General features: G+C 44.3%; 5 protein-coding genes, 2 long non-coding RNA genes and 7 other non-coding genes across 29 annotated transcripts; 5 read left to right on the forward strand and 9 right to left on the reverse strand.

The window, feature by feature from the left end:
* Window positions 1-5366: 5366 nt before the first annotated feature.
* Window positions 5367-5509, reverse strand: LOC130454204 (U11 spliceosomal RNA). The gene has a single exon (XR_008911877.1). It is a non-coding gene; the product is annotated as a U11 spliceosomal RNA (small nuclear RNA).
* Window positions 5510-9160: 3651 nt separating this feature from the next.
* On the forward strand, window positions 9161-26526 carry TAF12 (TATA-box binding protein associated factor 12). Of its 7 annotated transcripts, XM_056795420.1 has the most exons (9): window positions 9177-9316; window positions 15762-15872; window positions 18045-18274; window positions 18716-18800; window positions 19454-19705; window positions 20394-20471; window positions 21335-21449; window positions 25602-25690; window positions 26075-26526. In XM_056795420.1, exons 4-9 carry the CDS (start codon window positions 18729-18731, stop codon window positions 26108-26110), a joined length of 642 nt encoding a protein of 213 aa, XP_056651398.1. In that variant the 5' UTR covers window positions 9177-9316; window positions 15762-15872; window positions 18045-18274; window positions 18716-18728; the 3' UTR covers window positions 26111-26526. The 7 variants fall into 7 exon arrangements, with proteins under 7 accessions (XP_007491538.1, XP_007491542.1, XP_056651398.1 ...); XM_007491476.3 differs by lacking the exon at window positions 15762-15872 and having other exon boundaries at window positions 9161-9316; XM_007491478.3 differs by lacking the exon at window positions 15762-15872 and having other exon boundaries at window positions 9177-9320.
* Window positions 26527-26669: 143 nt separating this feature from the next.
* On the reverse strand, window positions 26670-32614 carry LOC100020820 (ras-related protein Rab-39B-like). The gene is made up of 2 exons (XM_001373140.4): window positions 32347-32614; window positions 26670-29218 (listed from the first exon to the last, which is right to left on the reverse strand). Exons 1-2 carry the CDS (start codon window positions 32559-32561, stop codon window positions 28786-28788), a joined length of 648 nt encoding a protein of 215 aa, XP_001373177.2. The 5' UTR covers window positions 32562-32614; the 3' UTR covers window positions 26670-28785.
* A 5649-nt stretch (window positions 32615-38263) lies between these two features.
* Window positions 38264-40859, reverse strand: RAB42 (RAB42, member RAS oncogene family). The gene is made up of 2 exons (XM_056795422.1): window positions 40001-40859; window positions 38264-39009 (listed from the first exon to the last, which is right to left on the reverse strand). Exons 1-2 carry the CDS (start codon window positions 40234-40236, stop codon window positions 38586-38588), a joined length of 660 nt encoding a protein of 219 aa, XP_056651400.1. The 5' UTR covers window positions 40237-40859; the 3' UTR covers window positions 38264-38585.
* Window positions 40860-49664: 8805 nt separating this feature from the next.
* On the forward strand, window positions 49665-52877 carry LOC103098327 (uncharacterized). Its single transcript, XR_466449.3, has 4 exons — window positions 49665-49973; window positions 51473-51533; window positions 52233-52308; window positions 52640-52877. It is a non-coding gene; the product is annotated as an uncharacterized LOC103098327 (long non-coding RNA).
* LOC130454183 (small nucleolar RNA SNORA16B/SNORA16A family) lies at window positions 50958-51094 on the forward strand. The gene has a single exon (XR_008911856.1). It is a non-coding gene; the product is annotated as a small nucleolar RNA SNORA16B/SNORA16A family (small nucleolar RNA).
* LOC130454193 (small nucleolar RNA SNORA44) lies at window positions 51872-52001 on the forward strand. The gene has a single exon (XR_008911866.1). It is a non-coding gene; the product is annotated as a small nucleolar RNA SNORA44 (small nucleolar RNA).
* LOC130454210 (small nucleolar RNA SNORD99) lies at window positions 52492-52566 on the forward strand. The gene has a single exon (XR_008911883.1). It is a non-coding gene; the product is annotated as a small nucleolar RNA SNORD99 (small nucleolar RNA).
* A 171-nt stretch (window positions 52878-53048) lies between the features above and the next one.
* On the reverse strand, window positions 53049-77845 carry TRNAU1AP (tRNA selenocysteine 1 associated protein 1). Of its 4 annotated transcripts, none has more exons than XM_056795424.1 (10): window positions 77603-77845; window positions 65964-66156; window positions 63440-63537; window positions 60659-60758; window positions 59914-59966; window positions 59166-59297; window positions 57063-57182; window positions 55882-56038; window positions 55404-55437; window positions 53049-53299 (listed from the first exon to the last, which is right to left on the reverse strand). In XM_056795424.1, exons 2-10 carry the CDS (start codon window positions 66078-66080, stop codon window positions 53163-53165), a joined length of 948 nt encoding a protein of 315 aa, XP_056651402.1. In that variant the 5' UTR covers window positions 66081-66156; window positions 77603-77845; the 3' UTR covers window positions 53049-53162. The 4 variants fall into 4 exon arrangements, with proteins under 4 accessions (XP_056651402.1, XP_056651401.1, XP_056651403.1 ...); XM_056795423.1 differs by having other exon boundaries at window positions 55882-56044; window positions 77603-77840; XM_056795425.1 differs by lacking the exons at window positions 65964-66156; window positions 77603-77845 and adding an exon at window positions 65746-65899.
* Window positions 77846-79234: 1389 nt separating this feature from the next.
* On the reverse strand, window positions 79235-99976 carry RCC1 (regulator of chromosome condensation 1). 7 transcript variants are annotated; one of them, XM_007491445.3, is made up of 10 exons: window positions 99872-99976; window positions 92784-92865; window positions 90654-90841; window positions 90191-90370; window positions 87979-88075; window positions 87443-87565; window positions 86754-86909; window positions 84763-84882; window positions 84078-84230; window positions 79235-82210 (listed from the first exon to the last, which is right to left on the reverse strand). In XM_007491445.3, exons 2-10 carry the CDS (start codon window positions 92854-92856, stop codon window positions 82035-82037), a joined length of 1266 nt encoding a protein of 421 aa, XP_007491507.1. In that variant the 5' UTR covers window positions 92857-92865; window positions 99872-99976; the 3' UTR covers window positions 79235-82034.
* Window positions 99977-102438: 2462 nt separating this feature from the next.
* Window positions 102439-106205, reverse strand: LOC103097989 (uncharacterized). Its single transcript, XR_466447.3, has 4 exons — window positions 106053-106205; window positions 104205-104246; window positions 103565-103598; window positions 102439-103215 (listed from the first exon to the last, which is right to left on the reverse strand). It is a non-coding gene; the product is annotated as an uncharacterized LOC103097989 (long non-coding RNA).
* On the reverse strand, window positions 103290-103489 carry LOC130454170 (small nucleolar RNA SNORA73 family). The gene has a single exon (XR_008911843.1). It is a non-coding gene; the product is annotated as a small nucleolar RNA SNORA73 family (small nucleolar RNA).
* Window positions 103674-103871, reverse strand: LOC130454171 (small nucleolar RNA SNORA73 family). The gene has a single exon (XR_008911844.1). It is a non-coding gene; the product is annotated as a small nucleolar RNA SNORA73 family (small nucleolar RNA).
* LOC130454172 (small nucleolar RNA SNORA73 family) lies at window positions 104341-104540 on the reverse strand. The gene has a single exon (XR_008911845.1). It is a non-coding gene; the product is annotated as a small nucleolar RNA SNORA73 family (small nucleolar RNA).
* Window positions 106206-112469: the final 6264 nt, after the last annotated feature.

The following is a 112469-nucleotide window of genomic DNA, read 5'->3' on the forward strand; positions in this document are numbered from 1 at the left end:
TCCCCTAAGTTCTCACATCTACCAATCACAGTACATGTTTTCCAAAGGACAGACCATTCTTAATTCACACCTAAGTAGGCTTAAACTTTTGATTAAGTTCACACCTGAAAAAACCTCTGAGTAAGTTCTCACCTCTTTGCTCCTTGTAAATTCACAAGTTGCCTGACCTTTGTAGGTACTTGGCACCCTTTCGTATTAGATCTAAAAATAGGCACAGCTTAAGGACTTTTGCCTTACTATAAGTATGGGTTTAAGTATTTTTCATTGTTCAGCAAGGAGTTTCTTCCCCTAAAGCAGGGTTAAGTAGGGGTGGAGTAGAGGTCTCACATTCCTGATCTAAGTTCCTTCATTGTTTAAAGTGGGGAATGGTCTTAACCAAACCTTATGAAGTGGGGTCTGAGAATTTTTTAAGGTTCACAACAGTAAAGATTGTATTGTATAGAAGAATGGAAAGGTTTGAAGACGCCAATTTGTGAAGAACTTTAAATGTCACAGGGGTTTCTACATGCAATATATACATATATGTACAATCGTATATATGTATAAATGTATTGCCTATATGTGTGTGTGTATATAGGTAAGATAGGTGGTCCATGAAGGTTGTCTAAATGTATAAATGCAATTCCTGGGTTGCATGGATATAGCTGGTATCCAGTGTACTTCTTCCTCTCCAAGGGTGACTTTGAATTCCACCTTGAAAAGAGCAGAAGAGCTCTGGTGAGCATTTGCTCCTTCCTTTGCCCATCTCCAAGAAGGGTTTTGGATGAGAACTGTGTCCATCTGCCCCTCAAATACTGGTCCTATAGGGGTAAGAATCTGGTTCAAAATGACAGCTTCCTGTGACTCTTAAGAGGAAGAATAATCCTTAGCTTACACTCACCAGCTCATCTCCTTCCCACCAAAAGCACATTACACAGAAGATCACTCCAAATAGCAAATTACTTTCTAGTAAGCTCATTTAGCCAAGCAAATAGTAAATAGAAAATGGAGAAGCCATACTAAAGATTAGAATATACTAAGGCATATAGAAGACTGAATGAGCTCTTTATAGTTTTATTTCATTTTTTTTTACCAATTACATGAAATAACAAATTTACACATAAGTTTTCCAGTGATCTCCTGGCTCTGCTCACTTCACTTAGAGTTCACTTATCTTTAGAACCACACATGCCTCCCCAAGGAAGCTCTGGAAACAACTCCATCCCTTACCTGGGGATGCACCATCACACCCAGCCTTCTTTCCACTTATCCAGAGTCATATCTCTTTTCTCATTGCCACATGCAAAATGCACCACGTTTGGTCGGATGCCTGCCTAAATATATTGGAGCCAGGAGGCAACAGAGAGCCACTTAAATTTGTTGTGCAGATCACACAAGGAAAAGCCAGGATTTCATCCCTGTCCTCTGACTCCCAACCTATCACTTTCTCCTTTGTACTGTAGCTCCAAGTAATCTATTTCCTAAGCTTCTCATCTCTTTCCTCCTCTCCTGGTGGTCTGTAGGACACACCCAGACCAATACTACTTCCTTTGCTTCCTCTGTTCATCCTGAAACAAATAAGGGGGAGGGGGAATAACCAACATTTACTTAGCACCATAAAGTTTGCAAAATATTTTCCATTATTTATTTGAATTAAAAAAAAAAAAACCATTACCTTCTGCCTTAGAATCAATACTAAGTATTGATTCTAAGGCAGAAGAGTGGGAAAGGCTAGGCAATGGGGGTTCAGTGACTTGCCCAGGGTCACCCAGCTAGGAAGCATCTGAGTTCAAATTTGAACCCAGGACCTCCCTTCTCTAGGCCCTGCTCTCAACCCACTGAGCTGCCCAACTGCCTCTCATCTGGATTTTATAACCACCCTGGGAAGTAGATATTGGAGGGATAATTATCCCCATTTTACAGTTGAGGAGATACCCAGACTTGTTAAGTAGCTTCCCTATGACCACATGGCTAATAATTGAACCTAGCCCTCTCTCACTAGGAGTTGACCACCGTCTGCTCTCAGACCTTGATACAAAAAGCCAAGGAAGCCTGAATCTAAGAGCCTTTGGAATGGGAATGCTTCCAGCCTAGTAGCTGCATCCACCAGGCCAAGAAGCAAACCCCATGGAGATGCAGCCTGGCAAATGGTAAATTCAGCCGCAACTACTGAAAATCCAGAAAGAAAGTTTTTATCACCAATTTTGGCCCTGTCAAATGGCTTAATATCATGAACTGATGTCGTTTTATCACTGGAAAAGGTCCATACACTGAGATCCAAGGGACTTTCCATCTAGCTTGCATTTAAAACTTCTAGATATGTTGTTATTGTTCAGTCCTGTCTGACTCTTCATGACCCCATTTAGGGTTTTCTTGGCAAAGATTCTGGATACTGCCATTTCCTTCTCCAGTTTATTTGACAGATGAGGAAATTATAAAAAACAGGATTAAATGACTTGCCCAGGGTCATACAGCTAGGAAGTGTCTGAGATCACATTTGAATTCAGGTCTTTTTTTTTTTCATTAAAAAAAATTTAAGTATTTTTCCATGGTTATGTGATTCATGTTCTTTCCCTCCCCTCTCCCAAAACTGACAAGCACTTCCACTGGTACTTCGGCCACTATGATGACCCTTAGTTGTCCCTTCCATATGTGTCATCTCCCTCGATAGAATGTGAGCTCCTTGAGAGGAGGGACTGTCTGTGACTTTTCTATTTATATCCTAATCCATTTGCACAATGCTATACATATAGCAATGTTTTCCATTCATTCATTCATTCATTCATTCATTCATTCATTCATTCATTCATTTCTATTTATTCATTCACTTTTTCCATCACAGCATAAAAGAACTTGGAACTCAGTAAATGTAATGATCGTATATTAGCTTGCATCATAGTTACCTCTTTGTTCCATGAGGGTAATGATCACTTTATTTTATTTCATATTAGTCGTTCTTTCTTATAATACTTATTATACTTAATAATGCAGAAGGATTTCATCAACTTGCATTTTCATTGGTGTGAATATTCCCTCCATGGGGGGACATCACATTTCAGGATGGACTCAGAGAAGCTGGAAGGTGTTCAAAGAAGAGTGAACACCATCAAACTGGCAGAGATGATAAAAGACAGCAGTATTAGATGAGTTATTGGAAGAAAAGGACTCGTATCCTACACCTGAAGGGCCAGGAGTCTGCTGGTTTAAGCTCAAGGAGCATCACCTCAATTAGCAGCTTAATGCCCCAGAATAGTTCTTCAATCCCTGCATTCTCTGGCATCCAGAGGTATTCCTAGAAAAACCAGAATCTGTTGCCTTTCCTCCTTTTTCCTCCCCTTTCCTCGTCTTTCCTCTAGATTTCCCCAGCCATAACCTTTCCCTTGCCCCAGATGAGATGTTGGTGATCTCAAGAAACAGCATGGTATAATGTATTTGTGCTGATTTTAAATTCCAGAAGAATTTACAATGCTGCCTCTGATACTTTGGAGCTGTGAGACCTTAGTCAAATCTCAAAATGCTTCAGGCAATGTGATAGATGGTGGGAGTCCTTGATGTCCAGAACCTTGAACCCTCCGCATCTTCCCCATAAAAAATACTCAATAAATAAGTTAGCCACCTATTGCCACTTCCTCTAAATAGACTTCCTGCTCCATTTTTTCATCTGTGACATACAAATAGCTATCCTGACCACCTTGCAGGATTGTTTGTGAAAAATATAAAATATTATTAACACTTTATGACTAGGGAATGGAGAAGAGCCTTGAAGCGTGATTAACAATAACAAAGGTTTCGTTTTTTGGAAAGATCACAGAAAGGAAGTCTGAGGTTCTAGTCCTAGTTGTTCAGCTAACTCATAGTATGACTTTAGGTGGATCACTAGACATCTCTGAACACCAGGACACTTGATAAGGATTTGTTCATTGATCCTGTCTTTGAGATTCACCCGTAAAATTGTATATTTGTATATATACATACATACATATATACAATTTTTGTTGTTCAGTCATGCCTGACTCTTTATGACCCCATTTGGGGTTTTCTTAGTGGAGATACCAGAATGGTTTGCCATTTCCTTCTCTAGCTTATTTTACAAATGAGGAATCTAAAGCAAACAGGGTTAAATGGACTTGCTCAGAGTCTCATAGTTAGTGTCTAAGGCCAGATTTGAACTCAGGAAAATGAGTTTTCCTGACTATAGGCCTTGCACTCGGACCACTGGACCACCCTAGTTGCCCCACACAGATAATTCATACTTATATACATATAATATGTATGTGTTATAATATATAATTGTGTACATATAATATAATACATATATGTTTGTATTGCACAAGTTATTTCTTGGACTAGATTATAAATTGTTTCAAAGCAGGAACTTTTTTCTTTTGTCTTTGTTTTCCCAGGCACTAGTGTGTTAGGTTCTTAATCAATGCTTGTTAAATAATTGATTCAAACTAGTAGATATCGGGAATTCTCTTGCCCTTCTAGAATTTGATGACTCAATTTCCTCATCTTTTAAATAGGAGAAAACCATTTGTTCTATTTGAATCACAGTTTGATAAACTCTAGAGAAGAAACATTTTTATTCCAGAAGTCAAGGCTCACCTTCAAGGTTCTTCACCTTCTCTTTGCATATTTCATTGCTTAGCAGCACCACCCTGTGGATTAGAGGGAGCCCTGACATCTCTATGCCAAGTAGAAGCTTAGCACAGAGCTTGCCGACTACTGAGAAGGCTTGTTTTTGCTGAAAAAAAAAAATCGAAAAACTTTGAAGAATTCTAATCAAGCTGCAATTATCAATTATTTTTTTAAATTACTAGTTGTGATCATATCATCCATGTCTTGATAGAGAAATGATGAACTCGGCATGTAGAGTGAACTACATTATTCAATATGGCTAATGTACCAATTTTGCTTGCTTATGTTCATTTTTATAAGGGTTTCCTCTTTTTTGTTTTTTTACTCAACAGGAAGTGGATAGTAGGAGAGGAAGAAAAAAATGCTTGTTAAAATAAAATTTAGTTACAAAAAATGTTTTTTTTAAAGCAACTCGACAATAAATAATAATTGAAATAGGAAATTGGATCTGATTTCATCGGTTTAGGAATTTCAAAGCGAGTTAACCTCCTTCTTCGAAACTTAAAACTTTACTGAATCCCTCTAACGAATTCAGGATTGAAGTTAATTGGCCAAGACCACACAACTGATATACATAAATATAATTAGTGAGACACAATCTCAAGACTTATATTCTAGAAACATGAAAAAGAATGAAATCAATGGACCATGTAGTAAAGGTGAAGATGAGACTCCAAAATGATACTACTAAAGAACTTGCGACCTGATTTCCCTAACAGACATTTGAACTTTTTTTTTTAAAACATAGAAAGGGCGCTAGGACCAACGATCACCAGCTGCCCAGTTAACAAAAATTGTGCTTCCGAAATCTCTTGATGTCGATTCCGCACGAAAAACGGCTGAGGATACCCCCGCCGCTCGACGTGTGCCATGCACGACAGAAGCCCTTTTTAACGCGAGCTCCCTCAAGACTATAGGAGTGACTTACGGTGACACATTCTTAAGTAAGGGTGAATCCACCTTCGAACTGTTTTTCCATCACATCTGAGTCTATGGAACATATTATTATTTTCTGCTTGTTTTTTAATTTTTGGTGCCTTCAGTTGGGAGGAGGCTTGGAATCTAGTTCCCCTCTACATACTTTGAAAGCCAAGGTCTTGTATGCAAATAAGCGCGCTGATTCTTCTGGGAAGTCAAGGGCTGACGGCAGTATGGGCGGAGAGTGCCTTGTTCAGGGGCGGAGTCTCCCTTGACAGCTCCGGATCCAAACGCCCCTGGCTTTTCCGCGAGCTCGGGAAGGTGCTCCGTGGGTGAGATGTCATGCACTAAGTCAACCACCGCAGGTCTACGGGTTTGAATCTTGGTCTCCTGCCCCCACCCGCCTTCCGGCGTTCTTCCAACCCCCCGGCTAACACCCTCTCTTCTGCCAGAAGCTCTTCCCAATCTCCCTTCATGCTAGCGCGCGCCATCCCTCGGTTGACTGTCTCCAATTTATGCTGTCTGTAGCTTTCATGCAGCAATTGCTTCTCTCTCCGGATTTTCTCCAATTTATCTTGCTTATAGTTTTCAGGTAGATAATTGTTTCTTTGAATCCTCTGCGCCTAGCGCCATGTGTGACATATAATGAACGCTTAATACTGGCTGGCCGAATCCCTGCGCTCCCAGCGAAGTCCTTCCGCTTCTTCTTAGTTCCTACCCATCAATGTGTCCAAGCCTTGAAACCAGGCTATGACTGATAACTGGGGCGCAACTCTGCCAAAAGATGTGTTAGAGAATATTTGAAACACTGTCAGTGGAGGGTCCAAAAGAAGGAAGAGTGGGAAGATGGGGGCAGGGAGGGAGATGCCCGATCCAGCTATCACTGTTTTTTAAACTCACAGTCTTTAGTTAATTTGAATAACATAAATAATATATAATTCCTTATATTACATATGATTTATAATCACAGCATTTGGCTAATTTGAAAATGTAAATATAAATAACATATGACCTATATATAATTTGCAACATTTTGTTGTTCAGTGGTGTCCCCATTTTACGGATGAGGAAATGAGGCAAATAGGGAGTTAAGTGACTTGTCTATAGTCACCCTGATAGTGTCAGAGGTCAGATTTGAATTCAAATCTTCCTGACTCCAGGCCAGGTGCTCAATTCACCCAAATATATTAGAATACAGTATATTAAATAATGTATGCAATATAAATAATTAAATTTATCTAAAAGCTTTATTTAAAATGAGTTCTTTTTTAAAAAAAAAAGGACAAATATATAGTGCTTGCTTTTTTAAAAATAGTCTGGACTTGTCATTTCAATTTAACTGATGCAAGTCTCTTAATTCACCTCTAATTTATTTATCTGTGGGGTTCTGAGGTAGGAGGCTATTGTTTCCATGTCTTGGAGTCAATACTATGTATTGGTTCCAAGGTAGAAGAGTGGTAAGGGCCAGGCAATGGGGGTTAAGTGACTTGCTCAGGGTCACACAGGTAGGAAGTGGCTGAGGTCAAATTTGAACCTAGGACCTCCCATCTCTAGGCCTGGCTCTCAATCCACTGAGTTACCCACCTGCCCCCTTAAGTATCTCTTTTGTCCCATTGGTTTCTCCCCTTAGGCCAAAGCCCTTTATCTAGGCGGCCCAGCCCTTGGCTGGATCCTTCCCTTTTGTGTCCATTATAAAGCATCAGCCCCTCTCTGTTATTCCTGACTGGGACTCCTCATTTTCCTTTGTTACCATAGTAAAGTCAATCAATTATTCCTTTCATCCTCAGCCCCCATGTTCCCCTAGAAAGGTATTTAAGCTTCCCACTTTAATGTCTCCTCGGAGATGGCAATCTAGCTAGGTTGGCTCTTCCAGGGGTCTTTGACCAGAGCAACCAGAACTCTGCATGAGTCTGTAGCGTGCAGCTGAACCCCTTTCCTTAAAGAGTAGTTTTCCCCAGTTAACGGGTTTCATAATGAAAAACAAAAACACCTGATGCAAATGTGAACCGAGCTCTCTGCTCCCCCTCAAGGAAGCTGATTGTGGCTTTGAGACTTGGACATTTGTTGAGAAGGACATTTGAATTGAACTTCCTGATTTCAGTCTCTGAAACAGCCCCTGGTATCTGCAGTTCAATGTAGTCCAGTTTTTGTTTTTGTTCTTTTTTACAGAGAAGGAAACTAGAGGCCAAGAGCTCTAAGGAATTTGCCTGCAATCATTTGGGAGAGCCAGTACTAGAATCCAAGTCTTCAAATTCCATTTCTGGGTCATCTCTCCCAGCACTGATTAATTCCATAAAGAAGGTGTCAAGCAGTAAACTTTGGTGCCTTCAATGTGCTTCTCCCTCCTGGCAATTTCTACTACAGGCTCTGAGCAAATCCCAGATAGTTAACAACCTGGATTCATTTAAGCAAATATTTGTGTGTATGCTGTGTGCCAGCCAGGCCACCTCTGTACTGCGATATCTATACACAGATATCTGGAGACAAAAATAGAAACAATTTCTACCTTCCAGAAGTCTCCCCAGGGAAGAAATAAAATATATGAAGAGAATAGATAGGGATGAATAACTTATAGGGACAATGAAAATACAATCGATTAACCAACAAGCATTTATTAAGTTGGGGATACCAAAGAAAAGCAAAAACAGTCTCTGTCCAAAGAAGCTTACATTCTAAGAGGAATCAGTGAAGGAGAAACAACATAGATAAATCAAAACAAGATACAGAGAGGAAGGATTTAAAGGCTTTTGTCTGGAGAGGACCAGGAAGGACCTAGAAGAAATGGAACTTGAGCTGAGTCTCAAAAGAAACCAGAGATTCAAGAGTCAGAGGGAGATGCCAGGCAGTAGGGAACAACCAGGGGGAAAACAGAGATAGATTTCCAGTCATGGACCAGGAACATCAAGAAGGCCAGCAAGGCTAGAAGGTAGAATGTTTAAAGAGTGTAGATAAATGGAAGACGACTGAAAAAGTAGGAAGGGACCAGGATGTGAAAGTAGAACACAAAATGTATATACAATAAACAAAAGTAACTTCCGAGGCACTTTAGTGGGAGAAACTGGAAAGGCTTTAGAGGTAACACTGCTGGCCAAAGGGGCACCAGAAGGGCTATGAAGTGGGAGATGAAAGTCTTTATTCAGAATGAACTAGATTGTAAGCTCCTTGAGGGAAGGAATTGTCTTTCTTTTTATTTTTATCATCAGCACTTAGAATTGTGCCTAACCTAATAAATGCTGATTGAACTGGATTGGGAGGTAAATGTCTTCATTAAGAATTGTCTTGAATTAAGGCTGTGAGCTTCTTGAGGACAGAAATTGTCTTTTTCCGGTTTTTGTATCCCTAGTACAAAGTAGGTGTTTTTTTTTTTATTGAATTGAATTAAGGCATGAACGAAGGAATGAATTTAGGCCAGAGCTGGCAAGAGTCCCTTGGCCGGCCTCTTATGCAACCCTCCCCAGGTCTGCTTTCCTGAACACAAGAGCACAGAGAACCCCAAAGCTCCAGAGACTCAGTTCAACCAGGACGCAGTGAAAAGTCGGGAGTGTCACGGGATCCTGTGCGCACGCGCACATCATTGACGATCACGTGGGCCAGGAAGCGGGCTTCTCCGCCATCCCTACCTACCCGGCAGAAACTACTTTAGACTTCCGGGTTACGAGGCGGGGAGAGCGGTTGCCGGAAGCAGTAGCTGAGGGAAGCGCAGTCGGACCCGGCAGTTGGGAGTGCAAGTTTGTGCCGGCTGGGAGCCCAGGGATCATGGGCAGATAAGACTCGGCTGCCGGTGGGTGCGGAGCTGGCCATGGGCTTGAGGGCGGCGCTTCTGCGGGCCTCTGTCAGTCAGTCATTTATTAAGCGCCTACGGTGTGCCGGGCACTGTGCTGAACGCCGGGAGGGTGACGCCTGGGTCCGAGGGGTCAGGTCGCTGAGTCTCGGGGAAGGTTTGGTCCGAAGAGAGAAAAGGAGAGGGGATGATGGGGAGGGGGTGTGGCCAAGGACAGAAGGGGTCCAGGAGAGACTGAGTTCGATGGAGTCGGAATCGGGGGGGGGGCGGGGGTCTTGCCTACGGGAGAAGGGGTCAGGAGGTGGGGTAGGGTATATCAGAAGGGACTTCGATTTATGGAAGGTTGGGAGGAGGGGGTCTGGCCAGAAGGGAATTAGAAAAAGGGAGCTGGGTCTGATGGGCCGGGGAGAAGGGACTGAGGGAGTGTTATTTCTCCATATCCTCTAAGATTAATTTAATTTAGTTCCTCTGCTGAATTCAAATAGCATCCTTTCCCTAATGAAGCAGTAAAGAGTTAGGGTAAGGAAGAGTGTATGGAGATAAAGCTATAGGAGGAACAGCAAAAGAGGCAGCAGCTAGCTATTCAGAGACTTGTCCTATGTCCCCACTACCCCCTCCTTTTCTTCCTTTTTTATTTTTAAAAAATCCATATCTTGCCCTCGAATTGATACTGAGTATCAATTCCAAGGCTGAAGAGCAATATAGGGGTTAAATGACTTGCCTAGGGTCGTGGCTAGAAAGCCTCTGAGAGCAGATAGTCCTTTTCACAAGGTCATTCATTTTGGAAATATTTTAGAACCTCGTCCAAAAATTAATAATCAGTTCATTTTCACAGTCGTTTAATGAGGGCCTTCTATGTGTGAGGCCCGGTGTTAGGTATTAATCTGGCCCCAGACACTTACTAGCTTTGCGACCCTAGGTATGTCACTTAACCTCTCTCAGCCTCTGTTTTCCTCTCTGTAAAATGATGATAATAACACCTACCTCCCAGGGTAGTTCTGTGGTCAAATAAGTTAACACATACAATGCAGTTCTTCTACACTTTAGAGTAGTAGCTCTTATTATAGTGCATTTCACTTTTTACTTTTGAAGTTTACTGATCATTAATAGAAAAGGTCAGGCATTTACTTTGGTTACAGTATGGTATCATTTGTTTGTGACCTGAAGTTTGTTGTCCTTGTGTTTGTCTTTATTTACATTGTTGTAGGCATTGAATTATTATTTTGATTGTTTCTTCAGTCTAGATCACTTTATGTAACTTTACATGTTTCCCTGATTTCATCATATTTATAATTCTTTAAGATACAATATTTCATTATATTCATTTGCCAAAAATTTATTTTTTTCCTCAATTTTATGTATACATATAGATATATATTTTTTCTTCATAAGTCTCTTCCCACTTCATCTTCTAATCCATTGGTATTTCAGCTATCAAAGGCATCTTCTTAAAGCATAGGTCTGACTATGTCATTTCTCTAAAAAAAGCCCTGAGGCTCCCTATCAACTTTAAGGATCAAGTATAAAATCTTTTGATATTCAAAGGCCTTATCACCTGCCCCAGACCCTCTACCTTTCCAGTCTTTTTATACCTTCTACATACCCCACCTCTGTGTACTCTATCCAGTGTCACAGGCCTCCTGACTGTTCTTCAAACAATATACTCCCATCTCTTGACCCCAAGATTTTCTCTGGCTGTTCCCCCATGCCTTGAATTCTCTCTCTTCTCATCTCCTTCGGGCCCCATTTAAAATCCTACCTTCTACAGGAAACCTTTCCTTATTCCTCTCAATTCTAGTTGATTATCTTCAATTTATTCTGTATACAGCTAGTTTGTACCCAGTTGTTTGTATATTATCTCACCTATTAGATTATAAGCTCCTTGAGGGCAAAAACAATCTTGCCTTTCTTTTACCCAGCACTTACCACAGTACCTGGCACACATAGTATATACATGTTTATTGATTGACTGACAAAAGCAAACTTTTCCCTATATACTTTATTCCTGGCAGATTCTAATTGTGACCTGGGGAAACCTCTTGGAAATGAATTACATGTAGATGACAAGAATATCTTTTAAGAGTGGGATTAATAATTAATAAATAAGTTGTAGACACAATGTAGCCATTTCTAATCTTTTTTGAGTTTTTGTGTTTGTTTTTCTTATTTTTAAATATAATTTAAAATATGTACTTACCAATGATAGTTAAAAATAAAATGTAGGTTGGTAGACATTTACAGATGTTAAAGACTTTAAATATCTTTTGATCTAACCCCTATATTCAGCAATGACAAGCCATAGATTTATCTAAGGTGGAAGTAACAGCAACAAGCATTTATTAAGCCCTCCTTATTTGTAGAACACTAATTGAAACAAAGTCCCTATCCTCAGAGAATTCATGGTCTAATAGGGATATAAGATGCAGTTAGTGATAGTGTACAATATTTCATGTTACCTGTGTTGTCGTGTCATTTTTATGTTTACTGTTTCAATTTACTCATCTCCCACCTTTTCATACCTCAGCTGAGAATCTTCCCTTATATTTTAAAAAATTGATGCCATTCACCAAGAGCTCTATTTCCTTCCTTCTTTCTCTCACTTTGTTAAGATGGTTTCTGCTGCCTTTCTCCCTGTTTCACATGACATAGCTCTCCTTGACAAAACAAACTTCTCTACATACACAAATGATCCCATTCCATTTTCTCTTTAGCAGATTGCCTTCCCTCTCATCTCTCACTAAGCTTCAGTTTCTTCTTATCTACTGGCTTCTTCCCTACTGCCTGCAAACATCATGTTTCCTCAATTCTTAGAAAACCCGTCACCTGTGGGGTGGGGTGGGGGGGACAGCTAGGTAGCTCAGTGGATTGAGAGCCAGACCTAGAGATGGGAGGTCCTAGGTTCAAATCTGGCCTCAGACACTTCTTAGCCGTGTGACCCTGGGCAAGTCACTTAACCCCCATTGCCTGGCCCTTACCACTCTTCTGCCTTGGAACCAAGACAGAAGGTAAAGGCTTAAATAAACAAAATAAAATAAAAAGAAAACTGTCACCTGGTCCATCCATCCTTACTAGCTATTATATCATATATCTCCTTCCTTTTGTGGCTAACCTTGAGAAGGCTGTCTACAATAGATACTTTCCTTTCCTCTCACCCTTAACTCTCTATAGTCTAGTTTCCAACCTCATCATTCAAGCAAAACTGTCTCCAAAGTCATTAATGTTCTCTCTTTTTTTTTTTATAACCCCTACCTTCTGTCTTGGAGTCAATACTGTGTATTAGCTCCAAGGCAGAAGAGTGGTAAGGGCTAGGCAATGGGGGTCAAGTGACTTGCCCAGGGTCACACAAATGGGAAGTAGCTGAGGCCGGATTTGAACCTAGGACCTCCCGTCTCTAGGCCTGGTTCTCAATCCACTGAGCTACCCAGCTGCCCCCTAATGTTCTCTTAATCACCAAATCTAATGGCCTTTTCTCTTCTCATCTTTGACCTCTCTTCAGCCTTTGACACTATTGATCAGATTTTTGTGACACTTCTCTATCCTAACTCTTGTAGAACAGATTTTAATTAATCCAACAATAGAACCCAAGATGGAATCAGGAAAACGTTGTGGAGGGTATCTGGCCATCCTTCCCTCTAATTAGATCCCAATAGACTTTGTGATTCCTGCTATGTTGATTTTTCATCCTCTTCAGGCTTCTCTCAGGGGCCAAATGAAACTGGCCCTTGTTTCCTCATCCACTTTCTTTTGAGACACAAAATCTTAAAACCTACCTTTGCTGCATAGTACCTCTGACCTTGGACAGGTCATTTGACCTCTGTAAAAACTTCTTCATATTTCAACAAGATTGGAGCAGATCACCCTTGGGGTCATTCATGGCTCTAAATCTACCTAGAATCTTCTATTCCATTTCTCTTTCACTAAGGTCCTTCATTTCCCTTTGTATCTATTCTTTATGTTCATTTTGTGCCCTATCAATACTTCTCCTTTTGGGGGCAGGGGGATTATAGAGGACTGAAAAGATAGATAATATGTGCTTCCTCTGTCAAGCACCTTGCAATTCCATTGGATCTGGAATCTTCTAAATGTAGGCAGTTCCCTCCAAAAAGCAGATTGCAGCCTATCCATTCTCTTCTTTTTCTTCAATAACCCTTGCCTAATACCTTAGTATCCTTTCTAAGACAGAAAAGTAGCTAGGTCTAGGTGACGGGTTAAGTGACTTGTGGAATCTAGAAACCCCCATACTTGTACCCTAGTAATATCTGGTCAACCCCAAGTTTTAGAATTAGCTTATAAATTGGAGACCCCAAAGCTTGTACTTGTTCCCTGTTCCCTTGAGACTCCACCCTGAAGGAAATCTCAAACTAGCAGTTTCAGACCCTAAGGTAAATGACTATCCCAGTTAGGTGGAGCTAAGCAAGTGCTAAGTATTCTGTCTTAAGTAGTGTCCCCCACTATATCAGAGACCTTTTCCATAGTAGACCCACACTTGGAATGGGACCATCCTTTTAGTATCCATTGTAAATAGCCCTTTCCCTTACTCTCCCTAGCTTTTAGCTATGATTCCTTTCCCTAGCTTGATAGTTTGAACACTCCCATTTCCTTGTAGCTATGGTAATACAAGCATCTTTTCCTGCCCCTGGGTCCCCCAGATGGCATATAGATCCCTCAAATTCTTTTGTTCCTTGGAGTTGTCACTCTCATATGGTTGGCTCTCTCATGGGTCAGTGACCAGAGCAACCATCATCTTGAGACTCTTTGTGGGTTTGAAGCACACAGCTCTGTGGAGGCTTTGAGGTACATACTGAACCCCTTTCCTTAATTAAAATGTGGTTTTTCTTACTATTGAATAGTCTGTGTTTGTTCCCAGTTAACACTTGGGATCACAAGTGTCCTGGGCCAGTTTTGAACCTAGGACTTTCCATCTCCAGGTCTGACTCCCAATCCACTGAATTAAGTAGCTGCCCTGGGGCCCCAAATTCTTGAAACAAAAGCCCATTAAAAAATTAACATACTTTTATTTTTAAACAGATCAAAACTCTGAGCCTAGTCCTATTCTCTCATTGTATAGGCTTCAAATGCTTTGCAGCTAAGGGACAATCTTTAGTAGCACTGAAAATCCAATAAAAATATACCTAAAACAAATATTACAACAGTCTTCACTAGAATAAGTGTGACACCACCTATTCTTCCATATTGTTTCATTTGAGTCAACACTGCTCTTTAAAGCCATTAAAAAACTCTTAAGAAATTAAGTTAACACCTCTGCCCCCCCCAAATTCTCTCAGTTCAAACTAAACTTAAAATTAATGACTCTAAACAATTTCTTTACATTGATACTAGCCGAATCACAAATGATGATTGTTCTATTCTCCTTCACAGTGGCCGAATGGGCCTCTACTTCTTTCTAGAAAATCTTGGTCTGTGGGTTGTTGCTTGCATTCCCATTCAGGCCCAAATACCACATGGTAGAGAGAAGTGGGTCTCTGAAAATCATTGAAAGGAAAAGTAACAACAGTACAAACTCCCATGTTGTCAAACAGTATGTAGTCTCTCACATGCATTTCTGATAAATCACAGCATTTCACAGTTTGATCAAGAACATCACCCACTGGTCCCCACCTGCTAGAAGAGTAATATTTCACATCTGGTTAGAGTGTCTTTCACAGAACAGCCTTAATATGTATCATCAAATAGGATGCAATTAAATGATCAATATTCTCCACCATTCACTGGGTACATAAATGTTTGGTCATTTTCATTGTTTTTTTCTTCAATACAGGGTTTGTTTTGTTTTTTTTAATAGTGATGTTAACTGTAAGCGTGAAAGGTGACATAACATAGTAATAACTATTTGGTTCAGATTGTTTCTGACTCATGTCAGAAGGAAAATACTCGAGCAGTATTGGATTACAGTTATCCATTCCACATTGTGATTTTCCCAGTCAAGGTTTTAATATATCACAAGTAGGCATAAGAAATTAAATGGGAATTTTTAGGGAGTTTTTTACAGGAGCTACAGCCAATATAGAAAAATTTTAGAAACTCAGAAATAATATTTAACCCAAAATTTACAATAAGGTACTACTCCATAAAAAGAAAAGAAAATTTTCAGACTTCAGGTATGAAGGAAGGGCCAAGAAATTTTACTTCAGTTTCCAGATCATGAAGATGCTGCACCTTTAACCCCTGCAGTGTGGAAGGTGATTTCATTTGTTATCTGTTCAAATTTAATGCTTGACCATTTCAGAACCAGATGAGCCACCACAAGCAATATCAGGCAGATAGATATAATTAACCTCAGCCTCTGTGTCAAAGATACTTATATCAGCTATCAGAAACTGCTTAGACAAAGGTTTCTGGATCAGTATAATCAATTCCCACATGGAAACTGACTCTGGCAACATCAATATTCAGTTTTTTGCTTTTTTGTGTTTTTTTTTCCTAGATGGAAGAACAGTTTACTAATTTTGAGTGTGGCACCATATTTAACATGTAGGTGACAAACTGGGAGTCGTCAGTGGCATTCTGCAAAATCAACTTTGCCTCATGATCTCTGGTAACTTTCATTCGTGTGACATTGATATCAGAGGTCATCTTCTCTCCATCGTTGGCAGCATACTTAATTTGTGACATTTGTTTTCTGAGATTTGCCTAGATGGTCCTTTTTGGAGGCACCTGAGGACTTTACACAGATTATATTTCATTCTTCCTAGCATAGCATATTCAAATCCTACTTCTAGATAGGAAACATCTCTTTAGCTCTGCTGTGGTGACATTTAAAGCATAAAAAGGAGTGAGTTATTCGAAGAAATGCTCTATACCAATTGAAAGTATTTCCTTAAGGTATCTCCAAGGTTAGCAGTATAGAAGTGATCTTTATCATCACTATCAGAACAAGAAATATAATTTTTGTGTAGAATGGTCTTCATCGAGGAAATTGAAGTAAAATTTGCCCTTGCCAAAGTTGTTTGTGCTTGTCATTCTTCTAAAGGGTAACAAAAACAAAAAAGTTAAATGAAGAGATGAAATTTAGTGTTGTTAATGTAGAGGCCACATTATTGAAATCTCTGATAATAAGCTAAGAAGTCTGAAATTCAGTGACTATTGTTGATCTGTTCTGTACCTAAAAGTAAAGGGATAGAAAGGGAGGAAACATGGGTGCATGGTATATTTTGGAGGTAGATTTGACATCTAAGATTTGTAAGGGTAGTTGAGGCTGTTACCTATGAGTCCTATGGAGTAATTTAACTATGGCAAGAAAATTTATCCTATAAGCAATATCACTCTCCCTCCCACTTTAATTGTTTGAATACTTTGACTCCATTTATAAATTCTGATAGGAATATAGTGGATACTTAAGCTTCTGCTTAGAGCTCCATGTGATAACAAATGATAGGTCTCCAAATGGAGGTCATTTTGTGGCTATCTTAGAGGTATTATCTGTTCATCCATTAGAAGTCATGAGTTTGTTTCTCTTTTATGGGCTACTTCCCGATAAGTGATTTTGATCATTTCTTTGTCACAGGGGAGACTTAGGGAATTGAACTATGTTAGGTTGACAACCTCCTTGGCAATAAAGGAGAGCCAAAATGATTTCAAAGGCAGACAACCATGATAATCTTACAATGTGGTAAACAAGTTGTTTCCAACACACATAATTTCATCATGCTCATGCTACACCCCTTGTAATAGCTGTTGCTGAATATATTCAGTAACTGAGGTTCAGTTTAGACATTTGAGTATAGTCACAGGGAACTGGTTATAAGCTGCTCTTTTTAGGGAAGAAGCAGCACATGTAGATAACACCCTGGAGAACTGACTGTTGATTGAATTTCACCTCTCCAGATAAATGCTTAGCAAAGATCACTTAGCTTGTAGAGGGCACATTGCCCTGTGGTATTGAGTAAAGGTCATTAAGACATGGTACCAATTTTAAGGATCTTGACTTCTGATGGAAGTGAGATTGTACCAGGGTCAACTTGTACTAACAAGTTAGAATGTGGTTATATGTGTGTGATACAAAGTGATAGGTAAAGGAGAAATCTCTTTGGAATTAATTACGCCTTAGGGCAGTGAGGTGAACCTTTTGGAGACCAAGTGCCTAAAGTGCAGCACTCAAATCCATGTGAGCTCCCCGTTACCACAGACAAGGGAGTGAGGAAGCCTCCCATTGGGCATCTGGACAGAGGTGTGGATCATGTAAGAAATGTCCTCAGGTGCTGTAGAGAGGGGGAATGAAGCAGGCCCCTCTGGCATGCACCAGCACATGTGCCATAGATTCACCAACGTAGCTTTAGGGTTACTCTTGAGTTAATTCTGTGATTGTACATGTTTTCTACCATGTTTGTCATCTGTGATTTATATAAAGATTAAATCTTGTTATGATAGATTCCATTATGAGAGAAATCACTTTATAACAAATTTAATTTGTTTGTACTACCACACATATTAGAAATTTCATCATAAAAGAGTTTGAAACCTGGGCCCACCATCATAGTCTTTAACAAGGATCTTTCAGATACTTGTGAGCTACATTGATCTCCTTTGGTTCTCTGGCCAATTTGTAACTTCTTCAGAATACTCTTCATTGTTACCTTAATACCTCAAAATATATCTTTCAGCAGTTGCAGGTACTTCCACCAAAACAAATTACAATCCCTCTGCCTGTTTGTACAGTCTTCATGAGTGTGGTTAAAATAAATAATCTTGTTGCCAACCTATATTACAGAATCTCAGAGTGACCTCAGAGGCCATCTTATCCAACTCATCCTTGGACAGCCGACACGTAGTGCATCCTGAGGCCTATTCATACAGCCTTTCTAGTGTGGTAGGACCTGCCACAGTTTGCTCTCCACTGGTCTAGCTTCTGAGATCCCACTGTGCCACAATGAGGCATCAGAGCCTGCCTGCATGGAGCCAATCATCAATAGTGGTCAATTAGTAAGCAGTTGCTGAGAGGTGAGACAGCAGAATGCATTCTTTAAACAGGGATACATTAGTTATGGTCAAAGAAAGAACACAAATAGAGGGGCATGTCTACATGCATACATGCACACGTGCACACACAGATTTTGCTGTGGTTTTGCTATAGTTCCGGAAGGAGGTATTGATTCTAGCCCCAAGAGTCTGTTGTTTTACATCTCCACTGCACATTCCCACCAATTGGTGGGGGGTGGTGTTTCATTTTCTCTGAGTTCATTCCTAACAATAAACATTTATCCTTCCAGGAGCTAGTGGGCACCCCCTGCAGCAAGCCTTAATAAAACTCTGGCTTCATATGACCAAGTGGGCCATGTTTATGGGTGCTCATTAAAGATCAGCAGCCTCCATTGCCTTCTCTCTCTGGTTAAGATCTGACATAGAAGGAAGAGGCATTTGGTGCCATTTGTTCCCTTTCAGAAAGATTTAGGCAATGGCTGCTCCTCCTTTCACCGGGCTTACAGCGGTTGCTGATGTAATTAAAGACCTAGACACTCAGATAGCTGTAAGTAGGCTGATTAATTCAGCCGTGGTATCTGTGACTGAAGTTTTTGAGTGTGCACCATCTTGTCATGCTAACTGGCTCAGGATCCTTTTTAAAAGGCTAACTTAGTACCTTAAAGATTAACATCCAAACCAGTGCTTATTGGATATAATTGCATTGTCTGCCAGTGCATGATGTGGTGTGTTAACAATGACCACTAATCATTGGGGTAGTGTTCCTATCTACAGAAGTGGTTAAGTACAAGTGGAAGTTTTGTGTTTGGGTTTTTTTGGGTTTTTTGGTCTTGTTTTGTTTTGTTGTGGGTTTGTTTTTTTGTTGTTATTTGGATTTAATACATATTTTTCCCAAATGATCCTATATCTTTGCCACCTGTTTTTACAAAAAACCTCAAAAACATCTTACACTTTCCATTCAATGTCTATATATGATTCTTTGAGCCATTTGCCTTTTTCCTTTTCTGAAGACTATCTCAAATAGGCAGGAGAGAAGAGATGGTTTCCTAATGTCAAGTGAAAGCTATGCCTTGATTTCTGTCTCCATTTTTATAGATTTCAGTTTGTGACTATTTCAGATGAAATCAGATCCTGAAAATCTGAAATGTCCACTCTTTGTTCCTGATGCCTCTGAAACATTTTTATGCTTTCTTTCCCCAGTTGATTGGCCTCGGTCCCCACAATCCCAAAAAGAAACAGGACCTTGACAAGCTCCATGAACTGAAGGCCAAAGCCAGGCAGATTATGAACCAGTTTGGCCCCTCAGCCTTGATCAACCTCTCCAACTTTTCATCCATAAAACCAGAACCTTCCAGCACGCCCCCTCAGGGGTCTATGGCCAACAGTACCACAGTGGGAAAGATGCCAGGCCCCCCAGGGGCAGGGGGGCGTCTTAGTCCTGAAAGCAATCAGGTATCAGCTTTTTATTCCAGGGTCTCTGGGAGCTGTGTTCATTGTTTATTGGTGCCAAGTTTGTGTGTTGTTCTCTGTGCTCTTATTTCTCTATGATGAAAGGAATGGACCCAAGCCTTGGAGTAAATAAGATCAGTGAGGTATAGCTTTCTTCATTTGGTTATATATTTTCTCCAACCCAGCCACCATTTGGAGACCTCAGTTGTTATAACAGAAAAAATTCCATTCCTTTTATTAAGCACCTATTATGTAGTAGAGGAGAGGCAGAAGGATGTAGTGGAGAGAGGACTGGGCTCAGTCAGGACAAGCCAGTTAAATCCTTCCTCTGACAATCTGTGTGACCCTGGGCAATTCACTACTCTAAAGTTATGAATGGCAGAATAGTGGCCCACCTACATTGGTTGAGGAAGTTTCCTCAGTAGGAACAGATTTTTACAAAAAGGAAATTAAAGGTCCAAACCCAAAAAGAGAAGGCTGTGTTAGGGCCTAGGGATATAGAAACAGGAAAGTCTTTTTTTCCTCAAGGAACTTAGAATCTATATGTGCCAGGTCTTACCAAGGCTTACTTTGCTGGGCAAACAGTAAAGGGCAGAATCTATATTGGCCAAGTGTTTAGTCTCTCTTGTCACAAATGTACCCAATAATGCATTTCCCTAAAACATGCCTAAGAATTCTCCCTTTTCACTAGGTTTTGACCAAGAAGAAATTACAGGACCTGGTTAGAGAAGTAGATCCCAATGAACAGCTGGATGAAGATGTAGAGGAGGTAGGAGATGGAGTCCCATGGGCTTGGTAGCCTTGTGGGTCTTACATGATAGTCTTTTCCATCCCTTCACTCTAGCAGGAGAATTCCTTCTATAGTATCCCTAACCTAGCCTCTTCTCAAATATTCCCAGGGATGAAAGGAATTCATTTCACATGGCAGCCATAACTTTTTCCTTAGAATGAGCCATGACTTACCCTCAACCCCTTTGACATTGGAAGAAATGAAAGCCTAGAGAAAAATAATTTTTCCACTGAGGTCTCCACAGTATTAAGTAGCAGAGTTGGGCTTGAAACCCATGATCTGTGCATCCAGATCCAAATCCTTCCCATCTGCTTTTTTCTCCCTTTGAAAGTAGGGATCCACAGGAGAGAATGACTAGGAAGAGTTAGAGGCCAGAAGAGGTAGAAGTGAGTGAAGCTGATTATGTAGGTGTGGTAATTGAAAAACATGGGCCTGGAGCTGAACATCACTGAACGTAATGCCAGGCAACCGGAGTGACAAATTGCTAGTTCCCAGTTGGCAGAATTTTGACTAGTTGTATAGATTCCTTGGTGACTCATCCTCTCAACTTCTCTTGGACTCCTCATATACATGTGCTGTAGTATATGATCAGCTATCAGTCTGTTCTACTGGATGAGAAATCAGGAGTGGGCAAGGACTGGTGGAGATCCAGAAAGGGAAGAGTTGGGAGTACTAGTCCAGCAAACCCTGATTACTCTAAGTCACATTTGAGAACATCCGAGTAAAGGTTTTCCCGTAGGAATCCCTGTCTGGTTCAGATAGCTATCCCTGCCAGGTACCCATCTATCATTGGAGTTTAAGCCAGAGCTCTGACATGGCCTCTTTTCCTGCCCTCCCTCCAGATGCTACTACAGATTGCTGATGACTTCATTGAGAGTGTAGTGACAGCAGCGTGCCAACTGGCCCGACATCGAAAGTCTAACACCTTAGAGGTCAAAGATGTCCAGCTGCACTTAGGTGAGTGATGAGTGGGTTCTGCAGTGGCTACTGCATATCTCTGAGGAGATAACCTGAGAATGCCAGGATAGTGACTGGAGTCCCTGTGATGTGGCATTGAGGCACAGGAGGAAAGAAGCTCCAAATTCCCCTGGCAGAGGCAACCAAGACTGGAAAGTGTAACCCTTGGGTCTGGAGCTAACCATAGCACCAGCTATATTGGAAAGGCCAGCCAAAAGCTGAGAATCCTCATTTGGAGTGGGAGGATGAAGGGGCTGCTTCATAGAGGTAGGAACTGGTGGGAAGGGTATTTTAGCAAATGTGGGAACACATGGAGCATTTTCAGAGAGTCATTGTGGGTAGAGTGGAGGCTGTACAAAGTGAGGCTATTGGGGCCCAAGTCTTTGAAAGCCGTCTTTGTACCAGGGGGTAGAAGGGCCTTCATCAGCTTGCTTTTGTTGCCAAAGAAATAAAATATACATGTAAATAATAATAATTATCACAACCATTTTTAGTTGTTTAAAAAACTGACTGAAATACAGGATTTCAGAGACCCAGAAGCAAGAAAAACTGCTGGCAAGCAATAGGCACACTTTACTGATTCAGCCCTTCTTGAAGTTTTAGGATCAGAAGCAAGTAGGTCTTCTCCTTGCCAAGTAACTGGGTGTCACACCACATGCCCACTGTAATTGGATAGTATTAGCATGTCTTGATTTACAAAAAAGCCCATGTCTGAAAAGTCATGTTTAAGTCAGGGATTTGAATCCAAAACTAGCATGAGCTATTCTAATTCACTGAACCCTGATCCAAATCCAAGACATTTTATAAAAAGAATCATGCCAAAGTTTTATTTTATTCCCTTTACCTGACCCCAAGTACCTAGTAAACTACTTCAAACTTCAGGTAGATCTGTTTATTTTCTAGAAATTATCCAGACTCTTAAATATTAAAATAATTTATTATTCATTCAGTAGTTAGTTGACACAGTGGGTAAGAGCACAACATATAGATGCTACATGAACACAGTGAGGGAATTTCCATAACTCAATGTGTAGAATCATAGTGTGCAAAAAGAAATTTAACCTTCCTCCTTTCCATTATGTGTACCTGGTGTGAAGTTATAACTCAGAATAAGTTAAAGCCCGGAATTGAGGTCTGTGTAAGGGAAATCATTGGGTAAATTTAGACACGAGGGTAGAATAGCCAGAAAAATGGAGCAATGGAGTCAAGAATATCAAGAGACAGAGGGTGATCTTTCATGCAATACCCCCTGGACTGGTGTGTCTTCCCCCCTAAATCACATTCAAGAGTTAGTGGGTAGAGAATAGGTTTGATGAAGTGAGGCAAGATCTAATTTCTTTTGGCTTCTGAATTTGTTGCTAACTGGACTGCTTTGTGAGCATGACTAGGGAGGCCCTCATGGTGGCCATAGATTTAGCAAGCTAAATGTAGCAATAAAGAAAATATCTTATATATTTCTCACCTATTTTTCCATCTTTTTCCTTTACTAATTTTGATCAATAAAGTTATTAATTTACTGCCAGCCTCATAATTTTAACTCTTACGATAGAGTACTAGAGTTAGAAAAGGACCTAAGAGATCATGTAATTCTGTCCTAGAAACCAGCATATAGCAGACACACTTCATTGATGTCTTTCATGGAATACATTAACAAATTAAACATCAACTAGAATTAATACAGACTTGTGGTCAGAAGACCTGGGTTCAAGGCCTAGCTTTGGAACACACTGATTTTGTGACTCAGGGCACACCCTTTCATCTCTCTAAACTTTAGAGCAAGAGGATAGGGATTTGGGCAGAGCACTCCCCCATTTGGAGAATATACTATGGGAATGTAGAAGAGGGTGATGGCTTAGGGTCCCCTAAGGCAAAGCAAGACTCAGTTCAGGCAGTATCACCAAAAGGAGACACATGGACAAAACCTGACCAGCCCCAGCAGTTCTCTGCTTACAGGCTCATCTCCTGTTAAATTTCTCTCTGGGATCCTAAGCAGTCTAGTGGTCATGAACATGTTGAAATTTACCTAAAAGTGCAAAAACTCTTTGATTGTTTACTTCCACTCTAGTCTGCAGTGGGGAAATGTTTCTTCTCCCTTGGAGTTAGCTTCACCTTGCTCAATCCCAAACCAAGTGTTTATGGGCTTAGACAGAAGTCTTAATTACTGGACATGAACTATAATAGCAATACCAAATAGCACAGAAATACAGACTGAGGCACAGCAAGCTACAATATGATTTCTAGTTGGGAGTCGAGACTGTCTTCTTCCCAGTAGTTTCAAGAAGAAACATGGTCAGGTAGGCAAAAGGGAGTGAGGTTTCCCTGGGCTCCCTCCATGGAAGAAGGGGAAGTGAAGGGTCTGGACGTCAGTCAGCTCACCAGACACACAAATCCTAGGTTTCAGCATGAGTTGCTTTCTGTTCCTCTGCCTGCTCCCAGGTTTTCTGCATGTGTCTCTGCTCCTGGAACCCTGGGCTGGTCAGCACCTGGCCTCCACCTCTGGTCTTCTCTCCTTTGGCTTCCTGCCTGAGGGAGTGGAGGGGCTCCAGGCCCACTTCAAGCTCTCCATGGAGCATGCAACCAGCCTCACCCTCTTTCTTCTCCCATTCTCTGGGGCTTCTCTGTCTGCCTTCTCCCAGAAGGAAGTTCCTTCAAGGTCAAAAGCCTCCAAATCTCAGGGAATTTCTCTAAGTAACGTCTGCCCACAGCCAGTTTCCTCATTTGTAAAATGGGGGTAATAACAGCACCCACCTCCTGCATTTTTTGTGAGGATCAAATAAAATAATAATTGTAAAGTGCTGTGCAAATCTTAATATGTTACAGAAGTTCTGGCTGTTACGTTTACTATACACCAAAGTGTCCTCCTGGGTGTTATAACCAGCTAACATTTCATTGAGTTCATGTCGACAGGATTATGGATTTAGAGTTGGAAGGAGGAACTGAGGCAGGGGTAGGGTGTCTGTCTGCTTCACCTTTGTCTCCCTGTGCTTGGTCCAATGCCTGGTACATAAGAAATCCTTCATAGATGCTTACAGATGGGCAGGTGGACAAGGGATGAATGGAGAAAGAAAGGGAAAGAAAGAAGGAAGGATGAATGGATAGATGGATGGATGGCGCAACCCCTCATTTTATAGAAGAAGAAACCAAGGTTCTTAGAGGACAAGTGACTTTTCCAGTATCATAAAGGTAGTAAAGAAGAGTTTAAATCCATATCCTTGAACCCCAAAGCCCAGTGCTTTTTCTACTGTGCCATGCTTCTTTGAAATTTAAAACCTTCTTATAGCAAATCCTATTATAAATGTACACCTGTTTCCAGTGCAAATTACTGGTTGGATTCAGTAAGTCTCCACCAATGTGACCAGACAGAGCCTGATGCTCTAGAAAGCAAAGGCTTGTGGTACCAAGGATTGTTCTCTGGGAGCTTTCTTCTCTGGGACTGATTTTGAGTGGAGGTAGTTGAAGAAGGGCCAAGTAATTCCTCTCCCCACGCTTTACCTTGCACATTTAAACCTTCCACAGAAGTTTTTTCTGACTTCGTAGCTCCCCAAAATGCTTCCGTCTCCCCCCTTCTTTGACTCGTATTTTCTCGGCCAACAAGAACAATTTTGGGACTGGAAAGGACAGAACAAAAGTGGCTCGTGGGGAGTTAAAATCTCCACTACCTAAAGGGAACACCCAGCTGTCCTTCAAGAGGCTCAGGGGAGCTAGTACTTCCTAGGGCCCAGAAAGAATGGGCAGGTGTGACTTTATGTAGAAGGGCAATAGGACAGCTCTGTGCCCAGCAGCAGAGGAGGGAGAAAGAGAGTGCTTGGGTTTAAAGCTTGTAGATATAGGTGTTTGTGTTTGTGTATGTGTGTAACATGGTTTATCTCAAAGCTAAGGCAGAAACAGGGATTTCCAGAATTTTCCATCTGTAGTTCTATTCCTGTAGTTACATTTACCCCCATTGTCCTACTCCTGCGCTAGGAGAATGATGCCCATTGGATTAAGGTTCAAGAGGAATCAGGAATCAGTATGGCCCCAGGCCTGGCCTCTTGTTTCTTATCAGGGATGCTAGGAGAAGCCCTAAGCTGCTGGGATTTCAGGGCCTCCCAACCACCAGCAGACTCCTCTTCCCCGTCACCTCCCCCATCTCAGCCCCCTTCTGTCTTGCAGAGCGCCAGTGGAACATGTGGATCCCAGGTTTTGGTTCAGAAGAAATAAGGCCCTACAAAAAGGCCTGCACCACAGAGGCCCACAAACAGGTATGGGGTGGGGGTGGGGGTGGGGGTGCCCTACAGCAGCTGCCCTCAGCCCCTTAGACCCACCACCAAGCATTAGCCATCATGGGCCTGAAGCCTCTTTCAGGAAGGGAATGACTATGGCAGGTCCGCCTGGACTGTGTAGCAGACTGTCTGCCTCACCCCATATCTCTGTTAGAAATGGCCCATTTGGTGCCTTCATGTATGTGTGAACCATGGCAGCAGGGCCATGTGCTAGACCTACTGCAGGTCTTTATTGTTTGAGGCCATGTTGTTCCCAGGCCCAAGGAGTGCCATCCCCCACTTCCTTCTTTCCCACTGAACAGGCCGCCATGCCTCACTATTGCCTTGGGAGCAGCTAGAAGGTGATCTTTCTTTCTCTTTCAGAGAATGGCCTTGATCCGCAAAACAACCAAGAAATAACCCATGGGAGGGGCAGGGAGAAGACGCTGCATTTGGAGCCCCAGGAGAGAGGCCTCCGCAATATATCGCCAATGGAGGTTTTTTTATGCTTTAAAGAGAAGCATATATATTTTTATTAACAATACAGCAATATCTCTAGTGACTGAGGAGACCTGCCAAAAACCCTCACCATTCGATGGTCCCAGCTCCCCTCCCTTTTTCCTGCCCTCTCGGAAAGGAGCGCTGTAGCTCAGCCCAAAGGAGCTTTGATTTGTGGTTTATCCCAAGTGGCTGTCCAAGGGACAGAGCATCCTGGTCTTGTTTGGTGCGACAGTAGCGGTTTCTGTTTTCCTTTCCTCCCCGTACTTTGTAACGTCAGTGTTTATATGAATATGACTTTGATTTGTTTTTCAAAAATAAAGATGTTATTAATCTTACAGTGCAGGGGATGCTGTCCTAGTGCATCCATTTGGGGGATAAAGGAGTGAAGAGGGGAAGAGATAAAGGGGAGGCATTAACTCTGTAATAGACAGCAGGGGGCAGTGTTAATCACAGAATTGCATTTCCAACCAGAGATCTGGGGGCCACTTCTGGAGTTTTCCAGCATTCTGTCCAAAAGCCATTCATCACTGGAAGGAACAGGATGATGGTTTCTGCCCAGTTACTCCAAAGGAAATTGGACAGAAGTGACCACTCTGCCCAAGGGAAGATTTCGGACCAGCACTTTGAAGTCACCAGACCCAGAGGCAAAGGCTCCCTTGAGGCCTCAGATCCAGGCCCTCTCCAGAACTGAGAACCCCACAAAGTTCTGAGTTCGCATCATGAATTTCTTAGGCTGATGCCAATTTCATAACCCAAGTAGGCAGGTAAAGCCGAAGTCTGCAAGCTAAAGCAGAATAAACTAAGGATCAAAGAGACTGGCAAGCCTAATAAATCCAGGGGTACAGACGGAGGGGTCGCATCCCCGAAAGACTCGGGATCCAAACCTCCTCTGAACAGCATCACTGAGACTGGAACTGATGGAAGGGGATGGCGACAAGCAGGACCCCTGTGTTTTGAAATCTTGTATTCTTCCCCAGTTGATACATTACAAAATGTGTATTAATCTCTCTGCATTACTCTTGTGTATTCAGATACATCCCATCTTGTACCTTCCTTATGTTCCCCACCCAGCCCATAAGGGCATGCTAACCATTCCTGGAGGGTACCAAGATATCTCTCAGGTTGGCAAGAGATGGAAAGCAGGACACCAAAGGAAACCTAAGACTATACACTGAAGACTCAAAGTCTAGGGGAATCTCCTGAAGCTCATTACCTTAAAGTTCACCTGTGACACCTCAGACCCCCAGACACAATTCCACCTGAATTTCTACCCTCCTCTACACCCATTTTCTTGGATTTTTCCTCTGAAATGCCCAGAAGTACCCAGGGGAGGACTTCTAGGTAATGGTTATTTCCCAGGCATGGAAGATGATAAGCCCTCCGACTCTCAATAGACAAGCCTTAATCCCCTGCTTAGGTCATTCCACTACCCAGGACCTCTTCTTTGAATAAACACTTTCATGCCTCTGCACAGAATGGAGTTTTGAGCCTCTGGTTCTTTGGGCAAGATCTTGCTCCTAACTTTGGTGGCTTTCCCACTGCAGAACAACCCAGGAAACTGGATTCATCCAAGCCCACCTTTGGTTCCCCTAGTTCCTTTAGGGTCAGTGCCCTGTGCTGATTGGGATCACTGGGGAGTCTGGGCTGCCTGATCGTGTCAGGGGACAGAGTACCCCAGTATCCGTCCCTGCTGAGATTGTAAAGCCAGGCCCAACTAGCAGCCCTTCTAGGTTGAGCCATCTTCTGGCCCTGTCCACCTAACATTCACTCCAGCTACATGGGAGGGAGAAGCTGAAAAAAACTGAAGTAGGACCTTTCTTAGAAGAAGAAGGGGAAATTGTGGCATGGCAGACGGGCAACAGGCCTGGAGTCGGGAAGAGCTCTGTTCAAATGTGACCTCAACTACTTCTGGGCAAATTTTAGCCCCAATTGCCTAGTCCTTACCACTCTTCCGCCTTAGAATCAATTCTAAGCCAAAAGGTAAGGCTTTTAAAAAAAGGAGGGGGAGATTTTACTTCAAGTCCCATAACATTAGTACTAGAAGGAATCTTCTCATCATTTTTTTCTTTTTTTCCATAAGAGCTCTCATGAAGTCATTCCTGTATAGGAATGTTATAATATATAATAGGAAAGGAAGCCCAGAGGAAAGCATTGTACCGATAATGCCACTTTTAGGAAGGCTTGCATATCCTGGTGATAACTCTGTGAAAGGAGTCGGTATGAACCTGCTTTATTTTTGTTATTAGCCCAATTAAGTATTTTTTCTAATTAAGTATGAATTCACTTATTGGTATTTAACTAGGGCCATTTTACAGGTGAGGAACACTAAGGCCAAGAAGTAAAGCATCTTGTGGAGAAGCTAGTGATTAGCAATCCGTTTGATTCCATGATGCTGTTCAGCACCATGGACCAAAATTATGAGAAATGCACATGTTTTTGGAAAGAAGTCTTCCACCAAGGAGCAGAGTTGGTTGGAATTCAATCATAAAGCGTTTTTTAAGTACTTCCCATGAGCCAAGCCCTGAGGGTGCAACAAAGAAAAGGGAATCCGCCTCTCCCCTCCTGCTTCGCAGGCAAGGTGGGCGATGCCGGAGTCACCAGCACGGACACTTCCAGCCTTCCCCACCCCCGTCCCCTCTCTCTTGCTGCCCGGGGTGAGCTGGCACCCGGATCTTCACCCCGTCCCACTCCGTGCACGGGCCCATGGCCCCCTTCTTCACGGCCTCGTAGATGTCGCGGGTGAGCAGCTGGACGGCCAAGCCCACGTTGCTGTCGCTCTTGGCGGAGGTCTCCACGTAGCGGGCCCCCAGCGAGGAAGCCAGCTCCGCCCCTTCCGCCGGCGTCACTTGTCTCTCGGCCACCAGGTCGCTCTTGTGCCCCACCACTAGGAAGATGATGTCAAAGGGCTTCACTTTGTCCAGGACCTCCTGGTGCCATCGGGGGATGCTCTCAAAGGATGCTCGGTTGGTGATGTCGAACAGCAGCAGCCCCCCGGCCGAGTTCCGGTAGTAAGACCGAGTCACCGACCTTCATCAGCGGAAAGAAACCAGTCACACGGCTGGGTTAAAGAAAGGGCGGGCGGGTTGGGAGGCTCTGGCTGGGGCAGTGAGGGAGCGTGGAGGATAGAGCACCACCCCTGAAGCAGGAAAGCCTCGGACACAGCCTAGCCGGGTGACCCTGGACAAGTCACTGAACTCCGATTGCCTAGCCCTTGTCTTGAACGGATACTAGGACAGAATATACAGGTTTGAAAGGGAAAAGAAAGGAACTAGCCCAAGAAGGGCGACAGACCTCCTCCCACAGCTTCTGCGGATCTCCTTACCTCGTTCCCCAAAGTTCTCACCTATCAAAGAGGCGTGATCATACCTTCCCTGCCTCACGGGCCTGAAGACAAAACATCATAATTTACCTTTATCGGACGTGTTATATTTCAGCTCATTTGGTCCTTGCAACAATCCCCTGAGGTTTGGTGCTATTATCCCCACGGAGGCTCAGAAACCCTGAATGCCTCCACCAGGGCGATGCATTCAGTGAGGAGGCAGAATAGTAGGGTGGCTCTGAAATCAGAAGTTCTGGGTTCAAATCTTGATTACCCATGTGACCTTGGGCAAGTCACGACTTCTTGGCGTTTGGTTGCCAGGTCTTGGAAATGACGGGACCAGATTAGCTAAGACTCCTCTCACGTTGGTCCCTCCCTGCTCCTCCTGCTGACTCCTGGACGTTCTACAAGTCCCTACTAAAATCTCATGTTCTCCAGGAAGCCTTCCCCAGCCCCTCTTAATAATTCTCTTCCGTTTATCCTTTACATGTCTAATCTAGAAGATAGAGAGATTACATAAAATATAATAAATATAGATAGATAAAATGTGGTAAAAAAAAAAATATATATATATATATACAGATATTTGCATGTTGCCTCCCCTGTTAGATTGTAACTCTTGAGGGCAGGAGACTTAAGCCCTTCCCTTCAGTCTTAGAATCAATACTAAGTGTCAGTTCCCAGGCAGAAGAGCTAGGCAATTGGGTAAAGTGACTTGCCCAGGGTCACTCAGCTAGGCAGTGTCTGAGGTCATATTTGAACCCAGGACCTTCTAAACTTTAGGACCTCCTGTCTCAATCCACTGAATCTCCCAGATAGCCCTGACTCTCCACTCTCTTGACTTTTTTTTTAAATTCACAGTAATTTAATAAATGTTGATTATGAGGGGATGTGGCAAAGTAGGGACATTAATTCATTGCTGGTGGAGTTGTGAACTGATCCAACCATTCTGGAGGGCAATTTGGAACTATGCCCAAAGGATGATAAAAGAATGTCTACCCTTTGATCCAGCCATAGCACTGCTGGGTTTGTACCCCAAAGAGATAATAAGGAAAAAGACTTGTACAAGAATATTCATAGCTGCGCTCTTTGTGGTGGCCAAAAACTGGAAAACGAGGGGATGCCCATCAATTGGGGAATGGCTGAGCAAATTGTGGTATATGTTGGTGATGGAATACTCTTGTGCTAAAAGGAATAATAAAGTGGAGGAGTTCCATGGAGACTGGAACAACCTCCAGGAAGTGATGCAGAGCAAGAGGAGCAGAACCAGGAGAACATTGTACACAGAGACTGATACACTGTGGTACAATCGAAAGTAATGGACTTCTCCATTGGTGTCAATGTAATGTCCCTGAACAATCTGCAGGGATCTAGGAGAAAAAACACTATTCATAAGCAGAGGACAAACTGGGAGTGGAAACACCGAGGAAAAGCAACTGCCTGACTACAGCGGTTGAGGGGATATGACAGAGGAGAGACTCTAAACGAACACTCTAATGCAAATATTAACAACATGGCAATGGGTTCAAATCAAGAACACATGTGATACCCAGTGGAATCACACGTCAGCTATGGAGGGGGGGGGGAGAAAATGATCTTTGTCTTTAATGAATAATGCTTGGAAATGATCAAATAAAATATTATTAAAAAATAAAATAAAACAATTATTTTAAAAAATAAATGTTGATTGTTTGATGAGCTAATAAATGGCTTCAGGGATCCCTTCCAGCAGCAGGGAGGATTCAAATTCAGGTCTTGACTTCCAGTTTGCCAACAGTTGGTTCCCCCCTCCCCCACCTTGAAACCGGTGCCCATAATGCTGTTCTCTAATGGTGATGGCAGAAGAAAGGTGGAAAGAAAAGAATGGGGCTTTTTGTTGATGGTGGAGGGGGACCAAAGACTACTTGTTAAAGCATTTTAGCACTTTTCTAGGCACTGTGAGAGAGAGGGGAAGAGAGAGAAAAGGCAAAAAAAAATCTGATAATTCTCCAGCTACATTCAGGGCACTCTTAGTTCCCTGTCCTGGGCACACTGAGGGTTAAAAGGAAATACGGGGCGTTGTCAAGCCCCGAGGGCATCAGGAGAGGAGAGTCCTGGATCCTGGGTACACTGGGAACCGAGGTCTCTCAGTCACCCTGCCAGTGTTTCTCGTTGTGGGCTTCCCCTGAGAAGCACGGATCAGGTCCCACATATCTGCCCTTTCTTGCCACAATTCCCCTCTAAAGGACCCCTTCCCCCCCCCAGAGCGCCCCTTGGCAGCCGAAGCTGGCAGAAAGGGGGCAGCCCTGCTAGTGGGAGGACAGAGCATGCAGAGACCCCAGGGAGCACACTGGGGGCCAGTGGGTGGGAGTCATGGTCATGTGGTAACCTGGGAGCCAGGATCAGGCTCCTCTGGGTTCCAGGATCTACTTTTTATTTTTTTAACCCTCACCTTCCTTCTTAGAATCAATACTGGGTATGGGTTCCAAGGCAGAAAGAAGAGTGGAAAGGGCTAGGCAATGGGGGTGAAGTGACTTGCCCGGGGTCATTCAGCTTAGAAGCGTCAGAGGGCAGATTTGCACCTCCCGTCTCTGGACCTGGCTCTCAATCCACTGAGCCACCCAGCTGCCCCCCAAGGATCTACTTTCCCTAGCTTACATCTTCTTAGCCTCCTTCTCTAAACCACTTCCCAGCCCCATCTGGTTCCCGACCCAGGAGCTGTCCAGATTCCTAGAATCCTGGCGCTGGAAGAGCCCCTGACAAGAACCTCTCTACCTACGGAGGACTCTGAAAGGGGGCAGATCCGTCCGGGGTACCCCAGGGACAAAAGGACGAGCCCCTCCGAGGACAGGATCACCTGAATCGTTCCTGGCCAGCCGTGTCCCAGAACTGGAGCTTCACCTGGATTCCAGGCTCGACTTCCACAAAATGGACATAGAAATCCACTCCCACCGTCTGGTCGAGGCAGTCCACAAAGACGTCCTCCGTGTAACGCCTCAGCAGGGAGGATTTGCCCACCGTCGAGTCACCCAGAAGGATGAGGCGGAACTGGTACTGCCAGAGGGCATCCATGGGCAGGAGTTCCCGGGGCACCGCAGGAGACTCTGGGAAGTGGGCAGCCTTAGGAAGCCCGCAGGTCGGGACAGGTAGGGAGGGGAGGAGAATTCCCGGGTCCCAACATTCAGGGACACACCCAGCGCTCAGAGAAAAGTCCCAAAGCGTCATTTGAAACTTCTTCGCGTCTCCTTGCCAGCTCCGGAGGCCCAGAGTCCCCCGGGGCAGAGATCCCGGATCCCCACAGCCTCTTTGCCTCCCAAACCTTAGTTGTCGCACAGAGCAGCCCTCCCATTTTGCCGAGGAGGAAACCGAGTCCCCTAGAAGCAATTCGCCCCAGGTCCCAAACGAACTAAAGTGACTCGGGTAGGTTTTGAATCCAGGTCTTCGTCTCTCATTCCAGGGCCCCTTTTTTAAGCTCCAACCCCCTCCCAGACTCCAAATCAAGGGCTCTTTCCACAGCGAGTCTGAGGGTCCCGGGGCATGGAGGTGCTGCCCCTCCCCCAGACTCCGATCTCCTTCCTTCGGGAATTTCCAACAGTTTGGTGGGGAGAGGGGAGACGGGAGGAACGGGAGCCTGCACCCCCACCAACCCGAGCAGATCCCAGGCTCGGCCGGGCAGCCGCGACGTTTGGGGGATTCTGGGGGGGGGGAGGGGCGGAGTTGGAGAGGGGGAAGAGGGTCGGCTATGGGTTCGAGCTCAGGACCAAGAGCGCTGAAGGCCCTTGGTTCCTGGAGTTGGCTCTGCTCCTGCCGGAATACGGATCTGAGTGGCGGGTGCCAAAGACCAGTCTGCCAAGACTCGACTTGCACCCAGGAGCCATGGATGGGTATAGTCAGGACAGAGCTGACTGTTGACTTTGGCTGAATCCTGGGTGGGAGGGATAAAACAAACCAAAAAACAAACCTATCTTCTCAACCACAAAGAAGCAAAAAGTACAGGCATTCTTGGCCCCATTTTCCTGGCTGAGAAGACTGAGGCTCAGAGCCGAAGTGATTTTTCTAAAGTAACACAGCCAATGAGAAACTAGCAGAGGGACTTTTCCGTGGAGTAACCCCGTGACCTCCCAGCCGAGTAGAGCAAGAGCCTAGAGGACAATACCAGCATCCAGATGTGTACCGCCACAGAGGATCGAGCTGTACTCCGGGACCTTGCTCAGCATCTTTCCTCTTAGGGACTGATCCTTGGAGTACCTTCGGATTGGGGCATGAGCCATAGTCTTCTCCAAATTCTACTAGCTTTAGAAAGAGATAGCACGGTAGCCCGAGTCAGGAAGACCTGGGTTCAAATCCTCCCCCACACTTAGGACCATAACCTTCCTCGGGTACCTAAGGTGTGTGCTGGGTCTGCAGGTCCCACAAGAACAACAAAATAATAAGGAAGGGCACTGGGCTGGAAGGTGGGCTACCTGGGATCCAAATCTGATTCTGTTACCTGCTGCCAGCAAATCACTTAACCTCCCTGGGCCTCAGTTTCTTCATCCGCAAACTGGGTTTCAATTAATGAACAAAGTATTCACTAAGTATCAATTATGTTCCAGGCCCTGAGCTGGAGGTGGTAAACAAAAAGCCTAGCAGTCCCGTTCTCAAAGAGCTTCCATTTGTCTGTGAGTATTTCCAGCAGCCCCGCCCCCCCCCCCATGAATGTAATAAATGCCTTCATAATCCTAAGTGAATGAATCTAACAAATGTCTGTTGACAAACTCACTGACATTAACATTCTACTACTCATTTTCTTTCTTTCTTTTTCTTGTTAAGGCAATGGGAGTTAAGTGACTTGCCACAGCTGGGAAGTGTCTGAGGTCAGATTTGAACCCAGGACCTCCCATCTCTGGGCCTGGCTCTCAATCCACTGAGCCACCCAGCTGCCTCCTCTTTCTTTTTTAAACCTCTGTCTTCTGTCTTAATAGCAATTCTAAGACAGAAGAGCAGTTGGGGGTAGGCAGTGGGGTTAAGTGACTTGCCCAGGTTCACCTAGCTAAGAAGGGTCTGAGGTCAGATTGGAACCCAGGACCTTCTCTCTATCCCCTGAGCCCCCTTACTATTCATTTCCATCCCTGGTTCTGCTTGAATCAGCTCTGTAGAAAATGCTGCCTCCCCCTGGGTGAGCTGATCACCTGAAATCTCATCACCAATCTTTGGATGCTCACCACCTTCTGGTCAAGGATGTGAACGTTTTAAAGGGAAATCAACTGGCCAGGCTGGTACTAGATTGTGAAGAACTTTAAATGCCAAACAGCTCTGACATTCAGTTCCAAGCTCCTTCCCAGCCTTGACATTCTCAGCTCTAAGATCCCTCCCAGCTCTGACATTTTCTGTCTTAAGGTCCCTCCCAGCTCTGACATTCTCAGCTCTAAGCTCCCTCCCAGCTCTGACATTCTCTGTTCTAAGCTCTCTCCCAGCTCTGACATTCTCTGTTCTAAGCTCTCTCCCAGCTCTGACATTCTCTGTTCTAAGGTCTCTCCCAGCTCTGACATTCTCTGTTCTAAGGTCTCTCCCAGCTCTGACATTCTCTGTTCTAAGGTCTCTCCCAGCTCTGACATTCTCTGTTCTAAGCTCTCTCCCAGCTCTGACATTCTCAGCTCTAAGATCCCTCCCAGATCTGACATTCTCTGTTCTAAAGTCCCTCCCAGCTCTGACATTCTCTGTTCTAAGGTCTCTCCCAGCTCTGACATTCTCTGTTCTAAGCTCTCTCCCAGCTCTGACATTCTCTGTTCTAAGGTCCCTCCCAGCTCTGACATTCTCTGTTCTAAGCTCTCTCCCAGCTCTGACATTCTCTGTTCTAAAGTCCCTCCCAGCTCTGACATTCTCTGTTCTAAGATCTCTCCCAGCTCTGACATTCTCTGTTCTAAGGTCTCTCCCAGCTCTGACATTCTCTGTTCTAAGGTCCCTCCCAGCTCTGACATTCTCAGTTCTAAGCTCCTTTCCAGCTCTGAAATTCTGGGTTCTATGGTCCCCACCCCCAGCCCTGACATTCTCTGTTAGCTCTGAGAGTCTGGGTTCTGAGGCCTCTTTCAGTTCCAATATTCTGTGATCTTTGTCTCCAGAAGTGGTTTTCTGGTGGGCCTTAGAGCCCCTTGGACCAGTGACCTGGTCAGCTTTCAATGATTATTTCAAAGCCTGAGATTCATTGAGATTCTAAAAAAACATCTTTCCCTGTTTTTAGCTCCGGTCTGGCCATCCTCTTGCTCTTCCCTCAGTTGCCTTCTTTTCCTTGGAGCCAAGAGCCAGTGGCTCCATGGCATCATCTCTTGTCTGGACATGGTGGTTGACGGGGACTGGGGGAGGTAGAGGAGAGAAAACGCCAGAGACGTCCCATGACCTGTGAGCTAACTCTACCTAGAAGGCATCGACCGATAAAGCCATTCCTGTATTGAGTCTCCATCTTTCCCATGATTCACTGGGGCAGAAACCAGCTTCGGCTTCTTTTTGGTGAGCCTTACTAGGTAACCTTGAGTAAGTTGACTTAACTCTCGGGGTTCCTGTTTCTCAGTGGTACAAGAGAGAGAAAGATCTCATTGACTCCCCTGAGATGTCTGAGGAGACTTGTAGATTGTAGGTTCCTCTTGTCTCTCCATCTATGAACCTCTGACCTCAGGATAGAGAGTTCAAGACCTGAGAGATTAGTGGCTGGCAAATGGCTCATTTCCCAGCTTCAGCAGTTTTTCTTGGTAGGAAGAGGGGGAGGGGAGAAAAGGCAAAAGGAAGAAGAATCAGCTTTTTGGAGTTTAGTAGATCTTAAGCAATTTCGTTAGTAAAAGTTTAACTAACAAGTAAAAAACTTTGCTTCGGGCATGTCATTGGGAAGCCTCCTCTTAGCACAGAATCCTGAGCCTCGCCTGTTTGAGCTCAGAAAGCCAGAGGTCACCTGACCAGCATCAGGCACCCAACATGTGGACTGCCAGGAATTTTTAGTAAAAACTTCATTTGGTGACTCGGAGTAGCAGCATAAGCAAGGCAGTCAGGAGCTGCTACCCAAGGACCTTTGGGGTAACTTGGGCCAGTGGGCTCTAATCAACAGGTGTGGCTTCTCTCTGGTCCTTGCATTTGAAGCTAAAATGTAATGAATTACATATTTACATTAACATCTCTCCCTCTCTTTCCCTCTCCCTCCCTCCTTCACCCCCTCCCTCTCTCTCTCCCCCCCTCTCCTTTTCTCTCTCTCCCCCCTCCCTTTCTCTCTCCCTTCCCCTCTTGCTCCCCCATCCCTTTCTCTCTCTCTTTCTCTCTCCTCTCTCCCTCTCCCCTTCTCTCCCCTCTCTCCCTCAATGTTAAATGACTTGCCCAGGGTCACATAGCTAGGAAGTGTCTGATGTCAGATTCGAACCCAGGATCTCCCATCTGTAGGCCTGGCTCTCAATCCACTCAGCCACCCAGCTGTCCTCTCAAAGTGCTAACAAATAGGCAATGACAACCTTTAAAGGGGAGCTAGAAAGTCACAGAAAGTTTACAAGCATCTAGTGATGAAAAGTCTAGAGAATAAAGTGATCTCCAGGCTCTCTAGTCTCTTAAATAAAGTGCCAAATCCCCCCAGACATGGTAAATTTCTTGTGAAGGTACACATTCCTCTGGCCTAGGGGTTGTCAAACTGATAGAGGGAAGGAAACAAGAAGTAATGAAATACCTATTCTGTGCCAAGTAGTGTGTTAATCCCTTTACAGACATCTGATTTGACCCTCACAACTTCTCTGGGAAATAGGTATTATTATTATTATTCTCATTTTACAATTAGAGAAACTGAGGCAGTATTTAAGTGATTCGACCAGAGTCATACAACTAGTAAATGTCTGAGGTCAAATTTGAACTCAAGTCTTCCTGACTCCAGGACTCTGTGCACTGTGGCAACATCTTGTAGCCAAGTCACTTAATCTCTCGGTGGCCCAGGTAGCTCTCTTAGCCTGGATGCTGAAGAGGTGATGTTGCTCCCCGAGTCTTAGGTCTCTCTACCCGTGAAATCCCAAGCTCAGCCCCACCCTTCCCTGGAAGGTTCTCCAAAAATATGTTTTACCAAAATAACCTTGTAGGGGACAAGGAAACATGTTTAGGAAGGTTCAGTGGATTTGTTCATCTGTGGTCATTATTCTAGGGAACAAGCAGACAGGTCATCCCTTTTTGTACATACACAGACATTTTAGAGGAAGGAGATGAGTCTGGAGTTCAAATTGCAAGAGAAAGAGAGAGAGACAATCAGACAGACAGAGAAAGAGAGAGGGAAAGAGAGGGAAAGGGAAAGAGAAAGAGACACAGAGACAGTGATAGACACTGAGACAGAAAGAGAGACAAAGGTGGGGAAAGAGAGAGAGGGAGGGAGAGGGAGAGAAAGACAGAGAGGGAGAGAGAGGAAGACAGAGAGAGAGGGAAAGGGAGAGAGAGAGGGAGTGAGAGAGGAAAAGGGAGAGGGAAAGAGAGAGAAAGAGAGAGAGAGTGAAAGGGAAAGAGAGACAGAAAAAGAGACCGACAGACAGAGAGGGACAGAGGGATGGGGGAGAGGAAGGGAGAGAAGGAGAGAGAGGAAGAGGGAAGGAGAGAGGGAGGGAGAGCTTTGATGAGAGGCAACTTTTCTCCTCTCTGGCAGGAACCCAAGCCTGAAGGGAAAAGCTAACCTGTCCTCCTCCTTCTCTCTCCCTCCCTCCTGTCCTGCCTCCTTTCCTCACCACCCCCTCATCATAAAACTAGACTGAGTCAGCCACTTCTAGCCCTTGTTTATTAACAGGCTCAGGCAGAAATGATCAGGTCCTTGGCCACAATCAGAGGAACAGAATATGGTCAGTTCAGAAAGGCTCTGAGCAATGATCAAATGATAACTGACCATTCTTCAGGCTGAGGGTTATGGATAGGAAGGAAGAGGCAACCTGCAGACCCTTCTGGGAAAGAACTGGGCCCTTCTGAGCTTCACCATTTTTCTCTGTAAAATGAGAGCACTGGATAAGACAACCTAAAGTTCCTTCCAGTTTCGAGGGTCTTTGGGTCTTTGGGGATGGGACTAACCAGCTCCAATTCGGTTCCCTGTGTCTGTTGTCTCTCTTGACCCAGTTCCCTGAGTCAACACTGACATTGCCCAGATGGCTTTTTTCTCCTCGGGTTGAGGGGAGGCTGCGCTCTGTGAATGACCCTGACTCCTCCCCAGGATCCATCCACTTTAATCTCCCCCCTCTGGAGGGACTGCTGGATTTCATGGACAAGGGTCTCGAAAGCCAGAGTCACATTGCTGTTGGTCTTGGCTGAGGTCTCCAGGAACGACATGCCCCAAACTGCCGCTAAAGTTTCTGCTTCCTGGGTTGACACCTGACGAGCCTGCTGTAAGTCACACTTGTGGCCAACCAGCAAGAAGACCACCTTGTCTGAGCCCTGCACAGATGCCACCTCCTGGTACCAGTCTTCTACATGGTTAAAGGACTTCCTGTTGGTCACATCAAAGACTAGCAGGACACCCACAGTATTCCGGTAGAAGGACCGAGTGATGCTTCTGGGGAGGGAAGAGACAGAGAGAGGTGAGGTCTGGTACTCCCTAGCATCTTACCTTAGTGTCCCCATCCAAGGAGAACAGAAAACCCCTCTGTTAGAAGGAGACTGCCCAGAAACATCAGCAGAGAGATGAAGAGGCCTCCCCCAAACACTGTGAGCCCGTCTCCTCCCAAACTGGGCACCTGTGCCTGGAGTCCCTAGTCCTCAGGTTCTACTGGTCCCCCAAACCCCCTTTTCATCTGAAAAGCAGCCCCAGTTCTCCCTTCTCTGTCCTCACCTCTAAGCAAAATATAAGCAGCCGGCCACAAGTGAAGAAGGTTTCAGGGGCCATCATTGATGGGAACCTCCTCCTTTTAGAGGAGAAAACTGAAGGGGAAGTGATTTACCCAAAGTCACACAGCTAATAAGGGGCAGCACCAGTCTCTCTTACAGCAAATCCAGGGCAGTGTCCTCTGAGAGAAAAGTTTTCATGACCTTCTTCATTGGGTGGCAAATGAAAATAAGGGCAGGGGGATTTGGTTTGGGGTTTATCTCTATATTATAAGCACCCAAAAGACCTGGGCTTCACTTTCCTCTGCAAAATGAGGACAAAGGAATTCAGAGGTCCCATCTAGTTGTATGATTCACCCCCACCCTCACAGCCTTGCAGTCACTTCTTTTGTCCTCCCATTGTAGAGGGGAAGAAACTGAGGCTAGGAAGGTTAGTAGCTTGGCCAAGGGCCCTTGGAAAATCAGTGGCAGAATTGTAGGCCACCATGATAGCCCTACTGCTTAAGCATCAAAGGGCCTGGGTGAGAATCCGATTCTGCCCCTCAGGTGCCCCTGTGACCTCGGACAAACGTCACTTCCCCTCCCTGACACCCCAGATTGCCCGTCTACAAAACGAGGGGCTGGAAATGGATGGTCTTTAGGGTCCCTTCCAGCTCCCCTCCAGTAGCAGCCCCAAATTCCGCCCTCACTCGGTTCTCCAGCCAGGCTTTGCTCCCTCACACCTGTAGCGCTCGTCCCCTGCAGTGTCCCAGAACTGCAGTTTGATCCTCGGACCCGAGGCCAGCTGCAGCATCTGGCTGTAGAACTCCACGCCAACGGTGGAGCTGGGGGGCGGATCAGCCCCAAAGTCTCCCTCGATGTAGCGCTGCAGAAGCGAAGTCTTGCCTACGTCCGCGTCCCCCAGCAGCAGGATGCGGAACTGGTGCTGGCTGGACGCCAGCTGGTACTCCCTGGTCATTGGGACTCAGAACTACGAGGGCCCAGTGGGGGGGACCCGAGGGAAGCCACTGAAGCAGGGGCAGACCGGGCCCACCCAGCCTAGTCTCCTCAACGCTGGGCGTCAGAGGAACCTAGAACCAAAGGGGAGGCTATGAGGTGAGCCTCCTAAAAGTGGGGTATTGGAGGAATCTAGAACCAATGGGGCAGACCCGAGCTAAGTCTCCTGAAAGTGGGGGGCTGGAGGAACCTGGAGCCCCAAACCGGGATGACCTGGGATAGACGGGGTAGACCTGAGCGCAGCAACAGCAGAGGGCGGCTTCGGGAGGAACCCAGGCTCGATGGGTGGCCAAGAGCGGTGCGGAGCAGCTGAAGCCTGGTCCCGGGAGCCACCTGGGGCAAACCCCGAACAGATGAGGACAGAGGAAACAGCGGGTCCACCAGCTGGAGTAAGACAGAGCCGAAGCAAAGTACCTGGTATTTATGAGCCGTGGGCCCCGCCCCAGGGTCCTCCCTCAGCAGGGAAGAAGCGTCTGTCCCTCCGGCTCTGGGATAATATTTCTCAGCGCTAGCAGGGTTCTTGGAGATTGTCCAGCCCAACATACTCATTTTCCAGGCAGAGAATCAGTCTGTCAATGGAGAATCATTTATTCGGCTTCCCTGGGCCAGTCTAAGGCGATGGAAAGCCTCAGATGCCTCAGTCTCTAACCTCAGGAAAGGACTAGGTGGCCTCTGGGTTCTTCCTTGTTCTAGATCTGTAAAGGGATGAGCTTCTGGCTGTTTGGGATGGAAAATTGCTTCCCAGAGGTACCTCCTTGGCACCCAAATAATAATCTGGAGAGGCTATTCGGAACGCAAAACAGTTGCGGCTTTATTGACCGGAACGCAGGAGTAGAGACATTCTCTCGAGCTGCGCCCTCAAAAGCAATGCCCAGAAGACAACGCCCGCCCCCATTTACAGCGAAACATCCCACCCTCAGCCCGAAGGTCGGAGTCTGGTGCGTTTTAAATTGTACACAAGCCCCAAAACGTTTGTTGCCTGGAGCAGGGGGAAGACTGCCCCGGCTGTGACTCCTCCCAGGGGGACCGCTAGATTCTGTTGGGGGGAAAGGCGCCTGGCTTTTGGAAAGGAACTGGGGGAGGGAGCTGCGGCAGGCGGTCAGCCAGGGCAGACCGCCGTCCTTCTCACCTGGAAGAGAGTGGGGGGAGGGACCAAGCGGTGGCTGGGGATTTCCCAAAAGGTGAGGCGTTCTAGCTTCTAATTGCTAACTGGGTCCTAAATGACAACTCCAGGTTTCTCTCTCAGGCCAAGATTAAGAGGCTTTGTATTCCCTTTGGAGGTGGGGCAATGCTGGTAGCGGAGAGAGACTGGCTTTCCTAACTTCTCCTGGGGCCCTAGGGCAGGGATTTGCAGATAGTCATCTTGCTAGCTATTGCTTTGAGAAGAACACATTATTTTCTCACTCCACTCATAGCTAAGAGTCTTGATGTCAGCTGGAGATAAAGACAACCCGTCCTGAAGGGAAAAGTCACATTTCACAGGGAGCCTGGCTCAAAGCTCAACTGGATGGACAACTGCCTGGAGGGGGAAGCAAGACAACCAGAAGCCCTTCCCAGTCCTCCTACTGCCTTCCCTCCCTGGATTGTCTCCATTTTAAACTGTGGAAATCTTGTTTGTACATAATTGTTCCCAGATCTCTCTCTCTCTTTAGTATCCTCACTGCTTAGTATAATGCAGTGATGGTGAACCTATAGCATGGATTCCAAAAATGGCACACAAAGCACTCTCTGTGGGCTTGTGAGCCACCCCCCCACCTATGTTACTAGAAAGGCAGAGCTGCTCCCTTCCCCCTCTCCACTGTGTCTGAGAACATTCCTCACTTCACCACCCCTCTGCCTAGCAGCCCAATGGGAGCACTTCCTCCCTCTCCAGACTGGGGTAAGAGGGTGTTGGGGTGGCAGGCACTCCATCTCTAAAAGGTTTGCAGTCACTGGTGTAGTGTCTAGCACATAGTAGATGTTTAAGCTCTGCTTTTAGCTTATTGGCTGGCTGGATGAGAGAGGCATGCCCCAGAGAAGTCCACCAAGACCCAGGTGAACTCCAGAAGGGCTGCTAGCCTCCACTGAACCTTTAAAAGCATTCTTTTGGAGCCTTTATTCTTTTCTGGTTTGGGAGGGCTACTCCATCCTTCCCGTCCACTTCCCTGCTCTTCTGGACTCCACTGATAAAAAAGAAAAACAGAATTTTTGGAACATAGAAGCACCAGACAAAACAGATTCCTATATCAGCCAAGTCCAGAAATATGTCTTATTCTACATTTTGAGTTCATCACCTCTGACTTCCTCACTAGCCCTCAGCAGGCTGGTCAGCTGTTGGATGCCTCCCAGATTTGACATCAGTGGAGAATAACAAGGGAGTAGGCCCAAGAGCAGAAGGGCACCCAAAATAATGGGGGGCAGCTTTCCACAGTAATAGAAACATCCCCATTGTGCAGAACCTGGATGGCCAGATTCAGGGCAGAAGGTGGCTTTCTGCTTAGGAAGAAGGTGCCCTAGTTAGCATAACTAACTGAGAGAAATTAATTATAAGTCTACTAGAGGAAAGGGGGTCTTTAATCTGGTTCAATTGTCCTAAATGTAATTAATGTTGATTAATTACCTACCTGACTAAATATATAACTAATCAATATGAATAAATGTCTAAAAGAAAATCACTTTGCCTATGCAGTCACCCTAAACTGAATAATTCAGATTGTAAATAACCTAGGAGATAGATTTAAAAAATCATTCATTTCTCACAAACATCTCCCTGGGACATCACTTGTCTATAAACAATATCTGAGGAATTTTGTTGATAGATTGGGGAGTCACATGATCATATCTGTTAATAAACATTTATTAATACTAGACATTATAGTAATATAGTAATTGTATATTAAATACTATATTAAATGTATTTATTGTGTTATATAATATAATTACATATTTATTTTATTATATTAACATAATATACTTATATATTTAAATACATCATATTACATATAATTAATTTCTGGGAACCATCAGGGCACGTGCCTTGACAGAGTTATACATGGTAGCTAAGGAGGCCACTGTAAAGGATAATTTTAGCATTGTGACCTAAACTATATTAGTCACTGGTCACCATGGGATATCCCAAATTAAAAAAAAAAATCAGCTGAAAATTTATGGTAATTTAATTAATATAGTGGATAGAAATTAAAAAGAAGGGAGAGGGAAAGGGTGTAGGATTTCTCCTGCCTGGCTTGTGCCAGGGGGGAAGATTAGAAGCTCTAGGAAGATAAAGTTTTGGAGAGTAAAGGAGGAAGTAATCAGCCTGAAGTCTAAGAGGGCTCAGCCAAGATGGCTGAACCTGAATTAGCTCAAGGGCAAACTCACTGCCAAAACCCAGACAAATCCCTGCCACCACAACAAGATGTCAGAATGCTTAGCACACTGCCAGCCAGGGACACTTCTCCGGGGAAAGAGACAGACAAGAGGAAGTCCCGTGGAAAAAAACCTAGACGATTCTACCTCCATTTCCTGTGTCTCCTCTGCACTAATCATAGCCTAAGCTTGACTTAGGACAGCCCAGAGGTCTGTCAGCTGTTTCTGATTTGTCAATTTCTCTATCAAAGGCCATCCACCTAAATGCTCAATCTTCAAGCATGGTTACAGACATTCCGGATTTTGTTAGACAAAGTAGGGTGGAATAATGCAAAGTTCTCAAGACATCCCTGATTTTGTTAGAATAAGCATCTTCATTGTTACAAATCAGGAGATGGCTAAATCCAATTTGGCCCTTGGCAAGATGTGATTGCCCACTCAGTCCCCCTTGCATAACTTCTCTCATCAATATCCCTTACCTATGGAATTGACATGATTATCATTCCCCCTAGTTCCAGAAGGAATAGTGCAAGAGCAAAATACCTGTACCCTAATTCTCTAAAACATCACCAAAAGATCAGACCCTCAAACCCAATCCCAAAAGACTACCATGGGTTAACTTTTACTTAGGTACATAACTCCCAGTAAAATTGCAGCTACAAGCCAAGCCCAGAACTTTCCCATTCACAGAAACTTACCTTTCAACCTCAATGATATGATTGTTGAATTGTCTTTAAGAACTTCTGATTGATTACTTCTAATATGTAAATTTCCTTGATTGTTTATAAGCTCAAAAACTCCTCACAGGGTAATGAGAAATTAAGCCACCTATGATAAAATCATTTATCTTGTGTGAAACCTTTATGCTGACAAGAATCTGTAATCACAATACAAGAATACAGAATGTTAATTAAGTGATTTGTTAAAAGTTAATGTATCACTATTCCAATTATCTCTATTTAGATATGTGTGTTAGGTAATGTATCTGTGTGCCAAGAAAATGGGTATAAAAATAAACATCAAACCTGGGGATGTCGGAGCAATTATCAGATGCAAAGCATTCCCATGGCTGTAAAGATACAGCTGTCTTCCATTTGTTATTTTCTTGACTGATCATTCGCCACCTGTTGGGAACTCCTGGAGTCATGAGTGAGGCTGGACCTTGCCCGAGGCAATTAATAATACAATATATTAATATGTTGTATTAATTATATAATATTATATATGTGTGCCAGCCACTGTGCTGATACAAGGATACTAAGGATACAAACACAAAAAAGATAGTGCCTGCCCTCAATAAGCTTATGATCTGAGGGAGCCAAAATGCAAAAGAGAGCCAAAAAGTAAGGGGTGAGGAGGTATAGAAGGTACCTGACCCCCACCAGGGACTTGGTGGAGAAATCAAAGAAGTTCCAGAGCAGTCAGCCAAGAGAAAATAAGACGTCTGAGCTGGTCTCCCCTTAAATGGAGGTTTGGGTGACACCTTCCCCAAAACTGAACCTATGCCAGAGCCTAAAACCCTCACAGTCTGATGTAGAGAAGCAGATATCAAATGCATCCCTTTTAGACCACAGCACAATAAATATTATGTTCAGTCAAGGGAAGCAGAAAGAAAGACTAAAAATGAATTGGAAATTAACTAATTTTTAAAAAATCCTTTACCTTCCACCTTAGAATCAATACTATGTATTACTTCCAAGGCAGAAGAGTGTAAGGGCTAGGCAATGTGGGTTAAGTAACTTACCCTGATCTGAGGCAGTGTCTGAGGCATGTGATATGGAAATCACATTAAAAGACTGATATATATTAATTTAAGGTCGCCAAGAAATTCAGCTATGTAATTCCTAAATGAAAACTCAAGTCAGCAATCAACCTTTTATGGAGTTTTTAATTACTAACAGGAGGAAGAAAGGTATGAGAGAGAGAGAGAGAGAGAGAGAGAGAGAGAGAGAGAGAGAGAGAGAGAGAGAGAGAGAGAGAGAGAGAGAGAGAGAGAGAGAGAGAGAGAGAGAGAGAGAGAGAGAGAGAGAGAGAGAGAGAGAGAGAGAGAGAGAGAGAGAGAGAGAGAGAGAGAGAGAGAAAGGGGAGAGAAGGGAATAGGGCTTAAATATCCCCTCTGCTTAGGTTGGGCCAAAGGCCCAAGGCCTTGGATAGCCGAGGCAAAGAAAAGAGATCAGTCCCTATCACTCATGTGACCAAAATGGAGAAACAGTCTCAGGGCCTCCACTCCAAGCAACCAGCCTCCAACAACCTCCTTTCCTCCACACAGGAAGTCCCCAGACTCCTCAGCTGTCCTCTACCTCACTTCCTGTGTCTCCCCTGTGCCAATGGTGGCTCTAGCTTAACCCAGGACCGCCCAGAGGTCTGTCCCCTTTGCACATGTCTGTTGAAGGCCATATTCTCAAATAATTAAATCTTGAGCTTTGCTTCAGCCCTTCCTAAATCCTGTTACCCTGAGTAGGGTGGAGATTGTAGTTTCCAAGACCTGATTCTGTCATTCCAAGTATCTCCATTGTTATTGATTAGGAAATACCCAAATCCCATCCTCTAAAGAATGGTTTGAACAGGGTTGAGTAGTTTTGAAATTCACAGGCAAGATTTGAACCCAGGACCTCCTGTCTCTAGGCCTGGCTCTCAATCCACTGAGCCACCCAACTGCTTTGAAATTAATTAATTTATAATTAGCTTTATTTATTAATCTATTAAAATAATTTAAATTATTTTTAAATAAATTATTAATTTGTTAATAAAAATTAATTAGAAACTCACTCTAAAGAATGAGTTGGTCAAAGAATAAATCATAAGCACAATCAATAATTTCATTAAAAAGAATAACAACATGGAGACAACATCCCAAAATTTCTGGGATTTAGCCAAAGCAGTATTTAGAGGGAAATGTATATCTCTAAAACCTTAATAAAAGCAAAATAGAGAAAGAGCAAGAATTGGCTGTACAATTAACTAACAATTTTAGAAAATGAACAAATTTAAAATGCCCAATTAAGCACCAAATTGGAAATCCTGAAAATCAAAGGAGAGATTAACTCCAGGTCTGGTGCTCTATACATTAGGCTATCTCGCTGTCCTAATTTTTATATTTCTTTGAATTACCAGATTTTAGTACCACGTATGGCACCTAAAAGATTAATAAATTGTTGTTGAAAAAATGACCAACCAGAGTTCCAAAGGCCTCATGATGAAACATGCTGTCATTCTCCAGAAGGAGAGATGATGAACTCAATTCAGACTGAAGCATATTTTCGGAGGGTCAGGACTAATTCAGAGATTTGTCTCACTTGACTACATGTATGTAATGATTTTGTTTTTCTTGCTTTCTCAGTGGGTAAGTAGGTAGGAAGGTAGGAGGGAAAGAATTGGGAGCTGAAAATTAAATAAAATTGGAAAATGTTCATTGTAAAAGAGAAATGATTTACCCAAAGTCACAGAGATTCCTCCAACTTTTGAAGACACTGGAAAGGTAGGAGGGAGGCTAGGTTGGTGCTTTCTATGTGCCAGACTCTGTGCTAAGCACTTCACAAATATTATCTCATTTGATATGACCTGTCCCCTTCTCCCAGAGGTCAATTAATCCTAGCCTTCTTCCCTCTCCCAAACTCAGAAGGAAAGAAGTTAGGGAAACAATATTGAGGGTTGATTATAGTTGGTGTGGTTCTCTCTGGAAGGGTATTTTGATTTCAGGACACTGGACTTTTCTATTCTCATCCTGTGGTTACCCTTCTGGTTCTCTCATTTGTAACCGGTTGTGTCTGTGTGTTCTGTGATGGGGTCTGTTCTATTTGGACCAAGCTCCTATTTGTAATAAACCCATGGATTAGCCTAGATGCCCTAAAGATACCCATTTTATACTTGAAGAAACTGAGGCAGACCTGTCCAAGGTCACACAGCTAGTAAGTATTTGAATTCAGATTTGAACTCAAGTCTCTGACTCCAAGTCTGGTTCTCTACCCAGTGCATATAGTAGGTGTTGAATAAATGCTTGTTTTTAAAAATAAGTTTTTGTTAATCTCTTTTGCTGGATGGAGAGAGAGAGAGGAGGGAAGGAGGAGAGAGAAAGAGAAAGAGAGAGGAAGAGAGAAAGAGGCAGAGAGAGGAAGAGAGAAAGAGGCAGAGAGAGGAAGAGAGAAAGAGAGGGGGAGAGAGAGATAAAGAGAAAGGGAGATAGAGGGAGAGAGAAAGGGAGAGAGAAAGAGAGAGGGAGAGAGAGAGGGAGAGAAAGAGAGAGGGAGAGGGAGAATTGGTTGTTGCTTCCCTTCTAATCTTGGTTGTATTGCTCTTTGTTCAAAACCTTTTTAATTTAATGTAATCAAAATTATTCATTTTACATCTTATATTCTATCTCTTGTTTGATCATAAATTCTTTTCTTCTCCATAGATCTGACAGGTAAAGTATTCTACATTCCCTTAATTTACTTATAATATCACCCTTTATGTCTACATCATATACCTATTCTGACCTTATATTGGTATAGAGTATGAGATAGTGATCTAAACCCATTTTTTCTCATACTGTTTTTCAGCTTTATCATCACTTTTTGTCAGATAGTGAGTTCTCATCCCCAAAGCTGGGGTCTTTGGGTTTATCAATCACTAGATTGCTGAAGTAATTTACAGCCCCCCCCCCCCAGTGTATACCATTGATCCACCATTCTATTTCTTTTTTTAAATTTTATTTAATTGATTAATTAAGAAAAATTTTCCATGGTTACATGATTCCTGTTCTTTCCCTCCCCTTGTCCCCATTGCAGATGATAGTTGCTGATGTCTTAAAGAACCGCTACTTATTATTTGAAGGAAAGACCCTTTTATCCCTAATCTTTCTAGTATTTTTCATAGAAATGGGTATTGTATTTTGTGGAAGGCTTTTTAGCCGGTTATATTCTACTAGGGGAATACTGCCCATATTTGGGAGTGGTGCCAGGGATCTGTTTCATCAGTGGAATTGCCGGGGTGGTGATTGGAGCCACCTAGATCCTTCCCTGGAGCAGCAGTGTTGATTTGGTTATTGTCCACAGAACAGGAGGGGAAAATCGGGATTGGGGGTGGGGAAGAGTAAGGGCATCTTGAAGAGGAGGGAGCTGAAAAAGGCAGGAACACGGTAGGGATCTGGATTAAGTCAAAGTCAACAAGCATTTATTAAGCTCTTATTAAAACTCTGGGGATACAAAGAAAGGGAAAACTAGTCCCTGCCCTCAAGAAGTTTACAGTCCAATGGGGAGACAACATGAAAGTAGCATAAAAGATCGTATAGGATTAATTCGAGATAATCTCAAAGGGAAGACTAATCACTGAGGGCTGGGGAAGGGAAGAACCTCAGGAAAGGCTTCTTACTGGAGCAGTCAGGAGGCAGAGAAAAGGGAGCACATTCTAGGCATGGGGGACAGTCAGGGTAAAGGAAGAGAAATGTTTCTGCTCAGGAATAGCAAAGAATCTTGTTAGGAGGAATGAACCAGAAGCCCAGGGCTGTTGCGTGGAGTTTGGAATGGGAAATGACGTTTTTCAGGTTCTGGAGGGAAGGATCTAGATGACAAGGTAAGGCAGGAGCAGGGATATGGTGGGAAATGGTCTGGTCAGAACGTTCCCTGCAGATGGGAGGGGAACAGGACGCACACCGTAAGAATGAATACTGCTGGAGGGATGCTTTATTAGAGGTTGGGCATTTACGTAGCGATTTAAGGTTTTTAAAAACTCTTTACAGAGATAATTTCAACATTATCCCCACTTTACAGATGAGGAAACTGATGTTCAGACATTTGAAGTGACTCGCCCTGGGTCACACAGCCAAAGGAGCTGGAATTCAAACGCGGGTCATATCAAGCCCAATAAGACAAAAACGTAAAGGATCTCGTGGACTCTGAAACCGACAAATGGCCAGGTGCAAAACTTGCCAAGTCAACTAGCGACAGGAACCCTTGCGATGACGCCACTCGTCCGCGCCCTGAAAAAGAACTACAATTCCCAGAAGCTCCGAGATATCGCGCTCCCTGACCAAAGCCAATCACTAAATGGCATGGGGTGACGTAAGGAGGCGGGCTCTATTGCTATATAAAGGATTTCCCGAGGTCGGCCCGTCCTTTTCCCACGCGCTTCGGTTCCTTCTTTTTTTCCCCTCTGTGTTTCGGCTCCTCCATTCTGCTAGAGAAACCTTCAGGCGTGATGGTTCCACGAGGGCTCCCGCAGGTTCCGAATGAAGAATGCTTGACCCGGGGAGCGGCCTGCCTGGTTTCGGAGAGCCGAAGCCCATCATACTTATGCAGGGTCAACGCAGGCTGGCCATGCGCAATGAGGAAACGCACATGCACGTGACCTGGTGGGGATACTTTCGACTTACGAGGGGTGAGTGAACTAACCTCTGCTCGAGCCACCATTCCCAGTGCCCGAGTTGGAGCCCTGCACATGGGCGGCAGGGTACGGGCGTGCATCGAGGTAGAGTGGGAAAAGCCCTGGATGAGAGTCGAGATCACATTTAAATCCTGCCCCACTGCTTGCCCGCGTGCCACCTCGGGCAAGGGACTAAGCCCCCGGGGACCTTAGTTTCCATATCTGTAAAATGAAACAGTTGGAATGGATAGTTTCACCCATTCTAACAGTCATCTGAAGAAAGAGTAGGGAGGGTTGTTTATTTTAAGGGATTCATGTAGCTTAGAACAGGTCGCTTAACTTGCGGTTCCGCCCTCCCAAGTGCCTTTATTTCATTCAGTAAGCATTTATAAAGCGCCTACTGTGTGCCAGCCTCTGCTAATTCATACAATGAATAAGGTGGGAGCAAGAAAGGGGGTCTCGGTTTGGGGCCTGGATGAATCCCCTTAGCACAACTCTTTTCGGGGCCTCTTTCCCCTGTTTAGTAGTCCTTCTAGCGAAGGAGTCATCTGCCCCCAGGCCACTCCCTTTCAGGCTCCTGTGTTTGGGCCTGGAAGCTTCCTTCTAATCCTAGCGGAGTGGGGGGGAAGGGCTCCCCCAAGCGAGATGAGGCCTAGATAGACTTAGCTCGGCATTCCCACAGCCATGTGGTTCCTCCTTGAAAATGAGGGTTAATATTGATTGCTCAGGACTCGGCATTTTAACATCTTGATTGGAGAAGGGAGCAGACTGAGGGGGCTGCCTTTGAGCCCGGGCCCTTTGCTTGGGACTGATAGTGGTGGATGGAAAGCCAGGCAGTTCCCCAGTGACTTGGTACCCATTGTCAGGCCCTTGAAGGTCTCCAGGAATAATGGGGCCTTGAGGGAGGAGGCCAGCTGGGGGAGCTGTTGATTACTAGAGGAGTCAGCCTCGGCCTTGCCATGCGGCCTGTGTGAAGTCAGCCCTCCCCTCTTAGCTCTCCCAGGCCCTTATCGAAGCTGCACCAGCTCTTCTATAGCTGTTGCAGTCAAAAAGGAGCCCAGAGTGACAGTTTTCTCGACGGTCGCTGTTCTATTTAATTCTGTAATAGAACCGCAACATTGTGGGAAAAGACAAGCTGCCAATTAGGGGAACTTCTTCTCTATTAGCCTGAGGGTTGGGGCAGAGGAGTAATGACTGAGGCATTACCCATCCTGACCAAACAGCAGCTTCAGCCCAGGTAAACTGAGGCAAAGTTTGGAGTTGGAGGGTATGAAGCATTTTGTGCATATTATCTCTTGAAGGTCCTAGCAATGAACTATGAGGTACCTACTATAGGCACATTAGCCCATTTTCCAGATGGAAACTGAGGCTCCCAGAATGAGGTCAAATGACCTCCTTGGAAACACCGCCTTGTTGTCAGCCCATCCCTTTTGCTCCAGCCTCATAGTATAGGGACTGGCAGTGTTGGACTTGTTTTCACACTTGGAAATTTATGTTTTCTCTTCCCCCACCAGGAATACTTAGTGGCTGAAATGAGCTGAAGAGGTGATGAAGTGAGTGACCTGTGTGTAGTAGGTGAGTAGCTTGGGTGCAAGCCTAGTGCCCTGAGCAGTTCTAAGAGCCAGCTAGTTCCACACCCACCATCTAATTTCCTATTTGTGAGTGGGGTTTCCAGTACTTCATCACCCACAAGCATTTGGAGGGGAGGCACTGGATACCTGGAGGATATCCCTAATAAGCTCCTTGCCTCCACCTCCCCTCTCTGTTGGGGAAATTCTTTGGTCCATTTACAGTCCCCCGCTTGTTTGCTTTGGTGGGAGGGCCCACTCACAGCCTAGCAAATGTGCCAGACACTACTGCAGTTCAGATTAGAGATGCTGCCCCCCCCCCCCCACTCCAGAGAGTGAAAGGACCAGCATGGCTTCAAGGGCTGTGGCTTGAAGTAGCTACAGGGTCTCCAACTACATGCGAGAACATGCTGGAAAGACTTTGACAGCTCTGGTCACCTCGTATCTGAAGCTGCCACTCAACTTTCCTATATTCATAAACAGCTCCACTTAAGGGGGTGGCCATTTTGTGTAGGGGAACAACTCGGTCAGATGGCCATTCTGCCTCCTAGAGGATGGAGGCATTTGCTTCCTGGGCCAGTTCACTGCTCATTGCAGTGGCTTTGGCTCTGCCCAGCCACACATTTGCTGTCTGGTCTTAACCAGAACTGGTGCCCATTCAGATTTGGGTTTTGATAGACTGTTAACTCATTTCTTTTTGCCTTAGTGCCAGGAGGCTGTCTCTAGCAGTGCCGTCAGCCAAGGAGATCTGCCCTTTGGATGGATCTGCTGGGTTTGATCAGGTGAGTCCCAGGTCATGGGAGAGCCAGCTGTGCCCCATTGTGGTCCTAATATGATCCCATAGTTTGGGCCTCAAACTTGGTTCCATGTTGTGCCTAACCCCAGGGCACTGCTGAACTTGGGGAAAGGGGAAGGACAGCTTGGGTTCTGCCCAAGTTAGGGTGGGTGATTGGATTTGCAAACTGACTGGTCAGTGATGAATCTCTTATCTGGTGGACATGCTTTGGATGACACTTGCGGATATGGGGCTGAGACCAGTCACAAGCAGTTAAGTACGAGCCCAGGCCTTGCTTAAGACCTTGCTGATTTTGTGCTTTTTTTCCCCCTCCACAGAATCTACCTTGCTTGGACCTTTACAGGAGCTGATCCACAAGGACCTTCTGTATTGTACAATAAGGTTCCAAGGCAGAAAGCCTACTCAGTGGGGCTGAGTGACTTAACCTCCCCCTCAATACAATGCACTCCCCACTTTTTGATAAAAATTTGAGGCTGGGCTTGCCTGCCCTACTTGACTTGTGTAAATTCATACTGTTTGTTCCTGGAAGGTTCAATAAACTACAAGTTAAATATCTCTTAAGTGTTTTTTCCTTCTTAAAACTGGTTTCAGTGAAGCCAACTTTCAGTCTGCTGTCATCACAACTTTGCCAGCCCCTCCCAAATGGGGGGTGTGCTCCTTGAACAAGGAACACTGTCAGGTATTCCAAAATGCGGGCCTTGAGTTCCAACTCTCACATGGAGGATATTTGAGCAAATATTTTAATTTTTAATTATTAAAATTTTATAAATTACATTTCAAAAATGTTAAAAGTTCCCAATGTCCCATAGTCCATGCAGAGGTGCTGTGTGCCCAGCCAAGTTACATGACAGGGGGGATCTCTGAGGAGACAGTGTCCAAGGGCTGCCAGTGACAATTCATCAAGGCATCATATAGCTCCTCACTCTGTTCCATGAACTCCTTGTTGGCTTCATTCACATCCAACTGGGGCGTAGGGTCTGAACAGGGAGAAAGGAAAGGGAAAAAAGGGCCACCAGCATACTGAGCACCCCCAAGGGAGGAAACCACACCTTTACAGCTGTGTAGGCAGGAAGAATATTTTGGCACTGGTAGTGGTATTTAGAGTAGGTGGCACAGTAGATAGAGGCTGCCTAGAGTTCAAGTTTGGCCTTAAGAGACTAGCTGAGTGGCTCTGGGCAAGTTCCTTAACCCTGTTTGCCTCAATTTCCCCTTTGGTAAAATGAGCTGAGAAGGAAAAGCACTCCAACATCCCCAAGAAAGCCCCAAATGGTGTTGCAAAGAGTGGACACTACTGAAAGAACTGAACAAAAGTCCCTTCAAACACAATCTCCAAAGACTGAACAATGCAGGGGATGGCAGTGCCAACTCTAGTCACTGCTCTCCAAGTGAGCATTATCCTTAAAGCCCTGGGGGCTTCCTGGAACGGAGCTGTCAAGCTCAATAGGCCCCTTTATGTAAACAGTGGAGACAATAAACTGATTCTTAATGTTTTTCTAGGTGGCAGGGGAGCCAGACAATGAGGAAGCAAGTTCTCTCCTAGCTGGAAGGGTCCCTAGGATGAACAGGCCCTGCGTAGAGCCACAGCCAGGCTGGCTTTCCAATGGGAAGTAGGAATTTTGCCATGTACCCTGGGACTGAGAATCAACTTCTGGTGATACCCTTTTCTATCTCCTGAGACGCTTAAGATGCTGTGCTTACTCTTCAGGATGTCCTGGTGGAAATGGGTTCCTAACAATTCTGAAAGCCTTAAGAACTGCACCATGCCTGGAGAAGGCCATTCAGAAGATGCCATTGTTTGTCTCCTGGGACGGGGCCAATTTGGGAATTGGTTTTGCTTATCACCAGGGTTTTGTTTTTCTATTTTTGTTGTTGTTGTTAGAGTAAGGAGAGGGAGAGGAAAAATGTTTGATAATTGAAAAATAAGATTTAGTTTAGAAAAATAAATGAGGGCAGCTGGGTTGAACATAGTGGGTTGAGAGCTGAATGACCCTGGGTAAGTCACTTAAACCCCACTGCCTAGCCTTTATTGCTCTTCTACCAAAAAAAATTCATGAAAAAATGGTAAGGGCTGGGCAATGGGGATTAAATGACTTGCCCAGAGCCACAGCTAGGAAGTGTCTGAATCCAGATTTGAACCCAGGACCTCTAGACTCCAGACTCTATCCACTGTGCCACCCAGCTGCCCCATTCATCAAATTTTTTAAAAAGTTCTCTGAAAGCAAGTCATTGCCAGACCTGTATGACCTGATGCAGCATAAAGAAAGCAGAACCTGCACAACGATGCCCGCTTGTGACTACAATAATGTTAAGCTCAACACCGAGTCACTGTAATGTCCCATCTGGCACTGCACCCCTCCTGTGGGTAGAGGTGGGGGCCTCCCTGGGGAACGTGGCCTGCGCTGCGGGCCCTTGTAGCCTTCTGGTGGTCTCTGGCTGTGTTTCATGTTTCTGCTAGAGCAGTTGGGCACATATTCAGAGCAGGCAGGCAGGTGGAGCCTGGAGTTTGGCCTGGTTGGGCCCCAGGAGCTGTGCCAGAATGAGCCCTCAGAACATGCTCTCAGCTCTCAGGAACGGTTCCCTTGTTCCAGCTCCTCCATTCTCTTAGCCCAACACCTTCTGAAGGTGTGAGGCAGCTTGGTGGCCCAGTGGATAGAGCACTGGGCCCTAAAAATGGGAAAACTCGAGTTCAAATCTAGCCCTGGACACAATAGCTATGTGGCCCTGGGCAAGTTCCTTAACCATGTTTGCCTCAATTTCCCCATCTGTGGAAAGCTGGAAAAGGAAATGGCAAATCACTCCAGTAGCTTTGCTGAGAAAACCCTGAACGGGGTCACAAAAGAATCAGACACTACTGAAATGGCTAAGCAGCACTGAAGGGATAACAGAGTCTAGGGATGAGAACCAGCGAGCCAGGAAACCTGGGTTCAAATTCTGACTCTCGGCTAGAGTTTTTACTTGGCTTCAGAGAACAGCAAAGTCGGCTGATGGAATTGAGGCAGAAGCGGAGGCAGCTCCCCCCCCACCCCCGGGGTCTCAGGCAGGGAAGGACAAGCATCTCAGAAAGGGAAAGAAGCACCTTACCTTCCAATGCATCATCACCAACTTCTTCATATGTCTGCCAAGGGAGAGGGGAGAGGCATGTCAGCACCCCAGGAAGTCCACAAGCAGAGGGCTACTCTACCCCGGGCAGGGCCCTTTGACCTTCGGACCCCATCCCTACCCCATTTCTTTTGAAAGTCAACTCCAATTCTATTATAGAAACTTTTGAACAAACTCAAGTAGCAAATGAAAAGGAAATAATAAGAACCACTTACTCCCGAGGGCATCGCCTGGAAGGCCTATGTGGTGAACTTTTTGCCTCCCCTTACTCTTGTCCTAAATGGTCTTTCCTTAAAAATAGCCTAGCCCCCCCTGCCCCCACCCCGTGACCCTGTGCTTCTCCGTGCAGCCCTCCCAGGCGCTCCACCGAGGGGAAGCCCAGACGCTCTCTGCCCCTGCCCAGCGCTGTGCCATCATCCCGCTCCCCTGGGCTGGCTGCTGGCCAGGGCAGCGGTGGTACCTGCATGGTGCTCTGGGTGTAGCCATACTGGGGATAGCTGTAGCTGTAGCTGCCCGTGTTCTGGTCGTAGCCCCACTGCGCGTAGTAGTTCTGGTACTGCTGATAATACTGGTTGAGGCTGTAGCTGTACATCTGGCTGTATTCCATGGGTTTCACTCTGTTCCTTGGGGCAGAGCAAAGGACAAAGGAAAGCTGACAAGCGCCTGCCGACCCAGCCTGGCCTTTCCGAGGACCCTAGACTGGGAACCGGGAGGGCTGTCCGAGGTCATCCAGGCCAACCCTTTCACTCTGCAGATGAAGGACCCGAAACCTTGCGAGGTGAGAAGACTGGCCCAAGATCACAGAGCGGGCAAGGGATGGATCCAGGGTGACTTTGCTCATCCTCTCCCTTCAGCTGCCTCAGGCTGCTCTTTTAGCTCCAGGACTTGGTGCCTGCCAACTGCTCTTTCCTTGCCAGCCTGGAAGACTGCTGCCCAGTCAAGACAGAAACAAATGGGGGCAGCTAGGTGGCTCAGTAGATAGAATGCCAGACCCGGAGTCAGGAGGATCTGGGTTCAGATTTGGTCTCAAACCCTTCCTAGCTTGTGATCCTGGCCACATTGCTTAACCCCCATGCCAAGCCCTAACCATTCTGCCTTAGAACCCGAGGCAGAAACATGCCCAGGAAGGAAGGCAGCCCCCCTCCCCCCCGCAGCCCAACCTCCTGAAGCTGGGGAGAGATGTAGGAGTCCAAGATCCAGGAGAGAAGGACAGTCCCTCGAGGGAATGCTAGGCCAACCAAGGAGCCCTCTCTGAGAATCTCAGGTCCACGCCCTCACCACCACATCGAAGTGGGGTTTTGAGCTAGTATTCTAGAGTGAGCAGAAGAAAGCACTCCTCTAGGAGCAGTGAGGTGGGAAGGGGAAACGCTCCGAGTGTCAGTAAGGTGTGTGCTGTAGTGGAAGCAGGGCCCGAGTTCAAATCTCAGCTCTGCCTCTTACTGCTGGGGAAGTTACTTCCTCTCCCTGGGCCCCTTTCCTCTCTTTCAAAGGAGTGGGTTGTTCTCAATGACTCCTGAAGGCCCTTCCAGCTCTCTATCTATGGGTCTTCCCACACTGATAGATCCCCAGAGCGATGATGAATCTGGGAATGGGAAAATTATGGATCCTCCCATCCCACTCCCACCCGGGTCCAGGACTTACGCCTTGGGAATGGCCACACTCAGGCGCACTGGCTTGGAGCCCAGTCCCACTGCCCCTTGGCACTCGGTCAGGGCCCGCTTCTGTTCCAGCTCGTCAGTGAACTTCACGAAGCCATAACCCCTGGAGAAAGAAGCATCAGCTCACTCACAGGTGGCCACATTCGGCTATGCCCAGGGAAGTGGGCAGGAGTGCCAAGACCAAAGTATTCCTAAGCTGGCACCTGGGAGAACTTAGAATCTCGTTTACACTTTCTACCCTGGCCTCCAGCAGCCAGTCTGCCATATACAGACCTCCCTCCATTCATGTCGCCCTCTCCTGGAATGACCTCTGCCTACACACCTATCCAAATTCTCCCCAATCTCAACCAAGGTCAAAGCCTACCTCCCCCACGGAGCCTTCCTGGCTTCTGGGACCAGACAAACCCAGAGAGCTCTCTGCCTCTCTCTGCCGGCAAAGTACTAATGAGTGGCCTGGCCCACTCACGGTAGCCTATGACATTTGCCATTTCAATACTATACTTCTCTGTATTCCCATAAGGTCTACCACAGGATGAGGTGCTCGGATTCTCACTGAAAGAATGAATGAAGAACGAAGGAGGCTAGATACTCTTCTAGAAATGTTTCCTCTGGCCGCCGAATTAACGAACGCCTGAGCCTGAGCCTTCGGGAATCTCTAACACAATGGAATAAACTGCTGTGCCCCCAAATGAAAATTTCCTTGGGGAAACTGGGGTCACAAACACACACTAGGTCTGTGTCTGCATGATAGTCCTGAGTAGCTGGACATTAAAGCCTGGTAGGCCTCTGTGGCCATAGGCTATAAGAACACTCCCAGTTGGCCCCTTCAGAACATGGAATGTCGTCAAAAACAGAGGACCCCAAGGGTGTGTGGCAAGAATGGCTAGAAGGGTGACGGTCTGGATTTTCAAGATTTTTTCTAAGAATTCAAACATAAGCCCTGATGCCTTGGGGTGAATCCCTTCTTGTCTTCTTGCCTGCAAAGCCAGGGCCCTGGAAACCCCACTGTGGAGGTGACCAGTCAGGAAAGGGAAGATGCTCAAAGGGAAGGGAGTTTCACAGGCCCAAAATTTCCACAGCCCAACATGAGCTATGTGAACAGACCAATCCTCTCTCTCCAGCACTTTCTACTCACATAAGCTTTTGAATTTACTTAGGAATAATCCCTCTAACAGAACCAGGGTCCAGAGTCACCTTCAGATAACAGAAGGGGGAAACTGAGGCCCAGACTCAGTAGAGGACAGGTTCAGGAAAAGGTGATTTTGCATCACAGGGTGATGGATGGGGAAGGAAATTTAATAGGCTAAAGAGTTTCATTTTGAAGACAAAGAAACAGATATTTAGAGGGAAGATAGGATTTGTTCAGGTGCTTCTTGCCCTTGTATGTCCATATCCAATGGGTGCTCCACACCTTGGTCCAAAGGCCCTGGATTTTGAACCTTCTCAGCCGCTTGAGGAAGGTGTGGAACCCTGAACGGACAGCACCTGAATTTTCCCCATGTGTAGAAGCAGAGACATTTTTGTCTCTCCCTAATAATGCTAACAGTGAAAATAAAGGAGGAAGTTGGTATGGAACTTTTAGCTCCTAAGAAAAGAAGTGATAACACTGATGTAAAATTCTACACGTGGGCCACCTGAGCACTCTCTGGGATTGGCTCATGGTCTGCCAGGCCTGGCTTTGGGAGATCAAGGAAACAGGGCGTCAGCACAAAAACCAACAGCCCAGACCTGGGAGCCAAGAAACCAGGATTCTAGTCCTAGTGACTAGATGGGACCCTGAGGAAGGCAGTCACTTTCCCTTTTCCTCCTCTACAATGAAGGGCTTAGATTAAACCTCAAAGGCCTCTCCAGCCCTGACCTTCTGTGTTCTGATTATTAAGTTCAGCCCAGCAAGCAGGAGGTTCTCTCTCCAGAGGCCCTCTGGAGCCTTGTATCCCCCTTGGGTCCTCGGAATCATACTTCTCTCTTCCTCAGACTAGTCAGCCCACACTGCATGCCCCCGGCACGTGTGGACATCATCCTGTTAGTCAGCTTTCCTCAAAATTCTAACAGCTGTTTTGAAGGAAGATGGGGGGGGGGGCCTTACTTAGAGATTCCTGCCTGGTCCAGCACCACCTTGCCTCCTCGACACGAGGGATAGACTTTGACAAAGAATTCATAGAGCATGCCATCGTCCACATCCGGGCTGAGGTCCCTTACGAAGAGCGAGTACTCGGGGCTGAGGGAGAGAGAACACGACTGAGACGGCGGCCAGAGAAGTGCCGAGAAGAGCCCTGCCTCCCTCACTCCTGTGCACTCTGCCCCGGGCCATCTTCTGAGAACTAGCCCGGTCACCGAGGACACCCCCCCCCCCCCCCCCATTGCTAGGAAACCCAGTTACAGCAGCCACCTGCTTCCATCCGGCAGAGACAGCAGAGGAGGCTCCGTGTAAAAGTGTTATGGAGAACTTTGCAGGGTTCTAAGGAGGAAGAACGAGGGAGTCCCGAGTCCAAGAGCTTTGGCCTCCTCTTCAGTTTAGAGGCAGAATCATCCCCTCCCTCAGCCCCTCCCCGCCAAGACACAACTAGGCATACTGTGTGTGTGTGTGTGTGTGTGTGTGTGTGTGTGTGTGTGTGTGACACGAGAAAGAGAAGATGGCGATGGTAACCTCAAGCTAGACAAAGAAGCTCACGGCAGAGAAAGCAAGGCAGGGACGGGCATGGTCCAGCTGGACGGTGCGGCTCAGCCGCCACACAAGGCTCTGGGGTCCTGCTGCCACAGGCAGGGTCCCAGCAGCTGGCTCTGATGCCCCTTGGCTGTAAGAACAGGGAGCAGCACTGGCCCCCAGGACTCACCTGTTATCTGGTTGTTTCCCATAAGTGGCGTAGTTCAGTTTAAAACGTTTGGCCTGAAACAATAGGGGAGGGTCACTCTAGGGTCACTCTAGGGTCAAACAACATTCAGAAGAGGCATGAAATAACCATGGATGTACTCACTGGTGTGCCAACTTGGTACAGCGTGGGGTGGTGCAGTGGAAAGAACCCTGGACTGGGGAGTCAGGAGACCTGGGTTCAAGTTCCAGCTCCACCACTTACAAGCTAGGTGACCTTAGGCAAGTCAGTAAACCTCTCTGAGCCTCAGTTTCATCATCTGTAAAATGGGAATAATAACACTTGCACTCCCTACCCTACAGGGTTGCTGCGAGGAACAAATGAAGTCATAGAGGGAAAGCCCTTTCATAACTTCCTACAACAAGATGAGTTCTCATTGCTATCATTATTCAAGGTTAACAGTTGCAAACTGAAGGTGGGATGGAGGATGCTAGAGTGGACAGAAGTTGTGGACTGCAGGGTCTTGGGTTCAGATCCCTCCTCCAACACTTACTGTGTGGCCACAGACCAGTCAGTTAACCTCTCTGATGCACAGGCAGCTCTTTCCAACTTATCTACTCACTGGTGGAGCGAGCAGTCATGCCTGCATGGGGGAAAAGGGCCCTCACGCTCCAGGCACTCTAGAAGCCGCCACCATGGGTCATGGGTCACAGCTACCCTGTGACCTAGAGTCTCACTCAGGCTCCCGTGACAAACTCATGGTCCTTACTGGTGTGGCTCCAGGGAGGGGTTTTCCATTTATTTTATGCAAACACTTCTCAGCTGTGGCCAGATCGGCAAATTCCACAAAGCAGTAGCCGGCAGGGATCCTGGAGAGAGAGGAAGGTGAGAACAGGATTAGGGCAAGAAGCCCATCTCCTGCCCTAATGACCTTGGGAAGGAGGCCCTAATTGGAGGGGAGGAGTGCCAGGGCCCAGGAAAGTGGCTGGATTGAGGTGGTCAGAAGATTTGGGGTCAAATCCCAGCTTGTGACTGAGGGACCTGAAGCCTCTGGGTTTCAGTTTCTTCACCTATAAAATGAGACCTGCTGGGGTGATCTCCAAGGTCCTTTTGTTCTCAATCTATATTCTGTGGAAGAAAACTGCCTGGTCTATTGGAGTGTCCACTTTTACCCACTGGACCTCTGCTCTTACAGAATTTGGGAGGTTAGAGGGAACTGCTTCTACCTAAGGTGATCTTTAACTGGTCAACTGCTTTAGAGTGTCTGAGGGTGGCCTGGGTGCACTGGGAGGGGAAGTGACTTGCCCAGAGTCACATAGTCAAGGTGGTTTCCAAAGTGGGACTTGCCTCAGGTCTTCCTGACATGTGGCTAGAGTGATCTGTAGACAGGAAAGGGATAGGAATTAGACCTGTGATTATAATTATTTTAGATGAGGAAACTCCATCTACCAAATACAGGTCAATACCTTTTAGGGAACTGCATAGAGCAAAGAGACATGAAGAGATTTGCTCAAAAGTCAGAGAATATGGAGAGTGGGATTTGAGCCCAGGCATTCCAGGTCTCCCTTCATTCTACCACACCGTCTCTCACCTAGGGATTGTTGGGGGTAGTGCAGGGAACAGGATGGCAAAACACAATTATAGGATCACAGACATTTCCTGAACAGGAATCCCCCTACAATATCCTCAGTAGGTGGCCATCTGACCTTTGCTCAAATACTCCAAATGATGGAGAACTCTCTAGTTCCCAAGGAAGCTCATCTCACCTATCTAGTACCCAGTTACTACTCCACCCCACAACAAACCTGGTCAGGAGGTCAACCATCTAGCCTCTGCCAAGTGAGGAGGAATTCACTATTTCCCAAGCCAGTCTATTCCCTATTGGGATTGCTCTGTGTATTAGGATGTTGTGTCATGTTGAGCTGAAATCTGTCTCTCTGTGACCTCCCACAATTATTCTTTGTTCTGTCCTCTGGGGCCAAGCAGAACAAGGCTCATCCCTCTTTTCTATCACTAGCCTTCAAATGTGTGAAGACCGTTATCAATATCCCCCCATAGTCTCATAAGGCACTGTCCCCAGTTCCTACTCATCATAGCCATCCTTTCTAGCCTAACACCAGCTGATCAATGTACCTTCCTAAAATGAGGCCTTCTATCTGATAAGATCTCCCTAATAATAACTGAATCAAAGTTACCAGCCATTGAGGAAGGAACTTTCCATGTGACAATCACTATTGGAAAAATTGTAAAGTAGTGTGGTAGAAATTAGGTCTAGACTAACATCCCACACCATATACCAAGAAAGGTTCCAAATAGATACATAGATTAGACATACATGGTAACATCACAAACAAATTAAAAGAGCAAGGAAATTACCTGTCAGATCCATGAAAGGAAAAGGTCAGTAGTAAACCAAGAGATAGAGAGGTTCATAGGAAGTAAAATGGACAATTTTGATTTGATACAATTAAAATCACTGCACAAGCAAAACAAATGTAGCTAATATTAGAAACAGGAAATTGGGGGAAAATTTATAGTTTCTCTGAAAGAACTGTGGGAGTAGAAACACAGAAGAAAAATACATGATTGATCATGTGGTTTAATGGGGATATAATTGAGGTTTTGAACAATGATACATATATAACCCAGTGGAATTGCTTGTCTGTTCCAGGAGGCGGGAGGGAAGAGGGGTGGGAAAGATCATGAGTCATGTAACTATGGAACAATATTCTAAATAAAAAAACTAAATTAAATTAAATGAAAAAATTAAAAAAGGAAAGTTTCTCTGATTAAGGGTCTCATTTTGAAGATATATGTGAAACTGAGTCAAATTTGTAAGAAAAATAGCCATTCTGCAATTGATAGCTAGTCACAGGAATGAAAAGACAAATTTTCAAAGGAAAAATCCAGGCTACCAAAAGCCATATGAAAAAATGCTCCAAATCCAATCCAAAAAAAAAATCCAATACCCATCAGACTGGCAAAGCTGACACAAATGGAAAAACAACAAGTGCTAGATGAGCTACATGGGAAAACAAGTATATTTGTATACTTTTGGTGGAGCTATGAACTATCCTGGAGAGCAATTTGGAAATAGCCCCAAATTAGCTATTAAACTGTGCATACTAACTGACCTGGCAAGACCATGATTATATCCCAAAGAGATCAAAGAAAAAGGACCCAGATAAACAAAAATATTTTAGCTGCTCTTTTTGTGGTTGTAAAGAATGAAAAATTGAAGGGATGCCCATCAATTGAAGAATGGCCAAATATGTTGTGGTATATGGTTGTGATGGAGCATGATTGTGCTGTAAGAAATGATGGAGGAGGTTTAAGGAGACATGGTAGACTGCAGAGGTGAGAGGAGACACTTTCAGCCACAGCCATGATGATTTGTTTCTTTTCTCCCTATTTATTTGTTACAAAGGAGAGTTCTACTGGGGAGGGGGAGTGATTGGGAAGAGTTACTGATAGAAGAAGAGAAGAGAGCATCAATAAACCACTTCAAAGAATTCTAAGGATAACAAAAGAAGCTTGGAAAATAGAGTACCCAGTGAGTCGGTTTCGGATGATTTTAACACTCAGAACGGTCTCTCCCATGGTGGCAAAGGCTCTGGAGATGAAGTTTTCATCCATGTAGGGCTCCAGCTGAAAAAAACCAGCACTGTTGATGGACTCAGCAGAAGTCCCCCCATATCCTAGCATCTAGAGAGAGGCCATACCTGCCTTACTCAAAACTACCATGGGCTCAAGGAGAGCAGATATAGCTTCTCTGAAGATTTCTCATTTGAAACATTGAAATAAACAATACCTGGAAAAAATGCACACACAACACACATGTATGCACACGTATCATAAACCTCTTATCTTCTGTCCTACTAAGTATTGGTTCCCAAGAGAGAAGAGTGGTAAGGGCTAGGCAATTAGGGTTAAATGACTTGCCCAGGGTCACATGGCTAGGAAATATCTGAAGTCACATTTTAACCCTGGACTTATCTCCAGGCCTGGCTCTCTATCCATTGAGCCACGTAGCTAATCCAGCAAATAATATTTTTATTAAAAATTAAAAAAATAAAACTCTTACTTTCCATCCTAGAATCAATACTGCGTATTGGTTCTAAGGCAGACGCTCAGTAAGGGCTAGGCAATGGGGGTTAAGTGACATCTAGGAAGAGTCTGAATCCAAATTTGAATACAGGACTTCCCTGTCTCTAGGCCTGGCTCTCAATCCACTGAGTCACCTAGCTGCCCCCCAAATAATATTTTTAAAGAAAAAAATAATAAAACTCATCCATATATGCAAAAAAACCTAAAAATATATCCAATATTTATAAACCACCCATCTCTGCAAAGGGAGAAAATCTCATCTATTCTTTGGAGCATGTTTGTTCTTTGTAATTTTATATTCTAAAAAATTTTAGTGGCAGCTCTTTTTAACTTATGTTGTTGTCATTTCATATATAGTTTTCCTGGCTCAGTATTCAGCACAGTTTCTGGCATATAGTTGACACTTACTAAATGTTTTTTCATTGCCTGATTGATTACATCAGCTCATGGTAAATCTTTTATTCATCACATTCCTCATTTCTTACTGATTTACATTTCCATATTATAAACATACCGGGGAACCACACTTTGCTTTAGCCATTTTTCAATCCACCAACATCTACTATGTTTCCAATTCTCTGCTAACACACACTCCCAAAAATTGCTATTAAAAATATCTGCTCTGTGTGTGTGGACTTTCTTCCTTCATCAATGGACTTTTGGGGGTATAAAACTTGAAGTGGAATCTCCTGGTCAAAGGGTTATAGTCATTTCAGTCTCTTTTGTTTGCAATTTCAATTTCAATTCCCTGTCCATATTGCAAATACTAAGGAGCTCCCATTCCAGTGAGGAAGATGCTATGTCAATAACTGAAGATGATATTGTCAACATGTAAAAATCACATGATGTAAACAAAGGAAAGGTAAAGTAATCTCAAAAGGAAGGTACCAGCAGAGTGCAGAGGGGTATCGGAGACAGGGAAGGATGGTCTCTTGCAAAAGGTGGAATTACACTGTCTTGAATAAAGCTAAGGAAGTTAAGGCTCCCTACTGAGTGAGGGGTGAAAGCATTACAAGCCTGGGGGGTCGATCATCTAGTTGCAAAGGTCTGGAGTATGGAGATGGTGCGTCCCGCTAGTGGAATTGTCAACAGGTTATGTCAGCCAAGGAAAGGGTAGGGTTATAAACGCTTTAAATATCAAAGCAAGTCCAAGAGTCCTTTTCTTTAGTTTTGCTGAGGATAATGACCCTGCCCCCCTCAATCCTCTCCCTTGTTTTGGAAGTCCCTAGAATAAGGACCGCCTCATTTCTTCTCTTAGTGCCTGCCATTGCTTGGAGCAGTGCCTGCCTGGCATACAATGGGTGCTTAATAAATGCTCTGGTATACAATAAAAATTTAATAAATGTGCTCTCTCTCTGGATGGATATATTGTAAGTGTCAGAATGCCATTCCCACCTTCTTGACGGTCACCGGGGTCCCGAAGTCATCCCTAATAATCCTAAAATGTGTGGGGGCTGGGGACAATTCGAATAGCAGCTACCCAAAGCCCTTTATACCCACTCCTACAAGAGCCCGTTTGACAGAGGTAGAAGCTGAGGCCGGAAAAAGTTAAGTGACACTAAAGAAAGAGTCAGGATCAGGATTCGAACTCTGGTTTTTCCCATCCCCCAGGGAAGCACTCAGCCGAAGGCTCTGCCGATGGAGGGGATCCTGATTCTTAACTTACCTTCCCCCCACCCCCAGCGCTCCGCCCGCCCTCCCGCGGCTCCACCCGCGCACCCTCCGCCGGGCCCGTGCGTGCTCACTTACGTCCCCCATCCACAGGGAGGCCGCCATGCCCGCGCGACCCCGCGCGGCCCAGGGCTCGGGGAGGCCAAGACGCCGCCCGCACTCGCACTGACCCGGCCTGCTCCACTGAGCATGCGCCGCGGTGAAAGCGCATGCTCAGCTCGTTTCCCGGGGCAAGGAGGAGGGCCGGGGCGGAATCTGCACAGAGTAGGCGGAGCAGGATGTTCCAAGAAACTGACCTTTAGGGGCGGGTCCAGGCTTCCATTTCCTGGTGGGAGAGCCCGAGAAGTGATAACGAGGATGCGCGTCGGGAGGCCTGAGTTAGGCTTGGTTACGCAGGTGGGAGAGGCCATCATGGGTGTGGGGCGGGGCTTGATCCTGAGTGATTTGGGAGCAGATGGTTGCAAGCGGGCAAGGACTAGACTGGTAATCCTAGGAATAATTGATGATTGATTTGAATTTTTTAAAACAAATTATTTAAAATAACCAAATAACACGAGCTTTTCCACATATGTAGAACAGATAAAGAGGCTAGATGATTGTAATCTCTATTAATTACTTATGGCTTGCTTTTTTTTTTTTTAACCCTCACCTATCTTAGAATCAAGAGAGATAAGAGGTAGGCAATGGGGGTGAAGTGACTTGCCCAGGATCATACATCTACGAAGATTGAAGCCAGATTCAATCCGCAGAACCCCATAGCTGTCCCTTACTAAAAAAAAAAGTTTCAACACTTCTTTATGGAGGCAGGGAGATAGGGGCTACTTCATCAGTTAGGGAGGAATAAAAAAATTAAAAAGTTGGATATTTATTTATAATGTATTTAGTTCACTCTGTATGTGTCTCCCTCTTTGCCTCGCTTTACCCCAGGCCCCTTTCGGCATGGGATGGAAGTCACTTGCCTACAAATTCACCCCACATCTCCTATACTCTGGAGGCTATCCCAGGTGGCTGACTCTACCATCAACCCCCCCCCCTTTTTTTGCCACCCACTTTTGTATAGTCATTTCCTCTCCAAGATGAACTTTGGACTTTTATCATATCCCAGAAACTTGGGAAGCTCAGTCTAGCCCTGGAATTCAGCTATCAATGTTGTTTTCTCCCATTAGAATGCAAACTTCTTGAGGGCAGGAACTGTGTTTCTACTTGTATCTGTATTCTCAGTGCTTAGCAAGGTATCAGATACAAAAAGTCTTTTTTTTAAACCCTTACCTTCTGTCTTAGAAATGATACAAGTATTGGTTCTATAGCAGAAGAGCAATAAAGGCTAGGCAGTTGGGGCTCAGTGATTTGCCACATCTAGGAAATATCTTGGATCACATTTGAACCCTGAACCTCTCAACTCCAGGCCTAGCTCTCTCCCTCTGAGTCACCTAGCTGTTCCTCCTTTCATTCTTTTCTGTTGGATCTTCAAAAGTATCAATCAATGCCCATGGAAAGATTGTTCTGCTTTGTTGCTTTCTAACTGATCTCATCACCTTCCATTTGTCCAATTATCCTCTCTATACAGATGATTCCCAGATGTAGGTATCCACCCCCTCTCCACATTGCTAATGGCCTTTTGGAATCTCAAACTAGATGTGCATCATAGTGTGTGAGGTAAGAAGAAACACAAAACCTGGAGTCAGAAAGGGAGTGTCAAAGACAGAAGTTTATTCCTTTTCATGAAAAGAGGCATTCCCACCTTCAGAAGTACAGAAGTGCAATACAAGAATTATATAGACTTCTAATGCAAGCACCCCCCCTTCTGCCTGGCCCCCCTTTCCTGGGGCCAGAATTTACAATCTAGGCATAGATTTCTAAGTAGGGGAAGGCTCCCACCAACACTTTCCCAAGAGATTAAGAAAACATCTGAGCTGGTTTGGTGACTTGAATTGTCCCTGAATAATAACAAATCTTTCATCTTCTATCATTTTCCACATTTCCAGACCTGTCCTCAAATCTTGTAGGTAAGTAATCAGGAAAAAGTCTTGGAATCCTAAAAGAGACTAATCTCATACACTGCATTCTCATCAGGGGGAGTGTAAACATTTCTACCTTGAGAATAGCACATTCTTTCAATCCTCCTGTTTTCTTTCCCCCTGTTATGGGCAGGAAGGGATACCCTTTTGGGGCTCGGGAAGGATGCCTTTTGCAAGCATGCAATGACTCCAAAATTTAGCTTAAAAACAAAAGTGATTTATTAATTTAGAAAGTAATGTTGAGAGTGGCCAGGAGGATAGCAAGGTAGAACAGCAAGATGGGGAGCAGTTCCTGGGAGGACAGCATGAATGGAAAGGCTGTTCCCCACTAGGACATCAGTTCTGGGGATTTTATACTTTTTAGATGCTATGTCCTGGTGTGGCCCTGACCTAGAGTATTAGTCCCTCAGGCATTTGGTGGGGTGGGGTGGTCATCTGATTCATCTTTTTGTCCATCTTAAATCTAGAGGACAATCAAGGAGGATAAACATCTCTGGACCCTAGGGGGGTCATTGGGTGTTTCTAGGTTAAGAGTCAGGAGGATGGGAGTTTCCCTGATAATAGTTCCCTGCCTTTCTGGGGTACAGTGCCCATGTCATCAAGACTTTGTCTCCTCAAGATCATCATCCTTAGGACTATTTGTCTGGGTAGGGGAAGTTTGGAAGATACTGTCAACTTGAAATCTGGGGGACCCCAAGGTTTAGAATCTAGGAACCCCAAGTTTGCCCTTTTGTCCCAAGAGTTTGCCTCTAGGGAAGTCACAGATTCTTCTAGTCTCAGACTGAACAATAGACCCTAAAGCAGGGGGTCCCCAAACTTTTTACACAGGGGGCCAGTTCACTGTCCCTCAGACTATTGGAGGGCCAGACTATAAAAACCTAACCCTAACCCTAATCAGGCAGCAGTATATACAGTGCAGAATCCCCTCCCCCAGGTCACCACTCACCAGGCTGACATCTTCTATTGTGCAGCTACATAATTCTTTGCTCCGGCACCTTGTTCTAAGGCACCACACAAAGGATTATGTCACCAGAAATAGTACTATAAGAGAGAGATGCCAAGCTTTGAGGCGCTGCCACATACAGTGCTCCTTTCACTGACCCCCAATGAAAGAGGTGCCCCTTCCTGAAGTGCCAGGCTGGATACATGGCCTCAGGGGGCCCGCATGTGGCCTGAGGGCCATAGTTTTAGAACCCTGTCCTAAAGTAAATGATAATACTAGCTTAGGTGGAGCTGGCAGACCTAATCAAATGCTAAGCACCCTTTTAGTCTTGGAAAATTCCCCATAGTATCAGAGATGGTTCCTAAAGACCAGCACCAGAGCCCAGCCAGGACTAGCCCTTTAGTACCCATTGTAGGTAAACAACTCCCTGCTGCCCCAGCCTCTGGCTATGGTTTCTCTCCCAAGCCAGTTGGCATCCTCTTGGTGTAGTTTGGACACTCTCATTTCCTTGTAGCCCTGGTAATGTCAATCAATCATATTTCCCTGTCCTTTGGTTCTCCAAAAGGTATATATATATATATATATATATACATATATATATATATATATATATAAGTTCCCCAAATTCTTTTGTTCCCCAGAGCTATCATCTCTCTTGCAGTGATTTCTCCCAGGGATACTGTCCCAGAGTCCCACGGTGTAGAACCTGTAAAAGAGTCTGGCGCTGGGCTCTGGACGCAGCTGAAACATTCAACCTATCCCTTTCCTGATTTCCTTGGTTTTCCTGACTACTTTCATAGTTCTGTGTTTTTTCCAAGTTAACAATACTACATACATTTCCCCTATGGCTTTCTGAATGAGAGCTAGAACACAGGGAATCAAACAGGGGAGTATTAAAATAATGCCCAAGGCTCCAACTATCATGGGTATAATCCTTATCCGAGACCCCAAGAAAAAATGAGTGCAACCAGCTCTCCCAGGAGGCAGCACATACCCCTTAGTTTGGGGTTAATTCTTCTGACAGGGCAGTTAGTCTCTGGAGAGCCTTGGTCATGGACCCATATGATCCTATATTGGGAATATAGGGGCCATGGCTCCCTCCCCAGCATCTTGTCTAAGACAAATCTCTTTTCCCATTGCTGGGATAAGCCCTTGACAGCATCCTAGGTATAATCTCTGTTGGTAATAATAAATGGAACTTATCCAACCCACATTCTTATTTATGGTGGCTCACCCTCCTAGCTTTAAACTTATCAGGGAACTTCTCTAGGTGCTCCTATTGCATCTGTGCATACTGATTGGTCAAAGGAGCCTTGAGAAGGGAGAGTGCTTCCCTTTAGTTCTGACTGGCCTAGATGAGTGGTTTGGATCAGCTATAGCATTGTGAATGGGACTGCCAATTATACCAAGGTATAGGTCCCAGCCCAGTTATTCAGGACTTGTCTGAATATAGTTCCCCAACACAACCACCAGAGATCTAGCTCGAGAAAAGCTGAGATTAGCAAACTTAGGCTAGTCAGTCACAGTAGAACTTAGAACTAGACCTCCCACTCACATATGGTGAGATGCCCATGTGTGATTCCAGCATCCTCCTCTAGCCAGAGGTATCCTTTTCGTGCCACTTGTTTTAGCGGGCAAATACAAGCCCGTGTACTACAATTCTCTGGATTTAGCTCTTGAAAGAGGGTAACTACACATTTCAATTCAACCTCATATTCGTCTACCCCAGAGGAAAGGGAACAACACAGGCTCTTGTGGTACAGACAAAAGATCTGTTGTGTGGATCCAAACAAAATCTGGAGGGGGAATGGGGGTTTCACTAGGCTTCCTCCAATTCCCGGGGTCTTTCAAAACAGAGCCAGGTTCTTAGCGCCCAATGCCAACAGTGCATCCACTGTCGGGCAATTGGGGTTTCTTCCTTAACAGGTACTTGAACCCTGTAAAATTGGGGACTCAAACCCTGGTCAGCCAGGGACTCGAACTCTGGTCTCTCCCTCTCTTCGGGAGCCAGGGGACTCCAACCCCTGGAAGTTCCACTTTTTCCCCAGTCAGGGACAACTCTCCCCCTCCTGTCTTATCACTTCCGCTTCCCGACTTTCCTGACCTGCTTCCTCATGGAATACAGGAACTTCAGGTACACAGTTGGTCCACACTCAAACACAAGTGAAGGCTCAGACTTATGTCTGGGGGTTTGGCATAGGACGGCCCCTATAATCCGGGGGCACGGGATCTCCCATCCACTAAGTCATATGCCCATCCAGAGTCCAAGCCTCCCAATACACAGACTCACTCCATTCGCTCGTCACACCGCTCACCTTAGGAGAGTCATCACAAGGCACAAGTCTGGGGAAAGGGCTTCCCTGTCCCGGTGGTCCTCAGGGGGTCTCAACCATCCTGGATGAGCCCCCAAATGTTAGGGTCCATGTGGTAGACCACCCAAAGGAGCATTCGGAGACAATGCAATTCAAGCAAATGACAGCCTTTATTAACTAGCGTGTTAGGGGAGCTCAGCATAAAGAGTTCCGCCCCTGTCAAGTCAGGGCAAAACATATATATGTTTCGGGGTTCCAGGTTGGTAGCTTTCTTGTGACAGATTGTTGCTCAAGCAGGATGTTTGTCAGGGCCCTGGAACACTCCGTGTTTGTGGTTTAGGCCCTTAATGGAACTAGAGGGTGGAGTTTTGGCCGCCTCTTCCTGCTCCTTCATTCCTTCAATGGTTCAATAGTGATGGCTTATTAAAATTTATTATTAAATGGGTCCTAATTATTCTTGGAATTCTTATCCTTTTTTTTTTCTTTTAAATTTTTAAACATTATTTTATTTGGTCATTTTCAAACATTCAGTAGAAACAAAGATCATTTTCTCCCCCCCCCCCCCCATTGGCAATGCTTGATTCCTCTGGGTATCACATGTGTCCTCTCTTATCCTTCTTAAGATGATTACGACTCAGTTTTCTAAATGTTAAATGTGCTTCTAAGAGTATGATATAGATTTTTCTTTAAATGTGTTTTTTAGGTACTTCCAAGATACTTTAGTCTTGGTGGACTTCTTATCTATTCTGTCAATAAGATGTTTGGTTCTTCTCTGGAGTGAGGATGGACCCTCACTTCAGCCGGCAAGACTAGCACCACTACAAACTAGTTTTTTTTTTTCTCACTGAAATCCTGAAATGGCCTTCTCCAAGCACACTTGCCTCTACTCTGCATGAATTCTATCTTTTCACTCTGAGACAACATAGAGAAAGTAGGTACACCCTGAATCTGTGAATAGAGCATTTTCAACATAAAGAATTAAAGTGAACTATTGTTCCTGGACTGCAAAATCAGTAATCTTCATTTCTTGGAAATTTCCTTTGTCATTGCATTTACATGTAGTAGTTTGATGATGTGGCTTTGTCCTTGTACTCACCAAAGTTGTAACCATTCGTGATAAAGTTGTTGCACTGCCTGTAGATTGTAAATGATCCATAAGAAAAATGCATATATTTTTCTTTGGATCAGAGGAAGAAATAATGTGAATGTGAAACCCTCTGCTCCAAATTATTCTGTAATAATTCTGAAATACTTATATCTATTCTGTTCTTATATTGCCCCCATGATTTCAACTTTTGACTTCATTCAAAGCTATCTGACTATGCTGTTCATCCTTCTCTGGTATGAGTTTGTGCTTTTCTGACACACAGAATTAAAAATACACACCTGCATTGGTAGTTCTAATGGCACACTCTTGGCCCGAGTCCAGTAGAGGACCTGAATTCAGTGTGTCTGTCAAAGCAACTTATCCTTATGAAATGGCACTGGGCATAGGAATTACTTGTGTAAGTGGTATGGGCCAAATGGCACTGGCAGGAATGAGCCAATTGAATCATAATGGTCAAGTTAGTATATCAATTCCCATTGTACTTCTAACCCTACTTCTGCAAATTGAGTCTTAAAAGGAGGCTGCTCTCCAAGCCGGGTCTTTGGTTGCTAACTGGAGTCTGGCTTTATTGTGAAACTGGCCCTTTCTCAATTAAACCTATATCTTTTTGGCTTAGAGACTTCATTATAGATTTTTTTGGTGTCTCAGCTAATAAATTTTCACAACACTCCCATCAGTTGGAGAGCATCCCCATTCCTACATTGTTCTAATAGGTCTATAGACCCTCTGCTTTTTTAATTTCTCTTTAAATGTCTCCAAATTTCCCATGGCTATAACAAGCAAAGGGGGCTCATAGGGTCCCCCAGGCTGTTCCAGCCAGCCACAGCCTCCCTTTTTTCTAGGTGTCATTTCCTTCCCCCCTTGTCCTCTATTTTGTAATACTCTTGCAACCACCTGCATGGTCTGTGCCATTAACTTGGCATGTCTAGCTTACCATTTGATGAGCATCGCCTTAGTCAACTCCTTCTTTTCATCATCCACTCCTCTCATATATACTTGTTGGGTTTGTTGTAGCAATTTGCCTACAGATTTGGTTGGTCATTCCTCTAACTTTCCGAATTTTTTCCAGATATTTGGCCAGGAATTGGTCACAAAATAGGTCTTGAGGACAGACCCTGCTGTGGGATCATTCTTATCTAGACTAGAATGTCTACTCATCAAATCCATTAGCTGGTTTGAGAAATCAATGAGACTCTCATCTTCCTTCTGTTTAGCCTTCATGACCTTAATTAAATTCTGATTTGGGGGCCCGGCTGTTCTTATGCCCAGAATAATATTCCTGAGGTCTCTCATGTTCTTCCAGTGGGCTAGATTGTCGTGATCCCAGTTATGGTCTTGGAGTGGCAATATCTGATCCTTGTAGGCTCTCCCTCATCTATGGGATGCTCATCATCCTAGGCTTTCAAGGCAAGGTGGCTCTCTTTACCCCATTCTGATCTTCCCTTGAGAAAAGGTGGGCCAGGATGGACACTGTCTTGTACCAAGTATATGTGACAGGGCCAAGGAATTGGTTAAATTGATCTGCAAGTCCTATTGGGTCATCCAGTAAAATTTTCATTTCCTTTAAAAAATTTTTGATTTCAGAGCTACTTGGGGGAGTAACGACAAATCCAACTCTTTGTCCTAATAGGACTTCTCTTGGTAGGCACCTTTTTACAGTCCAGTCAAGGGGAAAGTTTCTCTGATAGTCCAATGATAGCAACTCAAGTTCCCTGTGGAGGAGGGGTCCATGGCATCTGGATACCATAGACACAAGAGCCCAGTTCCCCTCAGTCGGAGGGGGTGCCAATGCTTGAGGCTGGTAAGGGGAAGGTGAAGGAGGACCTGGAAACAGTACAAGGGGCACGTAGGGAGAAAGGAGTGCTGCAAGGGGGTCCCAACTATCCCTTCCTTCACAAGCCCCACAGTGCTCTGAAACTCTTGCCTTTCTTCCCTTCTTTCAGCATAAGTTCCTGCTTCTGGCCACCAGAGGACAGCATGATAACACTTGTCTCTGTTTCGGGGCTCTTGCTATTCACAGGAAGATTTAGGAGCCGACCTTTGCCCAGAGAATTCTGCTTTTTCCCTCCAGGGAGATCCCACCCGGATGAAACAACAATATTCGATCAGGATGGAGGCAGAGTCAAGATGATGGCTTAGAAGCAGCAAAAGTTCAGACCTCTGAAAACCCTTCCTTACCGATCACAAACTGAATGCTCCTAGGGGACTGAAATTCAAACTTAACAACAGGACAGAGGCAGGGAACCCTCCTTCTGGACTCAAATGAAAAGGTATGCCCCCCCCAAAAGCCGGAATCTGAAAACACTCGGATCTAAGGGCAAGGCAGAAGGAAGGTCCCAGGAACCCTCCCCCCCAACCCAGAGTGTTGAGCCCCCAGTGGCAGCGGGAACCTCTGGACGGGCAAAGGTGCTGGTCTGGAGGGTGTACCTTGAGAGCAACCTGGGCCAGGCTTGGAGCATCAAGCACAGGCGGCAGGGAAGCAGCCAGAGAAGGACCAAAGAGCCTGCAGCCCTGTGGCTGGGTCCTTCCATCTGGCTCCAGTCTCACAGAAGGTTTTTGCCTCTGGGCACATCCAGACCAACCCAGTTGAACCTAATCCCAGAGTCCTCAGAGCTCAGGATGGCCAGGACCCCTCCCCCACTAGAGTGCAGGGCCTCCCACAAGGACAGGAACCTCTGGGCGGGCAAAGGCACTGGTGTACCTTGTGGACTTCTGAGCCAGGCTCAGAGTGTGGAACGCAGGCAGCAGAGAAGCAGCTGGAGAGAAGTGGAGAGAGCCTGGGCAGGTCCAGCCTTCCAGGAGTCTTCAGCCTCAGAGCACATACAACCCAACCCAGTTGAACTTAATCCGATCAAAAGCCTCCAGAGGACAGGGAAGCCAACATTCCTCCCCTAGAGACTGTACCAAGAGATCCGACAAAGCTCCAAGAAGGGAGACTGACAGCCCCAAAACAAAAAAAAAATGAGAGGAGCAAGAGCACAGACAAATACAGGGAGCAAAGAAGGAGTATAACAGAAAAAGAAGAAAGAAATTATAATAGAAACAGAAACAACAGAAAAAGAAGAAAGAAATTACAATAGACAGCTTCTGTACAGGTAATGAGCAAAGAGCAAACGAAAAAGAGGTACACAACCACAAAACACTCTCCTCACATTTAAAACTAGATCTAAACACTTGGAAAAACATTGATTGCTCATGGGTGGGATGAGCTAACATAATAAAAATGACAATCCTACCCAAATTAATTTACTTATTTAGTGCCATACCCATTGAACTACCAAAAAACTTCTTTACTGAATTAGAAAAAATCATAACAAAGTTCATTTGGAAGAACAAAAGATCAAGGATATTCAGGGAAATCATGAAAAAAAATGCAAAGGAAGGAGGACTTGCAGTCCCAGATCTCAAACTATACTATAAAGCAGTGGTCATCAAAATAATTTGGTACTGGCTAAGAGACAGAAAGGAGGATCAGTGAAATAGACTTGGCGTAAATGACCTCAGCAAGACCATCTACGACAAACCCAAAGACCCCAGCTTTTGGGACAAAAATCCACTATTTGATAAAAAACTGCTGGGAAAATTGGAAGACAGTGTGGGAGAGATTAGGTTTGGATCAACACCTCACACCCTACACGAAGATAAATTCAGAATGGGTGAATGAATTGAACATAAAGAAGGAAACTCTAAGTAAATTAGGTGAACACAGAATAGTATACATGTCAGACCTTTGGGAAGGGAAAGACTTTAAAACCAAGCAAGACATAAAAAGAGTCACAAAATGTAAAATGAGTAATTTTTTTTTAAACCTTTACCTTCCGTCTTGGAGTCAATACTATGTATTGGCTCCAAGGCAGAAGAGTGGTAAGGGCTAGGTAATGGGGGTCAAGTGACTTGCCCAGGCATATAGCTAGGAAGTGGCTGAGGCCAGATTTGAACCTAGGACCTCCCATCTCTAGGCCTGGTTCTCAATCCACTGAGCTACCCAGCTGCCCCCAAAATAAATAATTTTGACTACATCAAATTAAAAAGTTTTTGTACAAACAAAACCAATGTAACTAAAATCAGAAGGGAAGCAACAAATTGGGAAACAATCTTCATAAAAACCTCTGACAAAGGTTTAATTACTCAAATTTACAAAGAGCTAAATCAATTGTACCAAAAAATCAACCCATTCTCCAATTGATAATGAATAGGCAGTTTTCAGTTAAAGAAATCAAAACTATCAATAAGCACATGAAAAAGTGCTCTAAATCTCTTATAATCAGAGAGATGCAAATCAAAACAACTCTGAGGTATCACCTCACACCTAGCAGATTGGCTAACATGACAGCAAAGGAAAATAATGAATGCTGGAGGGGATGTGGCAAAGTAGGGACACTAATTCATTGCTGGTAGAGTTGTGAATTGATCCAACCATTCTGGAGGGCAATTTGGAACTATGCCCAAAGGGCGATAAAGACTGTTTGCCCTTTGATCCAGCCATAGCACTGTTGGGTTTATCATAAAGAGATCATAAGGAAAAAGACTTGTACAAGAATATTCATAGCTGCGCTCTTTGTGGTGGCCAAAAATTGGAAAATGAGGGGATGCCCTTCAATTGGGGAATGGCTGAACAAATTGTGGTATATGTTGGTGATGGAATACTATTGTGCTAAAAGGAATAATAAAGTGGAGGAATTCCATGGAGACTGGAATAACCTCCAGGAAGTGATGCAGAGTGAAAGGAGCAGAACCAGGAAAACATTGTACACAGAGACTGATACACTGTGGTACAATCGTAGGTAATGGACTTCTCCATTAGTGTCAATGCAATGTCCCTGAACAATCTGCAGGGATCTAGGAGAAAAACAGGATCCACAAGCAGAGGACAAACGGTGGGAGTGGAAACACCCAGGAAAAGCAACTGCTCGACTGCAGGGGTGGAGGGGACATGATTGAGGAGATACTCTAAATGAACACCCTAATGCAAATACCAACATTGAAGTGGGTTCGGATCAAGGACACGTGATACCCAGTGGAAGGCTATGGGAGAGGTGTGTGTGGGTGGTGGTGGTGGGGTGGAAAAGAAAATGATCTTTGTTTCCAATGAATAATGTTTAAAAATGTCCAAATAAAATAATGTTTAAAAGGGGAAAAAATATTCCATCAGGATCCTCTTACCTTTATTTCTACATTTTGGTAAATCATCCCAATGGGCTAATTTGGCACCTAATGGGCTCTCTTTAGGCACTTCCGGAAAGCTACTCCTGTCCTTCCTGCAGCTCATGGCTTGTTCCATCCCAGGGATCTCGCTGGGGATGGTTTACAGACTAGAGCCCTAGTCGGGGCGATCCTGCTACACTCCATGGGCTTTCGAATAGTCGAGGGTTCCCGTATCTTCCTGATCCAATCAGGACTTCCCTGAATCTCCCAAACAAAAAAGCCTTGCCCGGGTCCGGCCAGCAACCTTGATCATTCAGACTCCCTCCTCGTCTCCCACATTCACTTCCAAAGGGACTTCCCCTTCCCAGGCCACCCAGGTTCCGAGCTTGGTACCCCGGCACAAACTTACGTGACCCGGATTTTTGCGTTTTCTCGCGCTGGTCTCGGGTCCGAACTTCTCCGTTTTCCACTTCTACTTTCCTACCCTCCTTCGGGTTGGATGCAGACACAGGGACACCCGAGGATTCCTTCCCCTTCCCCCTCTGGGGCCACCGAAAATACCGGCGCGGGGGAAGGAAGTCGAAGACCCCAAAGCTGTTCTGGGACTTCCAGCCAACTGGGAGAAAAAAACGAGCAGGAAATCCACAGTCGCTCAGATAAAGCACTGCTGGAGGCAGCGGGGGGGGGGGGGGGGGGGGGGCAGAGCGGAAGAGGCCCAGGTTTATTCCTTTTTTGGAAAGGGCCCCTCCTACCTTCAGAGGACACAAACGCGAGAACTATAGCCCCACCCCTGCCCTCTTCCGGCGGGTGCCCCTAGGCTGGGCCGGGGATTTCCCGGCTAGGCTGGGATTTCCAAACTGGAAACAGATACAGTCAAGGGGAAAGCTCTCTCTCCCGCTTTCCCAAGATCTGAAAGCTTTGGGTGAATACGCATGGTCTTTCCTCTGCAATCTGCTTCCCACATTCCCAGAGTCCCAGAAGCCCAACACACTAGTCTCACACATTCCATTCTCAACTGGGGGAGTAAACTGGGTTTTTTCACTGGAGGATATAGGGGGAAGGGGAGAGGGTGTAAGCCAAACACTTTTTATTTCACTCAAAAGATACCTAAAACTCATATCCAAAACAAACTTCATTGTCTTTCCCCTACACCCTCTCTTCTTCACTGATAGTTATATTAGTAACAATACTGGAAAGTGTTAGTAATTATATTAGTAACATTTATATTAGTTATCATCAAGAATCATCATAGTCACTTAAGCTCACGACCCCGAGCCATCTTTTACATCTTACTTCAGAAAGCCTATCTCTAGCAAAGCTTGTCATCCTTTAAACCCTTACTTTCCATTTTAGAATCAATACTGTGTATTGGTTCTAAGGCAGAAGAGTGGTAAGGCCTAGGCAAATGGAGGTTAGGTGACTTGTCCAGGGTCACACAGAAAGTGTCTTGAGGTCAGACTGGAATGCAGAACCTCCTGTCTCTCTATCCACTCAAGCACCCAGCTGCCCCAAGGTTTTGTTTTTCAAGGCTGACAATTCCATCTTCAGGAATTTTACTCTGGCTATTACTGTCCCTGCGGGCATGGTCTGCCTCACCTGGGCATCTTGGATACTCTGGCCTTCTTCAAGATTCAGCTCAAATCCCCCCAGTTCAGGGATTACCTTCCATGTGCTGATAGAATGGGAGCTCCCTGGGGGTGGGGGGGACGGGGCGCTTTGTACCCCCACAGCTTAGGTCAGTGCCTGACATAAGAGAGGCTTAATAAATGCTGAGGAGCATGCACTGTATAACATCTCAGGCAGGTCATTCAAGTATTATCCCCATTTTGGAGATGAGGAAGCTAAGGCTTGCCAGGAGTGACACAAGAAGTGTCAGGGTCAGTTATCCAACTCAAATCTTCTGAAGAGTCTAGGCTCTTCCTATTACATTCATGTATTCATCCCACTGATAAACTCCTCCAATGGAATCAGAGTATGCAGGTACAGTGATATGAACAACAGTGACAAACTTTTAAACAAACGGAGACACCAAGCACAGGGGTTCATTATCATTTTGTCACATTTATTTTTTGAAAAAATAATTTGGATTCCATGGTTTCGTTGGGGGTTTAATTCCTCATTGTTTGACCGGTTAATTTGTGTAGGCTGTTAGCAACTTTATACTTGAGATTATTTTAGGCAAAGAACACTTTCCCAGATGTAGGGATCTTCCAACCCTGGAAGGGGGCCAGGAATAAGGTTATCTGAGATTTACAGATGAAGAAACAAGGGCTCAAGTAATAGACCTACAGTGATTGAACCTTCAAAACCATCTAGGGCAACTCTCAGCAATCTGCCCAAGGTGAGCAAGTTACTGAAAGGCAGAGCCAGGCTTAACCAGCTGCTGACTCCAAATCTAGCTCACTTACCTTGCCCCACTAGGTGGCTTGCAGCTTCCTTCCTTTATGCTTTTCAGGATCAGTCCTGAAGCCATCCCTAGAAGCCACTTCACCAGATTCCCTATCCCAACCTCCCCCAGGCTAGAGAGTCCAAAGATACTTTTGTCAAGCCAGTACCAAAGACCAGAAACTCAAGGCCGATAATTCCTAGCCCATCAGGCCAGACCAAAAGGAGCTTGATAATACATCTATTTTACAATGGATCTCTCACCTCTTCTTATCCAAGTTTTCATGTAGTGAGGCCTCTAGGAACAGGGAGATAATGAAAATTTATCATTTCCTTCCCATGTGTCCGGCTGCTTTTCAGGGAAAAGGCTACTTTGGATGTCCCCAAAGGTTTATGAGGGACCCAAGTATAAATTGGTGATGGGAGAGGAGAGCTTAAGCAGATCAAAGATGGGCCATACTGCCTTTGAGATACATCAACTGGCCTGAAGTTCTAGCAACTCTGCTAGAGTCGAGTTGAGCTCAAAGGCCCTGACCTCTTTTGGCTGTCCACATGGATTAAGTATTCAACACAAAAGCAGTGTCTCAGCTGGACTTCCCTCCTGGGCTCTGGACCCAGAGTCTGCCTGGACAGTTTTCTCCTCTGGAAAATAAGGATTAGACTAGATCTAAGGACATCTAAAGTCCTTTCTAGCTCCACATGCTGACCTCTTCCATGGCTTGTGGCATTTACCTCACTCCTGCTTAGGCAAATATTTCAGAATAAAAATGGCAAGGATCAGATACAGTACTTTATGATCTCTAAATCATCCTCTTAACATCCCTGGGAGGTAGATGGGATAAATATGATAATCCCCATGTTGGGAGTAGGGAAAGCAGAGTTAAGGAGAAAAAACACTTCAGGACCTGGATTCAAACCTCAGCTCTACCAATGACTAGTAAGGCAACAGATTTCTCTGGGATTCAGTCCCCACTCTGTGAAATGAGGGGAATAGATGCCTTCCAGTTCTAAATGACAAGGTCCCATGAAAAATGAGGCCTAGAAAAGCAAAATGACTCAAAACTGAGCCAAAACTCTTTATCTAGATCTTCTGACCTAAGTTTAGTGCTTCCCACAGTAGTGCCCACCTAAGCAAAGAGTGGAGACAGGCAGGCATAGCAGTACCAGCAATGGGTATTGGGGGCCCTTAGATAGGATTCACTTCATGGAGTATTTTTTAAGGAATGACAATCCCAGGATTGTCTGCAAAGGTCATCCAAGGCCAAGGGGCTCAGAGAATTGATCCTCTTATATGCCAGGATTCCTAGGGACATAGAACCCTCCCTTCCCTCTGCTCCCACTGAGAACTTCACCCCTATATGGAGCAAAGAAGAGATCAATTACTTAAAAAAACAAAACCCAACCCTCAAAATTTATTCAAAGTGTTAATTAAAAGATCTTATTCTTCCTGACCAAAATACTCTAAACACTTAAAAAAAATCAAAACTATTTTCTGAGCTATTGTACAAATGAATGTTCCCTTACTCAAGGAACCCCACCCCCACCTCCTTACATTTTCATATTTTTATAAATTAGTTTATAAAAAAAGTTAATTCTCCGTCCCAGAAAAACACGATTGCCATTCACAGTGTTTAGAATTTGGCTGCAAGGTGTCAGTGAGTGGGCATGGTGTCAGACTAGTCTGTGGCAGACAGTGGAGGAGAGTTGCTTAGGCCATGCTAGGTTGTGGGAACTGCAGCTCAATTCTTGGTCAGCTGGGTCGGCCTACAATCTTTGCCTCCGTGGCCTGAAAACTCACTGTCCTGGAGGAAGCTGTGAGCCAGAGGGGAGTGGCTAGGTCTACATTCTGAGCCCAGCCTTCCACCCCTGTAGCTTCTTCCCCGCCCTGGCCAGGCCTCTTCCTAGGGGGCCTGGTTTGAAGTTCTGGGGAACAGCATCAACCCAGTTCCCTTCTGGGAAGTGGGTATGCCTCATCCTTAACTTACAGCACCACATGGCTGGGGAAGGGGCCAGGGAGATAAGAGTTATTGATACTGAGGACTGAAGAGTAGGGGAACAAAGCCAGTTGTTCAGTGAATGTTCAGATGACTTTAAAGGGGGAAAGGCAATGTGGGAGACAGGACCTATGAAGGCTCCAACCACATTTGTCCAATAAGCATCAACCAAGAGGCAGAGGGAGGTGAGGATGAGGGGGCTTGAAGGTGGATGAGGATCAGACAGACAACAGAGCAGCAGCTCTGGGGTAGGAAAAATCCACTCAATCATTCATCCCTTGCATATTTCAATGCAATCCCTTCATCCAGATGTTTCCAAGATGATTCTCTAAAGGAGCCAAGAGCTTAGGAGGGGGCAAGTAGAGGTTTGTAGATGGAGGTTTTCTGCTGACAACTGAAGGAATTATATCTTTCCCATGGAGAGGAGGGGAGGGAGAACAGACAGTTTCATTAAGTGTTTCATCAACTCTGCTCCTTGTTTCTGACCAGTAAGACTGTGTGCTGCCCCCCACTGGACACTGAGAGAACCACACGATTCTCCAGTTGTTTGCCTGCCATCACCACTGGGCTCCAAGCATCCTCATCCTCTCCTGTGGCCAGCTGGTAGTTGGTACCCATGCCCCAGGCAAACGCCCGGCCTGTGGGAGGGGGAGGAAAAAAGAAAGGTGTGATGAGTGCCTTGTTTCCTCCTCAAAATTCCCATCCAAACCTCACTCCCATACTGATTAGGTCCAAGATGCCAAGCCCTAACCCATCCTACAGACACCTGGTCTCACCCTGAGAGTGAATGCACTTACTGCACAGACGTCTCCCAGATGCCATCTCACCCTAACTCCATGAGGTCCCCATGGGCCAAGCAGGCCTAGCCAGTCTGACCCCTCCCCATTCCCTCTAGTTTCAATGCCATAACACACGGTTCCTAACCACATCACACAGCCACCAAATACAGCCTGTGCTGTTTCATCTATGAGCTTCCTCAATAAGGACCTCTGGGTCCCATTAGGCCAGCTGCACCCTGACAACACCAAGGGCTACCTCTGCCTCTTTTCTATCTTTGTTTTTATCCTCCTCAAAGGGCACAAGTCTTAGAGCAGGAAGAAACGTACACGTTTTCTAGTCCAACACTTACTTCTTTGAAAAGCAAACAAAATATGTATGAGGCAATCTTATTATCATAACATTTTTATGGGATGCAGTGGGCAGGCTCTGGACTGCATGTGAAGATACAATACAGGCATGTAGTTGCACTTTCAGCTTGGGATGTGTCCCCAGGTCTGCAGGCATTCCTGACTTTGGACCTGTTGCTGATCCCATCCCATCCTCAACCGTGGCACTGCCAACACCTGGGATGGGAAACCAGGAAGAAAGGAGAGGCCCAAGAGAAAAGGCTGATGTGCTCATATAAAGTCTTTGTGTGCCCTAACCAGTCTTCATCATTTCGTCTGTCTTTCCAACATCTTATTTTAGAGATGGGCATTGTGAAGATTGGATTTAGTTATTTCCTGTTTGTAACAATGAAGATACTTAGTTTAACAAAATCAGGAATGTCTTGGGAACTCTAAATTACTCCACCCTACTTAGACCTACTTTAGGGGAAGATAAAGTTGTAATCTCCTAATTGAACAATGAAGGTACTTAGTTCTCACCTTATAGTGAAGTTAAAACTTTAAACTAAGTCTATTTTTAGATCTTAATACAAAAAGGTGTTAAGTAACTATAAAGATTAAATTAATCACAAAAAGGTCAAGTAACTCACAAAAGGTAAATTTAACAAAGAAGTGTTAAGTAACTCTAAAGATATAATCAAATCAAAGAAGATGAGAACTAAAAGTATGGGCAGTCCTGGAGAAAAACCTTTGATATGATTGGTAGATGTGAAAATTTAGAGGAGACACAAGGGTGAAAGGTCTATATATTTGGGATCTTTGCTCTCTCTTTCCCTGATTGGCGGTGGAGTTAGCTGAGAGCAGCGTTCTGGCCTTTAACAAGCTATTGTATGGTTTGGTGGTGAGTTTCTGGCTGAGTTTCCTCCTTTACTTTCCAACTTTATCCTCTTAGAAGCCTCTAATCTTTTTCAGAGACCTAGAGGGGGGATTTTAAATTCCCCCTAGCATAGGCTAGGCGGAAGAAATCCTATATCCTCTTCCCTCCTCTTTAAATTCCTTCCCTCTATATTAAATTTCCATAAATTTCCAGACGGACTTGGGTATTTTATTTGGCAACCAATTAAATCTAGATTTTAGGTCACAACCCTAAAATCATCTTTACAGCATACAGGGAGAACCAGGTCAGTTCTAGACTATCCACCTCACAGTGGGCTTATGTCTCTGGGACACTTGTATCTCATAATCCTCACCTGGATTCACAAACTGCTCTGTATCTGTGGTTTCATAGATGTTTGGACCTTAAGTTCCTTTAGGGAAGGGATTGGATTCTGATGAAATCTTCCACCCCCCAGTCAGCAGGAAGGTTTACTTCGTGGCTAACAGATTACCATCCACTCACCATCCTTGGCTACGGCATAGCCAACCGAGGCACCGCAGGCCACTGATGAGATGACAGGCATCTTTTGAATGAGTGTTGGACTGCTCTTCTCCTCGACTCCTACCCCAAGTCCCAGGCGTCCATACTCGGCCCTGCCCAGGCTGTACACTTTACCTGCCATCGGAAAAGAATCACTTGGTGGTAAAAAGCATATGCAAACACCTCTGGACCCTGCTCCCCCTCACCCCAAATTTTGGTTTGCCCCATCCGAAGCCTCAGGATTCTATCATGTGGTCCCAGGGTCCTGCCAAAGGAATTAGCAAGATTAGAGAGACTGGCACTTGCCTCCTTTAGGAAAATGGTCACATAGAAGAAGGACCCAGAGGAAATAAGGAACAATTCAGCATCTTTGGTGGGAATCTGCTATCCTACAGGGAAATGAAGAGTATTTCAAAGTTGGAGAGTCCCAAAGAATTATTTCATATACATCTCTCAGTTTTTTCATATGAGGGACAGTGGAGAAGCTTCGGGAGGAAGGGCAAAGGAAAGAAAGATTACTCCACCCTCATCCTTGTACTTTTATCTCCAGCACCTAGCACAATGCCTGGCATATAGGAAGTAGCTAATAAATACTTGCTGGCTGGTTGACCTCGCAAACCCACAAACTAACCCCTTGATCTACAGGGAGCCTTCTAGAGCAACTCACCTTCCGAGTCCAGGCAAACTGTGTGATGCTGCCCTCCAGAGAAGCCAACCCAGGACTTGGTGGAATTCTTGAATGATGTCAGACTCTGGGGAGCAAAGCAAGGTTCCGTGCTTGGAATACCTGAGGAGAAATCCCAAACCAGACAATCAGACAGGAAGCTTGTGGCCCCTTTTCCCATCTTCACTTGGGACCCTTAGAGCACAGTTATTCCCTTCTTCCCAGTGGGGTCTATAATGTCAGCATGCAGAACAACTATAGACAAACTGGGCACACAGGGAAGAGCCCCACCAGAAAGAGAAAACTAACCAACAGTGAGACATGGTTCACAGATAATTTCTATAGCAGAGATTCTTAACTTCTGTTGTGCTAAAGACTCCTTTGGCAGTATCTGGAGAAGCCTACAGATCCACTCCCAGAATAACATCTTTAAACTCATGAGAGTAAAATACTTAGGATTAGAAAGGAAACCAATTATATTGAAATGTACAGTCATCCCTCACTATAACGCAGCTTAAAAAAAAAAATCTAATTCTGTATCACTGAGTTACACCTATCTCGGAACACAACTGGCTAATGGGATGAAAGGCAACCAACCACAGTGCTGTATTCTATATCCTGGACGTTGACTGGCTTAATGACTGTAGGTGTGGAAAAGGTTTATATAGGAAGGGTTTATAAAGCCTTAAAACATACATGAATAATAAAATAAATATAATGCTACTACTTTGCAGATTTTCACCTAGCATGGGAGTCTCTGGAATGTTACTCTTGTGATAGGTGAGGATCACTATAGTCATCAAAATAGAAGAAAAACAAATTCATGGACCTTGGGTCTATTCTATGGGGGTCCCATAGAAAGAAGGAGGAAGGATTTTTTCTGATATCCATTTTGTCCTTCAACCTCTGAATCCTATCAGATTTTCTTTCTCTTAATACTTCTTTTTATGATGGTCCTTCTTCCTGTGTCCAAAGACTTGAGTCTTATTTCCAGAAAGGATAGAGGCCCCAGAGAAACATCCTGTCTGACATTAACTGATTCCACAAAAACACTGCATTAGATGAAACATTATCAGGGCCAGTGAATTCTATGAAAATAATGTTATAAAGAGAGATGCATTACTGGGCAGCTAAAATCCATATTACCAAGCCTAAAATATAGGGCTACATCAATGTCCTATATTTGAAATATTTTCTTATTACTTAATGTACTAATAAAGAAGCATGTATTTACCTTATTGCAAATTTGGCTTTTAAAACTATTTCAATAGAGGCATTTCAATAGAATGTTTCTTCTATAGAACCTAAAATATTTCATTTTATGCATTTAAACACATTATTCTGAGGAAGAGTTCACTGGTTTCTCCAGTCTGCCAGAATAAGAGGGGGAGGTCTTTAACACAAAATGGTTGAGAAGCTGTAGAGTTAGCCTCCCATCAGCTGTGGCCATTGGAAATCCCCAGCTTGGCTTTGTTTCCTGGCTGAGTTACTTAGCCTAGACTCCTTCCTTATGTGTTCAGCCTGAGAGCTCTGAAAGACAAACTATGCTGGATAGTTGCATGAACCCAAATAGCCTAGGGAAGATGGACTAACCACATCCCCAAAAGGAGCCAACCCAGCACTATGTGAAGCAACATACACCATAGAAAGAACCCTTGGCCTGGGCATAAGAGGATTTGGATCCAAATCCTATTTCTGAGGGAGCTAGCTTTATTAGTAGGCAAGTCACACAAGCTGCAAGGGTTGCAATTTCCTTATTAGTAAAATGAGGAAGCTCTGTAGTCTCTTTCTGCTCTATGCAGGATGACTCTATGAATCCATCCTATTACCTCCTACAGGATGTCATGGAGAGAGAATGGTCCTATATAAGGCTTTGAGGAAGGAGGGAGAAGGTCCCTGAGCAGAAACAGTCCTCCGATATGCAATGGGCAGACCAGGGGATGTCTCATCACCTGGGTAAGAGACCCATTCCCATGAAGGACCCTCGGACTTACCAAGCTGATGATAGTTAGAGAGGCCAAAGCCATAAACATGGCCCTCACGGCTGACAGCAAAGGTGAAATAGGCACCACAGAAGGCATCCTGGAAGAGGACAGAGCCCCGCTGGCCTTTAGACTTCAGGAGCACACACTGGGGGATCAGCAGTCTCTCTAGATGGGGACAGAGAGGAAGCAAAACATGGAGGACTATGAAGACTATGGTGGAAGACTATGAGAAATGGGAGAAAATGTAGGTGCAGGGAGGGCAAATACAGATATAGCACCCAACTCCCTCTCTGGCCATCTTTGGAGTATCCTGATAAATACTCTACAATAAAACTTAGGGACCACAACCCTTCCCTAACCTGTTGAGGTTCAGCCCTGTGAACTACAGATCAGTCAATTTAGCCCAGATGTTTAATTATACCCCAGCACTTCCAGCTAGGCATAATCTCCAAAGGCTCAATATACTGGGCCAAAGGATGCTTGATCATTATGAAGCAGATCTAGTTTGTTTCAAGCTCTACTTAATTCACTCACATGGCTCATTCCAAAGAATACAAAAGGATGTTAGGGGGAATACCCAGCTAAGGCAGTCAGGAGACCCTTTCCAGAATCTTTGGGATCCAAAGGAAAAGGCAGGACTCAGCCTTGCCAACAGGACCAACTTTGCCTGAAACAAAGCAACGGCCTAAGTCACTTACCAAGTCCTTTCCGGCCCCCACGGTTGGCAAAGAACTCAGGCACCCGGCCCAGCTGGCCCTGCTCCCCACAGCCTGATGTGTACAGGTTGCCATCTACTGTCAGCATCACCAGGTGGTCATTGCCTAGGGGAGAAAGGAGGAAAACTTGGGGATCCCTGGCAGCCTAGCCTCTGCTCAGTGCAATCACCGGTAATAGTCAAGGTATCAACTGGGGAAGGCTCTTTTTACTAGCCTAACATGCACATTTTAGCTCAACATAAAAACCTACTACTAATTTTCTATATGACCCCAGGCAAGTCCTTTCCCTGGACCTCTTTCATCTTTAAAATGAGCAGACTGGGCTCAATGACCTCCAAATGCTCCTCCCAGCTCTGATGTTCTCTGCTCTAGGTACCCACCCAGTTCTGACATTCTATGTTCTGAGTCCCTCCAAACATTCTATAGTCCTACAAATTCTTGGCCCCAGTACTTTCCACAAGCCTATAAATTCTCAATCTTACTGGGGGACCATGCTCCAATAAAAATCCTGCACTTACCTGATGCCACCTTTATCACAGGCGCCTCAAGCTGGACTTGTACAGGGACCATGCTTTTCTTCATGGGCTCCAGGAGGCCAATGACTCCATTATTGTCCTATAGGTGAGGTATGGGAGATGATGTGCTATTTTTTCAACTCCTGCTCCTTCCTTCTCTACTAAGCTCTGTCCTTGGGACTGACTTTATCCTTGCCAGTCTCCTGGACCCTCACCTACAATGGCCCACATTCTCACAGAGTCTGAAGCACCTCTCTCTCTCTTCTACTTGACCTACATCTCCCTCTTCTCTTCCTCCATTGTTAAATTCCAGCTTTGGATACCAATTTCTCAGGCCAACCATTCTGGAGAACAATTCATAACAACATTAGGACAGCTAGGTAGCTCAGTGAATTGAAAGCCAGGCCCAGAACTGGGAGGTCCCGGGTTCAAATCTGACCTCAGACACTTCCTAGCTGTGTGACCCTGGGCAAGTCAATTAATCCTCATTGCCTAGCACTTACCACTCTTCTTCCTTGGAACCAATACATAGGATTGATTCTAAGGCAGATAGTAAAGGTTTTTTTAAAAACAACAACATTAGAAAGTTCTACCCTAGAAATTGTGCCTACTCTTTGGTCTAGTAGTCCCATTATGTGAATTTATTTTTCATACACTGTATTAATTCCTATATATTTGGAAGAACTACTGTGTATTCCTTTGTCTGGGATCTGGGTTAGAGATACCATCTAGTATCCTGCTTTTTGCATTTTCTTTACTCCCCCTTGAGAATCCCAAGGCCATGTCTTCCTTTTTAACAGAATTTAATTAATAAATGAAGGGGAAAAGGTTTTTTCCAGCAGGAGTACAAAACTTCATCTGTCAGTTTGGGGAAGGGCTGACAGTGACACACCACCTCTTAAAAAGCTATCACTAATTAAAGATGTCTTGGAATGTTCGAGAGAGGGGCTGAATAAGTTCCCCAAAATTTATATAGGTACCTAGGAGAGGAGTTTTCATTTGTCTTATGATGGTCAAAAGAATCATTTGAGCACTATTAGGATGTTTTGACCAGTCAGTTAATACATTATTTTTAAATTAAGAAAAATCAGTCTCTGGAGATAATTTTAATTGGTATACCGCGAATGGGTGGAAAGCAGTTCATCTCTATAGAATGCCTTAAGGTTTGCCAAGAGCTTTATGGACACCTCATCTGATCATTGTAACTACTCAAGGGGTAGGTGGGAAGCAAGAATCTACCCTACCTATACCAGTCTAGCCCACCATACACATCACACAATCCTCCCATATACTCCAAGGGAGCTCTATTCAGAAATTCCCTATGTACAAATACTGACAGCAGCATTATTTATGGCAATGAAAAATAAAATAGAGGGGGCAGCTGGGTGGCTCAGTGGATTGAGAGTCAGGCCTAGAGATGGGAGGTCTTAGGTTCAAATCTGGCCTCAGACACTTCCCATTTGTGTGACCCTGGGCAAGTCACTTGACCCCCATTGCCTAACCCTTACCACTCTTCTGCCTTGGAGCCAATACACAGTATTGACTCCAAGACAGAAGGTAAGGGTTTAAAAAATAATAATAAAGTAGAAAACAACACAGGAGGCTAGAGGTTGGGAAAAGCTCCAACAATGGCAGAGAATAAATGTGTTAGGATAATGGCATGTTATTGTGCCACTGGAAATAGACTACTATGAAGAATTCAGTGAAATGAAGGGAAACTTGTGATACACAGTGAAGATGAACCAGGAGAACGATTTACGTCAAAGTATTAAAAAAGCAGCAGTGCAGCCAGAACCAGATTAATATGTGATTGGGAAATGTTTAACAAAATAAATTAAAAATATCACATAATATTAATTTCTAAATCAATATCCAACCCAGAGAGATCTTTCTATTTGAATTTGACACTAATGATTTACATGATAATTCCAATAATGTAAAGGAAACATTCATTTGGATCATCCTGTGATCTTGGGACAGCTCCAATGTAGTCAAAAGAACACTGGCCTATATAAAATCAGGAGAGCTGGGTTCCAGCCCAGCTTTGTCACTAATTTGGGACTTTGGGTCACTTTCTCTCTTTAGAGTTCAGACTCCTCAATTACAAAATAAAGAGCTGGGAGGAGAACTTCATCTTACTACCACCTAGGCTTAATACCTCACTTCCCCCAGACCCTGTCATTCCTCCTAGGACGCCAGGTGGTGGTGGTCTTACCCGGAAGGAGCCCCAGAGGAAAACTCGACCATCCTCAGTGAGTGCTGCGGTGTGGCTGTCTCCTGCTGAAACCTGCACCACCTTCTCTGAAAGATCCACTCTCCCCGGGACAGTTTCTGAGCCTTCTACACTGGTGTCCCTCCCAAGGGCACCCTCATCGTTGCAGCCAAAGGTGTAGACCTGTACCCGGAACACAAACCCAGTTGTAAACTCCAGACATTGACTCCATGCCATGGGCTAGGTGTCTGCTCTCATGTATTCTATGGCAATGGCCCAGACAGTCTGGTTTAGTCACCATATGGGCCTATTAACTCAATATAGCTACAGTCGAGGACCTCAAACAGTCACCATTTGCTCTGGCTACAGAGTAGGAGGGAGGTGGGCCACCCTGCATTACTTCATTTACACCACCACCATCTGAGATTTCTCTCAACACCCCTTGCTTATTTCCCCGAATACTCACTTGACCACTCTTGCCCAGACACACGGTATGCATCCCTCCAGCCTCAGCCTGCACGATGCCTTCAGGCATGGGAACCAGGGCAGGCCGCTTCCGCTCTATCACTTCTTCGCCAAGCCCCAGCTGACCCACATCCCCCTGGCCCAGGGTCAGCACCAAGCCTGCTTCTGTTCGGTGAGACCTGTGGAAGACTGGAGAAGAGAGGAAAAAAAGAGAAAAATGCTCAGAGGACCAGAGAGAGCTCTCTTAGGGAGCAAGGGGAGTATGCAAACTCCTGAACCAGAGCCCTTACAGAAAAGCAGTTCTCAACAGAAGGAAGCCAAACAAGCCTAAGGTCATTTCTATTTTAGTTTGGAAGAGATGAAATTATAGGCAATGATGTGGGAGCCAGCACACCAGAATCCTACCTACTAGTTTTCATTATTTTGGGGAGGCTTTATTTTCCCAACTGTTAGTCTTGTCTTAGGTTAAAATAGCCTGAGATTCTTTTACAATCCGGAGATCAGGGGTATAGGAGAGGGCCAAAGCTACAAAGCAGAAAACCAAAAGTCAACTACAGTTCAGGGGAATGGAAGGTGTGGCAAGGTCCAAAGTCCAGGCCTGAGGAGTATTGCTAGGAGTCAAAGGAATTGGGGAGAGCAAAGGTATGGAGGTGGGAAATCAGGAGGATGGCCCTAACCCTGGGCTCAGCAGAGGGAGTTCAGAGCCTACATTGGACACCACCACACAAACCGTCAAATGTGGCTGACTCCTCTCATGGTACCAAAACTGTTAATGGCCCTCTCTCCTCTAAGTCACTCCTTAGTCTGGGAGCAGATAAGACAGCTGAAGGGATATGCCCATCTCAAGTGATCTTGGAGAAGCAAAGGAGTGAGAGTCAGGGGAAGAATATCATGACCACTAGACCTAAAAGTTAGAAGACCTCCCTCTGATAGTCCTGCCTCCATCATGTGTGACCTTCAGCAAGCTGCTGACCCAATTACCCTCAGCAGCTTCATTTGTAAAATGGAATAAAAAATGCTTGCACTGTCTCCTCCTTGGAAGCACAGCATTTTGCCAGTGGTTTCATAGGGACCTCATCTCCAAGGTGTGCTGTTCACTACCATCCCAACCAAATCACACCCTCTGTCATTTGCTATGTCTGGAACCAGGCAGGCCTGGGCATGGGACAGGACGGATAGCTGGAACTGGAGAGAGGAAGGACAAAGGCGGAGCAGCAGATGTCACCTCTCTCCCCCTAACCCCAGAAGGTAGGGATCTATTGAGCTGTATTTTGGAAGGAGTGAGGCCAGGCGAGGAGCAGGCAGGGCAGGGATGAGCATCAGGAAGTTACAGCTCTTACTTGTGTTTGGTGGGTTGGCGTCTGCCCCAGCATTAGGAAAAAATAGACAACAGTCTGAGTTTATCAGCTGCTGAGAGGCCCGACACCCCAGGGGCAGCATTCCTTGTTCTTTCCCTTCTCCCCTTCCCTAAGGACAAAGCCCCCATACTTATAGAAGCAACCCAATGTGCCTCACACTGGACTATCCCAGTCCCACTGCCCTCATCTCATTCGCCACCTCCTACCACTCTCCTTTACAAACCTGGGGAAAGAGAGGCAGAGTTTAAAAAAAAAAAAAAAGGAATAAGAGACAGGCAAATATGGTGTGTGTCGTATAATGAAGAAATGCCCCACTTTAGGTATCCTCATTGGTCTCAGCTCCCTTCCTGCTCTGAAAGAAACAGTGAAGCAAAGTGTCTGAGGAGACTAGGGTTCTAGTCCTGGCATTGCTATCAACAATTGGTGACATTGACAAAGCCATAGTCCCTCTGATCTTCAGTTTCTTCATCTGTACAATGAGGGAATTGGTTCAGGATGGTTTCTAAGGCCCTAATTTGTGTTTAAGCCTTCTAGTCCTGACTTTCTTTGTTCTAAGATCCCTCCCAGTTCTGACATTCTCTGTTCTAAGATCTTTCCCAGCTTCGACATTCTGTGTTCTAGGGTCCTCCCACCTCTGACATTTTATATATGTGTGGCATTCCCCACTCAAGTAGAATATCAAGCAACTTAAGGGTAAGACTCTTTTTGTCTTTGTCTCCCTAGCACAATACATGGCAGTAGGCAGTTAATAAAAGCTCATTCTGCTGAATTACCTTTTACTTTTTTGCTTTCAGTTGTGACATTTTCTGTTGGAGAATTTCTCTTGTTCAAGCGTTTGGCTGGCATGTTGGAGACCTGAAGGAAAAAAAACAAACCAAAACAACCAAGGTCTAATTTTAATCACTGGCCCTCCTAATAACATGTCTGGACCTTGATATAGGGCAAGGAAAGTGGGGGAGGGAGATTCAGGATGTCCAATTTACAAGGGATTCTTGGTATTTAGGAGAGAAAATAAGGGAATGGAACAGCTTGTAAGAAAAGATGGGGAATGAAGGCAAGCCTGTCAATGTCCATCTCTTAAGAGTGGGCATCAACAAAATGGTGATAGCCATGACAACTGGCCAGACACCTAGCTATGGAGAAGAGCACAAACAGTGGAAAGACATACATGGTAATCTACGGTCACCGGAGTTGTGTGCTGGTCCAACCATTCTGGAGAAAACAGTAGAAATTATGGTGGAAAAGTGACCCAACAAAGGAGAGGAACAAAGAGGTTCTCAGAAGAACTGCAAATGCCAACAACCCCATAAAAAAATGCTTTAAACCACTAATAATAATAGAAATACAAATCAAAATGACACTAACGTTTCTTCTTTACACTTGGGAAATTGGCAAAGAGAACAAATGACAGACAACAGCTAATGCTGGAAGGCTAGGGTAGGACAGGGACTGTGCGTAGAGCTGTGGACTGGTCCAACTATTCTGGAAAGGAATTTGGAATGATGCAGGTCTTCCTGCTCCACAGGCAACTATGAAGAGCAGCACAGTAGCTTAAAAAAATTTATGGAATACTACTATACTATAGGAAATGATAAACAGGTTGACTTTAGAAGAACACAGAAAGACTTGCATGAAATTATGCTGAACAAATCAAGCAGAATCAAGAAAATGCCATATATATTAATAGCAACATTGTTCAAAGAGTAAGGTATTCAGAGTACTATAATCATTCAAATGAACTATGAAGGACTTTATTTTTTAAACCCTCACCTTATGTCTTAGAATACTAAGTATCTGTTCCAAGACAGTAAGGGTGAAGCAATGGGGGTTAAGTGACTTGCCCACAGTCACACAGCTAGGAAGTGTCTAAGGCCAAATTTGAACCCAAGACCTCCCATTTCCAGGCCTAGCTCCTTTTCTACTGAGCATCTAGCTTTCCCTCAAAAGTGATGAAAAGGAAAATGCTATCCACTTTCAGAGAAAGAAATATATACGGATGTATCCACTGTATAGTTTCACATATATATCTATACCAATGTTGGCATTTTCTACTGTGGGTTTGGTAGGGATGGAGGGGGACAGCTTAGAACTTAAAATATAAGAAAAAAAAATAAAACTTAGGTGAGTTGACTGATGTTGGATGAAGTAAACAGAACCAAGAGAATACTGTATAACAATCTCTACAATAGAAAAACAACCAGAAAAGACATCAGAACCAACACCAGTGCAACGACCAATTTTGACTCCAGAGAACTGATCATGACTGAGACCTCTGCACTCTGGGTGGTGGCAGAAATGGTGGATTAAAGGCTTGACACACTGTTAGACATGGTCAATGTTTAGGTTTGCTTTGCTTAATGATGTTTTTTTTTTCCTTACAAGGAAGAAGGAAGGGGATAGTGAGAGGAGACAACAATGTCGAAAACCAGCATAAACACTTGAAATATTTGTGAATCAAGGCTGAGTTTGGCCAGACAGTCTCTTATTCACTTTGCAATGCTGTCTTTCTCCATCACAATATAAATTTCTAAGCTGAGAGAGCTTTAAGGTTCACGAAACATTTTTATCACAACTCAAGCAAAAAATTATCCCCATATCATAGATGAGAAAACTTGGGCTCTGAAGTGCATGGAGACCTGGTCGCAGAGCTAAAGAACAACTCAAATGAGTTGGACTCTGATAATAATTAGACTCCAAAACGAGTACATTTAACATCCCATCCAGCCTCCCACAGACCAAATCAGCTCCCTTTCCATCTGCTGGAGCAAATGGACTTTGACAGCTGGACCTTAAAGCAGTTAATCTACCCATCTTTGGAATGCTAGCCCTGAGGTTCAGCTGTCTAGATTGGACAATGAAAATTAGCTCATCTTGCCCACTCTCTCTTGCCAGGCCCAGACACTGCTTGTCATCCAAATGAACTGCACCCTGGTTGTTTTACCACCCAGTCGACTGCTGCCATTTTTAAGCTCTCTCCACCTCCTGTTCTGGACACAATCAAATCAATACTATCATCATTAATTCTGGAAAAAGTTCATCCTGTGAATCAATTGACCTCCTAAGATCACTTCCATTATGGCATTTCCCTCCATTAGAAAGTAAGGTCTTGAGGGCAGGGCCTATCTCACTTTTCCAGGCCTTTACCAAAGTGTTTGAAGGCTTAATAAATGCTCCCTCCACTTCCTCTCTTCATTCTTCTTTCTTTCCTCCTCATTTCCTCACTCCTCTTAGGCTCCACTTGACTCATGGAGCTATTTTCTCCTTATCCAGTAAGTCTAAAAAGTAGAGAAGAAAGGACTCTAGCCAACCTCATTCTCTCTCCTCTGTATTCATCTGTAATACATAATTAATAAGCTATTCACATGGCACTTACTATGTGCTAGGTACTATGCTAAGTACATTACAAATATCTCATCTCAGAAACAAACCATGGGAGGTAGGTGCTTAATTATCCCCATTTTATAGTCAAGGAAACTGAGCCTGAGAGGTTAAGTGACTTGACCAGGATCTCACAGCTAGCAAATACCTGAGGCCACATTTGAACTCAGGTCTTCTTTACTCCAAGCCTGGCACTCTATCTATGCTCCACCTAACTGCCAGTTAATTAGAACTTTGTTATATACAGATCTTGTTGGCTGGTAGCTCTATATGTCAATCAATAAGAATTATGTGCCAGGTAGTGTGCTAAGCACCAGGGGTACAAAGATAGGCAAATACCAGTTGGAGAGACAACACTGGGGAGGAATAGACATTTTCCACATGAATATAGTAAAAAATGGAAGGCAATCTCAGAGAGCTCTCTCGGGAGTGTGAAGGGGAAGAAAGGGGCTGGGAAAAACCTCTGACTGAAGGGAGAATTTGAGCTGGGTCCTGAAGGAAACCAGGGAAATCAGGAGGGAATGTCCCAGGCAAGTTAGTGGGAAATAAAGTATTGTATTTGAGAAGCACCAAGAAAGCCAGTGTCTCCAGCCTTCAGAGGTCCAGAAAAGAGTGATATGTAGACTAGGAAGATTAAATGGCCAAAGAAAAGATGTGATGTTTGATCCTAGAGATAATGGAGCCACTGAAATTTTTTTTGGAATGGGTGGGAAGAATAACATGGTGAGACTTCATTTTGACAACTGAGTAGATGTACTAGAGTGGAGAAAACATTGGAGACAAATCAATGAGAAGACTATTGCAGTAGTCCAGGAGAAAGGTAATAAGAGCCTATGCCAGGGCAGTAGCTGTAGAGAAGGGGACACATAGGATAGACATGCAAGTGGGCAAGATCTGACAAGTGGTTGGATATGTGGGGTCAGAGCAAATGAGGGGTCAAGGATAGTACCAGATTCCCAGTCTGGGCAAATGAAAGAGTGGGGCCTTTCACAGCCACAGGGAAGTTTAAAAGAAGGGAAGGTTTGGGGGTAAAGATGAGATCTTTCAGACATGTTGACAGTTCAAATTCCCCCTTCTTTCTTCCTACAGACACTCCTGAGACATCTCTCTGAGATTACCTTCCATTTTTACTATATGAGACATCCAGTTTGAAGTACCCCAAAGGTAGTTGATGAAGATAGACTACAGCTCAGGAACTAGGACTGGATATGTTAATCTATGGAATCATTCTCTGTTCTCTTCCCTCTAACACTGAATGCTCTAAGGTCTCTTCCAACTTTGACATTCATTAAATGGGCACTTAATTTCCAGGCATTGTGCTAGGTACTGAATGTACAAAGAGAAAAACAAAACCACTCCTACTCTGGAAGAGTTAACAATTAGCTCAGATAATCCTACTTATATGATAACATTTCAGGTTACTCTTATCTCTCCCCAAGGCTCCCTTGGTTTAGAGACAAGAGACCCCAAAGAAATGCATTCATACCTGGCAGTCACAGACTTGGAGGGAAGAGATAGTAAATGTGTGTGTATATATATATACACTTTTTGGTGAAAGGCCTCATACTTTACACACAACTGTGTGACTCTGGGTAAGTAATTTACTCATCTGTAAAATGGGCTGGAAAAGGAAATGGCAAACTACTCCAGTATCTTTGCCAAGAAAATCTTAAGAAGGGTCAGGACTAACTAACAAAGTCTAACAGGACTGAAACACTGAACAATAACAACAAAGGAGGACTTCAAAGAGACTGCCATAGGGGTTTATGACTCAAAAAAGCTAAGATACTAGAAAATGGGCGTAGGCCAATTTATATCATTTTACAATACAAAACTCAAGAGACTCAATGGGTTTAAACTAATCACATTCTTGCCTGGGAAAGTGACAACTAGGATATCTATGATAGAAGAGATACTTATACTTAAGGGAAACAATGGGGTTAAGAAATTAAGAGATAACGAAGATACTGCTGGTACTTAAAGTGCTTAGGATAACTAAGGCATAGATACTCAAGAACTTTATCCCTACTAGGGTAGTGATTAGGAAAATACATAAGAGAGCAAGGGAATAAGTTGAATATTATAGGACGTTAAAAAATCAAGGGATGAGAGGAATACACTAAGAAAAGAGAAAAGTATTAGTTGGGGGTAAACTGTCTCACATGAGGAGCATAAGAATCAAAACAGTGGAGGGATGGCAGGCAATGCTTGGACCTTACTCTCACTGGAATTGGCTCAAAGCAGGAATAACATTCACACTCCACTAGCTATAGAAACCTATAGGGAAGTTAAGAGGAGGAAGAATAAGAGGACAGCCAGAATGGAAGAGGAAGAATTCTGGGAGGCAGGAATCAGATGCAAAAACACTTATAACCAAGGAAAGGTTGAAAGAAGAGGAAGAGAAATGCAACATTCTAAATGGGAGCATGACCTTAATACTGAAGTCAAACATAACTAAAAAATCAACTGAACAGGTGTTACAAGACCCTCAAAGATTCCTTGTCCTCCTCCTCCTACATAAAATGAGGTTAAACTAGATGGTCCTCAAGGTCCCTTCCAGCTCTATAGTCTTAGGGCTGTTGTTCTGATCTTTCTCCCTGATGCAATGAGCAATGGATAAACAACAGAGGGTTGCTATGCAGGACTGCTCTGCTTCATGCTAGACAAGTGGTCCTGCTCAATCAATCAGGTCATAGCTATTTCCTGGGCACATATTTTGGGTCTGTCCCATCTTCCTGAATGCCCTTTCATCAGGCACTCTCACCCCATAGTCCTCTGAGTTCCTCTGAGTCTAGCTCTGGTCCCACCCACCACTGTCAAAAAAGCAATTTCCCTTCCCATTCCTCTAAAGGATGATAGTCAATACCATCAGAAGTTTCTAGGAAATAGGTTCTGATCAAGGACACATGTAATACCCAATGGAATTGTGCATTGGCTACGGGAAGGGTGAGTGGAGGGAAGGTGAGGGAGGGAAAGAATATGATTCTTGTAACCAAAGAATAATGTTCTAAATTGAAGAAATAAAATTAAAATAAAAAAAAAGTTTCCAGGCCTATCTCTGTGATCTTGGTAAGTCCCCTCCTGTCCTTTGAGGAAGCTAGACCAGATGTCCTCTGAGGACCTTTCAGAGAGGCATAAAAATGAACAACTGTTCTCTTGCAAAGCTCTACACACTATCATTTAGAAGGAAATCACTGTAAAATGACACTCTACAGCTGTTTAATCTCTAGAGATTCTTTTCCCCACCTCCAAGCAAGTCCAAAGCTGAAAAAAACCCAACCTCTTTGTATGAAAAGTGCCCCTGGGGAGGGATGTAGTTGAGAAAGACTTTTGGAAGCTCATATAATAAACCTCTGCAGAAGTCACTTAAGCCAGACAACTGGACAGTGCCCAAGACTAAGAGTTAAGAGGACTCAAAATTAACTGCCACAATGGCCCAGTCTTTCCATCTCTAGTAAACTACACTTCACCACTTGGCTTCTAGACCTTAGGGCTCACTTCCTGCAAAAGCTTCAGAGCTGGAAGAGGCCCCAGGGATTATACAAATCAACTCGCTCCCTTTATAAGAAAAGAAACTGAGGCTGTTAAGGGATTTGCGCAAAGTGAAAAACCAAAAGGCCCAGGGCCCTGGGCTCCCGTCTCTTCCAGGCCACGATGCTATATTTCCGGATTCTATACGCACCAGGCTTTAGTCCCAAAAGAAAACTCTCAGGTCACAACCCCCACGAGGACCTGGTAGTGGGACATTCTAGCAGTATTTGTGTCTACCTCCTTGGAAGGGTGGGGGGAAGAGATCTCAGGTCGTAACCAATGGAAGGACGGATACCTTAGTTAAAGCCGGCATGCAAAGATACTCGGAGTAAGGGCTCTGCGCCGCAGCTGCTAGCAGGCCGGACAGTCTGACCTTCCCTCTAGCGTCCACTCCCCATTCAATAACTCGCTTCTCGCGACTCCCAGAAGCAGCGATTTGAAATTTCCCGCCCGCCCGGCGCAAGCGCTCTAAGGAAGGACCGGAGAGATCAAGAGAGGAGAGAACTCACGGAGGCTATCGGGCCCGGGGAAAGGCTGCCCTCGCAGCCAGCTCCCACCTGATGGGCAGAAGCGACCCGGGAATTTTCCCAGGAACGTTCCAAGCCAGGCGCACGCGCCTCTCCCGGGCCGGGGACTGGGGAAAGGGGTCGGCAGCACACACGCACGCGCCTCCCGAGGACGTGCGGGACAGGTTGCGCGCGCGTGCACGAGGCGCTTCCAGCCTCGAGAAGCGACTGCTGGGGGAAGGGGTGTGCACACGCGGACACCGCTTCCTCCTCCAGAGGACTTCACGTGGGGCCGCGCGGCGCTGAACTCAGCCGCCACTGCCAGTGCCAGGCGCCAACTCTCCGCCCGCCCGCCCGCCACGCGGCCGGCAGAAGCCGGGCCTGTAGCTGTATTCGCCCGGCCCGCCGGCTTAGGCCTATAGCCTAGGTGACACAGGGTGTTTTACCTCAGTCCAGGTGGGCCAAACGGAACTCCCCTACTCTCCAGACCGGGCCGCGATCTGCTCTCGCGCATGCGCCCTGCAGAGGCTCCGCTGTTGGGGGCGGGAGCGAAAGGGAGAAAACCAGCGACGCCTGCTGGCTACCCCAGGAAGTGCCACCAACTGATTTCGGTTGAACTAATTAATCGACGTGAGGATACTCGTCCCCAGCAAGACCGGAAACTCAGACATTAACTGTGTGACCCTGAGCAAGTAATTTAATTTCATTCGGCTCAGTTTCCTCAACTGCAGAGGATAAGAACAGCACCTACTTCCCAAGATTGTGTTGAGAACCAAATGATCCAGCTTTTAGCAAAGTGCCTGGCACATAGTAAGCTGAATAAAATATTTAATTGAAAAAGATTGATTAGGGCAGTGAGGTGGATTAGAGGGCAGAGATGGGAGGTCCTGAGTTCAAATTTTACCTCAGACACTTCCTAGCTGTGACCCTGAACAAGTCACTTAACCCCAATTGCCTATCCCATACCTCTTGTAATTGATAGGAAGATGGAAGGTAAGGGTTAAAAACCGAGATTGTTTTTGTAAAGTGTAGTTAGCCCACAGTTCTTGGTACATTGTAGCAAAAGTTGATAAATGCATTTCTTCTTGCTACCTTCCCTCAAGACTCATAACCTAAATTACAGATTCAGACTTGTTGGATGGAACTTGTCAGCTTTCTCAGACCTCCTTTTATGTCTTAAAGAGTTCCAGGTCTGGATGTTGGGAAGCATCAGAGAATACTAGCTCAGGAGCCAGAGAAATCCTGCCTCTGATTAATCTCAGCTTCATCTAATATGAAGGCATGGGGTTCAGCTCTACATATGTAAAATCAAGTTCGCTGTCCTAGCTCTCCCATGTTCACTTGGAGAGGAATCTTTCTCCATCTTCCATTTTTAAAGGAAGGTTTCCAAGGAATTCTCATCATTTGTAGACATTCATTATTCTGCAGATGAAATGTCTTCAGAAATTCATGCTCATCCTCCTTCCCCTCTGACTGGAAAGGATGGAGCATGGCTACTCTGGCGTAGCTACACCGTTTAAAGGAATGACACCCAGGGAATCCCCATTTCCCACTCAGCTACTTTCCTTGACTTCATCATCTCCATAAAGTCATCATTGTGCAAAATGGAATAAACTCAAAATTTGCCCACACCCTTCTGTAGGGCTTCAGTATGCCGCCTGGGCAGAGCTGGGGCCACTCTGCCCGATTTTAGCTATTTAATGTCTTGTCTAGGTACCCCAGCTCCAGTGCCTGGTATGCAGGTGTTTATTAAATGTTTGACTCAGACTTGGTGTAATCTTACCTATCCATTAAGATCTAAATCAAATGCCAGCGCCAGGAGTGATCATTTTTTCTTCGACTCTCAAAAGCACATTGAATGATCTGGTCCTTTATTTTCAATATTTATTTACATGACTGGTGACTGAGCTCATAAGCAAGGATGGTGTCTTATTTGCTTTTATTCTTAGAAGGCAGAGTCCTCTACACAGCAAGTACTTAATATTTGTTTAATGTATGAATTCAGGGAAGCTTAGGTGGTTAAATGGATGGAGCCAGGAATTGAAAGGGCAAGTCCTGGGTTCAAATATGACCTAGCTGTGGGATCCCTGGCAAATTACAACCCAGGTGCCTAGCCTATTATCACTGTTCTGCCTTGGAAAATTCAGATTGTAAGAGAAAGGGATCCTTTAAGGTAAAATTTAAAGATGATTAGCCTGTTTGGGGGATTCTCCCTTCATTTCCCCAGCTCACATACCAATTAATCCACGACTTTCTCTCCTTCAATGATTGTTTCATTTCCCTTTTAAGGATTCGTAGTTCCTGGGGTAGATGGTTGAAGCCTAAACACAGGTCTTGGGCTCAAATGTTTCCTTGGACATTTCCTAGCTGTATGAGACTGGGAGTCTTTCACCCTCCCCCCCATGCCTAGCCTTTACTCTTCTGCCTTGGAACCAATACAGTATTGATTCTAAGATGGAAGGTGATGTTTTAGCACTCACCTATAAAGTGGGGGGGGGGGGGGCTTCAACTAAAAAGGACTAGGAATTGCAGGTTTTTTTAATTGAGGCTCCACCCTTCTAAGTCTGGGATTTTAGTTATCAAGAATTTTTTATCTCCTATCAAGCAGAGGATCCAAAAGACACTAAAACAAAATTGCTCATCAGTAAATAGTAGGCTGTGATGGGCCTTGGGCTGACTGAGTATACTGAAAATAAAAGGTAGAAAGTACAAGTCTTGCCTCCCTTTGAAGATCTCCCACAATTTTCATTTCACCACACACTGCTACTAAAACTGAAAGCCAGGCCCTGATTATCCAATCCCTACCATTCAGGACAGGCACTAATACCTGTCCCTTCTTTCCTGTTATAATTTACTTGCAGATGTTTTTAATAGATTAATAGGTTCAGTGATATTTTAAAAAGTTGTTTTATTAAACATTATTCAAACTGATTATCTTAGTCCTAGTAATAATTTAATAGTTCTATCACCCTAAAAAATAAAATCCGGATTAGGAAGCATACCAACAGATCAATGAGGGTAAATAAAATAAAATTTATTGAATGTACACACAAACCATACAACTTTCCACATCTCTAATATTCAACTTTTAGAAAGCAACATGTCCTTTTGCTTCACTTGTTTTACACAATTTGCCATAGAATTGACACATTCTGTAATTCATCATGAAACCACTTTTAAAAAACATTGGCTATCAAATGTGCCTTTGAGAAGCAGTCCATTTCTTCAAGTCTAGCTTCGATTCTTATGCCACAAGTTTTCAATGGGGTTAAATCGGGTGAGCTCTCATGCCATTGAGGCACATTTATCTCCATCTCTTGGACAAATTTACTATTTTGGGAAATGTGGCATGGTACAAGAAAATACTGCAGCACTCCACTTGAGATTTTCTGCAATTCTGGAATTGTGCTTTTCAGTGTATCAACATATTTATCAATAGTTGTTGCCTATATACCTCACCTCTGAAGGTGGCTACTTTTATGAGAATTAGGCTACAACAAAAGACTATCAGTACTTGGGCATTTTCCTTTTTCTACCACTGACCTTTGCGGTTTGGGGAGATATCATGATCCCCTTTCACTGTGCACTTGAATAATCCTTGTGAAACACTTGACTTACCCATACCAAGATCTGTAACAGTCATGCTCTTTAAGAGCTGGAGAAATACCCATTAAAAAGAAACTTGTTTAAAAAAAGGTATCAGCAGCCTTGAGTTAAAAAAAAAAATCCTATGTACAACTCCCAAATACCACACGTTTTAATAGACATGCTCTAAAGTCCTCTTCTTAACCTAGAAAGTAAAAAACATATCTATCAGTATATTTTACCACTTCAATAATACATATCAAAAAACTTAAATTTGAAAATTGTTTCCTGCATGGTTTGTCTCCTCAGTCATAGTCCAAAGACTCTGAGAAGGTTTAGGAATATGCAGGTGCAGACACAAAGCCCAGCTTGATATCCAACGTTGTGGAATGGGACTGTACATCACAGGGCAAAAGCCCTAAGCTCCCTTTTGCCACCTGGACAGAGCCGGAGGAGTGACCTCAGGATATCCTCGTTGGAAGGTATGGCCTAATAGAATCAACTTCAAAACAAGCCACAACCCCTGGCAAAACAAAAAAAGATAAATTGCTCACCTCCTATCTAGGAGAAATCTTGGAGGAGGGGGTCCTGAAAAACAAGAAGGCAAATTTTAGTTTTTCTCATTCTCAAACTGTGAAACATTACAGTGGGACAGTGGAATAGTACTGTTTCCTGCATGGTTTGTCTCCTCAGTCACAGTCCAAAGACTCTGAGAAGGTTTAGGAATATGCAGGTGCAGACAAAGCCCAGCTTGATATCCAACGTTGTGGAATGGGACTGTACATCACTGGGCAAAAGCCCTAAGCTCCCTTTCGCCACCTGGACAGAGCCTAAGGAGTGACCTCAGGATATCCTCGTTGGATTACAGATATTTTAAGACATTAAAAAAGAGGGGAAAACAAATGAAAGAGTGACATGCAGATCTGATATAGGAGATACAACGGGAATCAACTTAAGATTCCAAAATAACTTGTTACCTGTTACCACCTAACAGAATTTATAAATAGCATGATTACTATGCCATGCTAACACCACTATCTTTTCAAAAGGCTGAAGGAAAAACATCAGCCTTTACAATTAATGTATTAATACTTTCCAAAGGACTACAAAGGACAAAGAGTACAGGAATTATTAACAGTTCAGTACAGGAATTAACAGTTCCAAGTCTTTTAAGAAAATTGCTTGTCAACTCACCCCAGGTATCTCCCAGACTTGTCTCTGCATATAAAAAAACCCCTAAAAAGGCAAGAAGAAAGATTTTTCAAAGTAAGATTTTAAATTGTTTCCCAAGTTCCTAAGCTCAATACTCAAGTTACCAAAGCAATAAGAGTCTTGTTTCCTGCATGGTTTGTCTCCTCAGTCACAGTCCAAAGACTCTGAGAAGGTTTAGGAATATGCAGGTGCAGACACAAAGCCCAGCTTGATATCCAATGTTGTGGAATGGGACTGTACATCACAGGGCAAGGCCCTAAGCTCCCTTTCGCCACTAGGACAGAGCCTGGAAACATTTAGCCAGGATATCCACATTGGATGTTCAAGGGATGTTTAATTGACCAAACACTTAATCCAAAGAGCACTTATTAATGAGGTCTTATCAATGGAGTATTTCCTACAGAAACAGGACATTCTCTTAAGCATATTCAGGTATGCCCCAAGACATACTAGAATCGGGACTAAAAACCGCTTATTCAAGTGCCAAGAAAACTACTACTAGAAGCTAAGATGTACTAAGGCCATATACTGTAAGCTGTTACCTCACAATAAATGGCCCTAGGGATATTATATTGATTTCAGAATTAATCACACCACTCCCTTGTTCAATAAACTTCAGCGGCTCCCTAACTAACCACATCCTGGAAATTTTAAAGCCTTTGTATAACTAGCTTTGAATTCTTTTCAATTGTATCCAACTTTACTCTCAACATGTTCTATCACTCAACCTTAGTCGTTTCCTATACGGGGCATCACATCCCCACGTGTCTATGATTTACCCAGCCTAATTACCATTCCCTTCAAGGTTTAGTTCCTCTGCCACTAACCGTTAAGAAGCCTTTCCTAAATCCTATTAGAAAAGGAGATTTCTTGCAAACTCTGCATTATTATTTTAAGCACATGTTGCGCGTCCCTCTCCTCCTTAATAGACTAAACTCCTCAAAGCTAAGAGTTTTCTCAATTTTCTTCTGCAATAACTAATAGTTCCACAGGACTTCCAAAGAAAATTTAGATCATATTTCAATTGACCCTCACAATTCTTCCCATTAAACAAATATGGAAACTACTGCACACCGTACACACAGTAGTATTAGCAAAGATTAACAAATGCTGGTGGCACTTCCTAGGTGGGCAACCCTGGACAAGTCAGTAATCACCTAATCCCCATTACCTAGCCTTTACCGTTGTTCTGCCCTGGTATCAATACGGTATTGATTCTAAGGCAGAAGAAAAAGAAATGCTGGCGGATTGAAAACCAAAGGCTTTCCTTGGGAATGGAGTTGGGGCCCAAACCGGGATTTGAGGGGGAATTTACGTGTCTGTCTAAACTGTACTAAGAAATTTAAATAGGCCTTCACCAAGAACTGGAAGGAGGGGTGTTATCCCCATTTTACAATGGAGCTAATTGAAACAGACAAGCTAAATGGCTCGGTCAGAATTCGGCCCGGAATTCTGCTCTTTTAAAGGAAGCGAGTCGCAACGCTCTTTCCAGCGAACACTTAGCTGCCTGCTGCTGGGGAGCCGCCGACACCAGGGCTGAGGAGGCAAGGAATGGGGATGGAGGCAGACGAATCTCGAGGGTCCCAGGCCGTTGAGGGCCCTCCACTTGCCTACAAGGACGTCGGCCTCCCTCCCAGCGGGGAGTCCAGCGCATGCACTTTAGTGGTGGCCATGCCACCGCCCAACTTTCCCTGTTGCAAAGGGAGCAGGAAAAGATGAAAGGGGAATCAGAAGGAGGAAGCCGGGGCCAGAGCACAGAAACATGGAGGGAGCGTAGCGGGGGCAGGGGAGGGAGAAGAGGGTGGCTAACATAGGCAAATCGTTACTCACCTCCCCAGAGAAACACGAGTCGAACATCATGGCTGAAAGAGACTAGCGTGCGTAGAACACGTTTATTTATAGTCGAGGGGGTGGGGCTCGGAGGGAGCGCAACTACTTCTGCGCACGACCACATGATGGATCTCGCATCTCGGTGGTTCTAAGTAGATCCGGGCGGAAGTGACGAAAGAAATCGATTTAGGGGAAGAACAGGATCTGGAAATCTCGCGACATTACCATCTTTGAAAATTTCTTGGTGGGCATGTTTGTGGCTGGGACGGTTTTTGGCCGTCCTGTGTTTTATTGGCAGTCCTGGTAACAGACTGTGAAAGAAAACACAGCCTTAAGGGATCCCTGACATTCGGTTCAATTCAGTGAGCATCTGTTAAATGCCAGTTGCCAAGTGCAGAGAGAAAAACCAAACAGTGTACACAAGGCGCTTCCATTTCACATTGGCTCACCATAGGTGAGGGATAAGGCCTGGAGCTGAGATTTCATTGGTATGGAGAGCTTCTGGGGGTCGAAACTCTCTACTAATTTAGGCCAGCACCTTCTGTGCATGAATGCATGGATCAGTGAATGCCTGAATGAATCTGAAACAAAGTTCTCGTTCAGTCTTCAGTTGTGTGCAACTCTTTTTGACCAACCCCATTTGGGTTTTTCTTGGCGAAGATGCTAGTGGTTTGTCATTTCCTTCTCCAGCTAATTTTGCAGATGAGGAAGCCGAGGCAAACAGGATTAAGTGACTTGCACAGGATTGCACTGCTAAGAAGTTTTTAAGGTCAGATTTGAACTCAGATCTTGCTAATTCCAGGTCTGTCCTCTATCCACTGTGTCACTTAGCTGTCTCAAAATGAAAATAATATCTAGCATTGGCCCCTTAAGTTTGCAAAGGGCTTTACAAATACAAATACATTAATAACTTTGGAGAGAGCAGTTTTGCTGGAATGAAAAAGTTGGGAGAGAGTGAGAGGAGAGAAAGTAGAGGTACCCTCTTGTAGACAGCTTTTTTGAGGATTTAAATAAAAGGGTAAAGGAGATATAGGATGAGAGGTAGTAGGGATGGAAGGATCAAGTGAAGGTTTTTTTCAGGATTGGGGAGACATGGGCTTGTTTGTAGGCAGTAGGGAATAAATTAGTACATAAGGAGAAATTGAAAATAAGTAAAAGTGGGGATGACAGAGGAGACAACCTATTGGAAGAGAGAATGGAATGGAATGGGATCACTTGAATGAGAGGAATTAGCTTTGGTAAGGAGTAAGGCCATGTCATCATGTAGGACTGGAGAGAAGGAAGAGAGAGTCACAGAAGGCAAATGATATAAAATGATGTAGAGGTAATTCACAGCTAATGGCCTCAATTCTTTCTAGAAAATATGAGGCAGAGTTTTCAGTGGTGGGAAGAGGGAGAACCATGAGAGGTTTGAGGAAGGATGAAATGGATTAGAAGAGCTACTGTGGATAATGAGTTGATAAGGGAGGTATAGTAGGGTTGCCTAGCAGCAATGAGGACCCAATTGAAGTTGTGCAACATAAATTTGTAATGGACCCTGTCAGAATTTCATGGGATTTTCTCCATCTTCCTTCAGTGGCACATGTGTTAGAGTAAAGGCTGCAAATGGTGGGAGGCTTGGCTGGAAGTAATTGGCAAGATGATAAGAGGGCTACAGATTTAAGAGAGGATAGTGTAGAGTTGAATTGGCTCACTAAGGAGTCAAGATGAGGTGACAAGAGTAGCCAATGCAGGGGAGATGGCCTCAAAGAGAACTGAGGGGTCAGGATATTGGAGGTCACAGTGTGGATGTAGAAGGCAGTTATGTAAAGGGAGGCAGAAGAAGAGTTGAAAAGCCATTAGATTATGCTTGGCTAAAGGGATTTCAGAATCGAACATGTAGGTGGTACATTTATGGCTGATGACAAGATTATTCTTGTGACGGAATGAATTTGGGTGGAAGAGTAAGTAAGTCATTGGAAGTGATGAGACTGAGAGACTGAGTGGTTAGGTTATTTGAGAGAGAATCAGTATATATATATATATATATATATATATATATATATATATATATATATATATATATATATATATATATATATATATATATATATATATGTTCAAGACCCTGAGTAGGAGGGCAATTGTAGGGGAGGAGAGAAAAATTGTAATACAGCTATTGAAATCGTTGGAGGAAGGGGAGTGACTTGGGGTGTGTAGACAATATCTCATCAAGATTTTGATTGGTTGGTAGGTATGAATAGCATGAACCTCAAAGGAAGAAAGATTATTGAGTGATGTAGAAAGGGAGAACCTGTGGCATTGGAGAGCAAAGAGTATTCTAATTCCCTACCTCATCCAAGGAAAATGAGTAACAGTCTAGCTAATGCTATAAAGGGCAGCCAAGGGCTGTATCATCAGGAAAAGCCAGGTTTCAGTAAGAGCTAGGAGAAAGAAGGACCTGGAGAGGGAAAGATTTAAGATAAAGTTTATTGTCTTTTGAACAAATATTCCACAGGGCACAGTGGAATGGCTGGGTGGAGTCAGGATATGCCCAGAGGAGACAGAACTCTCAGGCTGCACTTAAGGTCTAAGAAAGTGTGCTATGAGGCAGCAGCAGGGAGTGGTAGACTCTGCAAGCCACATGGAAAGGTATCATAATCCTTGAGGCAAAACAGTAAAACAGATGGTGATATATCTTTTTAAATGTTGTTTTCACTAATGAAATCATATCTCTTTCTAATTTTGAATCACTTGGCAGTGCCAAGAGTTTTGTTTAAAGAACTTTCTTTTCTGGGACTTCAGTAGCTGTGATTACTGAAGAGGAAGGGGCTTTGGCACCTGAAGAAGTTATAGCCAGGTAGCCTGGGGACACTGTCTATTCTTGGGGTTTTGGGGTTTGCCTATCCATCAATGGCAATTGGTCAGTGGATGATCTGTGTGAGGAAAGTGGGCCTCTTCTGCACAGGGATTGCTCCCTTCAAAAATGATTGTAAGGACCAGATTAGAAGCAAGGCTGGTGGCTTGGGTAGCAATGCTATCCCTAAAGCTCTTGGTTTCCAGCTCCTGAGCTGTGTTCAGGGTCTGAAGGGAAAGGGGAAGAGAATTGGTGGCAGTAGTTATGCTTAGTCTTTGGCTCTCCTTTTCTGCTTACCTGGTTTGGAGAAATTAAGTGACTAACCCAGAAGCACTTAGCCAATAGGTATCAGAGGCAAGATTTGAATTCAAATACTTCTTTGAGGCTGGCTCTCTAACCTCTATTTCGTCCTTCTTCCATTCCTTCATTCCTTCCTTCATCCTAGGCTGGAGTCCTTCCCTTCCAGTTGTAAAGCAATGAACAAATCATTTCTGCTTGTTCTCTGGAAAGAGGTTTATCAGTTTACTTGTCAAAGGCCTCATCTTTCTCCTCTATAAATTTTAGGACTTATGTGCCCCTCTGGACACCACTCCCCAAGGCTGTTATCTCTTTCAATTAGAATAGAAGCTCTTGGAGAGCAAGGAGATTTTTGCTTTTATATTTGTACTGTCAGCTCTTAGCATCATGCTTGGCATCTAGGAAAACACTTAAATGCTTCTTCATTCATTCAGAAAAGTACCTTAGAGTCCATCCTTTAATTTTAGAGAAAAAGGAAGGGAGAGTAGTCACCTAGGCAAAAAATAATAACCATCAAAACTCCAGACTCAAGTACTGGAACCTCAGCTTCAGTGTTCTGCACTGTACCAGGCTACATTCTTTTTTATTGTCATGCAGAACACACTTCCATATTGCTCCCTGTTATAAGAGAAAAGTCATACATAACCAAAACCCCAAAATACATTGAAAGACAACTCCAGCAGTTCTTTCTCTAGAGGTGGAGAGCATTCCCCATCATAAATCTTACAGGATTGTCCCAGATCATTGCATTGCTGTGATTTATTAGGGCTATGTGTGCTATTCAGTTCAATTTAAAAAGCATTTATTAATTGTGGTTGTATTGTGTAGAAGGTATTTGAGATACAGTGGAAAAAGTGAAAATCAGTGTCTGTCTTCAAAGAACTTAAATGATATTGGAGGAATATAGCTTGTATGCAAATGACTGAACACAAAAGCTTTCTTTTATTTGGGGAGGGTTTTTTTTGGTGGCAGCAGTGCTTTGGAAGGCTGGAACAGTGGTCTTACTAGTTCATAAAAAGCAGTAACTTCTTAGCCATTTATTGTATTGTCTGGGAGTGCAGAGAAGTTGTCAACAAAGCATTTATTTAAAAAATTTTGTGCCTGACACTGTGCTAAATGATGGGGATTCAAAGAAAGTCAAAAGATAATTTCTGCCCTTAAGGAGCTCAAAATTTAATGTTGGTGACAGAATGTAAAAAGTTGTTTGCAGGAGCAGTTAGGTAGGACAGTGGATAGAGCACCAGGCCTAGAGTTGGGAGGACTTGGGTTTAAATCTAGCCTCAGACCCTTTCTAGCTGTGTGACCCTGGGAAAGTCAACTTAACCTCAGATCTTTAGGAAATTTATTTTATGTGGAAAAATGTTTTACATGATTATAACATGTAAAGTCTGTATCAGATTGCTTACCATTTGGAGGGTGGTGGTGGTGGTGGAAAGAAGTGAAAGAGAATTTGGAACTCAAAATAAGAAAATTTAATGTTGAAAAATTATTTTTACATATAATTGAGGGGAAATGAAATATTACTAAAAAAAAAAAGAAATAATGTACAGGATGCTTTCAGAAAAGCCTGAGAAAGAACATGAACTGATAGAGTGAAATGAGGAGAACCAGAAGAACATTGTAGCCAGTAATAGCAACATTGGACAATGATCAACTGTGAATAGCTTAACTATTCTCGACTTGCTAGTATTTTGTTTAAAATTTTTGCATCAATATTCATTAGAGCTATTGGGCTATAGTTTTCTCTCTCTCTTTTTTTCCTCTTCCTGGTTTAGGTATCAATACCATATTTCTTCCATAAAAGGAAGTTGATCATAATAGTATGTATCATACTGAAATTAATTGTTCTTTGAATGGTTGGTAGAATTAACTTGTAATCCATCTGGCTTTGGGGCTTTTTCCCTAGGGAATTCATTGATGGCTTGTTCAATTTCTTTTTCTGAGATGGGATTGTTTCAGTATTCTTTTTCTTCTGTTAACCTGGCAATTTATATTGAAAACTCATCTATTTCCTTTTGATTGTCAGTTTTGTTGGCATATAATTGGGCAAATAATATCTAATAGTGGTAATTTTTTTATTTTTTATCAACATAATGAAAATTTTTTCTATTTATTTATTTTCCATAAAACCAACTTGTTTTATGTGTTAGTTCAATGGCTTTCTTACTTTCAATTTTATTACGCTGTCCATTGATTTTTAGAATTTTCTAATTTGGTATTTAATTGGGGATTTTTAATTCATTTTTTTTCTGTTCTTAGATACATACTCATTTCATCAATCTGTTCGTTCTGTTTTATTAATGTAAGCATTTAGAGATATAAATTTTCCCCATAGTTCTGATTTGACTGCATTTCCAAAATTTTGGTATGTTGTCTTGACATTCTCTGTAATGAAATGTTGCTTCTATGATTTGTTTTTTGACCTTTCTTTTTCTTTTTCTTTTTTTTAAATTCTTACCTTATGCCTTAAAATCAGAACTAAGTATTGGTTCTAAGGCAGAAGAGTGCTAAGGGCTAGGTCATTGGGGTTATGTGACTTAAACTGAAATCACACAGGTAGAAAATGTCTGAGACCACAGACTCACTCATTCTTTAAGATAAGGTTATTTAGTTTTCAGTGAATTTTTAGCTTTTTCCCCCAACCCTTTGCTCAATATAATTTTTGTAGCATTATGGTCTGAAAAGGATGTATTTAATATTTTTTATTTTTTGCATTTGGTTATGAGACTTTTATATTCTATGATCAATTTTTGTGAAGGTGCCATGTATTGATGGGAAAAAAAGGTATATTCCTTTATGTTCCCATTCAGTTTTCCCCAGAGGTCTATCAAGTCTAACTTTTATAAAATTCTATTTATTTCCTTAATTTCTTTATTTTTTGGTTTGATTTATCTAATTCTGAGAGGAGGTTAATATTACTTACTAATATAGTTTTGTTGTCTGTTTCCTCTTGGAACTCATATTATTTCTCCTTTAGGAATTTGGATACTATGCCATTTGGTGCATATATGTTTAATATTGATATTATTTCATCATCTATGGTTTCTTTTATAAGATGTAATTTTCTTATTTCTTTTAATTAAATCAGTTTTCTTTTTTCCTTTGTCTGAGATCACAATTACTTCTCCTACGTTTTAAACTTTAACTGAAGGATAATAGATTCTGTTCTAGCCCTTTACCTTTACTCTGTGTGTGTCTCCTTGCTTTAACTGTGTTTGGTTTTCCTCTCTGCACTTGGCGAACAACTGGCATTTAACAGATGCTCACTGAATTGAACTGAATGC

The sequence above is a fragment of the Monodelphis domestica genome, chromosome 4 (genome assembly GCF_027887165.1).
Source record: "Monodelphis domestica isolate mMonDom1 chromosome 4, mMonDom1.pri, whole genome shotgun sequence".
Lineage (NCBI taxonomy): Eukaryota > Metazoa > Chordata > Mammalia > Didelphimorphia > Didelphidae > Monodelphis > Monodelphis domestica.

Excerpts from the sequence above, each read along its gene's own strand:
- TAF12 (XM_007491476.3), top strand. The coding sequence starts at position 18,729 with ATGGCTGCTCCTCCTTTCACCGGGCTTACAGCGGTTGCTGATGTAATT. Across the intron at positions 19,706-20,393 it reads TTAGTCCTGAAAGCAATCAG|GTTTTGACCAAGAAGAAATT; the intron begins GTATCAGCTTTT and ends CCTTTTCACTAG. Across the intron at positions 21,450-25,601 it reads AGATGTCCAGCTGCACTTAG|AGCGCCAGTGGAACATGTGG; the intron begins GTGAGTGATGAG and ends TCTGTCTTGCAG.
- LOC100020820 (XM_001373140.4), bottom strand. The coding sequence starts at position 32,561 with ATGGATGCCCTCTGGCAGTACCAGTTCCGCCTCATCCTTCTGGGTGAC. Across the intron at positions 29,219-32,346 it reads GCTGGCCAGGAACGATTCAG|GTCGGTGACTCGGTCTTACT; the intron begins GTGATCCTGTCC and ends CCGCTGATGAAG.
- RAB42 (XM_056795422.1), bottom strand. The coding sequence starts at position 40,236 with ATGACCAGGGAGTACCAGCTGGCGTCCAGCCAGCACCAGTTCCGCATC. Across the intron at positions 39,010-40,000 it reads GCAGGGGACGAGCGCTACAG|AAGCATCACTCGGTCCTTCT; the intron begins GTGTGAGGGAGC and ends TTCCCTCCCCAG.
- TRNAU1AP (XM_056795423.1), bottom strand. The coding sequence starts at position 66,080 with ATGATGGCCTCTCCCACCTGCGTAACCAAGCCTAACTCAGGCCTCCCG. Across the intron at positions 56,045-57,062 it reads AGTGTGGCCATTCCCAAGGC|GAACAGAGTGAAACCCATGG; the intron begins GTAAGTCCTGGA and ends CTCTGCCCCAAG. Across the intron at positions 53,300-55,403 it reads TGGTGATGATGCATTGGAAG|ACCCTACGCCCCAGTTGGAT; the intron begins GTAAGGTGCTTC and ends CTCCCTGTTCAG.
- RCC1 (XM_007491444.3), bottom strand. Across the intron at positions 87,566-87,978 it reads TGTGATAAAGGTGGCATCAG|GCAATGACCACCTGGTGATG; the intron begins GTAAGTGCAGGA and ends TTTCTCCCCTAG. Across the intron at positions 86,910-87,442 it reads TGGGGGCCGGAAAGGACTTG|AGAGACTGCTGATCCCCCAG; the intron begins GTAAGTGACTTA and ends GTCCCCATCTAG.